The sequence below is a fragment of the Sander vitreus genome, chromosome 2, assembly GCF_031162955.1.
Source record: "Sander vitreus isolate 19-12246 chromosome 2, sanVit1, whole genome shotgun sequence".
Classification (NCBI taxonomy): domain Eukaryota; kingdom Metazoa; phylum Chordata; class Actinopteri; order Perciformes; family Percidae; genus Sander; species Sander vitreus.
Genome location: NC_135856.1, coordinates 35,472,113 through 35,615,180, shown reverse-complemented (window position 1 = coordinate 35,615,180; position 143,068 = coordinate 35,472,113). Strand labels below are relative to the sequence as shown.

General features: G+C 41.4%; 8 protein-coding genes across 16 annotated transcripts in view; 6 read left to right on the top strand and 2 right to left on the bottom strand.

Annotated features, from left to right (window-relative positions):
* The window catches only part of kdm2aa (lysine (K)-specific demethylase 2Aa), a 35,793-nt gene extending 1,048 nt beyond the window's left edge, over positions 1-34,745 (top strand). The window contains exons 1-25 of one of the 2 annotated variants that reach the window (XM_078267230.1): positions 1-200; positions 5,920-6,058; positions 6,760-6,838; positions 7,006-7,052; positions 10,328-10,506; positions 12,683-12,789; positions 12,963-13,056; positions 13,346-13,499; positions 13,965-14,080; positions 14,171-14,297; positions 14,408-14,652; positions 14,746-14,823; positions 15,994-16,121; positions 19,824-19,947; positions 20,198-20,326; positions 20,936-21,019; positions 24,749-24,784; positions 25,000-25,108; positions 25,316-25,927; positions 26,057-26,222; positions 27,596-27,847; positions 27,980-28,143; positions 29,417-29,563; positions 30,825-31,043; positions 33,436-34,745. The exon at positions 1-200 is cut by the window's left edge and continues 528 nt beyond it. In XM_078267230.1, the coding sequence (XP_078123356.1) occupies positions 165-200; positions 5,920-6,058; positions 6,760-6,838; positions 7,006-7,052; positions 10,328-10,506; positions 12,683-12,789; positions 12,963-13,056; positions 13,346-13,499; positions 13,965-14,080; positions 14,171-14,297; positions 14,408-14,652; positions 14,746-14,823; positions 15,994-16,121; positions 19,824-19,947; positions 20,198-20,326; positions 20,936-21,019; positions 24,749-24,784; positions 25,000-25,108; positions 25,316-25,927; positions 26,057-26,222; positions 27,596-27,847; positions 27,980-28,143; positions 29,417-29,563; positions 30,825-31,043; positions 33,436-33,617 (3,753 nt within the window). In that variant the 5' untranslated portion in view covers positions 1-164 and the 3' untranslated portion in view covers positions 33,618-34,745. The remainder of the gene's footprint in view (positions 201-5,919; positions 6,059-6,759; positions 6,839-7,005; positions 7,053-10,327; positions 10,507-12,682; positions 12,790-12,962; positions 13,057-13,345; positions 13,500-13,964; positions 14,081-14,170; positions 14,298-14,407; positions 14,653-14,745; positions 14,824-15,993; positions 16,122-19,823; positions 19,948-20,197; positions 20,327-20,935; positions 21,020-24,748; positions 24,785-24,999; positions 25,109-25,315; positions 25,928-26,056; positions 26,223-27,595; positions 27,848-27,979; positions 28,144-29,416; positions 29,564-30,824; positions 31,044-33,435) is intronic. The other variant, XM_078267239.1, reaches the window with a different exon arrangement.
* A 326-nt stretch (positions 34,746-35,071) lies between these two features.
* Positions 35,072-45,163, bottom strand: spcs3 (signal peptidase complex subunit 3). Its single transcript, XM_078267250.1, has 5 exons — positions 44,907-45,163; positions 41,265-41,338; positions 38,445-38,521; positions 37,383-37,498; positions 35,072-35,817 (listed from the first exon to the last, which is right to left on the bottom strand). Exons 1-5 carry the CDS (start codon positions 45,047-45,049, stop codon positions 35,685-35,687), a joined length of 543 nt encoding a protein of 180 aa, XP_078123376.1. The 5' UTR covers positions 45,050-45,163; the 3' UTR covers positions 35,072-35,684.
* Positions 45,164-55,517: 10,354 nt separating this feature from the next.
* asb5b (ankyrin repeat and SOCS box containing 5b) lies at positions 55,518-67,542 on the top strand. 3 transcript variants are annotated; one of them, XM_078267199.1, is made up of 7 exons: positions 55,518-55,709; positions 61,437-61,516; positions 64,784-64,891; positions 65,083-65,236; positions 65,735-65,869; positions 66,720-66,911; positions 67,035-67,542. In XM_078267199.1, exons 1-7 carry the CDS (start codon positions 55,589-55,591, stop codon positions 67,163-67,165), a joined length of 921 nt encoding a protein of 306 aa, XP_078123325.1. In that variant the 5' UTR covers positions 55,518-55,588; the 3' UTR covers positions 67,166-67,542. The 3 variants fall into 3 exon arrangements, with proteins under 3 accessions (XP_078123325.1, XP_078123333.1, XP_078123343.1); XM_078267207.1 differs by lacking the exon at positions 55,518-55,709 and adding an exon at positions 56,532-60,657; XM_078267217.1 differs by lacking the exons at positions 55,518-55,709; positions 61,437-61,516 and adding an exon at positions 64,483-64,585.
* A 944-nt stretch (positions 67,543-68,486) lies between these two features.
* Positions 68,487-92,981, top strand: galnt7 (UDP-N-acetyl-alpha-D-galactosamine: polypeptide N-acetylgalactosaminyltransferase 7). 3 transcript variants are annotated; one of them, XM_078267174.1, is made up of 16 exons: positions 68,487-69,174; positions 72,160-72,271; positions 74,271-74,589; positions 79,070-79,236; positions 79,386-79,516; positions 79,678-79,757; positions 80,754-80,936; positions 81,197-81,379; positions 83,332-83,449; positions 83,569-83,691; positions 84,646-84,761; positions 88,010-88,112; positions 88,245-88,343; positions 89,054-89,182; positions 89,326-89,356; positions 90,973-92,981. In XM_078267174.1, the coding sequence occupies exons 1-16, from the start codon at positions 69,052-69,054 to the stop codon at positions 91,077-91,079; spliced, it is 2,124 nt and encodes a 707-aa protein (XP_078123300.1). In that variant the 5' UTR covers positions 68,487-69,051; the 3' UTR covers positions 91,080-92,981. The 3 variants fall into 3 exon arrangements, with proteins under 3 accessions (XP_078123300.1, XP_078123317.1, XP_078123307.1); XM_078267191.1 differs by lacking the exon at positions 81,197-81,379; XM_078267181.1 differs by lacking the exon at positions 80,754-80,936 and having other exon boundaries at positions 68,489-69,174.
* A 6,153-nt stretch (positions 92,982-99,134) lies between these two features.
* saraf (store-operated calcium entry-associated regulatory factor) lies at positions 99,135-105,635 on the top strand. 2 transcript variants are annotated; one of them, XM_078267148.1, is made up of 7 exons: positions 99,135-99,219; positions 100,889-101,067; positions 102,400-102,598; positions 102,695-102,988; positions 103,197-103,350; positions 103,458-103,555; positions 104,686-105,635. In XM_078267148.1, the coding sequence occupies exons 2-7, from the start codon at positions 100,897-100,899 to the stop codon at positions 104,709-104,711; spliced, it is 942 nt and encodes a 313-aa protein (XP_078123274.1). In that variant the 5' UTR covers positions 99,135-99,219; positions 100,889-100,896; the 3' UTR covers positions 104,712-105,635. The 2 variants fall into 2 exon arrangements, with proteins under 2 accessions (XP_078123274.1, XP_078123265.1); XM_078267139.1 differs by having other exon boundaries at positions 99,173-99,372.
* Positions 105,636-105,736: 101 nt separating this feature from the next.
* Positions 105,737-107,230, top strand: tmem187 (transmembrane protein 187). The gene has a single exon (XM_078267161.1). It carries the CDS (start codon positions 106,277-106,279, stop codon positions 107,060-107,062), a length of 786 nt encoding a protein of 261 aa, XP_078123287.1. The 5' UTR covers positions 105,737-106,276; the 3' UTR covers positions 107,063-107,230.
* A 4,217-nt stretch (positions 107,231-111,447) lies between these two features.
* Positions 111,448-120,930, bottom strand: LOC144530664 (pinopsin). The gene is made up of 7 exons (XM_078270328.1): positions 120,674-120,930; positions 120,435-120,498; positions 120,107-120,232; positions 118,083-118,221; positions 117,838-118,002; positions 113,624-113,708; positions 111,448-112,555 (listed from the first exon to the last, which is right to left on the bottom strand). The coding sequence occupies exons 1-7, from the start codon at positions 120,782-120,784 to the stop codon at positions 112,346-112,348; spliced, it is 900 nt and encodes a 299-aa protein (XP_078126454.1). The 5' UTR covers positions 120,785-120,930; the 3' UTR covers positions 111,448-112,345.
* A 3,925-nt stretch (positions 120,931-124,855) lies between these two features.
* ndufs8a (NADH:ubiquinone oxidoreductase core subunit S8a) lies at positions 124,856-135,478 on the top strand. 3 transcript variants are annotated; one of them, XM_078267126.1, is made up of 9 exons: positions 124,895-124,946; positions 125,507-125,650; positions 127,955-128,010; positions 128,889-128,954; positions 129,165-129,254; positions 129,379-129,487; positions 132,076-132,139; positions 132,389-132,517; positions 134,785-135,478. In XM_078267126.1, exons 3-9 carry the CDS (start codon positions 127,965-127,967, stop codon positions 134,914-134,916), a joined length of 636 nt encoding a protein of 211 aa, XP_078123252.1. In that variant the 5' UTR covers positions 124,895-124,946; positions 125,507-125,650; positions 127,955-127,964; the 3' UTR covers positions 134,917-135,478. The 3 variants fall into 3 exon arrangements, with proteins under 3 accessions (XP_078123233.1, XP_078123252.1, XP_078123243.1); XM_078267117.1 differs by having other exon boundaries at positions 125,507-125,662; XM_078267107.1 differs by lacking the exon at positions 125,507-125,650 and having other exon boundaries at positions 124,856-124,946.
* Positions 135,479-143,068: the final 7,590 nt, after the last annotated feature.

Sequence of the window (143,068 nt, the reverse complement as noted above, 5' to 3'; positions counted from 1 at the left end):
GTTGAAAACACGCGCCTTCCAAGTGCTTGTTTACTATCCAATGGAGCCAAGGGGCGCTGCAGTAACGTCACAGTTGGTGGTTTTCTGATGGGTCTAACGTTAACTTTAATACTTAGCGGCGTTAAATACATGCATTATTGGACAGAGCTCGGTTTCCAGTTATAATGGATGATTCCAAGCCGAGGTACAGCAAAAGGCTGGTAAGTTTAAAGTGAATTTGGTCACGTTGCTTTTTTCTTTTTCTTTTATCAACACTGCTTTCATATGTTAATTCAACAACCAAATACAAGAAATGTGCTGTGTGTATATGTGCTTACATGGGAGGGATACTACCAGTAGGTGTCCGTTTCTTAACTCGGATTGCATTTCGTTGCCCTCTTTTATCTTTTGCCATTCTCTGAACTACGGTATTTACATTGCAATACTTTGTTGTCCCTGTCTCCTTCTTCTCTTCTCTCTCGTAGTGGTCATCTCTTTGAACTGCATCAGTGTCAGTCTTTCGTTTAATGGCTCTGTTCTTTCCCTGTCCTGTCGGTCTCCTCTGCTTAATCTCCGTCCACTTAAAAACAACTTTGTTAAACATACAAAACTTCTCTTGGGGAGAACGAGCTCTGAAAAGAAAATTAGATTGGTGAGGTTTGTATTACTCAGTGAGTTTAGTTGTAATCCCATTTTGTGTGCTGAATCCACATTCGCAACATGTTTTGTAATATGAACTGGTAAACAGCGCAGCGCTGTACATGTTACAACTCAGGCAGCTAGTGCTGTACAGTATGACCAAAAATTTGTATGACGGTATATTTTAAGATTCTGGCGGTTTCACGGTATAGGTCTATCACGGTATTTTCTTTCTTTTGCTTGACTGGGCCTTTTATATAGGTTTATATCGGCTTATTCTACGGTCAGTACATAGCATTTCAATGTCATCATGTTTACTAAAAGCTTTAGATTTAGATTTCTAAAGGGTTTGCATGGCTACACAACATTATACAATAACGTTGTATGAAGGAGAATGCATGAAACAGTCACAGAATCTAAACTGTTTTTATTGTGCAAAGTAGAAAAATAAACTACACATACCAACAACTTTAACATGCTTCTTTTTCAAAACAAAAAGACAAAAAGAGTTGTAAGATTGCTGTATAAACACTACCTTGACCACAGTTAACGTTAGGTTGTTGTTTGAATAACGTTAGTAGTTTGGTGGAAGCTTTTCGGCGAGGCAAGACATCTTAAATCCAGTGTTTAAATCACTGCTCTGAACCCGTCTTTCTCGCCGGTCTGTAGCAGGACCGTAGGTGGGTTGTTATTGCGTTCGTAATGTTGCATGCTTGAGGTGACAGGTCGTCGTTAGTGTGCCCGGGTAACGTTAGCACGCCAGGCAACAACCAATTATGTCTGTGTTTTTTTTTTTGTTTTTTTTTAAACAAAAAAACTTTGGAACAGCAGACGGCTCCTCTCTTGGGCACACATTGTTCTGGTGTATCTCCGGTCTTTCTTCATCCTCTATCTTCTCTGTTCTTGAATGTGCAGTAGCGACCGGAGCCTCTCCCAGCTTAAAGCTTTAGTGCGTTACTTTTTGATATTAACGAACGCCGTTCCATTCAAGCCATTGCCAAATGAGATGCTACAAAGCTAATGCATTAATGAATTATTTTGTATTTATTATTGATTGACTTCTGTAGACCTTCTTAATAAAATATTTAGCCCCCAGGTCCCTCCCAAAGGACCACAGGGGCAAATCCAAGATGACCGCTGGGGCCATGTTGAAAAAATAACTTTTGAACCAGAGCACCTAGAATCATGTATACATTATTTATTTATTTATTTATTTATTTATTTATTTATTTTTTTAAACAGCTTTAGAGCATAACTTTTTGATATTCATAAACGTCCGTTACATTCGAGCCATTGCCAAATGAAAGTCCGACTTTCCCAGGTCAAAGTCGGAGACACCGCCCCGACCTTGGATTTCCGAGCTTGGAACTCGGACAACCTCGCAGTATCCCGAGTTCAACATCCAACATGTATTGTGATGTGCATCAACAGTTAACAGTGTAATCCATGGTTAGTTGTTATCTACTGGCATTGCTAACAATGGCTAAACTGGCTAGAGCTACTCCACAATGAAAAATCCAACTTTTTAAATGGAACACATTCAACTCGGGTGTGACGTCATTCCCACCTCTGGCGTTCGAGTTCGGAGGTAAATGGAATGCAAACTAGAGGTCGACCGATATGGGTTTTCTCTGGCCGATGCCGATCTTTAGAAATCAGGGTCAGCCGATAAATGCTGCCGACGTGCTTGTTTTTAAACCTCTATTTGAAAGATAAAATGTAACACTAATATACACAGAATTTCTCAACAAAAACATTTATTGAACACTTCACCAATCTACACTTGTATACTTCAATTAAAAATGTATAATGTAAAAACATACTGTATATTGTATAAATGTAATGAAAAATATATTAAACGAAACAGGTAAGAAGAAAATAAACTTTGTCAAATAAACTTTTCAATGAAAAATTGCATTTATTAAACTTCTGAGAATACAAATCTGCAAGCTTCACAGAAAATTACATGTTATTATTAATCAACACTATTTCCTCCTAACTCCTGTTGAATCACGTAAGACTAGGGCTCTCTAAAGTCATTGTTCATTTGTTGCAGTGCTGTATCTGTGTTTTGGGGACCATACTGTTACATGTCCTGTTGCACTCATTAGGATCTTATCTGAGCAGATTTCTGTCATTCAAACAACTCTTGGTTGTAATTTAAAACTCGTCCAGCCAGTTTAATAAAATTAAGGGTTTTATTCGTGCTCGAGTCCATAGATACGGAGAACTGAAGGCTTTGTTAGCAACGATTAGCTCTGTTAGCGGTTAGCTCCAGTTAGCTCCGTTATAGGAGTGGATGAGACTGCAGACAACCAGACTCTGATAAATGACATTCGGGGAGCTTTCACAGCGGTGTGGTCGCGGTGTTTTGTACGGTGTATTAGTACAGTTAATCCCAAGGCAAGAACACCAGCAGCATGCTACTACTAACGGTAGCGTCTGAGCCTGAAGTGACTGTGCGAGACACACGGCGCAAGAATTCACGAGGCGAGGGGCTGGAGGCAGCTGGTCTGGGTGCGCTGTAAAAAATGTCGCCTATTCATGTTTTTAACACTAGGCTGCCCGCAGATGCGCCTGCCTATTAATCGGCTTGATATACTGGGATATTGGCCGATGCCGATTATGTAAAAAAAAAAATTGCCAAAAATCGGCCGATTAATCGGTCGACCTCTAATGCAAACCCTGTGTCAATACACGATGTGAGTTGCGCGTGTGCAGAACAGCCGCCATCTGTGACAGCTAACTACGGCAACACCACTCGATACCAACGCAAAATGTCCATATACATTATTTAAATGTTTTGACAAAGGACATTTTGTGATGACCTGATTATATCTCTTATAATATGTCAGCAAGCAATGCATCATCAAGGCTGTGTTGTAGATGTTGATGAAGGCCTTCACGGTTAACCATATGCAGTGCACCCAGTGACACTGATCGGTGTGTTTGTTTATTATTTTTAAAGAATCGCATATTTTATCACATGATTAAAATTCTATTATTTTGCATTTCAGAACAGTTTTTAAGTACATATTAACAATCAAAAGCAATTCTTACCAGTGTATCTTGATTGGGAATCAAATGAATGCAAAGAAAGTTACTTTATGAACTTGACTTTAAGATTTGTAATTATTTATTTACTGTGTAAACAAAAGAAAAATGGGTGAATCTGTCATTATTGCACAATTCCTCGAAGTACCTAACTAAAAAACTAAAAATCCCTATCCTTACCGAGTAGAAAGTAGGTCAAGTTGTAAAAAACTGCCCCTACCGGCCCCCCTGACGACAATATCATCGTCCATCGCCATGTTTTACTGTGAACATCGTCAACTGCCAATTTAGGGGACATCGCCCAACCCTACTGCAGACTGGACCGGGCGGCAGTAGTATGTTTTATTAAGGGGAAAGTACATAAATACACACAGTGGGGAAAAGTATTAACAGGATTTAAAAAAAAAATAAAAATAAATAAGATAGAACTAGAGATGTCCGATACTGCCTAAAACGCTGGTATCGGGAAGTACTGGAGTTTGTGCTCCGATACCACTTAATAAAGCCCTAACGAAAATCTACATTAAAGTAGTTTATTTATGTTATTTTTCCGTTTATAACTGACTGTCAAACTGCATAATAAAGTTCTGTGGCATTCATTGTTTGTTCATGTTTCACAAAGAGTTTAACCTGAGCCAGACTGACAACAAAGATAGAAATAATATCACATCCATACAGGGATAGTAGTATACAGTTGTTAAAACATAATAAAATATGACACACTGGTATCGGATCGGTACTCGGTATCGGCCGATACGCAAGTTCAGGTATCAGAATTGGTATCGGGAAGCAAAAAATGGTATCGGGCCATCTCTACGTAGAACATGAGAAAATTACGTTTGTTAGAGTTCTGAGTTTAGATTACTTTTCGATAAATCGCCTTAGACAACGCTGATGAAACACAGTGGAATTTAATTTGAGTTGGGCTATGTCTTTAGCAATTGAAAGGTGCTTTTGGAATAGTTATGGCTCACTAGCACAACTAACACTGCTGGTTTGAAGGTTTATGATTAAAGTGGATCTATAAGTAACGTGTGATGTGTGAGAGGCATCATGATGATCTGGCTTCAATCCACCAACCCACCATCTGCGTTGCCGATTTCTCCAGTCTCCATAATTTAATGTAAATTTGAAGTTTGTATTGGTAAGACCTGATATCTTAATGAATTCAAACTGGCAAGCTTGCACTGAAGTACACACGGGGGGCATTAGAAAACACTATTAACCTGAGATTATTGTGTGGTTGAGGTGGGAGAGATTATAGAGCACAGGGGGGGTTGGGGGCTCAGCCTGGGATTATCCCTGGATCAGCTGTCATGACAACCCTACAGCAGTATTGTCTCTCCATCAATTAGAGGCAGTGTTATGATATTTTGTTTGTGTGAATGGAAGCATGAATAAGTACCTGATGTGTGCTTTCCATTCATATTTGTGTTCTGGGGTTATTTTCATGCTTTTAGTGCTTGTGGGCCTTTTTCCATTTCCCCTCATGTTGCTATTTAAAGGAGAAATATCATGCTCATTTAAAGGTCCATACTTGTGTCTTGGGTTTCTACTAGAAGATGTTTACATTCTTTGAAGTTACAAAAACGCATTATGTTTCTTGAGTTCCCAGTAGGGTTGGGTACAGAACACGGTACTTTTTTAGGTACCGACCGCATATTCTAGTCTTCGAGGCAATCAGTCTTGTCTGAACTGACCTACTGGAATAGAAGTCTACACTAAAGCCTGTAGTTTGTAAAGGACATTATATAATAAATAACTTGTTTAGCATAAGCTAGCATCTTTGCCAAGCCAGTTTGCCAAGTTCATCCTATCTTCAATTTCATCTTTTCGTTAATAACCTGTCGGGGTCGCTGGGAAACCTAAAAGCTAGCTCAGGATTCTTACTCAGACAATTTAAGAAGAACACTGCTTGTGATTCTTCGCGACTGACATACTGTACATTTAACTGATGCGTTATGCTTTAAACGCTACTTCGATTTTAATCAGGGCAGCAATCAGTCCAAAGTGTCACGTCTTATTGTTATAACCTCTTGCAGTAGTCCTGCAAGGTGGGCTGTAACCACCTCATGGCTAAGCTATGCTTGAACAAATGTTGTGTAATGTGTCTGTAACGCACCTGTTTCTTTTAAGATTCAGTTCCGGTCCTCGTTTGTCTCCTCCTTCAACCATTTGTCCTTTTCTCTGTCACCTATGCTTCCATATTATATTTTCAACCATCTGCCCTTCCCTCCATCTTCCTAGCGGGCTGGTACCCGACGACGTTACCATGACGACGGCATCTCAGATGAGGAAATTGATGGAAGGAGGATGTTTGATCTGGAGGAGAAAGTCCACAGTCAGAGGTTCAGCTCTAACCGGGTCCTGCGCATGGAAGGAAAAGGTATGTAAATAATGTAGCACTTTTCTAAAGACTAGAAAAGCACCATATAAATACAGTCCATTTACATCACTTTATTGTAATGTAGCCTTTAAAACCAGGGAAAAGCCAATGTGTCATATCACAATATTACGATATTTAAAATGATATCTGGTCTCGTATATCGTTGTCGATTATAATATTGATATATTGCCCAGCCCTACTTGTATAACCTCAACCCTTGTTATTCACAATCAAGTAATAGACATTATTTTTTTTCCAGGACAACTTGGCTTTCAGGATATGTATGCTGCAGAGATATCACATGAATGTATACATTTTTATATGACTATAAAGACAAAAGACAAAACTTAACAGAAATCGAATTTCACAGATTATTGAAATCCCAAAGCGAAAAATAATGACAAGGCTTTTGAAAATTGTTCCCCCAAGTCTTGGCAATCAGGGGAAACTAAAATAAACACTTTACCTTACAAATAAAAGAATATTTTAAAAAGATTTCCAAGAAAAGTCATACCCTTTTATCCAAAAAGTGATGTGCCACTTCAATACACCTTTTACAATACTATCCAAATGAGAATCTACTATTTATTACATTTATGCTGTTATATCATTATTTTGACTCATTCTTTCTACTTTTAGTATCAAAGTAATAAAATGAATGAAAAAAGGTCTCTGTCATTTTGTTGTTTTGTGTTTCTTAGACTTGACATTTGAGTTCATCCAGAGAGGTGGCCTGAGGGACCCAATCGTCTTTGAGAAGCCTGATGGACTGGGACTCAAGTAGGCATCTTTTTTTTTCTTCTCTTACTCCTTTATTCTCCTCATCTTATTACCTCATTCTTTTTATCAAGTATTTTGATAACTTGCTTGTTCATTCTTCTTTATTGGGAAAACATTGTCATGATTTGTAACCTAACAAATGAGACTTGCCACATGTTGTTCTGTAGGATGCCCGATCCTGACTTCAGTGTCAATGATGTCAAGATGTTTGTTGGTAAGAATCAGAAATTAAGTTCATTAATTAATTGATTTATTTATTAATGAATTAGATGCCTGCTATGAGTCTCTGTTCGTCCTGTCAAAATGTCATTGAATAAAGACAAACTAATAATAATAATGTATAGAATAATTTACTGATGAATAATGTAGTTTATTAAATATTTAAAATGATTCAAAGGTCTTATATTCTTTAACAGTCAATAAATCCCAAAACAAGAACTGTTTAACTTACAATGATATGACAATATCATCACATTCCAGAATCTGGAGCTAGCTAATGTTTATATTTTTACCAGGGCTGTCAATCAATCACCAAATTATTTGCTACAGACTCAGAGCTGCTCCGGTGAGCGAGCAATTCAATTTCAGTTCAATTTTATTTATAGTGTCAAATCACAACAGAAGTTATCTCAGGACACTTTACAGATGGAGTAGGTCTAGACCACACTCTATAATTTACAACGACCCAACAATTCCCCCCCAAGAGCAAGAACATTTTCTTTTTACAGGCAGAAACCTTGGACAGACCCAGGGTCTTAGTGGGTGGCCATCTGTCGCTGCCGGTTGGTAGCATAACACTGATACAGATAGCGAGCAACCTGATAATAAGGATTTGCGTCCAGCCTTGAAGTAACAAGTAACATATGCATGGACTAGTTTTTTTTTTTTTTGCATCGTTTAGAGACAGGATATGCCTAATTTTGTCACTGTTACACAGGTGAAAAAAGGCAGTTCTTGAGATTTGTTTTGTTAAAGGATATATCCTGATCAAAAATAAGTCTGAGATTTCTGACAGTAGTGCTGGAGGTCAGTGCAATGCCATCCAGAGTAGCTATATCTTTAGATAATGAGGTTTGGATGTGTTTAGGACCCAGCACAATAACTTCAGTTTTGTCTGAGTTTAACATCAAGAAATTGTAGGTCATTCAGGATTTTATGTCCTTATAATGCATGCTTGAAGTTTAATTAACTGACTGGTTTCATCTGGCTTGATTGATAGGTATAATTGGGTATCATCCGCATTAACAGTGAAAATGAATGGTGTTTCCTAATAATATTGCCTAGAGGAAGCATATATAAGGTGAATAGAATTGGTCCAAGCACTGAGCCTTGTGGAACACCATGACTAACTTTAGCGTGCATGGAGGATTCATCATTAATATTGACAAACTGAGATTGGTTTGATAAATAGGACTCAAACCAGCTTAGTGCAGTTCTTTTTAATGCCAATTAAATGTTCCAGTCTCTGTAACAGGAGGCTATGGTCAATAGTGACGAATGCAGCACTAAGATCTAATAAGACAAGTACTGAGACAAGTTTTTTTTTTTTTTTTTTGCCTGAAACAGTTAAAATGTAATTTGTAATTTTCACTTGTGCCGTCTCTGTGCTATGATGCATTCTAAATCCTGACTGAAAATCCTCAAACTGTTGTTATGTAGAAAGTCGCATAACTGTTTAGCGACTACCTTCTGAAGGATCTTGGAGAGAAAGGGACGATTAGATATAATTTTTTCTGTAATTGTTATAATGTTATCATTAAAGAAGCTCATGAAGTCAGCCTTACTACAGTGCTGAAAAGAAGCCTTGGGTTGTTCTTATTTTCGTCCACTAATGATGAGTAATAGTCTGCTCTGGCATTTCTGAGGGCCTTCCTATATGTTTTCGGACTGTCTTGCCAGTCTAAACTAGATTCTTCCAGATTGGTGGAACGCCATTTACTTTCAAGTTTTCACAAGGTTTGTTTTAATTTGCAGGTTTGGGAGTTATACCCAGGTGCTAATTTCCTTTGTTTCATCACCTTCTTTTTGAGAGGAGCAACAGAGTCTATGATCAATTTGGGAGGGACTTAAGTAAACATAAGAGTCCTCTGTTATATTAAGGCATGGCATCACTTCCTTAAAACTAGCTATCGCACTATCCGATTAGTCTCACATTGCCAGACCTTCCTCCACAGTGCTGCGGAGGAGGGTCTGGCTAGTCCACATAGCATTCTGGGATGGGAGAAAAACGTGCTCTGGTTTATTGGCATTTCTTTAAATCAATCACAATCATCTTGAGTGGTGCTAAGCACTGGACGGAGCAATGGTGCCTCTGCAAAATAGCATCTGGAAGGAACTTGTTTTGGTGGAACATGTGTACGTTCAAAGGTTGTTTTAGTTGTGTAACAGAAATCTCAGATTGGACAGATAGTCTAGCTAGCTGTCTGGATTTACCCTGCAGAGATCTGAGGAGCCGTTAATTACAAGTTAGTCCTTGTGTACACTCTGACTCAACGTTTACGTGAATATTAAAATCAACTACACTAATTACTTTGTCTGATTTAAGGACTAAACATGATAACATTTCAGAATACGGACCAAGCGTGTGGTAAACTACAACAAATAGAATTGGCTGTAATGTTTTCCAAGTTGGATGTGAAAGATTAAGAACAAGGCTCTCAAACGAGTTATAATTTAGGATTAATTATTAGGCTTGAGTCGAAAATGACTGCAACTCCCCCTCCTCGGCCAGAGCCTCGAGGAGTATGAATATGACTGGGAGCAGTGGATTCATTTAGGCTAACGTATTCTTCATGACACAGCCATGTTTCGGTCAGAATAGATCAATATGGTTACCTGATATTAAATTGTTTACTTGTACTGCTTTAGAAGACAAAGATCTTTTAAAAGTCCACAGCACAGCTGTGTATTTAACCCAAAAGGCAGCAGATATTACTAAACATCACAATCATCTACGCTGAAGTTGCAAATGCTGAAAAGCTTAGAAAATCACAGAAGGAAAACGGTAGTTACTGGATGTTTAGCTCAATGAGTAAGCGAGCAGCAGGGAGAGTAAGAGGGAATGAAATGGTGCCAGTACGTTTGCGAGAGATGTGACCTGCGACCATCATAGTTAATAAAAATGCAGCCAGTAAGGATACAGACATTTCATACACTAGACGTTTATAATGCACATTCAACCTCTGTTGGACCCGTTCAGAGACTCCAGGCTGCAGTGTAGTACATAGACTTCACTGATAAACCTATTTTTTGCTTGATAAATTCCTAAATTTACATTGATCATCAAAATTGGCTTTGTTCAATTTTCTGTCGGTATAAAAAAATCACTTAAATTGTATATTACAGAAAAGACTAGGTATATTAGGTATTAAATTGGTCTTGCATAAAATGTATATATATTAAAAACAATAACCTCAACTGTATCCTGTTTTGACCAGATTCTTTTTGGCTTGCTGTGACTAACCATTGACATAAAAAAAACCCTCTCAGGTAGCAGACGTATGATAGATGTGATGGACGTGAGCACTCAGAAGGGGACAGAGATGTCCATGGCCCAGTGGACACGTTACTACGAGACCCCTCCATCTCAGAGAGAGAAGCTCTATAATGTCATCAGCCTGGAGTTCAGCCACACCAAGCTGGAGAACCTGGTCAGGAGACCTGCCACTGTACGTACACACACTTTATGAAAGTCAAGATATATAGATATAGATAGATATACCTTTTTTTTTTTTTTTAATAGAACATTTCAGCAAGGCAATTCAAAGCACTTTTACATAAAACATTAAAAGGAAATTAAAGAACAATCAAAAAAGTAGACAATGCAAACATGCTAAAATAGAATAAGACGGGTACGAAATACACGAGTAAAAGTTACAGTGCAATGTAATACATTTAAAATTACTTGATTTAATAGAAGGCAGCGGTAAAAAGTCTTCCGCCTTGATTTAAAGAACGGATTTGAAGCTGACCTGCAGTCTTCTGGGAGTTTGATTCAGACATGCGGTGCATAAAAACTGATCGCTGCTACTCCATGTTTAGTTCTGACTCTGGGGAAAGAAAGCAGAACTAACCCAGAACACCTGAGAGGTCTGGGTGGTTCATAATGAAGCAGCAGGTTTCAGAAATAAATCATTCAGTGCTTTATAAACCAAGAGTAGTATTTTTTTAAATCAATTTACTGAGAGACAGGAAGCTAGTACAGACCTCAGAACTGGAGTGATGTGATCCACTTTCTTTTTTCTTAGTGAGGACACGAGCAGCAGCTTTCTGATTTGATTTTTTTTAAGGAGACACCTTTTACAGTAGTCAAGTCTACTAAAGAAATGCATGGATAACCAAAATCCTGCTGAGACCTGAATCCTTCAACCCTCAATCTATTCTCTTATTTGAGAATTTAGATTTTTGGGCATTTTTGGTCTTAAAGTGCTCATATTATGCTCATTTTCAAGTTCATAATTGTATTTATAGGTTATATCAAAATAGGTTTACATGGTTTAATTTTCAAAAAACACCGTATTTTTGTACTGCTCATTGCTGCCGCTCCTCTTTTCACCCTGTGTGTTGAGCGCTCTGCTTTAGCTACAGAGTGAGGCATTACACTTCTGTTCCATCTTGTTGGGAGTTGCACATGGGCAGTACCTAGGTCTAGGGTCTAGGACCTAAGGACTACTAGCCAGTCAGAAGCAGAGTATGAGGGCGTGCCACACTAGCACCTAGGCGAGCATTATAACGTGTTACAAAGTGACGAGCGTTCGTCACGGAAGTAAAGGCTGGACTACAATAGAGCTGTTTGGAGCAGTTTGTGAACAGTGTTTTCTGTTGGAGATGGTAAGTCCCTTTGGGGTGGACTTTGGGCTTTTTCACTTTGTAAACCTATAACATGCGATAGATAGATAAACGCAATAAAGCAAAGGGAAAAAGCATAATATGAGTACTTTTAATTCAATAGGACAGCTGAAGACAGCAAAGGGGCGAGAGAGGGGGAATGACATGCAACAAAGGGCCGTGGGTCGGACTCAGGCCGTTGCGTACGTGAGCCGTGCGCTTAACCACGTAAGCTACCATGGCGCCCCAAACCTCGACATATTCTTAAAGTAATAGTAGGCTCACTTTTTAATTGTCTTAATGTGGCTGTTGAAATTCCGGTCCGAGTCCATGACTACAGCAAGATTTCTGGCTTGTCTGTTGTTTTTAACATTGCCAATTGAAGTTAAGCACTGACTCCTAATTGTCCCCGTTTGGCTCCAAAAACTATTTAATTGAAGAAAGTTCTAATCTAATCGTTGATTTGTTCAATGCACTTCCTGCACTTGTTTTGGACCATAGTCCCCTGGTGATATGGTTATTTAAATTTGTGTCGTCTGCATAATTGTTGACTTGGTAACTTATTTGGTTATTTTCCAAAGTTTGAGCCAATGGAGGCATGAAGATGTTAAACAGAAGAGGCCTCAGAATTGTGTATGTCATATTTGGCCGCTCAGATACGTTACCGATATGAATTGCCTATAGACACAAAGTAGTCCCTGTTCTTTAAGTAGGATTTAAACCAGTTTTGTAATGTGCCAGAAAGTCCAACTTCATTTCACAATCAGTCTAGTAATATGTTATAGTCAACTGTGTCAAATGCAAAACTGAGATCAAGCAATACTTTGACTGACACTTTTCCACTCTCTGTATTTAAGTGGATGTCATTGAAGACCTTAACTAGAGCAGTCTCAGTGCTAGTATGTTGTCTGTTGAGAAATGGTAAATCAAGCTTCTGTCTTGTTTTGTCTCTCTTTTTTATTGTCTGTCTTGTGTGTGTGTGTGTGTGTGTGTGTGTGTGTGTGTGTGTGTGTGTAGGTAGACCTAATAGACTGGGTGGACAACATGTGGCCTCGTCACCTGAAAGAGAGACAGAGAGACTCAACCAACTCTATCAATGACATGCAGTACCCCAAAGTACAGAAGTAAGTCTCCAATGTTCACTTTTATCTGGAGTCAAATCTTACTAAATACTTTTTTGAATTGAGCCAATTTAAATAAATGAATTTCTTAATTTTGGAGATGAACTTTAGGTCAGATTAAAATAATGAATTGATATTTGAACACAAACATTGCTGATTTTTGTGTGTCTCTGCAGATACTGTCTGATGAGTGTCGAGGGCTGCTACACAGACTTTCACATTGACTTTGGCGGGACCTCAGTGTGGTACCACATACTCAGAGGGAGCAAGGTGGGGCCAGAGGGCGTTCAGCCAATGTTTGGAAAGCACCATCTCCTCTGTTACAGCCTCATAGTTTCTGATTCAGGCTCCTTTTTTAAAGGGGTGGATGTTTAACTGAAAACAAGAATGCTGTTCTTATGTGTTGTAGAATCAGTTATTTAAAAATGTACAGTCCAGACTTGGACGGGATGTTTTAAATTATTTCTGTTTTACTCCGTAAATGACTAGAAAGTGACCACATGCTGTTAACTGGTGCGGTGAGTGGAGTGTGGTTTGAATTGCAATTGTGTGTTTTCAGGTGTTCTGGCTGATCCCTCCCACCCCTCAGAACCTGGAGCTGTATGAGAACTGGGTGCTGTCGGGAAAACAGGGAGACATTTTCCTCGGAGACAGAGCATCTGAATGCCAGAGGATTGAACTGAAGCAGGGCTGCACCTTCATCATACCCTCTGGTAGGGCTGGGCGATATGGAGAAAATCAAATATAATATTTTTGACCAAATACCGCGATATCGATACCTCAACGATATTGCAGTGTTGACTATTGGTGCTTTCACAAAATATTTACACAATGATATTTTTGATAAATAATCATCAGTAATGTGGATATAATGTCTTAAGTGGGTAAAGGCAAATAATAGAACCTTTACAACAGTCTGGTAAGTTCAGAAAATGACATCACTTTACTGTAATGCAGCCTTTAAAACCAGGAAAAGACAACACTTATGCCATATTACGATATCCAAAATCTAGGACGATATCTAGTCTCATATCACGATATCGATATAATATCGATATATTGCCCAGCTCTACCCTCTGGTATACTATTAACTCACTTACGCACACTATATGTTAAAGGATTCCAATGATGTGAGAGAAATGGAACACTGTGTGTGTGTGTATGTTTGTGTTACTCAGGTTGGATTCATGCCGTCTACACCCCTGTGGACTCTATGGTGTTTGGAGGAAACTTTCTGCACAGCTTCAACATCCCTATGCAACTTAACATCTGTAATATAGAAGACAGAACGCGGGTAGGGGGAAAAAAAACTCATCCATGAGGTGTAAATGACAGGAATGAAGGATTGTGAAACGGTAAAGTGCCTGTTTCACCACCACTGTAGGTTCCATTGAAGTTTCGTTACCCCTTCTACTACGAGATGTGCTGGTATGTGTTGGAGCGCTACGTCTTCAGCCTGACAAAGACCTCCTACCTCACACCAGAGTTTCAGAAACACACGCTGGGCATTGGTATGAACACAGGCAAACATTCAGGGTATATGTATGTAGAGAACATTTTCATGATGTCTTTTTGCATAAATTGGTTGTAAATAGAATATGTAACTTATTTCTTCTGTCAGGTCTGAAGAAGCCGGCAGGCCCAGATCCAGCCAGTGAACAGGTGAAGGAGGAGGAGGATAGTGGGGGCAGTGAAGAAGACGCTTCAGAGCAGCAACCTGACAAGCCTGCAGTTAAAATTCATTTGACTCCCCTTGAGCTGGAGGGAATGTGGAATCTCCTCGGTAAACTGGAGGCTCTGCCCTCCAACAAAAAGTGTGTCCCAGCGGGCATACACAATGCCCCGGCACTCATTACACACATCAAGGTGCGTGTGAGCGTGTGTGAGCGTGTGTGAGCGTGTGTGAGCGTGTGTGTCCTTGCTTTCTATCCCACCACTCTTGTCTCTGCTGTCCTGCAGGCTCTACTGAAGGAACATGCCAATGACAATCCCAAACTGTCCTACACAGGAAAACCCATCGTCAAGTGGCCAAAGAGAGTAAGCATCCTTAACTTTTTAGACACGCACCACATTAGTAATGATTCTAATTAGTGCTCACCTATTAATCATGTATTTTCATCCTCGCAATATGAACATCCGCGATAAACGCATGGCAAATGACTGCCCAATCCGCTACAAATACGAAAAATCCTTTTAAATCCTGCGGCTAAAACTGTAGTATTTATCATCACGCTGCAGCCTCGCTCCTGCTCTGTGTCGGGCTAAGCTCCTCCACACACACACCAACACAGGAAGTGAGCGGACAGCAGATTGGAGGGGCTGCAGTAAAGAGAAGATCACTCGAGTTGAAGACCACTAGGCAAGTCGGTGTAATAAAACCAGAATCTAGACTATCTGTCCAATCTGAGTTTTCTGTTGCACTAGAACAACTCTTTAACGTACACGTGTTCCACCAAAACAAGTTCCTTCCCGAGGCTATTTTGTAGAGGCACTGTCATTGTGTCCGGCTGCCCAAGACGATTGTGAAATGAAGAAAATGCCAATAGATCGCAGCACATTTTTCTCCCATCCCAGAATGTTTTGTAGACTACTGTTTGGGCTGTACCGAATAGTTTGAAGCTTCATTCAAGGATTGACATTCAAATTCCGAATCAACGTTTGAATAGATGGATTGTTTATTAGCCACACAACCAAGGCCGGTGGATTTTGTTTTCGGTACATTATATTATTCTCTGCAGCACAAATGCATAAATGGACAACAGCAGACAATCGGGTAATGCATGTCAGTAGTATTTGAGGAGGGGGCTAGAGGTAGAAAAACGGTTTGTTAATGCTGATTAAATGACCTGCCTCTGAAGAACGAGCTGCGCTGAGCTGCCAACTGCTCTCACTCGGCAACAAGTGACTAATGAGTTCCCTCATAAATCCCTTGACTTCCCTTAAAATGAAAACTAAAGGAAGAGATTACTCACGCCAATCCCTTATACATGATACATGTATTATCAGCAAATGCATATGAAAAAAATGTCATGACCAGTATTGGTGTAAAAATGCCCTTTTTCTGCCAGCATAATCATTTATGAAATATGCTACATATTTGAATACAGTGTTTGTAACAAATGCTGACTGTTGTACGTGTGTTTTTCTATTTTTCCTCGTTACCTCAGCCATTGTTCCCTCTTTACATTTCTGCTTCTCTCCCACTAGCCCTCATGGTACCAGCCGCCTCCTCCTCCACCACCTCCTCCTCGTCCTAAATTGGCCACCATTCCCATCATCCCACGACCACAGAAACCAGCCTCCTCCATGTCTGTGCTGAGACGGCGCAGGGTCAGGTAACAAAGCGTGTGTGAAACACATTTTGTCATTACAAATAAAGATTGACTTGAATGTTTGAGTCACTTTAACTCAAAATATTGACATAATATCGATATTTTATCCTATATCGATTAGGGGTGGGAATCGCCAGAGGACTTACAATATGATATCATCACGATACTTAGGCCTATGTCACGATACAATATTATTGCGATTTTTAAACGTATATTTATATATGTATACTAGGGGTGGAACGGTACACAGACATCACGGTTTGGTACAATGGAGGGAAAAACAAAAATGCAGAAGGCAATTTTTTTTATTGTGCATGTCTCAGGCTGTCCACTGAGCTAGCTGTTACAGCTTGAAGTGTATAAAGTAAGATGTAAACAATAGCTAAGTACCCTGCATCATCTCCAGACTCCACCTGGAACTTGTAAACAAAATAAGACAATGAGTTACTAGTGTGATATGGGAGACAAGCGCTGCTCTCATATGTGAATGCACAGAGCAGGGATGTTAAAAGAGCAGCTTCAGTTACACAGAGCAGTTGACGAGTTTTGGTGTTGGCTTCACACGCTAACGGCGGAGCTAACCGCTAACGGCGGAGCTAAGAGCTAACGGCGGAGCTAAGAGCTAATAGCGGAGCTAAGAGCTAACGGCGGAGCTAAGAGCTAACGGCGGAGCTAACAGCTAATAGCGGAGCAAACGGCCCTGGAGGCCATTTGTGGTCGAGGCGAGAAGGGATACAGCTACGTCAGTGATTGGTTGTATATGGAAGGGACTAGTTTGCTTCATGTAGACTCACTGGACCGACTGACTCCACATGTAGGCGGAGCTCGGGAGCTTCCGAGCTAAGGGCAGGGCTACAGATTAGGTGTCCCTAAAGAACCGCGTGTCTAACAGTAGTTCCGCATTACATTAATTAATTTGCACGCAAGTTTTATTTATTTTTATACCGTGTATTCTCTGTAAATTCATGGACCAGACGCCCGTACCGTTTCGGTTCAATATGAATACATGTACCGTTCCACCCCTAATGTAGCCTATATATTATATATAACATATTCTACAATATATTGCAATTTAATACCTTTTTTCCAACTTCAAATTTTTCCCAATTTCAAATTATTTTCAAAACTTTGTCAACATCTCTTATCTAAAAAGATACATTTCTCTGTTCGTTCATGATTGTTATCGATACAGTATTGCCACAGAATTTTTTTTTTTCTTCCCACCCCTAATGTCGATATTTTCAAGCAAGATATGAGATTAGACAATACCATTTATATCAATATGGTTTAAGGTTGCATTCATGGCTGGGTTGATTCATCAACATAATCGGTTACAAAAATACATTGATTTGCATAACGTGCGTCGATGCGTCTGAATAGAGGAAGGTTCGTCTGAAGAAGCTTCAGCTAAAAACATCGCCAACGGTCATCTTAAGCGTGATTTTTATGCTTCTGTGTTAAATCTACGCCGTGGCTACGTACGTAGGTACGTGGAGATACCAACCCTACGCCGTAGCCTGAGGTGCACCTCTCATAATGTAACTGTTGTCCATAAACTACATGAAATCAAGGAGAGGGTTAACTTTTCCTGCCAGAGATTTCCAACTTGGTCAGAAAGCACAGGGGAGACACTTTGTTTCTCCCACTTTGCCTCTAGAGTCGCTACTCGCTCCAAAGCTAATCATGTCACATTCTCACTCACTCTACCACACACACACACACACACACACACGCCGGCCCTGCTGTTCTTGACTAGAGATTGACGCACACACCAACGCACAAGTATAATCTTCAGACCACTCATTATTTTCCTTGCTCCACACTGATGCAAAAATACATCAGTCAGTGGTTATCTCCAGTGATGAAATAAATGTCGTAGCCATTTTAAGTTGTATGTCAAGTACTTAAGTAAAAATGCTGATTCTTCAAAGTTCAGTACAAAAATCTTTAGAATAATATGCAAATTAATCTTTAGATTAATTGACTAATCCAAAAAATAATCGTTAGATTAGTCAATGACAAAAATAATCGTTAGCGACAGCCCTAGTTGCATTACTTGTAAAGCCATGCCTGTGTTTGGATTTCTCCTCTCACTCTCTGCGCAGCCCCGCCCCCACTCACACACGACTCTCCTGCAGCAGCGCCAGTCCACACTGTTGACATTTGTCTACAGTTTTAATTGTTCTTAACACAGCTGTGTTAGCATGAGAGGAAAACCTGTATTTGTACCAGTGTTTCCGCTGGTAATTTTCTGTTGTGGTGGCCGCCACGGCGAAAAACACAGAAGAAGTTACTGGATACAACTAACTTCAGTTCTATGAGTAATAGGGCTTTGACTTTTGCCCAAAAATCATATTCGAAGTTTGTTTTTTAATATTAATATTCAAATATATTCAAATATTTATTATTAATAATTTGACCATTAAATGCCTTCAGTAAGACTTATATTGGTATCAAACTAAAGTTATAAATGTTTTGTCCACCAGTGGGCAGTGTATCAGTCAATGTCAATAAGCAGGCGATGATGTTTCCAGAAGAAAAACACACTGTCACAACAGTTTTTTTTTTATTTATTTTTTTTATTAAAAGTCAGAACCTGGATTAAAGACAAACATTATGCTTTCCACAGGAAGTTCGGAGCTTTCACCGTAGCCTACGTAAATGGTCTGATGTTTATACTTGTGTGTGTGTGTTTACTGGTAACTTCAGACTGAGTAGTGACTCTAGAGTCATAGTGAGAGAAGCAAAGTGTCTCCTCTGTTCTTTCTGAGCAGGAGAAGTTAACCCTCTCCTTGATTTTATGTTTATGGAGAAGGAGAACCAGGGAATGAGTCGGGGGGGGGGAAATGCAACGCTACCGAGCCATGGCCGAGCAAGAGTTACATTTTGAAATGTGTGAAAAGGAATCTGAATTGAAAACGTTTACCAGTCCTTCCAGAAAAATGCGGAGTTTTTTTGTGATTGTTGTGGGCAAAAATCCTTGATTATGCTGCACATTTTCTTAAAAAATTATGCAATCGCATAATCTTTTTTGGAGGGACTGGTTTACAAGCAACACATTTACAAAAAATAATGCCCATAACGGGTTTGAATATTAAGGGCTTCCTAATATTCGTTCGAATATCTTTTTTTTTTTAAATATTTGAATTATAGTCGAATAACGAAGTTCAGAGTCAAAGCCCTAATGAGTAATGTCGTGTACGACGGAGCCTGCTGGACCCGGGCGAGAGATGTGACCCATGGCCAGATAATCATAGCTCATATAAATGCTGCGCAGTGACGATAGACATTTCATACACTTCGCATTTGTAACGTGTCATTTTATCCTTCAGTTTTAGTTGATGACAACTCAATGTTTTAGTCAATGAAAAGTCATTACACTTTAGTTTACTTTTAGTCAAAATGTTGTCTATCTGAATTTTGTTAGCTATTTTTTAATTTACTCTTATTTACAGTTCATGACATTTTTGAACGTGTTACGTTTCCAAACTGCACCAAATTCGACACTGCACGTCATTGGGTCCCCAGCAATACACCCGCTAAGTGTGAAGTACATCAGATGAACAGTTCTTGATATTCAAATGACAAACACACTTACTCACAGACAGAGATTCCTCACTTTATACTTAAATGTCGTTGTACAAGTGTATAATTTAGCTGTCTTCAGTGATCATCCATTTGCTGTTATGTTTTCCTTCCCTGCAGGTGTAAGCGCTGTGAAGCCTGTATGAGACCAGAATGTGGAGACTGTAACTTCTGCAGAGACATGAAGAAGTTTGGAGGACCAGGAAAACTCAAGCAGACCTGTGTGCTCCGACAGTGTCTCTCTGTAAGTAACTTATTTTTTTAAATGAATTTAAACATGGTGGATATGTTGTGTGTGTGTGTGTGTGTGTGTGTGTGTGTGTGTGTGTGTGTGTGTGTGTGTGTGTGTGTGTGTGTGTGTGTGTGTGTGTGTGTGTGTGTGTGTGTGTGTGTGTGTGTGTGTGTGTGTGTGTGTGTGTGTGTGTGTGTGTGTGTGTGTGTGTGTGTGTGTGTGTTTTAAAAAAAATGTATAACTTCAATCCTGTCCCTTCCAGCCGGGCCTTCCTCTGTCTGCAGTATGTGAGATCTGCAAGGAGCCCAATCAGGAGGAAACTGGAGACCCCTCCCTCACTCTGATGGAATGTTCCAACTGTGCGCAGATAGTCCATCCGGCCTGCCTCACGGTACGATGTGCACACACGCACTTGGGCACTCTGCAAAATGTGTCCCTATTTACTGTCCGCCATTTTATTTGAGTTTCTGAATTCAGAGTGTAACATTTATGCTCCATACATTCCCCTTTTAAAAATTCTTACAAAAGGAATGTCCATGGGATGTACACTTCTTTCTGCTGACAGGGCAGTGATATTGGCTGATTAATTTGCTATCAGCTTTTTTTTCTGCTCCAAACTATCGTTGTTATATCAGCCTCTATTACACACGTGAACTAACCACAGACACTCTACTGTCCTGCTGTTATTACAGACATGTGAACTAACCACAGACACTTGTCTGTCCCGCTGTTATTACAGATGTGAACTAACCACAGACACTTTACTGTCCCACTGTTATTACAGACATGTGAACTAACCACAGACATTTGACTGTCCTGCTGTTATTACATTCTGTCCTTAACATTATCCCATCTAAACATTATGGAGTGAACCACGTTCTGTTCCCAGGCTGGATTTTTTTGTTGTTTGCGTTATTACAGTTTTTCTTTTTATTTCTTTTCGTCTTCCTCTATTTTAACCGTCATTTTACTAATAATATGTCTGCATCTGCTTCTGCAGGTTCAGGGTGAAGGAGTGATGAATAAAGACCTGCCCAGTTGCTGGGAGTGTCCAAAGTGTGTCCAAGGGATCACTGACCCAGAGGTACACAATGTCTTATTATACACACACACACACACACACACACACACACACACACAGTCTCAGGGTTTCCTACTTCTGTATATACTTATATTGAGTACACTGCTGCACACAGACTTGAGTCTCTTTGCAAAGACTTTGAGGTCTCTCTCAAAATCTTGCACTCTCTATTAACCCGCCGTTTACACAAACACACACTTGGTTGCAGACGTGTGTCAAAGCTAACGGGTATTGTATGTTTCCTGTCTGTTTTTGTTTTTCATAATTTTTTTTTTTTGGGTTGCTTTATTTTATGTTTTCTTTTAAATTAATTTAACTCCGTCAGTCATCAGGCAGCGATGAACCGTTGGCTGCCGGCCACCAGCAGCACATCCGTCCCCATGGCCCCCTGGTCCTTAGACTGGGCCCCGGGCCCTCTGCTACCATAGGGGGTCCTGTGGGCACCCAGCAGGATGGGGAGGTGGTCCGCTGTGGTTTCTTCCCTCCTCCTTCTCTTCCTTCCTGCTCTTCCTCCTCCTCAGCGTCACTTCTATTGGTGGCGGCCCCTCTGCCTTCTCAGCCAATCAGCTCGAGACTGGTGAGAGGTGCCGCCTACTTCCTACTCTCTACATTCACCCGTCTGTCAAGTGCACCCCACCCCTTCTTTCCATTCCACCCTTTCAAGAGAACAGACACAACTCTTGATATACATTTTACTATTCAAATGATCTTGTTACTGACAGAGAATGATTTCCTGTTTTAAGATTTCTGATTTCATAGTTTATACAAGAGTAGTGCCTCTTCCCTCAGGCTGTTTTTGTTTTGGAGCTGCCTTTTAGCTGAAATGGTTTTCCCTTCTCATACTTTATAAATTATTTTTCTCATGGCTCATCATAGTAGACAAGGTGAAGCCTGGTTTCAAATAAAGACGATACGCTGTTTGACAAAAGCACCCTTTTCTCCAGGTTTGGGTCACGCTCAGACCTTGAAGAGTTGATTTGTTGGGAAAGATAAATGAATGAAGTCATTTTGTGACTGACACTGCATATGTACCAATAGGCTTCGTGCACATTGTTACAGTCAGTTTATTCACTTTAAATAAGTGGTTTCCAGTACCTTTTTTATAAATGTATTACGTTTGCTCCTAAAGGGAAAATGTGTGTCCAATCAGTACTGGTGGTTTATGTAGTTTATTGAAGAAATACATTCCCCAGCAGCTATATTGACTAAAAAAGCAAGTTTGTCCTGCGTGGCAGCCGTGCCTACATGTACCAGGAGGCATTGCGTGCGAGCGGTGAGTTCGTGAAGCTCTCTTAGCTTTGTAGTAAACCCAATTAACTCCCAAAATGTCAAGAAATTAAATATTCTTACACCTTACCAGAAAAATGCAACCGCACACCTTCTAATTTCAAGTTTGTCCTTTTCACCGAACTGTGACCAGATTAGTAATCTATGCACGTCCCCCACAGTCTCTATCTGCTGTCCCGACTGCTCATTTCGCTGATGGAAACGTAGCTAGTTTGCAATACAAGAGATAAGAACAAGGAAGTTTGTGAACAACATAGCGCTCCCCAGCTAGCAAACCTGAACTCTGTAGTTCTTCTGTACACCAGTGACAGTAACGTCACTTGAGCACATCTTGCTGCAGCTGAGCCCTTAGAGACAGAGAGAACACTGAAAAGAACTGTGGGCTTTTTTCACACCATATCCCTTACCCACATATAGAGATAAGGTTGAAAATCTGCGAATTTTGCGTTAAGATTGTAAAGATTGTTGTTTACGTTTTTCTTATTTTCATCACTGCAGTAACTGACCGTCTTGAATGACTTTCCATCAATCGGTAACGGGGAAAGGGTGTTGAGAAATAGTTGTTGATTGAGTTGTGTGAGTTGGTGATTGTCCTTCTCAAATATCAAAAATATAGATAAAAGCGGCTTTTCTCTGACTACAGCCATGTTCCTCAGCAGAAAGTCCAAAACAATCTCATACTGACCTCATCAGTGTTGTACCAAATGCTTGTTTCAGATGTTAAATGTGTTTCAGATGTTAAAGGCATGTCTGGTGCCCCACACACACACAATCAACATGTTTAAATCAATAACAGAAATTATAGGAATATTCTCTTTTATTGTGCCATTGTAGCCCTGTTATACAGTATGTTCAAGCTGTACAACATGTCTAAGCCGTTCACTAAAAAGATTTAGTTTGAGGGTCTATGTTATTTCTTGGTAAAAAGTACTTGAATGTGTCAAAGGTTGTAATGATGACTTTTGAAATTAGTGTGATTGTAATTCAGAACACTTGAATAGTCTAATCATTTCAGCTTTTTGAACTCGACATAACTTTAAGTAGTTTTGGAGAGGTTTGACATTGAAATGAGATCAAACGGTGTAAGATTTATAGACTTGTACCATAACCATAGTACCTCTACTAATGCCATATTTTTTTTTTTTAGGGCTGTCAATCGATTAAAAAATGTAATCTAATTAATTACATACTCTGTGCTTAATTAATCACATACATAATTAACGGTGCCTGAACCGATACTTTTTAAGAAAGTAAAAAAAGAAAAGGGTACTAAACAACAGTTGGTGACATTGTTTATTGCTAAGGCCATATGGTCAAAATTAAATGATTTAATAATAATGTATAACAATAACTTATTTCACTAGTCAATTGCTGTTGAACGACAAACAACAACCAGATAGGAAAAGGACATTTACAATAACTTAAAATGCACCACGACGCTGTAGTTTACCAGTTTCATTGAACGCACCGGCTGTGTTGTTTCTCCGACGTCAGCTACAGATTGTTGAATCCTCTACAGTAAAACAGTCAAACTTTACACCGTTTGCGTTAGCTGTCAGCATTTTAACCGTGTTTAATCCAGCTACTAGCTAGCGGTAGGCTAACGTTAGCTGCTGTCGAGTATAGTGTTAACTAGCGTCACATGCAGCGGTGTTTGTGTTTCCTGTAACGTCTGTTTCAGAGCATCAGAGAGAAGCGCAGACATATCAGTGGCACCAGATTTTCGTCTGTATGCAAACGTCAATATGGAATGGATTAATCTGCGTTAATTTTTTTAACGCGTTATTTTTTTTTAGATTTTCGGATTAATCGAAATTAACGCGTTATTTTGACAGCCCTAATTTTTTTAGTGTTCAACAGTTACGAATAGTTACACCGAAGATACTCTGTATAAGATGATCAGTTTTAGTTTTTCGGGGGTTGGTTTGGTACATTGTATAAGCATGACGATGTACTCTAAGGTGGTCTGATATTTAAAAAAAACAAACACTAGTGGCAGCAAAAGAAGCACTACAATACTTCATGTTCTGTCTCTTCAGCTTGTTTTGTGATGTTCTATTCATCCTTAACTATATTTAATGTTTATGTAACTATACTTTGAGTGTGAGGTAGCAGGAGTATCAGTTCTGGGTAAACTCGTCCTTTTTTGATTAACAACAAAACGTATTTTGCCATGGCTTTAAAGTCTTTCCTGATAAGCCTTCAGAGGCTTTTTTTTCCCCCTTGCCAGCAATGAAAATTGTGACAAAACACGTTTTTCCCCCTTCAGATTACAGATAGTTTGCAGGTGCACAATCTTGGTTATTGAACTTTAGCACAAGATAATGGCAGCTTCTGTCCAACTAAATCTCAAAGGAGCCTACTGTCAGCTAATTGAGATTCTTCTTTGTCAGTTCAGTTTGTCAAGTCACTTCTGATATTGACATTTTTTCCTTTTTTCTCTAGCAATCTAAAGGAGACAAAGGTGAAGGCCTTCCAGTGGTGAGTGTTATTGATGGATCTCTACTTTAACCTGTTTCTTTTTAAATACTCTCTTAATTCAAGGTCTAACAATTTCCTTTTTGTTTCTGTTTTTCTCTATATTTCATACGGTCTTCATTTTCTTTGTCATTCTGTGTCTCCTTCCTTTTTATGTTCTTGTTATTCTTTCTACATTCAATTCTTCCCTTCTTTTCCTCCTTTCCCTGCATATCCAGAAGCGGAAATCTTCCTCTCTATTGGATGCTCGTATGGCTAAGATTTATCGGCGACAGAGACACAGCCGCGATGGAGACGACTCTGCCAGTGACGATGATGATGATGAAGGTTTGTCTGTGTTAAAAGATTAACCTGAAGCACATTTCCGCTTGCCTACTGCCCGCCAGTTATTTTTCTGACTGGTATTCACCAAGAAAATGATTTGAAATCTGAAAACGAAGTACTTGAATTTCATCGTCTAGATATCTTTTGTTGTGATGTGATCACCTTGTTCTGACCTGAATGCCTGTCCCATCCATACATCCATCTCTGCAGCCTGTCAGAGGAGAAAGGGGGCACTCCATGCCCGAGGGGGGAGCCACTCTTCCAGGAGGGGGTTTGGTGCCAACAGGAGAGGCCTGCTGAGAGGAGGCTCGGCCCACAGAGGAAGCAGAGGAGGGCTCATGACTCCCGGCTCTTCCTCTGCCCTCAAGCTAAAGCGAGGGATGGGCATGAGGGAGGGAGGACGGAGGGGACGAGGGGTGAGGCTGAGGGGAGGCTCTAGGATGCAGCGAAGAGGAGACGACTCCGAGGAGTCAGACGATGACGACGACGACGACGATGATGAAGAAGACGATGACGAGGAGGACAGTGAAGACGGAGACAAAGAACGAGCACATCGCCGATGTAGGAGGCGACGCAGGACAGACGACGATGAGGATGAAGATGAGGACAGTGATGGGCAGGACTTTGACCCTGAAGAGGACGAGATGGACACACTGGAAGATGAAGAGGAGGAAGAGGAGGAGGAGGTGGAGGAGGAAGGGCGCTGGGATTCAGATCCAGAACCCCCAGTCCTCCTGGTGTCTGATCTAAATGATGACCTGCTGAGTGGCTCCTATCTCACGGTCACTCTACAGCGCCCCCACAAGGCCAAGAGACACTCTGGTAAGACTTCAAATTCAACAGCTACAGTATCATCAATTTAGATTAGTGGGTGTTCACTTTCCATAACTGAACTGTAAAGTAAAAATGAATAATTTAAACTCCCAACAATGACATGTTGTCGCTGCTCAGGCTCCATTGTTCCAAAGCTAGAAGCAGCCATGGGTCTGAGGACAGCTGCTGGGGGTGCTGGTGGTCAGCAGGGCTTCATCCAGAGAAAGACAGCTCTGTCCAAACCTTCACGAATCAAGAGCGCTGACACCACAGCTGACGGCGTTACCCCAAGAGGGCCTGGCAGGTACAGCTCAACACGTTGTCAAATTCTGTCAAAATTTACCATAGCCCCATATCACAAAGCATGCCTCAAAGGGCTGTACATATAAAAACAGCAATCAGCAACAGTAGCAAACACGTATAAAGTAAGAAACTACTTACTAAAGCGTGATTTATGGTTCTGCGGAGGCTCCATGGAGAGCTTTCTCTGTAGCCTACATACATGGCCAGAAGTGTATACTTGGTGTGTGCGTCGATCTCTTTAAGAAAAGAGGTGTGGGTGTGGTAGAGCGAGTGACGGCGATTAGCTTCGGACCGAGTAGTGACTCTAGAGTCATGGTGAGAGAAACAAAGTGTCTCCCCTGTTCTTTCTGACCACGGTGGGAAATCTGGAGCAGGAGTTAACCCTCTCCTTGATTTCATGTTTATGGAGAAGGAGAACCAGGGATTGAGTCGGGGGAAATGCAACGCTACCACGCCACGGCCGAGCGACGTGCATCACCGCGACTTGTAGTTCCATTTTTCGAGAGGTGCACGTCAGGCTACGGCGTAGGGTCCAGCGTGGGATCCATGCCTCCACGTACCTACGTACGTTGCCATGGCGTGGATTTAACGCAGAAGCATAAATCACTCTTTAGCATTAAAAGCGGAATATTTGACTTCTACAATATACGCGGAGGACGGTTACCTCCTCCGTAGTCTGAACATGTGTGACTGGTTAGAGCTGCAACTGCTTTCTGAAGGCGTTTTCACACCTACCTCATTTGGTCCGGACTTTCGGACTTTTCAGTTCGTTCCAAACCAAAATTACAGGTGTGAAACCTCCCCCGGACCACGGTCCGGATCAAAAGACCAAATTTTGATCCGATAAAAAGAGGTGGTCTCATGGTCCGGTTCGTTTATAGTGTGAAAGCATTTTTTGGATGGTTCGGACTTTCGGACCAAATAAAAGAAGCTCTGGCAGGCTGTCCTTTGTGTAGGCTACATGAGAGAGAGTGTGACGTGAATGCGCTCAGAGCAGACAGCTGTCGGCTATCAGAGCTGAGAATACATCAGCAGTTTATTTGTTAAGTGGTAGTAAACGTACAGTGTAGGTTTCTGTTTGTCTCTGAATAAATGCTCCAGAAAGAAAGTTCCCGTGTCTTTGCTTCTCAACATCACAACAAAACAAACATACGGGTCACGTATGTGATGACGGCAGGACGTAGTTTTGTCACGTATAGTACGTAGTCACGTATATAGTCAGTTTTGTCCAATCCACTACCATATCCTTTTATTTCTTGGGAAATTAATACTCCCAAACTGTGACTTTGTTCAACATACCAATGTAAGTAGAATGATTTAGACAACAGCTGACATCATTAACCCAAACGCCATTTGATATTTCTTAACTCATAGGCCACGTCTGCGGGGTAACCATGGCGACAGAGGCACTAGAGATCACTCAGCGACTTCTTCAGAGGAAGATGAAATTGCTGCTCCTCCTGCAACCTCCTCCCTGTCTCCTCCATCCCTGCTGTCTCTGCCATCTTTTAAGGACGTGGGCAACGAGAGAGGAGGGGAGAAGGAGGTGTGGGTGTCTGTGTTCAGGTACTTGAACAGAGCTGAGCTGCTGGCCTGCATGATCGTCTGTAAGGCCTGGTACAAGTGGTACGTCACACTCTTTTATTTTACAAACCGAGCACTCATCAACATACAGTATTGTCCCTAGCTGGTGAACAAGAAGCGGAGCTCTGACACAGCTTGTGAATAAAACCAATCGTGTCCCACTGTCCTGTGCAGGAGCTGTGACAAGCGTCTGTGGAGCCACGTGGATGTGAGTCGGTGCAGCCCGCTCAGTAACCAGGCCCTGGCGGGCATCATTAAACGCCAGCCCACCTCTCTGGACCTGTCCTGGACCCCCCTGGCCAAGAGACAGCTCAACTGTCTGCTCACCAGGCTCCCAGGTACAAACCCATACTAACACACACACACACAGAGATCCCCCTGTCCCTACATGTGTCATTACTAGGGGTGACAAGATGAGACAATATTGGGTTCACCATAGTCTGCCTGTCAGACTTATCTCCACAGCACTGTGGAGGAAGGTCTGGCCCCTCAACATATACACTCCTCTAAAGGAGAAAAAAATGGTCAGGGGTTGTTTGCTTTAAACCAATCACAATAGTCTTGAGCCGCGCCTAGCTCCGGTCGCAAAAAAGGGGGATCTGTAACTTAGTTTCAGGAAAGAGCTTGTTTTTGGTCGAACATTTGCACCCCACTTAATAAATCGCCATGTACAATATTTAATGAAGTTAACGCTTTACACAGTACAGTAACGTGAGCTATTTAAATTAGCATTTTCAGCGTGTAAGTGGGCATTCACACGGTCCGGCAAAAACGCAGGTCTTTCCATTCATTTTGAACGGGGGTAGCTGCGTGGATTTTTCTGTCTTTATACACCAGAAACGTGTCTGCGTCGCTGCTGCTGCTAGCCTTGTCTGTACACATGTATATTTCCCATTGATAAAATGAAATAACCACGTTAAACATAAATATATACTGATTTGATTACAGCAAAGACAACGTCGGCAGTATTGACGGCAAAATAGGCTGCAGAATGTATCGTTCTGTATTGACAGGTGCAATATTAGAAAATTGATTTACATTTATATCTGCATTTATGTCAAAGCCTAGAGACTTTCAAACCTCAACATGTCATTTATTAATATGTATTCATGTCAAAATGACATTTAAACATCTTTTCCTATCCTATTTTTTGCCTGAAAACGCTTGTGAAAAATAGGCGTCGGTTCTATTTCTAGCATGCACGCGTTTTCGGCGCGGCTCGAGCTGCGCCTGAGACGTGCGTGTCACGCAGGCAGTAAGAAAGCTCTAACCTGTTAATGTGGGAGCCGAAATAAAAATGGACACGCCACGCAGCTGACACGCTCATGCGACGCAGCCAGTGTAGCAAGCGACGGTGAGAGAGAGAGCGAGAGAGAGCAGCGGTACCGGTAATGTTCTAACGCTGGGTTTTACAGGCAGCTTTTTTCCAACTGCAACTCCACTATCGCTCGGAAAGTTGACTCCGAGTCAACGGGAAGGGAGTCTCTTAATGCTAATTTCAAGGTAAAAGCCAGGCTGGACTCTGTCATGCTGGCTGCTGGTCTGCACTTGTGAGCTGATATCGCGAGACAACTTTTCACCTTGACCACCTCTCTGTCTTTGCATCTTCAGGTCTGAGGGAGTTGAGGGTGACTGGTCTGTCCTGGTCCTGTCTGTCAGCGATGGCCTCTCCCACTCTGCCCTACCTGCGGCTGCTGGACCTGCGCTGGTGTGAAGGCGTTAAAGATGCCCAGATTAAAGAGACCATCACCCCGCCTGGTCAGTAGCAGCAGAAATGAGCAGCCTCAAAGCTCAGTGACTGTACACTTGGGGCTTTTGGTATTGCGTGGAATGCAGCTCCTCACTTGCGAACTGGTATTTTCCTGGAGTGCACTGAGTTATTTCCTCGCCTGCGTTGGTTTGGTATCTTGGTGCCTGGCTGTGCGCCCCTGTGGGAGGGGAGACGTGGTTGAGGGTGTGGGGAAGCCAGTCCAGTGACGTTCTGTAATGTTGGTGCTAGGGCTGAACGATTTCGGAAAAAATAATCTAATTGCGATTATTTTCACCAATATTGCGATTTAATATGCAATTTATTTTTTAAGCTCTTTGTCTTCTGTATTATTCAACAAAGACTAGCAATAAATCATTGTATAGTATGAACAACACAAGATTAGATAGATTAAACTGTCAATGATGCCATCAAGCTGGTTGGCACGTTTCTTCTTTCTTCTTTTGGTTACACTTTACTTGAAGGTATCTACATAAGAGTGACATGACACTGTCATGAATGTGTCAAACATTATACACAAGTCAAACATTTAGGACATGAGACTTCTTTCTTTTAGTAGTTTTTAGTGTCATTCTGTTTTTGTCATGTGTTCATGACAGTGTCATGTCACTCTTATGTAGATACCTTCAAGTAAAGTGTTACCCTTCTTTTTAGTTCATTTAATTCCCAGATTGTCAACAATTATTTTTGCATGTAAGACTGAATGTAAAAAAAAAATAATAATAATTTCAGAGATAAAAGAAATACAGCATGTGAAAAAGAGGCCGCACTTTCATTTCATTTATGGCACTGTGGTGGTATTTAACTACAGACAGTTATTGAATGGATCATTGTGATGACAAATACAATTGTGAAATGAAAACGGTAGGATCTTCAACATTTCCAGAAAGTGAATGCAACTTATGAAGAGACACCATCTGCTTTTGGCAGTATACCTGTGTCTGAGCTGTGAAATTCCAAACAGTAAGCTTCCTCTGAGGAAAAAAAAACTCTCCACAGGACTCAGTCATGGCGGGGAGGGCCTTGTGGTTAAAGGGGATGGAAGTAGTGAATGCTGGACATGATTGGACAGCCTCTACCATGCAGAATATAACGTATTCTTTCTGATCTCACCACGTTTTTAAAGTGCACCAGTCGAGCACAGCCACCAAATTTCCAAAAGTGCATAGTTGGCGTGACGATCTGCGCCATGCCTCTGGGATGCAAGCTCCGTATTTTGACCATTTCTATCACCTCTGTCTGTTCCTGTAGGTTCCGAGTCGTCCCGCAGCAGACTGAGGAACATGGTGACACTGCGTCTGTCCGGTCTGGACGTCAGTGAGTCCACTCTGAGGCTGCTTCAGCGCCATATGCCCCAGCTGGAGAGACTGGACCTGGCTCACTGCAAAGACATAACCGACTCGTGTATCGCTCTGCTGGCAGCAGCCGGGACTCACAGCCGCAACAGTCTCACCGAACTCACACTAGCAGGTGGGTATTTGAGCACAGGGCCTTTCATCTAGCAGGTTCTTTGATAGGAGTTAAAACTTCTTATTCTTCTTTTTATGATGCCTAGCTCATCACTCGTTAGGTTTAGAAGTCCTTATAAAGGAGCTCGAAGGTGTTTTAAGCCTCCAACGTTGCCTTCCAGGCAGCTAACCCTAACCCTAAACATAACCATTGCCACGCTGCCTGGAAGGTGATGTTGGGGGGCTTTAAACACCAAACCTCTATAAAGGACTGTGACTTACAAGTTCATACTATCAGTATCAACTGATTGATGATTCTTTTAATCAATTTGATGTTCTAAATGTGATGTCTTTACACAGCTTATTCAGTCTGCTGAACTGTCAGAGAGAAATATGAAGTTTATAATGATATGAATAAGGATGTCCCGATCAAGTTCTTCTGGCCCTTATCTCAATCTGAGTCATTTATATCTGCTGCTCGTTCTCCAGCCCCTTCAGCAGACACACCCCCAGCTTCTCAGAGCAGAGAACTGCCTACTGTCAGGATTTTTAATAAACTTGCCAACTCCGAACACATTTATTGTTGCAGTTGCTATGACTTTCATTTTCACAAACTACTTAATCCAAATACTGAAGGTCCTGGTTCAAAACTGAAGTTTGTAAGCTCAAATTATTGAAATGATATTAATGAAAGCTGTAGTGCGACTATTTTATATTAATGAGCGTCCGTTACATTCAAGCCATTACCAAATGAGTTGATACAAAGCTAATTTAAAGCTATCGGCTCCACACAACTATCTCTGTATTTCTCAGTACTAGTGCGGTGCCCGATCAAAACATGCCTGTTTGGAACGGGCCGATAGCTTGGCCTCTGCAACGTCCCGTTCTTTGGCGTAAACGTATATTGGATAGCCATGCGTACAGATAACAGAAAGTGGCGTGTATGTTTACGCTCAGTCATGATATCACGTTGGGCCCGTGTAGAGATTAAACATGTCCATTTTTTCCGCGTCGCACATCGTGGTAGTTTTTGGGCGATGTGGCCCGGGCGCTAGAAGCAGGGAACCTGTCTGAGAAGCGCACAGAACGGCCGGGTGATGCGTTTTAAGTCACAGCTGAGTAGGGTTGGGCATCATTTGGATTTTAACGATTCTGATTCCTATTGCGGTTCTTCCTTTCGATTCTGATTCTTTGCGGGGTGGAGTTGAAACGGGTCACATGCTTATTTCACAAATAAGAGGAAAGTTTTATTTTGATCCAATGGTGGGTTGCAGTTTTTTTTACGTAAAATAAAGCCACACTAAAGTGCCGCTTACTGTGCTCCAAGGCTGCAACATAACAAGAGCCTGGCCGCTACGGAAACCAAAACTTGCTCATGTTAAATTTGGAACCCACGATCAGATTTGAAACCAAATCCTCTAAACGATTCCAAGTAGGAATCGGTTCTCGATGCCCAACCCTACCGCTAAGAAAGGACAACAGCAGCGGTTAGCTTTCGAGACGAAGAGGATGTAAAAATTACAAGATAATAACCTCTTCTGTAGAGTCCATGTTTTGTTTTTTTTTTATTCTTTGTCCTCTTTGATTTGACAGGATAAACGCTACTAGGAACTGCGGGGGTGGTGCGCGATCGCCGAAGGTTATGTGGATGCGCCGACAGTGTTGTTGTCATTACTTTATATTTCCTCATGGGGGCGACAGAAGCTACGCACTATAGCTTTAACTGGGAGAGGACAACTACTGAAAACACCTGAAATTGACGTGAAGCAATCCGCTTGAGAGAAATGACTCGGTTGGATTTGTTGAAACTACCAAATCACACACTCCACCTCCGGTTGTAAAGCGCTGTTGTACAGTTATGGTTCTTTTTAGAGCTGTAATCAGGCCCGAGCCCGACAGAATTCAGCCCGAGCCCGACAAGTACATCTTGATTGACAGCTTTTTAAAAGCCCGAACCCGTTTACAGCCCGACGTTATTCAAATGTGCGCACGCACACAGCTCTTTTGCCTTTTGTCAAGAATGAGTCATTTATACATTTTTTTTTAACATTTATTCATGACTAACGGAGGCTATAGACCACTTGGAAGTTGGAACAAAGAAATAAATCACTGTAAGTCCTCCATAGGCCAGCCTCCGTTTCACCTCCTCAGCATCCATTTTCACGCTAATCAAAACTCATCACCTGACCGCTCATTTACCGCGCAACCCGGAGCACAAGCCCGAGCCCGTGTAAAATGATAGAATCCCGTCGGGTTCGGGCAAAGATCTTCAGCTCTAGTTCTTTTGCCTCATCAGCTTCTTTTACCTCATCAACAATCTTTGGCAGAGCACAGACACCAGCTGCAGAGAGCACTTTAACCAAAGTTTTGTTTTGGATGAGAGCAGTTCCTGATGTCTGTGTCCGTGTGTCCAGGTTGTAGTGAGCTGACAGACGGCTGTCTGTCCTACCTGAAGCGACTTTCCTCTCTGACTCTGCTGGACCTCAGAGGCTGTAAGGGCATCAGCAGACGGGCCTGTGACGCCTTCATCTCTGACCTGTCCCATGTTGCCCTCTACTGTATGATGGAGGAGAAGCTCATCCAGCGCCTGGATTAACATGAACACTCTGTTACAGCACACACTGTCACATGGCCAGCTGGAAGAGAGAATAAAACACCTTTTTATGTAGGTTCTTCAAAACATGAAGCGCACCAAACCTGGAGTTGGCTGTCAAACATTTAAACCTGAACAAACTGGCAGCTGTGACTCCACAGCTCCTAAAAATCAAAATGTCTTCTGATACAACATATGAATAAAGACTTGTACGTTGTTTTTTTTCATTGTAGATGAAACTAAGCTAGCCGTTTCTCCTTGCCTCTAGTCTTTTGTACTAACCTAGGCTAAATACTCAAACTTGAAATTGATATCAATCTTCTCATTTGGTAAGACTACAAGAAGCATTTTTTTCAAAATTTCAGATTACTCGAATCACTGACTGAATTGACTCCAAAGATTTTGTGACTTGTCAAAGGTTCACATTTAAAGTGCTCATATTCTGCTCATTTTCAGGTTCGTAATTGTATTTAGAGGTTGTACCAGAATAGGTTTACATGGTTTAATTTTCAAAAAACACCATATTTCTGTTGTACTGCACATTGCTGCAGCTCCTCTTTTCACCCTGTGTTGAGCTCTCTGTTTTAGCTACAGAGTGAGACATCTCACTTCTGTTCCATCTTTGTTGGGAGTCGCACATGCACAGTAGCTAGGTAAGGACTACTAGTCATTTAGAAGCAGAGTATGAGGGCGTGCTACGCTAGCAGCTAGGTGTGGGCATTATAACGTGTGTTACAAAGTGACGCACGTTTGTCTCTGAAGTAAAGGCTGGACTACAATAGAGCTGTTTGTGAACAGTGTTTTCTGTTGGAGATGGTAAGTCCCTTTGGGCTGGACTTTGGGCTTTTTCACTTTCACTTCCAGAAGTCTGGTTAAATATGAAACCCTCTTAGTGTGTAAAGACTGACGCAGGATGGAGCACTGATGAAAGATCTCTTGTTATTGGGAGTTTAAAAAACAAATGACTCGTTTGTTCACTAAGCCTGAACAAATAAAATGTATTATGGAGTGGTATTTTTGTGTATATATGTTTATTTTTTAGTTTCATTCATGTTAAGATTCATGCAAACAATTAACTATGTACATTTTTTTTCTAACCATGTGAAAACAATAAAATATGGTTAAACTTTCTATTCGTAGCATTTGTTCACGAGCTAAAACAAGTTTCCCACATAAATAATTATTTGGACTGCTGTGTTATTAGTCATTATTTAGCCATAATTTTACTTTCTCTCAAAATCAGAGAGTTTGTTACATCCATACCACCCTGAACACGTCCGATCTTGGAAACTAAGCCCAGCTGGGCCTGGCCAGTGCTATATGCTGTTTCACTTTAGTTTGTGGACAGCAGAGGGTGCTGCTTCAGCAAACCTCTGACAGCCATCACTTACTATCCAGAGCACTGTCACACTCAACAGATTCTTCTGCACAGGATGTCTTGTCTCAACCAAAACCAGTTTAAAGAACATGAGACTTTTATTTCAAACCAATCAAAAACATTTCTCATATACACCCTGAATCCATTCACTGGGACGGTGTTAACAAGACAGCGCAGATCCCTGCGCCATTAAAAAGACCCAATCTTGAACTAGACTGGTCATTTCAAAGTCAACTCTCAACATCACTATTAAACCTGTATGAATGTTAACCTCTCAAACACAAACAGTATGTCAACACATTTTGGATATACAAGTTTTTCTGGCTGACGGTGTTCACAGTGGGATCAAATTTGTTTCATTTTTACAGGAGGGTAATAGAGAGAGTATAGCGGGGCGGTTGTTAGCACTGCACTTTTAAAATCGGCATGTTCTAGAATGGCTGAAATCCCACCCATAATGTCTGCATGTCAAAACCGTGACAACATGTTTGTGATTGGGTGAATTGATCCTTTATCAACAGTTATTTAAAAATTCTTACAAAAGACACAGATGTTCCAATCTCAACTTTTATTACAAACCAATTAATTTAGGGTTAGGGCTATGAAGAAACGTGTGTGTGTGTGTGTGTGTGTGTGTGTGTGTGTGTGTGTGTGTGTGTGTTGAAACTGGCTGGGTGTGTGTTTCTGTCTGTCTAATAGCTCTTGGTGGTCTCATACGCATCTGGGAAAGGGAGGCTGACTTGTCCACTTCCAGCCACCAGAGGCAGGATTCCAGCATTGGGAACAACGTTCCATGACAAAGTTAGCGTGATGTTCTTATTGGCCCTGGAGACAAGACAGACATGACAGTGAGTTAGCCAGTCCCGTTACATAACAGATGTACAAACTAGTGCTGTCAGTTAAACGCGTTATTAACGGCGTTAACGCAAACCCATTTCAACGGCGTAAATTTTTTTTTTTGCGAGATTAACGTTCTTTTTGGCCTAGCAAACTTTGTAGTTTTTGTCACATGCTGTTGCAACAACTAGTTGAGAAGAACTAGAAAAACTACAACACCACACCGGATCTAGCTAGACCGGAAACAAAACAACAGGCACGCCGCACACACTTGTTTGGGCTTGCAAGCCGGCCAAAGAGTAGTAGGCTAACGTCATGTTGATAAGAGCATTAAAATGAGAAAAAATAATGGGCCAAAAAGAAATCAAGGATTTAGAATAGATAAAAATGTGCGATTAATTGCGAGTTAACTATGACATTGATGCAATTAATGCGATTAAATATTTTAATCGTTTGACAGCATTAGTACAAACGTAAACCTCGGATTTTGAAATGGTATTCACAAGCTTTAATGAGTATGTGTAAACTATGCTATAATGTCTTCTGTGTCTCTGGAGGAGCTGTGTATGAGCTAATATCTCCGATGATGTCCAGAGGTTATGTCCTCAGGGTTACCCCAGCTTGGGCAATAAGTCTGTGTGACAAACTGAAGGTGTGGGCTGAAGAGATGTGGACATTTGTCAGACAGGGAGGCTCTACTGAAAGATACCATTGAGTTGCATTATAGGAAATGTAGGATACAGTATTTTTGAAAACTGAACCATACTGTTAACAAAAAGTAAAGACATGTCAGCCTCTGCAGCTTAGATTATTTCCATTCTTTTTTTTTTTTTATTTAGTCCCCTGTCAGTGCCACAATTTGATGGAACACTAAATTGCTGTATTAGTCTGTATTTAATCTGGCAGTTTTTATGTTTATACAGTGACTGACCAAATCTCCAAACGATCTACAGTATGATGTTTGTTAGAATTGAATAGCCTCATGGATGTATTGTCAGATTTGCATTGAAGGCACTAGGATTAGGCAATGGTTAGGGTTAAGTTTAGGTGCCTTGAAGTCAACGTTCGCAGCGCTGCCTGGAAGGAGACGTTGGGGGCTTAAAGGTCCCATGACATGGTGCTCTTTGGATGCTTTTATATAGGCCTTAAACGTGAATTATACTGGACGCATCCAAGGTGGCGCGCGCCATCGCGACGTAATATCCTGCCGGCGCGCCTGATTTATGGCGCACGCCCAGCTGTCGCGCACGGCTCTTTTTTTTTTCAGCGACAAAGCGGAAACGGGAGGCCTGAACGAGTTTGCCGACAACGTGCAGACCATGCACTGCCCCTCCACCACTAGCAGAGTGCTGGTGCTGGAAGCCTGGCAGGCTGTTGTGACAATGGCCTTTGCTCAACCATCGTTAATTTCAACAACTCTAGTGTCAAAATATCTTGCGATTAAACTAACATGATTTTTGATTACCCTAACCCTTTGATTAGCCCTTAACCATAACATTTCATCTAGCACCACTGTTTGTTTGTGTGTGTGTGTGCGTGCGTGCATGTCTCACCTGAGTCCATTCCCATCATCGAAGAAGAAGTATTTGGACTTCATGTCTCTGAGGTTCAGTTTGGGGTTTTCACCTCGAAGGACGATCTTATCCCACAGCACTACCTGGTTCAGAGACTGAGACACACACAGACACACATTGAGATGAACAAAAACATGGACATTATGACTTTCGCAAAGGTAGAATATGTGGCAGAGCTATTCTGGATTGCTTTAGATTGTATACGTGTACCTAATAAAGATTGTACATTTTGGAATGTTGGCACATTCTTACAATTTTACACTGGATATTGTGGAATACTATTGAAGATTTATATAATATTCGTCCATAAAGGTCCTATGACATGAAAATGTCACTTTATGAGGTTTTTTAACATTAATATGAGTTCCCCCAGCCTGCCTATGGTCCCCCAGTGGCTAGAAATTGTGATAGGTGTAAACCAAGCCCTGGGTATCCTGCTCTGCCTTTGAGAAAATGAAAGCTCAGATGGGCCGATCTGGAATCTTCCCTTTATGACGTCATAAGGGGAAAGGTTACCTCCCCTTTCTCTGCTTTGCCCGCCCAGAGAATTTGGCCCACGCATGAGAGAGAGGCATCATGGCTTTCAAAACAAGCAAAGTGGCAGTTAGTCAAGGCCACACCCCCACCCTCCACCTTGCCCCCCCTCTCTCCTCCTCAATAGCTACAGACACAGAAATGGCACATACTAAGGAAAGCTCATTGTGGGACTGGCTCTAGTGGCTGTAATTCTGCACCAAGGCTGAATTTCGGGAAAGAGACTTCAGATACAGTATTAGGGGACCACTAAGGCCTATATAAAAGAGACTTCAGATACAGTATTAGGGGATCACTAAGGCCTATATACAAAGAGACTTCAGATACAGTATTAGGGGATCACTAAGGCCTATATACAAGAGACTTCAGATACAGTATTAGGGGATCACTAAGGCCTATATAAAAACATCCAAAGAGCACCATGTCATGGGACCTGTGTGTGTGTGTGTGTGTGTGTGTGTGTGTGTGTGTGTGTGTGTGTGTGTGTGTGTGTTCACTACAACTTACATTGCTCTTTGTGCTGTACTCAGCAGACAGATAGAGAAACAGCTGTTTAACGTTCCAGTCAAAAACTGGCTGCAAATGTAAGAAAACATTAAGGAACAAGACAACAGACATGTATTTATGTTAATATGGACCACAGGGACCATGTTAACAATAGAAACCTGTAAACGTATTATACTACACAGAGATGATGCTGTTCCTTAGGGACTTGTGTAGAAGGTGGTGATGAAAACTGTGGATTAACATGGGCACTGATTTAGACAGGTTGCGGTTGAGTTTAAGGGCATTTTAATGCTTGGATCAGCAAAAATGAAATGTAATTCATCTCCACTTTATTGGGTGGTGGCAGAAATCTCTCAGATAAACTGCTTTAAATTGTTTGAGTTTTCTGTCTTCTAGTTTTCTATGTCCACAGGTTTTCAACACACAATAAATATCTGTATACAGTATGAACAAACAGGGTAGAGTGTCAGTGATCCAGGAATATCAAGGTGAATATAATAAGTTTGTTATAATAATGTTTTGAGTCTTAGTAATATCAAAATATTAATGGATAGTGCAACATGAAAATAGTTACTCCTCTCATCATTCTGTGTTACTTCAATAGAAAGTTATGTTCTTTATGCTTCAGTTTTGGAACTACAGTTCCCATTATGCTTTGGGTGATGTAAACAGTTTACTGCTGCCATGGATTCAGTGGGTTACGCTGTAGGCCACAACTTGAGCCCTGATTTGTTTAGCCTATATCGGTTTATATATTATGTTAAATGCTGAATGATGGGTCAGCAGCTCCTGTCTGCAGTGAACCCAGGGATGTACACATTTGTTGAAATAGACAGTGCTCATATTAAAAAGGATTCTCTCAACCCAGGGAAGATTTAAAGAATACCTTTTATTTCAGGACATTCTTTCCCAAGATTTTCTGTTCGAAATAGGTGAAAAAACTGGCTCTTGTCAAATACACAACTGTAACCTGAAACTTTTAATATCTGAAAGCTTTCGCAACCTGTGTAAATCATGGGGCCCTATTTTAACGATCTAAGCGCACGGCGTGAAGTGCCTGGCGCAGGTGCGTTTAGGGAATGTACGAATCCACTTTTGCTAGTTAAACGGCGGAAAAAAGGGTCCGTGCGCCAGGCGCATGGTTCAAAAGGGTTGTACTTAGTGTCTTCATTAATCATAGGTGTGTTTTAGGCGTAACATGCAATAAACCAATCAGAGTGTCATCTCCCATTCCTTTTAAAAGCCAGGCCATGTACCATGGCACATTGCTATTATGATGGCGGATTTGCTGAGCAGGAAGGAGAGATTTTCAGGAGAAGAAACTGATCTGCTTGTGAAAGCGCGCAAGCAGATCATAGCATAACACAATAGTATTATGCTATGATCTGCTCGATGTACAAAAATCACATTGTAATATTTTTATTTTTAATCTTTTGCATGTTTGTGTGCAGCTGCGCATCCCTGTGTGTAACAAGCATAGTGTGCGCGCTGTGCACAGGCGTAGGCACATTTTACTAATGCGCTGTTGCGCTGAAATGCTGCGTTATTGACGTTGGACCAGGTTTTTGTTGGTCAATGGCGCAATCACTTCCCGCTGCCTCAAGATAGCAATACGCCAAGAATGCACCTGAACACACCTCCCTGTAAGACCAGCACCCCATGGGCGCACAGATGGGCGCAGGTGCATTTGCTATTTAAACGACGTGGGCGCTGGACGGGAAATTGACAACTGCTTCGGTCTTAAACTAGCAAAGACACTCGCGCTGGGTGCGAGATAGGGCACATGGTGTTGATTCTTGAAAAGAAACAAATTTACCACAACATCCATGCATATCATGATGACATGTCACTATATAAGACCCACTTAAAAGGGTAACTACCGTTTTTTTTAGTCGGCAGTGGCAAAACAAGCTACAATGTGAGTTAATAGAGCAATTTTCCAGCTTGTATTTACCTTCACAAAAGTGCTTGTTTTGTCACTGACAGGCTCAGATAAATATTCTAAGTGTCTGATAACATTACGGAAAGGATCCCTACAGAGATAGACCTTTAAAACCTCTTTGAGACCTTTCTGTTTAACCAGAAATAGCTCTGAAGTCACTAGCGCTAAACCCACCAGACTCCATTTAAAAAAGCTAAACTTTTAGCGTGTATAGAGCCAACATATTTTCACATGTAAACCGGTAAACTATGTGTTTATTTCAACCAAAACTATAGTTGTGATGGTTGGAAAAGTGGAAAGACGACCCAACATGGCTTTTCGTAGTTTTATTTTGTTTCTGTCGACTTTGAATGAAGTGTATTTTACAATGCCATGTTTATTTCCATATTTAGATGGAGTCTGGTGGGTTTAGCGAACGCAATTTGGCGGATGTTTTTATGTTTAAAAAAAGATCTTACTCTTTAACAGAAAGGTCGACCTCCTTAGAAATCCTTTCCATAATGACACTTGCAATATTAATTTGAGCCTGTCAGTGGCAAAACGAGCACTTTTGTGAAGGTAAATACAAGCTGGACAATTGACCTATTAACTTACATTGTAGCTTGTTTCGCCGCTGCCGACTGCAGCAATCTTGCTTAATACTGGACCAACGTCAAAGATTGTTGTTCCCATCAGTCACTTAGACACAAAAACATAGGAAAATAGGGTCCAGGTTACCCTTTAAGATTTGAACCTGGCAAACAAGTGCTAAACTGCCCCATAGTGTGGCCGACACTGGCTGCTGCTGGCTGTATCTCAAATAAGATTTATTTCTTGCTCTTACATGTACTGTTCACTACAGCAAATGTCATTTTGAGTAGCAGTATTCTAAAGGATATCAGCTGAGAGGTCAAAGGTGATGAAACCCAGATCACTGCGCTCTCTGGGTCCTGTGAAGTCATCAACATTCTTCCTGTCAAACAGAGAGAGAGAGAAGAGCGATGAAGGAAGTGAAGTGATGGAGAAACCAAGAAGAGTGAGAGATCTGAGGGATAACATGCCTGCAACCTCAAGTGTAACTTAAAACTACAAGAATAATGACAGCATGCAACTGTTGGTGAATACATTTAGAGGGTGAGTGATCTGGGAGATGCTAAAATGAAAGAACCGGATGGGTGTGTGTATGACATTACTTGTAACTTGTGTCACATCTACACTTGTTATATGCACTTTGTAATTTAGTTATGTAGTCGTTTAGCTTGAATTAGTTTCAACATCCTTATATGTACACATGCAGTTCATCTGTTACCATGAATTGCAGTTTTGTTTATTTTAACAGCTACATCCTTAAAGTCAGGGCTTAATTTGAGCCGGAACACGCCGGAACATGTTCCAGCACCTCCAACGTTGGATCCCGGAACCTTTTTTATTGGATCGGCACCTCCTGTGTCACTATGAAAAATGAATCGCCTAAATGAAAAAAAATAAGTGTTCAATGTTGTTATCTGTCTTGTTAGTCTTTATTCCCCATTAAAGTTCCACAAAAATCGCAATTTGCATTTTCGATGCGTTTTGAGGTGAATTTTCAGGGTAAGACAGAGGGGGGATGTGCATGTGTCACTTCCAGTGACACATGCGCTTGTGCTGGTTGAGATTGCTGTTATAGCCTCATTTCACTCAGGGGAAAAATGTCAAAAAGACAACAAAGTTTGCTTAAATATGCTGGCCAGTCGGATCCCAAACAAGCAAAAAACGTTTCTGCCGATCAAGAACGTGGAGACCACGGTGGGTTTTTCGGTTAATTTAATAGTCCGATGGATAATTGCTGCTTGTGAAAACGATTGTTGCAGTGCATTTTTTTTTTGTATTTTCGTACCCATGCAGTGCATGTTCTGAAATTAAAATAAACATTGCCCTGACGTACACACAGCGTTGTTTAGGTTTTTTTAGTCGGAGAAGCTATGTAGGTAGTGTAATTTTATTTTGTTCCGTTACCTCCAACCCCCGTTTTGAGTCGCTGGATCCACCCCCCCTCTGCGCTCCAGGACCTCCCACTTTACAAATTCAGCACTGCTTAAAGTACTGATTAGAGCTGCAAAGATGAATCAATTAGTTGTCCCCTATTGAATTAATGCCAACTATTCGATTATCAAATCGATGAATTGGCTTGAGTCATTTTTTACGGAAACATAATCCCTCGGTTCCAGCTTCTTAAAGTGCCCATATTATGAAAAAAACACTTTTTTCTGGGATTTGGGGTGTTATTTTGTGTCTCTGGTGCTTCCACACACATACAAACTTTGAAAAAAATCCATCCATGCTGTTTTGAGTGAGATACGGTTTCTGAATGATTCCTGCCTTCAGTCTCCGGGTGAGCGGTTCCAAATCGGCACGGCTTGTGACATCACAAGCCGAAATGAGCTGGCTAACCGCAACCATTAGCTCGTAGCGTTAGTTAATGCTACCTCGTTCTCAATAGCAAAGCACTGCTACAACACACACAAGTTCACCATAATCTACAAAAGAACTACTTACATGTGCGCCCTCATTTAGAAGTCTCCCAGCTAATCCTGCCTTGTAACTGACCGAACTTGGAGAAACAGCCTCTCTTTTACTGTCTATGGAGCTAGCTAGCTGACATGATCTACATCTGAGCTACTGCACATGTGCGAGTGCAATCAAAGATAGTACAGAAGAAGAAGAAGAAGAAAAGAGGTCTCACTCTGTAGCTAAAAACAGAGACCAGGTGAAAAGAGGATCTGCAGCAGTGAGAGAGAGCTGTGCAATACAACAAAAATATGGTGATTTTTGAAAATGAAACCATGTAAACCTATTCTGGTACAACCTCTAAATACAATTATGAACCTGAAAATGAGCATAATATGGGTGCTTTAAATATTTTCTAGTTTCTTCACTACTATGACAGTAAACTTAATATCTTTGAGTGGTGGACAAAACAAGACATTTGAGACATTTATAGCCCTAACAACTAATTGATTAATCAACAGAATTATCAACAACGAAAATAATCGGTAGTTGCAGTCCTAGGGTTGGGTATCATTTGGATTTTTACGATTCCGATGTCGATCCGGTACTTTTAAAAACGATTCTGATTCCTAAACCAATTCTTGAAAAACTGAAAAAGTGTAATATGTTTACTAGCGATCACGTGCAGTGAATGGTTAATGTGCTTTTACGTCCGTTTTGGTGAGCCCAGAGGGGGAAAATATGGCATTTTAAAAGTAGCCTACATTTACGGTAGCTAGCTAACGGTAGACTACAGAGAAAGCGTGATATTTTTACGTCTGTTTCGGAGCGACAGAGGGAAAATATTTCCATCAACACATTAAGTGGAACTGAAATGAGGAACCGAAATTTGCGTTCTAATCCGGTCCGATTCCTACTGGTTGCGTAGGAACCGGTTCTATAGTGGAACCGGGTTTCGGTACCCAACCCTATGCAGTCCTGAGTACTGAGTTACCTTTGGGTTAATGTTTTTTATTAGTCACAACGAGCCATTTTAGATTAAGATTATTGTACTGTTGTCCATTTTACAATGACTTCCCTGATCTGCTTCCATTCTGGACAAAAAAAGGAAACTTTTTGGATACATTTGGATTGGATACATAAAACTACAGCACTGAGCACATGGCACTTCCTGAATGTGCAAAACATAACAGAATATGTAAACAGAACGGTTGTTAGGCCTACATTAAATTGTAAACAGAAATAATCGATTATGGCCCGGCCGATTATCGATGCAGCATCGTCCATGTCCACGATTCGATGCATCGATTATTTGATTTATTTCAACAACTCTAGTGTAAAATGAACAATTCAGTGATCTAATTCAGGATCAAGCATTAGAATATACAGTATTACTGTATAAACATATACGTGTATCATCCATACTAGTTACCCGTTTTGGCATGATATATTGTCTGCAGCTTACTGTTATCTAGTTGTTTTTTTTAACCTACTATTTTGTTATGTATTTGCACTTTTCCAACTTTGTTTTGCAACTGCTACACAGCAATTTCCCTCGGGATAAATAAAGTTGTATCTTATTTTAAGAATTTAGCGACAACTCTCGGTACTTGACAGTTTGCTGGAATGATGTATCTGCACATAAAGTATATGTGATGAATTCATTAGCGGATCTGAAAACAGTTCACATTACTTGCTTCATTACTACAAACACGTCTGGCTTATAAGACTTTTCTATATTCACAGTTTAAAAACGATATACAGACTGCTAAAACTGTAGTCGGGTATACAATTCAAAGTCCCACAACAAGAGAGTTTAAGCACAGCAGAAGCCCCCCCCCTCCTGCAAGCTCTTCCTCTATATACACCAGTAGCACCTAAAAGCACTTAGCACCAGTGACGCTAGTCTTTGAACTGCTGCTTGTTCTTGCGCATTAAAACGTCGTAAAGGGCGTTCCAGCATTAGTAATACATGTTACAATGTTACAATACAGTCTAGCACGTTTAGTTAATGCTAACAGCTGTTACACATGATGACCGACAAAGAATCTTACAGCATGACTTTAGAGACGTGGATGTCAGCAGGAACTCTTCTGTCTTTGAACGCTGTCGTGACGAAACAACCAAAAGTTAAGGCCGCCATGACGCTCAGGGAGAAGGCGAACAAAGAGTTAGCTCTCGACAGAACCGTATTCATCTTTAAATAGCACGAGAATAATGACAATAACAGTATTTCAATAAGAGACGTATCGCGCAAGATGTGCGCGGTTGCTAGCTACTGTGTACAGAAAGGAAACGTCAATTCTCTCAGAATGAATACGTACTTCCCGTTCATGCGTTTCAAAATAAAACGTTTTTTTTTTTTTTTAAAGTAATGCAAGATAAAAAGGAATGATTTTGTATGAAGATACACTCTTTTTGAAAACTAGATTTTAGTTGTGTGCATTCACACAGTCCAAGAAAGAATCGCACCTTAACAGGCTCATAAAAAAAATATAGAACACAATTCTCAAACAGTCTGTGAAGGTTCTCAGTCATCCAGGTCATAGTTGTGGTCTTGTAATAGCTACATCTAAGGGTTTAAAGGGCAACTGGACTTGGTTTATAGGTGCTCCGAAAACGTTTTGATTTCTCAAACACCAATTTTAGACAAGCAGATCGAAAGAGTCTGCTGTAATGGAAAATGTATTTTAAACTCATTAGTGTAAGTGTTGTCCTTAAAGATTGTTTTACTCTTCGGCATACTTCCGATTTTGTGTTAGTGACGCAACAGCAAACTTGACGCAACAAAAAAAGAAAAGAAATTTAAATGCGAGCGATGAGTAAGCGGAAGAAACAGGCTACATTTTTCAATAACTTTATTCGTAACAAATTCAAGAACAACATCGGTTAAGTGGTGTGTACTGTATGTACATGTATTTTCTCTTTATACACACTCAGTACAATTCTAACGTACAGTTATGTATTCAGTCACAAAATAAAAACTGACGAAGGGTAAAGATAAGGCTAGACTTTTATTTACAATAAGACATAGGCTACTAAATACATGGTATAGTAAACATGTAAGAAGTATGAGATGCATAGTAAATATAATCTAGCATGTGAACTTAATACAAATAAAATAAATTGAATAAAAAATAATTTGATTACATGTATATTATTTGAGATTTTCCCATTGCTATTATGACATGTATAAGGCAATATAATTTTTCTTGCTGCGGTAAGTTTAAAAATGTTTTTAAAGTGTGTAAAAATAATTTATAATCAATGTGTTATTTAATTTGAAGCCAACTTCCTCTATTTTAATATTATTATTAATGGATTATTACATCAACAGATGGGTTTAGACCCTATATGCTAACCCTAGCCGCTAGGATATTAATTAACATGTTAAAGTAATCAAATAATCAAACGTGTTTTCAAAATATTTAATTTAATATAATTTTGAAGAGTTGAATCATCTTTTCATCAATAGCCTACATCAGTTCATCCAACGGTACATAAATTCATTTATCAATTCACCAGTGTCAAACAATTTCTCGGCTTTTTTTGAAATGGTGCCTGTTCATCAACCTGGTCATCAATTCATCAAACATATTTCAAAACATAGGCTATTCAAATCTGTTCATCAACTCATTACAGTAAATGTGTCTAAAAATGTCATATATAACTAGAAAATGCATTTCCTGCAGAAAATGAGTGTCAATGCAGAATAGCTAAATTGCTAAAGCTAAACTGGATTAATAGCTTAAATCTGTAAGAAGAAGTTGAAGTAGTGAGAAAAGTTGGAAAAGTGGGAATGGTTTTAATTAGTATGAATTTCATTGACAAGTTGAATAACACCACTAATGTAAAAAAGATGTGGAATAAATAAAGTGTCTTTTGAAAAGCTAATGCTAAAGCTAAACTGGATTGCTGGTTAAAATGTGAAGAAGGTGAAGTTGTAAGAAATGTGGAAAAGTGATAATTGTTTTAATTAATATATCTTTAAAAGTTGAATAATAGCCATATTGTATGAACGTTGTGGGCGCTATAACAGTGGCACAGCAGTGGCAAGCGAACAACATATTCCTGTCTGTAGTTGCAATTTGACTGTCTGGCGAAAATGCTGCGTCATGCTTTCTATCAGTCGCCATGTTTGTAAACACAGAGGAGATCACTTTGTTCTATTTCGTATAGGCTTCGCCCTCTAAGAGCTGTTGCTATTGGGTTTATCCCTCGCGCATGTGCAGTCGTGAAGATTTATTTCACGCACAGGCCTCTCTTACGTCCGCAGTTACTGTATATTACAGCTGCGAGACCACAGATCTGCTCCCTATTTTTCTTCAGCGACAAGCAGTTTGAAGACTTCAAAGACCAGCGGTGTCCGCTTATGTACCGATCGACGGACCGGCTACATCCTGCCACCAGATCTCCACTCGAGCTGCGAGGCGTGCCGCGGCCCCGTTCGCCGGGCTGGCAACCCGCGCCCAGGCGATGGCAGCCGGGCGGACAGTCAGGTAAGGTAAGGATACCACCAGCAGCAACACCCAGACATCCTGGAAGGGGATCTCTGGAACTGGAGCTTGAAACAGAAGAGGATTACGGAGCCCCGCCACTGCGGCTGTCTCCGTCCCAGAAGGGGAGCACCGCATCAGCGGCTTTCTCCACCGCATCAGGCGGGCTCCCTGCCCACCGCTGAGGTTTTTGTTCTCGACCTGTGTGAATGCTGAGTAAGCATTCTCCAAACCCAGGAGACGGACGGCACCAATGTCTTGCTATGCACTGTTCACCAGGGTCCAAGGCGACACGGAAACGGAGGTCCCAGCGGTCCCACCATTGCGGCAAAGCCTGGCCTCCATCTTGTTTCCGAAGGCTTTTTTCGGCCGACGGAAGCCCACACCGCCATCTCCCCGGGACCAGGTCCATGCTCGCTTCATTGACCGCGTGCACCTGTGTGCCGCCTAGGTAACCGCGGCACAGAACAACATCACTCTGCTGTCTCCACCTTGACCACTAAGCCCTTGGCTGTCCCCGGAGTTATATCGATATCTGGCTGCACATTTCACAGCGGAACAGCTGCCTGCACAGGTTACAACTCCCAGCATATAGCAGACGTGTGCTCTTGGACGGTCCCATTGCCCCTGATGTCAGCTCGAGGAGATGGCGCCCCGCATGCTGCGGCTGAGCTCCAGCTCCTCCATATCGCCCTCTTCCCCCACTGCGGTACCCCCACCAAACATCAACCGACACGGCCATAAGGCCCTGCGGGCAGCACCCACCTGCTCCAATCCACCCCTGAGCCGACTCGCAAACAGCGGCATCAGTGGCAGCGACAGTGACGGGGCGCCGGGAACGCATGTCTCACTCCAGCTGAGAGTTGGAAACATAACAGCACTTTTAAGGGCCACATGTTTCTCCTAAAGAACAGTTTCCTCTCAGTCAGTCCACTTTTGTCCTTGCCACTGAAACACACGTACCCCTCACACACACAGACAGCCAACAGGAGCAAACACCCATTCAAAGTGCGTGTTGATAGCCTACACAGTTATTCTCCACCTCCCAGCTGATTACGTGGATTGGTGAGAGTCCTGAGTCTTACCCTTAGTCTGACCCTTAGCGAGCCTTGTTATCGGTACTTTGATCCAAATATACATTTTGTTTGCTGACCCCGCCATGCCTCCCCAGCATATATCGGGCAGCAGCCGCATTTTCGACTCTGCCTATACCACAGCTTGTGAGAAACAAACAAATTGCTTCACACAGCGGCTGGGAGGGCACAATAGGCCTACTGACTTAGGGTGACCAGATGTCCCAGTTTCAGCAAGAATTGACGTGTTCATTTGTGACCTCATACATGAACAACATAACTAAAGCATTAGGTACGTGGGCACACCATTATGAATTATGATTTATTAAGCATGATCATGATTATTTATTTTTCTGCAAAAAAATGTGGTCATCACTGTGCAAATTCTGATTTGAACGCAACATAACGATGTACCCACCTTACCTAATGCTTTAGTTGATGTGTTGTTCATGCATGAGGTCATGAATGAGAGGCTATGAACTCATGTCAATTCCTGATGATTCATAAGATATAAAGGAATGAAGTAATGCACAAATCATGAATTAATTCATGTACCGTAACCTTACCTTACCGTAAGTGTTGCAATGAAAAATACCTTTTCACAAAGGTTTTCACAAGTTCAGTGGGTGCATTTTCCAAAAGAATGCTTTTATTCTGAAAAATAAAGTTGGTCCAACACAAAACTCACTCAATGTCTTTTAATATTATTTCTTAGATATGTAGGCTACATACCAAGAACATTCATGAATGTATGAATGAATGTGAATGCAGTAGGCCTATGTGTGCTGTTGGCAAAATTGTGTCTAATCTGTCTGTGTCTATGTCTGACCTGGGCTGGCACATGTTCACGTAAAAAAGCATGTGCGTGCACGAGCACTACGGTCACGCGCAAAGGGTTCCGGTTTTAGATCCGGGAAATCTGGTCACCCTATACTGGCTGCTATGCAAACAGACAACCCACAGACATGCTCTCGAAACGCTGTGCTGTGTGGAAAAGCATGTTACCTATGATGAACACATGGATGTTTGAAGCTAACAAACGTCTATAGCCTACGTTTCAATTCACCAGCCCTCCCCCCGGTTCTTACCGGCGTGGTAAAAACTATCATGCTATCTCAAGTTCAGATAACAGCTCTGACGTCAGAGCTGGCGAAGCTGCTATTGCCTAATCCCTCCAGAGGATAACGGTGGGTTTTACTCCCGTTATTTCCTCAAACAGGAGCAAACGGGAGGGATGAGACCGATGGACCTGTCTTTGTTTAACCGGTGCATCCTGGAGCAACCGTTCCACATGCTGACTGCCGTACATGTGTCGCAGTATGGAAAGTAAAAGCGTCATAATTCATCACCATTCTCACGGCGTTTTTTCCATATCGCAGTGTGTGCGCCCAGCAATTGGTTCACCTCCATCGACCTGAGGGCACGTTCACATTCCAGTCATTCCCAAACACAGAAAATTCCTGTGCTTCTCCTGTCTGGGAGTTCAGTAGACATTTGGCTACTCTCTGGCCCATCGTATGCACAAGAGGCGCATGCTGACCATATCTACCATATCAAAACAAACCTGATGTTGCGGGGGGGGGAGGGGGTCCCCTCTCACAACGAGCGGAAATTAGATCCCACTATCGTTCAGATGCTGTGGAACAGGTTGGGAGGAAAGAAGAAGGAAGGAAAGTGGATCTGTACGCCTCACGAGAGAATGCACAGTGCGCACTGTGGTTCTCTATGAAGGCGTGAGACTGGTCTCGCTTTTCCCTCTGTCCCCTTGACCCCTCATCTCCTGTCATTTAGGAAGAGAGCCTGACTGTCATTAGTGGCACTAGAACACATGAGCGCACCATGGCTAGCGATGGTGTGTGGAGGAAGGCTCGGACATCACCTCGTGGTAACCTACCCTCAGACACTGCTGGATAATGATTTGGCAACGTTTTTAAGATAGATAGATACTTTATTGATCCCCAAGGGGAAATTCAAGAAGCGTACACACTCCACGAGTGCGTTGTCAGCACCCACTGCCATCCTCAGAGGTATGACAGTGGCTGACATATGCGCAATGGCGTCATGGGCATTTCATTGCACGATGTGTCTCCATGATTCACTCAGTCTTATCCGACTTAACGGCATGTGATGCCATGTCTCCATCCTCCTGCACCAGAGTGCCATGAGGAATGTGCTTTGCATTAATTAATGATGATTTTAATCTTAATTATGGAGCACCTTCAGAATCCATGGCCTCACAACATTAAGTCATGGATATAGCCTATCAGGTTTTTAAGCAAACAAGATAATTTTATTACATAAAAAAACTTGCACAGTGTGAGAAGGTAGAGGAGCTAGTCTGTGCTATCTGCTGGTGGATTTTGGTGTCACAGGTGGCATTGACTACATCAGCTTCGCCCTTAACCCAATAGCAACAGCTCTTAGACGGCGAAGCCTATATGAAATAGAACGATAGTTACGTATTGTAACTCCAGATTCTATGAGTATAGACATAGCCCTCTAAAGGCAGTGACACGCCAAGCTGATAATCGGCCATCGGACAGTCTAGCGAGTTCAGTGACTCAAGTCTGTTTGGTGTGTTCCGTGTGTCGTCCGTCCGAGGAGCCGTCAGCCTTCATTTTGGCCGACCTGACATGTTGCGTCGGAGGGCGGGCAGTCGGACTCCATGACCAATCTGACTGGTGGAGTGCTAACCTGGAAATGACGAGCGGGATGAGGGTGACTAAGCCTCTCAAAATCTGACGAAAATCTTTTAAACTGACCTTTGTCGATCTGAAATGAAGACAGATTCAGAAACTGCACGGCCTATTTCTCGCTTAAAATGTTTTCAGAAACACGTTTCGGTGAACTATTTTAGTAAAATATGAGATTGTATTCTGAACAAGCCGCCATGACAGTCTGGCTCTGAATTTCCGGAGAAACCAGACCCACGTGACGCGTTTGTTCAATCAGCTGCCGGTTTTAATTTTTTGGCCGACAATACAGATTAGCGCCGCCTGCTGTTGGAGATGTATTACACGCTCAAGTTGGCATCGCTACGGTGTGTTCTGAGGCACTTTTTGGACCTCGGGGAGCTGACTGATCAGTCCGACTGCCTTTTCTGCCAACGGTCGGCCATCGGGTTAGTGTGTCAGGGGCTTAAGATCCAGGCCACCTGCATCACTAACATTGGCTGAAGAAAAATGCTGATATTGGGAGCAGATCTCTGGTCTCGCAGCTGTAATATACAGTAACTGTAGACGTAAGAGAGGCCCGTTCAGGGCGCGAAAGAAATCCTCACGACTGTGCATGTGCAAGGGATAAACCCAATAGCAACAGCTCTTAAAGGGCTATGCCTATACTCATAGAATCTGGAGTTACAATACGTAACTATCGATCACTGATGTTTGTAATCAGCTAACAACCTATCACCTGTGTCAGACTGCTGCCATTAAGGGACACTGAGAGCGACCTGTGAAAGAAAGGCTCAGACAGCCTAAACTATAGGTGGCATAAGTGAAATGACCTCATTTTTAGCACCGCAAGTCCTTTGAGAAAGTATTGATATCAAATGTATGTGGAAACATTTTTAAAATGTGGGCATATCATCGATTCAAAAAAGTGGCTCGCGGTGCTTTTGCGTGGAAATGTCAAGGATGTTTAACATGGGCAGCGAATGGAGGAAGATTTGGAACTGAGCAAGTTATAGAAAAGGGACTAAGATGATTTTTTTAAGGCTCCATGCTCTAGCGATGGCATCACCCACTGTAAGTCACGCAATACACACCCATTAAAAACTTTCTGGAAAGGAACACTAAACTTAAACTTAATTTTCACAAAAACTGTTCTCAAACTGCTGAGATAGATCCTCATAGCTGATGTTTTTTGTGAATGGTTTAGTTTGATTTGTGTCTGTAGGTGAAAGTATCAAGTAGTAGGATTTTGAAGTAGAAGAGGATTGGAAGCTTGCTCTAATAGACTTTAATTGTAAAATATAAATGTGCTTAAAGAGCTGAACATTTTGATATTTCAATGTTTTTTATAGATGAACACATGCAGAAGTTAAAGGCGACCAAAGAAAGTTGAAGAATAAAGAATCGGAACAGTACTGTGAATGCTGCTGAATCAGCATTCACACAATTAGTGATTGGTCAACTAGATATTAGGAACATGGGCACGTTCAATCTCAAAACGGTGTGCACCGTTTTTCTGCGATGTCCGGGTTGAATGACGTTTCCTCGTAAGCTTTGAGCATTTATTCCATATCCTTGATATCAGACGTTAGGTTCTTCCACTAGTTGGCTTTTTGTCAGTACTAGTTGGACACTTGTTTGTACTAGATAGATAGATAGATAGATAGATAGATAGATAGATAGATAGATACTTTATTCATCCCGAAGGAAGTTTTAGGCATCCAGTAGCTTAGACAACCATAACACAACAAACACATATACACACATATATCACACATACATAAGAATACAAATAAAAATCACTCACAGAAATGCAATGACCATGATAAGGTGCTATGGTAGACTGTGTGCAATGGTGATAGTGCAAAAGTGAACAGTGCAGGGATTGAACAGTGCAGTAGTTGGATATTTTGTCTTACTAGTTAAACAAATCTATTACTTGTCACTTTTTTTCAGCAACTAGTATAACATTTGTCATACTAGTTACAGCAGAAGCCTTACTGGTGACGCTGGGCAGCGTACTAGTAGCACCAAAGTCCAAACTAGTCAGCTCTTTCACGCACTAGTGGTCCTGTGGACCAGTAACACTAAAAGTCCAACTAGTTAACTAGTGAGCTGCAAAAGCTCTGACATGTTAACTAGTAAACATGAATTCCGGTTACTAGTTTACTAGTGAGCTACATCTCTCTGCACTAGTTAACTAGCGAGAGCCAAAATTGCTTACTAGTTAACTAGTTAAGGAAAAACTGTTTACTAGTTTGCACGTTGAAGCCACTTTTTTACCTTACTAGTTAACTAGTGAGCCTCAAAATATATGTCAAAAAAGCCTACTATGACACTATTGAGAGACATTTGGACTTCACTAGTTAACTTGTTCGGGTCCAAAATGTTTACTAGTTAACTAGTGAAAGCCAAAATGCTTACTTGTTAACTAGAAGCACACATTGCTTATGAAAAACCATAATGAAAAAAACATAGAACACTGTATTTTCTGTTTAATAATTCTCTGCTTGATGTATTTTTCCTTTTTGACTTTTGCACAGTAAAACACAAGTATATGCAATATTCTTTATTTAATGAATTATAGCATTAGGACAAAAATATCAAGAGTACTTAAAATTCCTTAATTTTACCTCAAACTGCTTTGTTTGGCTGTTTTGAAATGAATAAGCTTTTGCTGTTGTGATATTTCAAACAGTCTTAACAGCAACATTGGCACAAGGGTTTCTCTGTAATGCAGTTATTTATGTTCATAGGCCATTACATGTTTGTAGTGGCAGATTTACCGTTATAAAGTCTGCTTTAGTATGGGATCAAATGCCATAGGATCAATCCCTGATTTTATGGGCTCCTCATTGTGCAATATGGTATATAAATGTGAAGCCATACTGTTAGCTGTCTACAGGGACTAAATGACAGTCAAACACATGAGAGAGGTGCAGTTAAGCTGTTAAATAGGGCTAGACTGGGGTAAAAAATCAAACCCTGGACTTTTGAGACCCAGACCAGCCTACCACAATTGGCCGGACACCAACATTAACACCATTTAGTAGCATTTGGCTGTTTTCGTAGATTTGCTTGACTCACCAGCCAAAAAAAAAGTCAAATTCACTACCCATTTGGTTGGTGGACAAAAAGTTAATTTTGAACCCTGCATATCAGCCCCTAATACTCTCACTTAGCCGAGTGGTAAGTAAGATAGTATGATAATGTCACTGTCACTGATTCAAAAAGGCTGCCTGGCTCCTGATGGCAAGATGGCTAAAGGTTGAGGGATTGAGCATGGCTGCTCAAAGGGCTTGCCATACGAACCTAACCAATTGCCTATGTTTTCTAGTACTTTTTCCAGAAATGGGTACCAAACCACATTCAATTCATCTTTACCCCTGCACCACTTATGCAATAAGAAGCTACTCTTTCAATATCTGTGTCTTAGGTTGTATGCCTTCATATACAGTAAAAGGAGCTTAACACACAACCTTATCACAGATGGATATTTCTTCACTGGAGTGTTACAGCCTATATTTGATGTAGTCTTGATTTGGGTGGTCACTTACATTTAAAAAGGTTGTAAATCTAGTTAGTTAAGTAAACTGTAGCACACCACAGTCAACTTTAATCAAATAAAACTATAGTAATAATAATAATGTTATTTCCCACATAATAATGAAAATGAAATAGAAAAACACATTTTAAGTGATATATATCACCAAGACATCCAAGATGCATGCAATGATCATGTCATGCAACTGCTGATTTAGAGTACCGGCACCTTTTTTGGTCTAATTCAGGCACTGATTAATTCAGCAAAACGTTTATTAGAAATTATGTGCACAGTTTTGTATTCAATTTGCACATTAGGAGCTGAATCCTTTGGTTATTATAACATTAGTACTGCATAGTCTAAATAAAACAAAATGTACAAAATGTAAAATGCAGTCATGTATAACCCAAACACGTCCAAACTTCACATCCCCAAAGTATATAAATAATTTTCATTTTTTTAAATAAAAAACTATTTATTTATTAAACTGTATTGACTCAGTTATATATTTAATGCCTCGTTTATTCATATCAAGGATGTATTTCATATAGTTATTTATTTGTGTATTATGTATTTATTTCATATTGAATAAAATGGCATTCCATAAAATCCTGGTGTTGGTAAGCACTCTGTAACCTCTCTCTCTCTCTCACTCACACACACACACACACACACACACACACACACACACACACACACACACACACACACACGGCTGTCAGTGTCCACTTTTAAGGACAAAAATAGGTTCTCTCGTCTACACGTGGGTGCGCATGTGAGATAGTCATGTGCGTTGAACACAACAACAACAAAGCCATTCAGCCAATCAGATTCCTCCACTAGATTCCCAGCCCTGCCTTTCCCTGATCGTCTGTTCTCAGCCAGGCTCGCGCTCCGCTGCTGCAGTCTGTGTTTTGAGGGGTAAGCGCGTGAGGTCCAACCTTAGAGAAGATGCCAGAGGTTCCGTCCGGAGCTCCAGAGATGTCCCGGAAAAGAGGCGCTGAGCCCGGACCGCTAGCCGAGCACGTCCTGGAGAGGAAAAAGGCCTGCTGGGGCATTCTGACTAGTCAAGGTCGGTACACTGCTGTGCTGTGCTGTGGTTAAAAGCTCACGTAGTTTGCTGCTGGGCAAAGGTAAAGATTTGCTACCAGATGGTGGTCAAACCTTGAAAATCTAGTAGGCTACAGTCGTAAAAAAAACAGTGAGGAATAAAAGTAACACCATAAATAATGGAACATCTTATACAAGTAGCTGTATGTGTATGACATTTGATACTGGGGCCTCACGCTCATTTTGCCCTCCATATTTACAACTCTTGACAGCCTGATTCCATTTTTGGCTTTCAGGTTTACATACCAAAAAAGCTTTTATAAACCACTTATAATATATCCTGTCTGTCACTGTATAACAGCATATACAGTGTTTTTTTGTGTTTTTGTTGTTCATTTCTGAATTGAAATAAAAAAAAAAAGAAAATGATGGGGTTACAAAGAGGAGTCAGGAAATAAATAAGTGAGCCCTTAATAATCAGTGCTATCTTTAAGATAGAAGCGTCCAGTCACTTTCTGCAACTAATGTCCAGGAGTGCTTGGCATGATGAAAGAGGGAGTTGAATTGCCTGCAGTATCATTATTGTATCTTTCCTGTAGTAGCCTACAACATTGAAGGAAATGTGATCTGCCAAAAAGCACCGGACAATGTAAATGTAGATTGAAAGCAACTTTTGGATTTTGATCTATTCTGTGAACTTTTGCACATGCCCTGTTAATATATTTTTGCACATCTTGCACAAAACTGTACAGGTTTCTAATTAAAAATAGTTATATTTTACATATCTGGTTAAAGTACTTGTTATAGTATTTTAATATCTTTTTCATCTTTGTTTGGTAATTTTTCTATTCTAAATTTATGTTTTTGACTGTTGTAGTAATTGGCTTATTTTTTTATTTTCACTTAATATGTTTATTGCATGCAACACTAAGGCAAATTCCTTGTATGTGAAAACATACTTGGCAAACTAAACTAAATAAAAATTTTGGCATTTCAAGATTTGTGTGCAAACCAGTGACAGAGTGAGAGAGTATAAGAGAGTGGAATTATATTACTCCTTATTGTGATTGAATGCTTCCTGCCACAACATTGATTTTAGCCATTAAATAAACGGTATATTTTGGCTTAATACTATTACTAATAAAGTTATGATAATATATTAATATAACAACATGCAGAGTTTGAATTTGATTAAAATCAAAATGGGGTCAGTTCAGTAGGTAGCTTCACATCCATCATATCATGTGACTTTTGGGCAATGTCAAACCAATTTCATAGTTAATTAGGGCTCTTTCACACTGGCTGCGTGGCGTAAGCGTGTCAGCTGCGTGGCGTGTCCGTTTTTATTTCGGCTCCCATGTTAACAGATTAGAGCTTTCACACTGCCTGCGTGACACGCACGTCTCAGGCGCGGCTAAAAGGTGTGCATGCTGAAATAGGACCGACCAGGCAAAATAGAATACAAAAAGATGTTTAGATGTCATTTTGACACAAATACATATTAATAAATGACATTTTGATGTTTGAAAGTCTCTAGGTTTTGACATAAATGCAGATATACATGTAATTTAGCCTATTTTGCCGTCAATATTGCCGACGTTGTCTTTGATGTAATCAAATCAGTATATATTTATGTTTAACATGAAGTATACTACTGCTTGAGTGCAGTAAATCAATGGGAAACATACATGTGTACAGACAAGGCTAGCAGCAGCGCTGTGTCAGATGCAAGCCTTAGTGGGATACGGTATACGGCAGATGCCGTGGAACAGGCGGGAGGTCCCGGCAGGTTCAGTGGAACAAGCGGCAGGTGCCATGGAAGCAGTGGCAGGTCGGTGGCAACAGCGGCAGCTGCCAAAAACGTAGGCTTGGGGGGAGCGTGGGCTGTGCTGCTGCTGCCGGGGCAAACGCTGTTTAGCTGTGGGTATCATAGCAACATTTGTATTCGGTTTCAATTTTTGAATGACAAATAGATTACCGCTGCCTGCTAGCATGGAGAGTTATTTCCTCTCTCAGGTGTAGAACGTACGTGTTACGTACGTACTGTAGTCTTGGCTGTGTTCAAGTGCATTCAAGTGCTGTAACGTGACCACAGTCGCCCTGCGTCGCCACTAGTTCTTGGCCGTCTGTGTGTCCTCCACTGACATGCACCTGGTCCTCCTCTCACTACTGGTTTCTAAGGATGCTCTCCGTCCTTGACAAACACAATTGTCTTGGCTGTAGCATGGGCATATCTGCTGTTGCTGATCCACTTGCTGATTGCCTCAGCAATGGAAGTGATGACCTGGTCATATCTCCAGACTCTAGACTGTATCTGTGTTCTTCAGGCTGCAGTTGAAGTTCACAGGACTCTTCACTGTTTTTTCCGTGATGGACGGAATCTGGTCTTGTCCAACCCTAAAGTGGAACTTGTCAGTGACCGTCCCTCTCTACAGAATCAAGGACTGTGACTTTGCAGGTTTGAAACTCATGCACACCCACAACATGAGCTTCTTTAAACCCTCCAGGATCCACCTGGCACCTGGCACTGCTGTTGTTGTCAGAGTGAATCGTCCATTAAGGCTTGGATACTGTAGGTAGTCCAGAACTCCAGACTTACTGAGGGGGCCCCGGTATGATGACTTAAACAGCATATTCATTGGCAGCGCGAAGAGGGTGACCAAAATGGTACACCTGGTGATTATCCCCACTTCCAGCTGGTGCCAGTCAGATGTTAGCAGGCCAGAGGAGACAATCAAGCCTAACTTGCTGTAATAGTCCAGAATGAGGTCTTTTACCTCCTGGGGTATCATGTGGTCTCTCCAGTGCAGTTTGTTGGATATTGAGCCATAGGCATTGGTAAGATTTAGCCACAGTACAGCCAGGTCCCCAGCCCCCTCTTGCCTCCCTGATGAGCTGTTTCACTACACTAGTGTGTTCAAAGCACCCAGAGACTTCCAGTACGCCTCTCATCTGTCCGACATGTCGATGTGGTTTGTTGCTCAGCAGGAAATTGGAAAGTCTCTTGGACACAACGCTAGAGAAGATCCTGCTCTCCATGCTGAGCAAAGAGATGATCCGAAATGTCTGTGTTCTCCCGGTGTATCTCCATTACTGGGCGATCTTCCCTCTCTACCAGCGCCAAAGCCGATGGAGTAGCTTTGGGATGTTCTTATAGACCATGTAGGGCCTGGTGCTGAGCTAGATCTCGCCCTCCTCATCACTTCCTCCACTTCACTCAGGCAGGGCTTTTTCAGATTGTAATCTGCTGTGTGCTCTGGTGGTATTGTCACAGCATTACATGGACCCAGTAGTTGGTCTCTCCTGGTGTCGCTGTAGGTGAACTTGAGGTAGTTGTTGATGGTCCTCTGGTACAATCATTACACATGTATATTATGTAAATGTATAACTTGGCTCATGGCAGTGTTAATTACAAGACAGTCCTTATCTTCACCAAACCATCCCATTTGCTTGAAACATGTTATTTCAAGCAGGCTGTATAGCAGCATGGGCAATATGACAATAGCTACTGTAGGACAACATATTATGTGAAGTCAAAGGTGGCAAGTAAGAATGATGAACAGTGTTGTAAACTATATGCACAAGCCAACATATTGCTTTGTTCTCTGCAAATGTTTCCTCTCTGAACAGCTACTCATCAAGGCTCTGAAAACACTGGTGACATAATCATTTTTTTGTTATTTGAATGATTTGTAATTTGAACTGTTGTGTTTTTTACCTTGTATGTAGGGCTGCAATTATTTTGGTCAATATTGAAAGCACGGTTATTTAATATGATTACTCATTGACTTTTGGAAAGATGTTGCATTTAACAAACTTACAAAAAAAGAAACAATGAAATAAATCAACAATGAAAACACATGAACTGTAAAGTTTCCCTAAATACTTTTACCCTTGGCAAAAGTGTGTGTGTCATTTAGAACACAAGACAAAATAAGAGTTTACTTGCAAAACGTAAAATAATTGTTTTTCTCAATTACACTGTTTTGGTGATCGTTAGGAGCCAAAATCGCCATCAAAATTTGATTAATTGCACAGCCTTACTTGTATGTCTTATCTTCTTTTTGCTATGGACCCTCTTGTGAGTCTGGAATAAAGTTTGCATTAAATAAAAATTAAATAGATAGCTAGTTGGGAGGAAATGTTGGTTTTGATAGGTGGTCAGTAATGTCATCATCTAAACAGTCCCCATAACTTTGATTGGTGCAGTACATACATATCAGGCCAATAGTATTTGTTCATACATAAACAAAAATCCTATCCCAACATATATGCCAATATCAACACATATCTGCAGTTACCTAATATTGGCTGATATATCATCCCAGCAAATTAATCTGTTCCAGACTTGACTCATAAAATCTAAGCTAATGAGATGTCTGGTTTTGTGAAGCAAAAACAAAGAAAATTGAGGAACATGAAAGGAGACAAAGGTATGAAGGGGAAATGATGGACAGATGATGGACAGTGACAGAGAGGATGACATTCAGACAGGTAGTTTATATGTGAGGTAAAGAGGGAGCTCATCTCATCATGTGTTGATTTTCTCATGATCTTTCCAAAAATGGCAGCTGGCATGTACAGAGGTTAGGGACAGAACTCACCTCAAAGACCATCTAAATAGCCGCTTTAACTGTCTACTCTCAGCAGATTATATGATAATAGCAAGGCTTTAAAACATGTTTTTCTTGGTAGCTATTAGGCTAATAGAAGATTCACACAAAATTGCTTTGTCTGCAGCCAGTCAGTTACCCAGCTACTTATTCAGTTAGCTAGTAACCTACGTAGCTAGTAGTTATTATTAGTATTTGCAGTGTGTTGTCAGTGTGGCCGGTAAGGTGATCTTCCAGTCTGACAGACCCTGCACAAGGACAAGCTGACGGTGTGGAGGTGCTTTCACTTCTATTTCATTCATAAAATGTCTTATATCTACCAGTGGCTGGATGTGCCATGGGGAGACGGAGATATGGGTATGCTGTAGATAAGACTGTGTGTTTATGTTGTGTATACTGAGGTGCAGATATTGATGCCACAGATGTTGAAAGAAAGCTCGCTAGCACTAAATATAACCACAGGGAGTAATGCTAAAGCCATGCTGAAGTGCTACAGATTCTGTTTGAGCTGATATTTTCCTTTATACAACTATTAGCTCTGAGCAAGTAATTTGATTGGGTAAGAGGCATTCCATAAGTGCTAATATAGAGTACAACATCACTTGGACTTTTCAACTATAGATGTGTCGCTCCTCTTTAGTGTTCACTGTTAATTACATTAAGGGTGCTGAGCCTATCTATCTTAGATTTTAACAAACTTTGCACCGCAAAGATGAACATATTTCGCCACCCAAGACACTTGTGATTGGTCTGAAGAAATCCAAACAAGCGGTATAGCCAGACCATGCTCCAACGCTGACATAGTGAGACTAGTATCCTTCTGACAATCCATAACTGCTATTTAAAGCCTCAGCTATAATTGGAAAAGGTAATTTTGTGGGGGGAAACAAGTGTAGTATCCCTTGCATACTTTGCTGTCTATCACAATGTCATTTTAGATACTACAAACGGGAGTCACCAAATAATTTTTCAAATCGTACACATAGTGCTTTAAAAAAGAATATAACACAACTGAAGTTCGGTGGCATAATGGGACAAAGGAGAACGAGTATTATATATCTAACTGAGTGTGTCAGTTAAGTGGTATATTTTGCTACACAACAAAACTGTCTGTTTCCTTGTTCGTGTGTGTCCAGGGTCCTGGGCAGATCGCTCCCCTCTCCATGAAGCAGCTTCTCAGGGTCGACTGCTGGCCCTGCGCACTCTGCTGGCCCAGGCAACGTCCTTACACACACACACACACACACACACACACACACACACACACACACACACTTGGCAGTTTTTGCACTTTGTGTAGTCGTACATTTAGTGCAGTGTGGAAACTGAATTAGGACCTTAGTCCATATAGCGTTTTTCTCTGGCAGAAAAGTGCTGGAGTTGGGAGCACTTCATCCCAGCGCTTCATTAACATTAGCTAGGTAGCTAACTTAATGCTACATTAACACACAGCTATCAACAAGATTACGTGTATGGTGATAACAGCACAACACTCACTAGCCACATCCGAAAACAAGCCGATCACAAGAAGCATGAAACAGCTTTTAGGCAGCAATCACACCAAGACACATTACTACAGATGTGGCTGCTTCAAAAACGCCTTGACCAGTCCCTCCAGGTTTTCGCGGCCTTTTTTTGAGATTGTTGCGGCCCAAAAGGCCTGATTTCGTGGGAGCTTTTGTAAAAAATTGCGATAAAAGTTGCGATGTCTTTTTTTGTATAGTTCTTTCAAAATAAAAACTTGTTTTGGGGAGAATAAAATTACTCTGGGCTGAGTTTTCCTAGTAACCTTACCAAAAAGGCTCAGGATGCTGTAAATGTTGGTATAATATGAAAATGGCTGGTGGATTTAAGACAAAAAAATAATAATTTATTGAATGAATCAAATTTGAACATATCTGTCAGTGGCTTGTTGATCTTTACATTGTTAGTTAATTTCCTATCCTGGCCTTGGCTGGGACACACATTCATACGGTTTGATAAAGTACTGACTTTAACTTATCATTGCACTTACAATAACGAGCGCAGCTGTCCTCAGTTTAGGTCATCGTGTCGTCTCATCTCCTTTTTCTCCTGCATCCACCGTGTGTGTGTGTGTTTGTGTGTGTGCAAGCATCAGTCGCGGGGGGTACGGAGCAGTAGACCCACCCGCTGCAGAGAGCTTACAGCCAGGATGGAAATGGCAGCAACTTCAGCGACTTTTAAATCGTTAAAGTCTACATTGATGTTAAAATGTATCGGACGGTCTGAAATGTTTTGCACGTTTTTTTTTTCACTGTACGTTTTGTTGCTAAATGAGTCCCACACACATCTCGTCTTCATATCAAAAACAAGGAAATGATCAACCCGTTCTCACTCCCGATTGGTCATTGGCTCTCAGAGTGCACGTGGGACTGCTGTGATTGGTTGAAGTCGCGGGAAACTTCAGGTTATTGGTCAAATGTGCGGAAAAGTTGCGGTGATTGGTCAAAATTGCGAGTCGCACCAAATTCGCTGTGATTGGTTGAATTTGCGTGAATTGGTGCGATCGTGACGTCGCAAAATCCTGGAGGGACTGCTTGACAAAGCGCGTCAGGCAAAACAGCGAGGTGCGCCGGTACAGCAGAGCTATCAAATGTGATTAACAAAGAAGAAAAACCCATACACACTAATCTCCTGTTGTCTCCCCCACGCCCCCCTTTACATGTGGTCTCTCTCTCTCTCCAAGACAGTAGCCTACATGAAACTATCGCAACATTCAATTCATTTCTTTACACTTTACAGATAAAGTAGGTCTAGACCATACAACAACTTTGTTGTAGAGGTCGCCAACTTATTGGGACTTTAGCTTATTTACAGTAACCCCCAGAGTTAGATAAGTCCCTACATACCCTTCTCATCTCCGTGCGTGTTGTAACTCTGTCCGACGGCTCCACCGGTAGCTTAGCCTATAGCACGAATCCTGAATGTAATCGATTCCAACTAGCATACTGCTCCGAATAAGTGACAAAATAACGCCAACATGTTCCTATTTACATGTTGTGATTTGTATAGTCACAGCGTGTACAAATAACAAGGTCACATGAGACACAGCCATCTTCTAACCGTATATAAACTGGGAACTATATTCTCAGAAAGACGAAGCCAAAGAATTTCTAATAAGGGAAGAAGTTCCACTCTCTCGTTACTTCCGGCTTCTGAACTGGTTGCAGTTCCACCAGAGTTCCATATAGGGGGCGCTCACAGGCCAGTGCAGAATGAATGGGACTCTATGGAGCTATACCCCTCAAAATCCACTTTTCTCAGGATATCATTTTTTGTCTAGTAATTTGAATGTTGCATTCGAAAGGGGAGGCTAAGAAAATACACACTGCTGGGTGTTAGATTTTTTTTAAAGTGGCTTTTTTGTTCTAAAAAGCCTTTTAAAATGTCAATGACATCATACACATATACGGCCAGAGATGCTGCTTTACGGCAAGCTCTGAGTCGCTTCCTTTGTTCTCTCGTAGCATCGACAACACAGCTGACAGGTTAGGCTCTCCCTGTTAATACACGTGCTAGAAAGAGGTTTGCTAATATTTTAAAGACCACGCCGAAATATTCGCTCTGACATTCTGGTTCCGCTTTGGATGCCGTCAAGCGGGATCTCTGATCGTAATCCTTCACTGACCAATCAGAATGCTAGCATGTTGTGGGCAACAACGACTCAACTTGTAAGAAATCGAAAGGACACAAGTACTCGTTCATTCAACTTTTGACCAATATACATGTTGAACTTGCAAAAACTACAATCAAATCTGAGATTTCTCAACGACAATCAGGCGAAAGAGACAAATTTAGCCGTCTAGCTCCATAGGTCCCATTCATTTAGCACTGGACCGCGATCACGCCCAGTGGAACTCTGGTGGAACTGCAATCAAATTCGGTACAATGGGGCTGAATAGGGAGTGGAACGGCTTTCCGTAGACGGGCTTTGACGAAGCCCTGCTACTTCTGCTACTTGGGCGGAGTGATATTGCAGCACCTGAGAAGCCCAGAGCAGAGAGTAGCAAATCTTTCACCTTTCTGAGAATATAGTTCCCAGTTTATATACGGTTAGAAGATGGCTGTGTCTCATGTGACCTTGTTATTTGTACACCCTGTGACTATACAAATCACAACATGTAAATAGGAACATGTTGGCGGTATTTTGTCACTTATTCGGAGCAGTAGGCTAGTTGGAACCGATTACCTTCAGGATCCATGCTAGGCTAAGCTACCGGTGGAGCCATCGGACAGAGTTACAACACGCACGGAAATGAGAAGGGTATGTATGGACTTATCTAACTCTGGGGGTTACTGTGAATAAGCTAAAGTCCCAATAAGCCGGCATGTTCCTTTAACCCCACCACCCACCCTCAGTCACTACACTTTACGTTATTGTAGATTCTGGACTATATACCTGTCCATTGCACATACTATACATCCAACTAAAGTCATAATGCTTTGTGCTTTGATTCTAAAGGGATATCACGTCAACATTGTCACCATCGATCATGTTACCCCTCTCCATGAAGCCTGCCTGTCAGGACATGTAGCCTGTGTGAGAGCATTAATACATGCTGGAGCTAATGTAAGTATTCTTCATCTTATCACCACCACCATTATTATTATACGTTCACCATGTGTCCACCCTAAAAGACATTATCACTGTCATTAAACAGCTGCTGACTTCCAATTATACACCAATGTATGTGTGTGTGTGTGTGTGTAGATATTGTGACTGTTTTGAATTGCTCAGATCTACAGTATGTGTGTGTCTAGGTGAATGCTGCTACCATCGACGGTGTCACTCCTCTGTACAACTGTAGTGCTTCCGGGAGTGTCGGTTGTATGGAACTGCTGCTGCAGAATGGAGCACACACCCACACACCACACACACACTTCCCCTCAGCTCTCCACGAAGCCTGCAAGAGAGGTAAACATGAACTTTGTGTGCAGTTTATGATTCGACAGCTCAGTATCCAGAGGTCATGTGTGGATATAGTTGGATTATTCTGCTGTGTGTCCAGGCATCCATCTATCATGCACAATATTTCAAACACCCCATCACCAGATTTTGGTCTCACTTGTACATGGAGGAATTTGCTAAATGAAACAAATCAGCTAAGGCTGCAACTAACAATTATTTTCTTTGTCGAATTTATAATCTCTCGATTATTTTCTCGATTAATCGATTAGTTGTTTAGTCTATAAAATGTCAGAAAATTGTGAAAAATGTCAATCAGTGTTTTTTTTTAAAGCCCAAGATGACGTCTTCAAATGTCTTGTTTTGTCCACAACGCAAAGATATTCCGTTTACTGTCTCAAAGGAGTGAAGAAACTAGAACAATATTCACATTTAAGACGTTGAATTCAACGTTTGTGGATTCTTCATCTTGTGTGTGTGTGTGTGTGTGTGTTTGTGTGTGTGTAGGTAACAGCCAGTGTGTAGAGTCCCTGCTGTCTCATGGGGCAGATCCAGACTATGACGTGTCCCACTTGGGTTCTCCTCTCTACATGAGCTGTCTACACCAACACACAGCCTGCTCAAAGATTCTGCTTCACAGAGGTGTGTCTTATTTATGGCAACTTTCTGCCATTTCAACTTGTAGCACACCTGTGTTACCTCCTGTACTGGGAGCAGGTGCCCACAGTTTTCTATGATTGTTTTTTTATCTTGTTGGTACAGAAAATACAGCAGCTTTAGCCAATGTGCTTAAAGGTTTGCCAAGTTAATGCTGCAATGTGTGCAGTGATTCTCAGTCTGCAGTACTAGCAACCCTATCACATTAAAGAGAATGTTTTGGTTTAGTGGTAAAATATAAAGTATTGCTTAATGGAATTTTGGTCAAAATGTTTGGTCAAAAAAATTACTTATCTATCACTTATATTTTCTGGCAGATTAGTAATAATCTGGACGTTTTTCTGACCACCAAACATCCTTTTAGGATTCTTCTCTGTCTTTTGTTATTCCACATTAGCTGCATAGATGCAGTGCTCTCAGCCTGTGATTTTGAACTTTTTTGGATTGTGACCCCATTGAAATTAAGCAATTTTTCTTTGTGACCACTTGTCACAGGCCTGAAGAGATGAACGTATGCAGTGTTGAACAAGAACAATGCAAAAAGGACAGAAACATTTCTTTTTTTCTTTCTCATACCTGTAATTAACCTGTGAGCCCACAGGATTATCTTAGGCCCTGACCCCCAGGTTGGGATCTACTATTCTAGGCTGTTTCTCTGTGATGAAGGGATATTTCATTATTCTTCTGAACTCTAATAAAGGGTCCAATTCGACAGTATTTAGTTTCACTGCATACGGGTGAAATTCTTCTTCTTCTCTTCTATCAAACACTATGACTACATTTAGTATTTAATATATTTTCTTCTCTCCTCTCCTATTGTCTGTGTCTTCTCTAGGAGCCAATGTTAATGTAGGCAGAGGAGGTGACAGTCCTCTGCACGCCTCTGTCAGACAGGACAGTGCCGATCAGGTGTCACTGTTACTGGACTATGGAGCTGATGTCAACATCAGAGACAGTAATGATCAGCGGCCTGTGGAGCTAGCGCCTGCTGGTGGAAAAACACAACAGCTGCTACTGACATTTGAAGGTAGGCCTACTGCTATATCCTCTACTGCAGTGATTCTCAATACTGATGTAAGAAAGTAACCACTTGAAATTCAAGCTGAGCGGTATCCCAACAGTAAGAGGATATCATTCTGTCTCTCTCTAGTTTCTCCGAGGAATCTCTGCCAGTTGTGTCGTCTCCAGATCAGGAAGCTGATTGGTCAATCCAGACTGATGCTGCTCCCCCTCCTTCCTCTCCCTTCACTGCTCACTCACTATCTGGAGCACATAGGATGATGGGCACACATACACATGCAGCATGACAGGGAAAAGCAACTGCAATTCAGATGCAATTTCATTAACATTTTAAATGTGGATGTGCCAAGCCCCTTATTAACCACATATGATGTTTACACATCACAATGTTTTACACTGTATGGTTGAGTTTGGCTACTACAATGTCATTACATCCAAATACACTGCATTTACTCTACTGCACGCTGTACTCTGGTACATAGTGCAATGCCTTTGTGTTGCCATAATTGGCACAATCTGTGTTTAATTCAAATGTTTATTCAATATGACTTACGCACAATATGTCATTTTGTAAATATTAGACTTTCCATTGGCAAGTGCTTGCCTTCAGGTGTCAATAAATGATCCCCCAGCCTTCACATTTTTTTGACTTAAAACTCACTTTTATTCATTGGCCTTTAAACCTGCTTGAGAGTTGTATTCTGCATTTTCATTTTCCAGTTTGTTACTTGTTTTAAATGTTCGTTTTGTTACACGTGTGTTTATAATCTGTCCTAAATCACGTCAAGGTCCACCACTTTGGTCAACCTGGTTGTTTTAAATGTGCTTTACAAATAAAGCTGGATTAGATCAGATTGGATGGCATGACCTTACTGACCTGTCCAGCAGCCTCGCAGCAGTGGGCATAGAAGAGGGTTGCATTAGTTTGCTAAAACCGTAAATGACGCCAGTAGTTTAGTTGAATGAATCTCAGTCTCTGTCATTACACTTTTAGCATATTGTGTTAACATTGTCAAAAGGTCATTTAGAAAGTGTTTCAGAATGGGAATAATCATTTGCGGTTGACTGCAGACTTAAACACATACTGTAGCAAGTAGTCTAGGAAGATTCTGATTCTCAGTTCAAGCCATAGGGTCTGAGAAATAGCCTACAACCTAGTTGTCCTGCTGTGATGCTTGGCAGTGTATTTCCGAAAGCCTTTTGTGTGTGTAAGTGTAAAATGAGAAGTGATGCTGTGAGGCTGTTCATACCATGATCCAACTCTCTCCATGAAGTTTTCAGAATATGTCAAAGTTGACAACAGAATTTACAGACAACACTCTTCAATCATGTATTGATATTTATTTATATTCTAATTTTTTTTTTTTTTTATTTATATCATTGCCTCCATTATTTTATATTAATTTGTGTGTATATCCAATTGTCAACCTGCTTGCTCTTCCATTCCTTCCATGGTAATCACTGAGTTATTATCTCTGCTTAGTAGCCTACATTCGTGGGCGTAACAACGAACCACAGCCCTTTTAATAAATGATCGGGCGTCACCTAACATAGTTTGAAAACCAAACAGACCTCTCTTTCTTGTTTTGACTTTCCACAACCAGTAAACCTGGTTGTATATTCGTGAATCGAGTCGAGCCATGTCAGAAACCGAACGACACCATTTTAATATTTGAAATGTGGATGTTAAGAAATATACTGAAAAAAATACAGAATTATTAATAGGATATAACTATCAGACAACATTCTTGAAAGTGTGAGGTGAGCCATTTACAGACTTGTGCCTCTCAGCTGGGAAGAACTTATCTGTGGGGGGCTGCTACGCTGAGCCGTGTCTGTCAGCAGTAACGTTAGCAGGTCGGAGGGACCGTGTCAAGAAGGAAACGGGGAGAAGAACCCGGAAAGGAGCAGTTTCATTCAGCCTGGTCAATACAAAATATCATTTTTAGAGGAAGGTCACGGTCGCACCACTGACTGTCGTCGAGTTAACGTTAGTACCAGCCTTGTTGTTCAAACTTGCAACAACAGCAGCGAACTAGTTGTTAGCTGCTTGCCTATCGTGCCAGCCGGCTAGTCCTTGCTAGGAGCAGTAGCGGCTAATCTAGTTTAGCTGTTGGCAGCCTGGCTACTCGTGAAGGGCTTCCAAGATGAGGATAAAAGTGGGATTCATTCTACGAAGTTTGCTTGTCATTGGGATTTTTCTTGGTTTGGTGGTGCTCTGGTCGTCTCTGTCGCCGAAACCCAACGATGAAAACCCATTTGGAAAACGGGTAAGTTGAAAACAGCAATCCGGTAACGTTACCTTAATTTAGCAAAGTGTCCAAGAGGGAACTGCACGTATCAGTGCTAGCATAACTCCAGCCCAACACTTCAAAGTGTATAATACACGTAGCTATGCAAAATGTCTATGGATGATGACTGATAAAGATGAGTTGTAGTGGACTGTGTATAAAACGTCACTCCTAACACAGCGACATCAGAACAAGCTTCAGCTCTAGCTAACGTTACTAACTTACATTGGTTGTCATGGAGATTTGTTCCTAGCAAATGTTAGCTAGCTACGGACGCTAGCTTTTTCATTTGGATGTTACAGTTGCATCCCGTTATTTTAGCTAATACATCCATGTTGCATCCTCCCTTACGTTACATTCCTAAATCACACACGTTCATTCCAGGACACATCCGCATATGTCACCATACTGTTGTAATGCGTCGTTAAGGTGGAACTGTCTTGAAAGTTAACGTTAACAGTTTAACCAAAAGTCCGGCTAACGTTATTTGGACCAGAAACTGTCGTGAATACGTTTTACAAAAAAGAAACTAATTTTGTATTCATATACCAAGAATTATCCCAGTATCCAGTATCCCAATGATAAATATGAAATAAACAAGAGCGTAGATAACAATGGTTGGTTAATGTTTTAAAGTCCCCCTAAATAATATGAATCTCTCTAAATGTGACTTGAACACAAATTACTTTGTGAGTAATGTACAGATAAAATGTTTTTGAAACTTGGAAGCTTGTTTTCTGCCTTGTCCAGCATGTCTTCACCAAGTTCTTTTCAGGCATTTTCAGTGTATGAATCTGTGCTGATGTGCAACAAAATGACCCTATGATGTAAAAACGCCTATTGAAGTATAGCGGAGCAACAAAAAAACATTTATGCAAGGGAGTTTTTCTAGAATTGTTGGGACTTTATAAATTATAGAGTGTGGTCTAGACCTACTCTATCTGTAAAGTGTCTCGAGATAACTCTTGTTATGATTTGATACTATAAATAAAATCGAATTGAATTGAAATTAGGGTTGGGTGACAGGATTATTACATTAGTCGTCTATGGCTGATGGACTTCTTTTGGTCAATTTCAATTCAGTGAATAGGTAATTTTTGATGTTTCTGTCACATTGTAATCAAGGGGTCAAAAATGACAGTTACCTGTAAAAACACAACTGTAGATCAGTGGAATAGTGTAAAACCATTGGCAGGTGCATGTGTATCCTTGTATCAATGAGAACAAACAAAATAGGAACCCACTCACATTACTCCCACAGTGGGATGTTTAAGGTTCCCTTGGGCTAGGTTCACACACTCCTCAGGCGGCAGCGGTCCTCGGGCGCTCCTCAGACGGTCCATTGAAAAACGCAAGGCTTTCCATACATGTTGAATGGGGGTAGTGGGCTAAGGCTGTGGAGGTGGGGAGCCGTAAAAAATACAGCGCCCTGTTTCGAAAAGTTGAGACGGATTCGATGTTTGGAGAAACGCAACCCCACATCACGCTGCGATGGCTAATCGCTGCTGCAAGAAAGTTAAAAAAGAAACTTGGATAACCGCTAGAGCTGCAAAGCTTAATCAATTAATCGATAACTTGTTGACTATTAAATTAATTTTCGATAATCAATTAATCGATTGGAGTTATTCTTTTTCTCTCTTTCTCCATGAAATGAAGCTGCCTTCAAATGTCGAGATCATACAAACGATCTCAAAGAAAACAATAATTGTGAAATATCAAGTCTACTTGTGCTACCTTTTGGGTGTTTAAGAACAAAATAGGACTTCACAAAATGGGCCATTTAAAGACCTGGACACACAGAGCCGATAATCGGCCGTCGGACAGTCTAGCGAGGTCAGTGACTCGAGTCTGTTCGGTATGTTTCGTGTCGTTGTCCGTCCGAGGGGCCGTCGTCCTTCATTTTGGCTGATTTGACATGTATATTCGGCGGGGCGGGCACTGCCGGCACTCTGACTCAAATGACCCATCTGATTGGTGGAGTGCTAACCCGGAAACGGGGAGCGGAATGAGCGTGACTAGAGTCTCTCAAAATCTGACGAAAATCTTCTAAACTGACCTTTGTCGATCTGAAATGAAGACAGATTCAGCAACTGCACGGCCTATTTCTCGCTTCAAATGTTTTCAGAAACACATTTCGGTGAACTATTTTAGTACAATATGAGATCGTATTCTGAACAAGCCGCCATGACAGTCTGTCTTTGAATTTCTGGAGAAATGAGAACCACGTGACGCGTTCATCCAATCAGTTGCCGGTTTTCATTTTTGGGCGACAATACAGATTAGCGCCGCCTGCTGTTATGGAGACGTATTACGTCTCGTCGCTTTGGTGTGTTCTGAGGCATTTTTTGACCAATTTGGGGAGACTGATCAGCCCAACTGCCTTTTCTGCCAACGTTTGGCCATCGGCTCTGTGTGTCTGGGCCTTAAGTGACACTCCCACTGCTGCACAGCCCCTGCAGAATAGATATAAGGTGTAGCCAGACCATACTCCAACACTGACTGACACAGCGCTGTGGAGACGAGCGTGGCATTGTGAGACTATGGTTCCCTAAATGGCTAATTGGGTAAGACTCAACCATACAGTTAATGTGCAATCTTTAAAACCAAATAATGAGCAAAAGGAGCTTTAAAAGCTCATAATGGCAAACCCACAGACAAATAGGTAGCCTGTATTCATCCACCTATGTTGGCGATTACCTGTGACAGGCCCTATTAACTCTAATTAATCCCTCCAAATGATACACGTATCCGTTTTGTGCTGAACCATATGCGTTTCGTCCTGCTCACTGTCAGTAGACCTATAGTTGGTCCATAGCCATATTTAGTCACACAACAGTTTTATTATTTTTCAATCATTTATTTGTCCCAGCATGTTCCCCACAGTATTATTCTCTGATGTTGTGTTAATAATGTCCATCTGTTTAATGTACTGTATAATACCCTCTGTTGTATCCCTCTGTAAAGGATGACAGTGTGCTGCCTAAAGGAGACCTAGCAGATCAGTTTAAGCCCGTGGTGCCATGGCCTCATGTGGAAGGGGTGGAGGTCGACCTCAACTCCATCAGACTCAAACATGGTGAGACATAGTTCCATTTTTAAACATCCCATAAACAAGCCGCCCACATTCTCAAAAAAGAGTCCATCTTTTTTGAAGCAGGTGCAGGTGTAAAGGAAATCTGCCATTTTACAGGTCCCGATATGCACAAATTGTATTTCTGTGACATTTACTTGCAAGGACCGTTGCAAGGTACTAAGACTGTGGCATACTTTATCAAAAAACGTTTGTTAGAGAGTTAATGAAGGCTAGTGAACACCTAACCCAGACATCTGGAAACTGTCGAATTTACTAAACGGATCACAATGGCTTTATGTTTTCTTAACAATAACACACTCATGGTCTAACAGAGGTTTAAGATCTCTACAACTCTAATTATTTAATACATGTTACAGTTAAGATATTTGACCATGTTTAAAACTATAGTGCGTAGTTTCTTGTCGCTCCCATGAGTAATGACAACAACTCTATCGGCGCATCCACATGACCAGGGCTCAAGCTTAAGGACCTCCCCTCGTCCTGGGGCCAATTAAAAAAAGGGTCGGGGACGACGATAATACATTTTGGGACGAATTTGGGAGGTTGAAAGAATAGAGAGTAGTTGAAAGAAAAAGAAAAACTGCAAATGTTAAAATGAACGACGAGGTCACCGCGAATATTGACTGTCAGAGTGATGTAATGTTACAATGACAACGGTGTCCCGTGGTGGGATACTGCTGCGATTTCTAACGTTACATCAAGTAAACAAACAGCAGGAAAACACAAAGCAGAGCCAGACCCTGATCCGCTAGCCTCTGACCTCACAGCAGGTGCAACAGGGAATCTGTAAGTTTGCTAGTGACTTTATTGGTCGTTAACGTTGCTGTTAACGTCAACTGTTAGCTAACGTTAGTTTGTTTAATAGTAGCCTAAGTTACAGTTAACGCTATCTAATGAGACAGCAGCCGACGTTTGCATTTACAGTGAGTGCGCTGACGATAACGTTGTAACGTCATGTTAAGAGTCAAGACTCTGCAACAGCTCAAATCATGTCCCTGACGTTAACACTTAGGCTACGTTCACACCGCCAGTCTTGATGCTTAATTCTGATTTTTTTTGCTCAGATCCGATTTTTTTGTTTGGCTCTTCACATTACCTTTTTAAAATGTGGCCTATATCAGATTCCAGGGTGAACTGTTTGCGGTTTCGAACTGACCCGCATGCACAAAAAAACAATAACAATGACATCAGACGCAGCACGCTGTTGCACTAAAGTTTGGGAGGTTATGGAGGAAGTAAGCATTTTCGCTTTTATTTCAAGATGTTTGTGTAATGGCAGGCATAACATTAATGAGCAGGTGCTGAGGAGGAGATGAATGAAGGAAAAGAGAGCCAAATTGGCTATTTTGGCCTTTTGCAGGGTTTTGGCTGCAAATTCACTACAGAGGTCTGTGTGTCTATTTTTTCAAAAACGGAGACGGTAACGGTATGATCCTTCTAGTTTTGATTGAATTGAAGTATCTCCCCATACACAAATTAGGTCTAACACCTCACTCTCCCTCCATTGACTTCCTCCATCACTGGTCTAATAAACGGCTGTTTATTAATATAAAATAGTTGCGCACTATAGCTTTAAAGGCAACCTAATGGAAAGTTTCAAAGTACCATAATGCAATTTAAATGTTAAATCTTCCCCAGTTAATTTTTTTTCACTTTTGATGTTTTGAAATTCAAAATTGTCAGCCCTAGGCTAGAAGACAATTTGGTGCTATTAGATGCTACAAAATCAGAAATTAAAAAAATTAATTAAAATATGTATATCTCAAAATCCCTAATAGCTGTTAATAATGCAAACCAAGTACACAAACAGGGATTTCGATCAGTGTGCCCAATATTTTTTAATAAAACAGTATTTGTTTTATAGTATTTCCCTCTTATAAAGAGGGCAAAAGGTACATACGGTACAGGTAAGGTACAGTTTCTTTAGCACTTGTATGTTGTGATATTGTGTCATCTTTTGGTTTCTGGCTGTCGTCTCCAGGAGGGGCCAACGATCCTCAGAAACCTGACCAGCAGCCCAACCAAAAGCAGGTGATCCAGCAGCAGTATGTGACATTCAAGCCCCACACACAAGCCTACACCAGCCCCATCCTGAAGAAAGGTATCCTGGGAAACTTTGAGCCCGAGGAACCTGAGCCTCAAGGGGTGCCCGGCGGTCCTGGAGAGGGAGCCAAGGCCTTTGTCCTGGGTCCAGAGTACAAAGACGCCATCCAGTCTTCCATCAAAGAGTTTGGCTTTAACATGGTAGCTAGTGACATGATCTCACTGGACAGAACCATTAGTGATATACGCCATGAAGAGTGAGTACTGCTGTTCATACTGACTACATGTCTGCCACCTTCTTTACTCACTTTGTTTAACTGTAGTCAGCCCTAAATTACTATTACAGCACCTATTCACATTTGCAACTTAATACTAATATGGCATGTCTGTATTAAGCTAAGTTCCCACTACATGACTTTTAAAATCAACACATCCCTGTACTGTTCACACTACACAACTTTCTGTCTTATTAACATAACACTACCTGACTGACCAGCGACAGCAGGTCGCACACTAGTAGATCTTTCACCAGGAGGAATCCCTGCGTCTGGCCTCAAAACGTTTTGTTGTCGTCAAGTTGTTGGTGGCTGATTTGCAGCGAAAAATTCAAAGAAGAAAAGCAGGATTAGGGCTTGTTTTCCACTACGCACGGAAACACCCGCCTGTTTTTTTTTCTTCCTTATATATCTAGCACCTGACACACACACACACACACACACACACACACACAAAAGGCGGTTAGGTGTGACTCCTACCCACCCCACTGAACAAGCTGTTCAGACCATTTAAAGTGGTCTGACATTTGAAGACTACACATGAGTCAGTCTTTTACATTGCCACATCACGGATGCACAATGTTTGGTGTCCTTTCACTTCTGAGTCCCACCCAGTGTTTGCAGAAGCTCTCATATAAGCTGACAGGTGTTTTTCAGCAATGTATTTTACTATTGCCTTTCAAGGCAGAAACGGAGAAAAAACATTCAAATTCAGCCAAGAACACATCAAAAGCCTCACATCCTCCATTGCGAGATCACTGTCTTTCATTGGATTGTTTTCACTTTCAGTTTATAGATCAAAATACTCCACACCCTCTACAGACAAACAGCAGTGTACATGTGCCAAAATGCCAAGAATCCACAAGTTGACAAAACAAGAAACTGTAGGACAAATAGTCAGATACCCATTCATTGTCATTGTAGAGGAGGAGATGTCTTCTTAATGGTGGGTACATATGCGTGGCACCTTACACAGTTCTGTGAGAGTTTTATTGCAGTGTTAGGTGTTATCTTATCGCGAACGTGTGTAAAAGTGAGTGTACTGACAGCTGAGGTTAATTCGGGCAGACACTGAATCTACAGTGTGTCAGTTAGTGGGGAAAGGTCACTCTTCCTCTGTCACAGCACCACTTATTGTTAACTTCGTCTTTTAACGGAACACCCTGTGTGTTTTTGCAGGAGCCCTCTGCATTGGCTTTGAGTCCTTCTGGCTGCTCTTGCAGCAACATTTTATTGTGAGACAACTTCCATTCCATTAATGTGTTAATCGCAATGCGATTAAGGGCCGAGCATAACGCTTTCATGTTTTATAATCGCATGCCGCCATTTATTAATTTATTTTACACTTCACTCGGCTTCGTATCGTGCCTAACAGGCTGCTATTTTGACCCTTTGCTGCACCTTTACTTATCATCAAGCTGCATTACGTCCTCGTAACACATCCTGCTGCTGCAGGCTTCAGACATGATGGAGAAAGACAGCAGAAAACACAGTTCTGAATGGCGCTTTTTATTTTCCAAAACTCCTGGACAGCTCATTAGACAAGTCGAAAACCACATGCACATTGTGTAAAGCCGAATTAAAATATCACCAAAGCACGTCAAGCTTGAGCTACCACCTACGAGCTAATTAATGTGACTCAGGTTGATGCTAGTGGGCTCAGGAAAAGCACTATTTTGGAGAGTGCTACTCATGTGATAAAACATGCGATTAATTATAGAAATTCAGCGATTAATCGCGATTTTAAAAAATAAATAATTGTTTGAAAGCCCTAATTCAAATACATAGGTCTGTTTTTGTGATCATTTACAGTCAACAGACCAACCAATCAGAGCCTGTAAGTGGGAATAACAATAGGGATGTCATCTTCGTTTATAGCTAGCCTACTCTAGCTACATTCATGAAAAAAATAGTAACTGAAAAAGGGAAACAGAAAAGTTAAGAAGCGTGGATGAGATCGACAAAAATGTACAGATCGTTGTCATCTTACAGAAAAAAACAAATAAATCAGCATCGTCAAAGATTTTCAACAACTGCTTCTAGCAAGCACTACCACAGGTTCCTTTTGACTGGAAATGGCATTAGTTGGAGGGATATTTCACTCAATACTGATTGGTTAAAGCTATAGTGTGTAGTTTCTAGGGCTGGGCGATATGGAGAAAATCAAATATAACGATATTTTTGACCAAATACCTCGATATCGATACCGCAACGATATTGTAGTGTTGACTATTGGTGCTTTCACAAAATATTAACACAATGAGATTTTTGATAAATAATCATCAGTAATGACTAAGTGGGTAAAGGCAAATAATAGTTACAACAGTCTGGTAACTTTAATGCAGCCTTTAAAACCTGGAAAAGACAACACTTATGCCATATTGCGATATCCAAAATCTAAGACGATATCTAGTCTCATATCACGATATCGATATAATATCAATAGATTGCCCAGCTCTAGTAGTTTCTGCCACCCTCATGAGGAATTTTAAGTAATGACAACAACACTGTCTGCGCGTCCACATGATACTAGCCTTCTATGACCGCAACTCATTTGGCAATGGCTTGAATGTAACGGATTAATATCAAAAAGTTACGCACTAAAGCTTTAAGGCAAAAGAAAACACGAAAACCCTCTCATAACAAGAAATGAGCTAACAACTATCAACCATCTTTGTCCTTGACCCCAGTGCACCCACCATTAGGCTGGCTCTTCTATCTCAAGTTAAGAGTCACCACATTATACTGGAAACCATAAGTCAAACAAACTTCTACAATCTCTTGGAGGATTGAACGCCCTAAACGTTTATTATTACCTAGCCATACGGTTACAGTATATCAAACATTGGTCAAATGATTTCAACTTCTCACGTCTAGACTGAGAACAACCACTAATCTAGATCTACACATGAAAGACATCCCCTTCAAACAAACCAAACCATCAAGAAAGATGTTTTAGCTATCCTACCATCAACACAACCCTGTCAGCCTGGTGGAAAGCTAACAACATCCTTATCCTTACCAAAATCCCTCCCCATCAGCACTAACTCAGCTATGGAATTATTCCATGTTTTGTATTGTAGTGCCCGGGTGTTATTTTGTGTCTCTGGTGCCTCCACACGCATACAAACTTGGAAAAAAAAACATCCATGCTGTTTTGAGTGAGATATGGTTTCTGAACGTGTCCTGCCTTCAGTCTCCGGGTGAGCTGTTCAGAATCGGCAGGGCCTTTTTACATCACTAGCCGAAACGAGGGGGCTAACCATAGCATGCTAGCTCGTTCTGAATGGCAAAACACTGCTACAACACACACTAGTTCACCATAATCTACAAAAGAATTACTAACTAACTATAACTAACTATTCTGCAGGTATTCCACGCAAAGTTGGAAGTGTGCCCTCGTTTAGAAGAAGTCTCCCGGCTAATCCTGCCTTGTACTACTGAAGTTGTAGAAACAAACAGTTGCTAGCTCATGTAATCCTTACCTAGCTACTGCTAATATGTGACTGCCAACAAAGATGTTACAGCAGTGAGAGGTCTCACTCTGTAGCTAAAACAGAGACCTGGACACAGGGTGAAAAGAGGAGCTGCAGCAATGTGCAGTACAACAAAAATATGGTGTTTTTTGAAAATGAAACCATGTAAGCCTATTCCGGTACAACCTCAATATACAATTATGAACCTGAAAATTAGCATAATATGGCCACTTTAATTTCCTCAATGTAAAGATTCAAGATTCCTTTTATTAGAGAGAGGGGTGGCCAGCCTGGCGATCTTTTCAATAATTGCTTGTTTATGACCTTCAACCTACACCAGTACACCTAAAACTGTTCCGCCCAATCCAGAATTTGCAGATCAAACAGGCTATACTAGACGACAAATATTGACACCTTTCAGTTAGGGCTGCTCAATTATGGAAATAAATCATAATAACTATTATTTTTGGTCAATAGTGAAATCACAATTATTTAACTCGATTACTCATTGACTTTTAGAAAGACGTTGCAATTATTGAATTTGAAAATTTGAAAGTAGGGCTGTGCAATTATTCAAATCCACTCCACCTCCTATAGAACATTCTCTCATAAGACACTTCAGTCTTACTGCCCACAGACAAATGGAACAAAGATCTCAAAGTACAGCATGACAATGATGATTCCCCCCCCTCATTTTGTATTTAATTATTAATTTTAATATTTAATTATTAACTATGTTCAAATACTTAATTTTGGTGACTTTTTATGCACTAATTGGTCCTGCATTAGCTTCTCTACTGGTATCTTAACGAGCAAGCTTTTTGATGAACCGAAAATATTTACTACAATGTTGTCAAATTGACTATTTTCACTCATTTTGGACTCGCCTACACATCCAATGAGAAGAAGTTGCATTAGAGAGATAGCCGCAACCTGTTACCTGAATGTCATTGACTTGCACCTGGCACTCTGTCCCACCTCTCCAGGTGTAAGTACTGGCAATATGATGACAGACTGATGACCTCCAGTGTGGTGATAGTCTTCCATAATGAAGGCTGGTCTACACTGATGAGAACCATCCACAGTGTCATCAAGAGGACTCCCAGGAAATACCTGGCTGAGATTGTCATGATAGATGACTTCAGCAACAAAGGTGGGTTGCTTTCCTCACATACAGTATAAGGGTTGGGGGGGGGTTTGTAAACTTGGTTACCTTGTCATCTCTTGAACAATTCATCAATGCATAAAAATAGGTAGATCTGATTCAAGAGAACCTGCTGACTAGTGTGTTTCTGTGTGTAGCCCATCTCAAGGAGCGTTTGGAAGACTACATCAAGCAATGGAACGGTCTTGTAAAACTCTTCAGAAATGAGAAGAGAGAAGGACTGATCCAGGCCAGGAGTATAGGAGCCCATAAGGCCACTAAAGGACAGGTATCATATTATCTTACTGCTACTGCTCCAACTGATGTGTGAATATTTATCAGTGGCAACTTATACTAGGTGATCAACAGTTGCATTGATCAGACTGACACCATGGCCTTCTCGTTAAACAGTACGGAACAAAGACATCCAAATGTTTGTTTGTTTTGTAGGTGCTAATCTACCTGGATGCTCATTGTGAGGTTGGAATCAACTGGTATGCTCCACTGGTTGCTCCTATTTCAAAAGACAGGTAACACACACACACACACACACACACAACTTTATAAAGGCTGGCTGTCATCAAACAGAGACAAACTGGTTTAATACTAAATTTTAGTCTGTTTATTAAACCATAACTTTTCTTTTCAGCACAGCTTTCTTATTTTTATACATGTGGTACTTTTTGTATTAGACAGTATGGTATGGTTCAAACGGGAAACGTTATTTAGTTGTAGATTAATCATATTATACTACCTTTTCTTTATACAGTTAATCAGTAATCTAATCAGTGTTAGTGTCCTGTTGTATTTCGATATCTTTACTCGAATATCCAGATCTGTGCTTACCTTTATTCTAAACTAAAGGGTCACTGTGCAGCCTATTCAAAGACATAAATAACACGATTTAGCATTTCCTTTCTGTGATCTAGTGATAGAGATTAATGGGCTGCTTGTATTTTACAGATTTGTCTGAGGTTGTGTCCATTTTGGTCACTGTATTTAATCTGCTTCTGCTCTCAGCTGCCACAGTGTTGCAGGATTCTGTACCATGCCAGACACAAACTAGAGATGGCTCCACTTTTTAATATCTACCATTACTACAGCACTGAGGACTGTATTTGCTGAAACCAATTCTGCAGGCTGTATGTACTGTATAAGACTCTTGCTCGTTCCAGGAATAATTCTGTGATATGAAGTGCACCTTAATTTGCCAGGCATTTTCTCCTGGATAGCTTCTACGATAGATTTCTCTATGTGTGAGCCACAGAACTGTTTAGCCTGAACACTGTGCTTTCAAGACACATGTCTTAGCTCCATATCTCAGCCTTAAAACTCTCCTGTGCAACATTTTGAACAGAGCATTGGAAGGAATTCACTAGTGAGTATTGTTTGACTAATCATCCCAGCCCAATACAAACAAAGGCTTGTGTGTGTATGTGTGTGTGTGTGTGTGTGTGTGTGTGTGTGTGTGTGTGTGTGTGTGTGTGTGTGTGTGTGTGTGTGTGTGTGTGTGTGTGTGTGTGTAGGACAGCATGTACAGTACCACTGATAGACTATATAGATGGTAATGAGTACACTATGGAGCCCCAGCAGGGTGGGGATGAGGATGGCCTGGCTAGAGGAGCATGGGATTGGAGCCTGCTTTGGAAGAGAGTACCGCTTAGCCAGAGAGAGAAGGCCAAGAGAAAACATACCACCCAGCCGTACCGGTACACAAACCACAGCCAGCATGCTAACACTCATCCCTGTTCTGTTTGTGTCTCCATCTCCCATTCCTTCATCCCACCTGTCCTATCCTCCACTGCGTCTTGCTCTGTCTTGGTCTCTGACACCCCCACCCAATGTCTTTGTGTTTCGACTGGCACTGCTGTCCGTATTTGCCTGTTTTTTATTTCCTTCATGTACACCACCCCTACACCTCTTTCCCCCCATGTATCTTGTATGCTTGGCCCCATCCCCACTCTGTCAGAACGGTGTGTACGGTGCCTCTGATCGACTCCATCCACGGCCAGAAGTTCACCATCGAGCCCCAGGGTGGAGGAGACCAGGATGGCTTCGCTAGAGGAGCCTGGGACTGGAGCATGCTCTGGAAGAGAGTACCTCTGGGAGACCGAGAAAAAAACCTCAGAAAAACTCAGACTGAGCCATATAGGTACAGAACATCAATGCCTCCTGACTAATTTGGACAAATGCTAATGATATGTCTGACATTAAGACTATCACTACCCTAACTAACCTGTTAGGAAATGCTAATCTTAAACCAGAGAGGTGAAAATGAAGAAAAACAACTCATCTCAGTAGAACCTAAAAAAACCAACTCAAAAACAGAAATATAAAGACCTATGGGTACCATTAGCTGATATTTACAGTAATACCAACTTATATATAAATATAAAAAAATATATATAATAGAGTCAAACCCTTACTGCATATCACAACTAACCAACTAAACCAAAACTATCTCACTCTGATGGGGAGTAACTCGTTCCTGTCCTGTCCACTGACTGCCTGTGTGCTTCAATGTTTCTACTACTGGGGTTGATTGGTGTTGGTTTCACCAAACTGGGTTATGGGCTTGTTTATTTAATTTAGTGGGATTTACTCCAGTTTGTTATCTACTCTTAATTTGACTTTCTGATGTTTTTTGCTGAAACTAAGGTTATTTGGGCCAATTTAGCGAATCCTTTCCTGTTTTATAGGAGTCTGAATCTACCTTTTCTTATTTAGCCATCTTGGAACTGCAGGGACTTTAAAGGGCTATGCTAACATAACGGCATTGCCTTCAGTGAGAAATGATTGGGCCTGAATCTAAAACGAGAGGAAGTAGTGGAGTTTGTGTTGGGACATTTTGTCGGGTCTACAGGGGAGCTTCTGGTGTGAATCGGGTTCAGACTGGGGCACCATCACCCGCACATTCCCCCAATCACTTTTTTTTCATTCATGTCTTCTTGTCAGTCTTTTTTTCTCCACTTTGCTTCCGCTAATTTGTTATTGTGCTTGGACTCTGTTTCTATGTCCATCTGATGTTATGCTCTCTGTGTTGTCATTGTTGTTATTCATACTGTCTCTGACTGACTGTGCTTTAAAGGGGACCTATTATACTGTTTCAGATTCATTTTTATATTTAGTGATTCTACTAGAACATGTTTACAGCTCATACTGCCCATGGCTGCTACACCTGTATTCACCCTCTGTCTGAGCGCCTGTCTCTTTAAGCCCCCCCTCCCAAAAAAGCCCAGTCTGCTCTGATTGGTCAGCGTTTCTGCATCTCAGAGTCTCCTGAAATCTCCGCTGCTGCTACATTGCAGCTGGAGACTGACTGCAACGGAGTATAAAGCAGGACTTTGTATTGTGAAAAATCACCAGTACATTTTTCTAAACCAAATACTACACAACTGGACATGTTACAGCAGTGACCTGAAATTGGGGAAAAATGAACAACAAAGGCAGCCAAGATTTCTCTGGCGTTAGCATGCAGCTACTTGTAGTTATCAGTGGATTGTAATGGAATAGAGCAGCACTTTCTACCATCAAAAATGACAGCTAAAGGCTTTTAAACCACATACTACCCAACCAGACATGTTCCAGCAGTAAAGTGACCTGAAATTGGGGAGAAAATGAATAACATTGGCAGCCAAGATTACAGCTTTCTCTGGCGTTAGCCTAAAATAAATGCTTCAGTTGCCTGCCTGGAGCAGATAACCAATCATAGAAAACCAGCTCCGTGTGATGTGACACGGAGCCAAAAGTAGAAAAAGCGTTGAAACCCGAGCGTTCTGAACATTGGGAAATCAGAGGTTTTTGCTCATTTTTCTGAAATACATTTACCTCATTATTTGACGCTTTGGCCACATTTAACATAAAAACCCGACATTGTAACATTTAAGTTATGACGGGATTACGGAAAAGAATAATAGGTCACCTTTAAGTAAAGGCAATGTAGATGCCAATGTTTAGACAGAAATGAACTGTTTAATATGGGATTCAGACCAACCTCAAAAGAAAAGATGATGTGATGACAGTGACAGTGATGCACCTGTTTGAGTATGTGTCTATATGTCTGTTTCTGGATGTGGGTGTGTGTGTCTGTCTTTACACCTGTAGGTCTCCAGCCATGGCAGGTGGTCTCTTTGCGATAGAGAGAGACTTCTTCTTTGAGCTGGGTCTGTATGACCCCGGACTACAGATATGGGGAGGAGAGAATTTTGAAATATCATACAAGGTAGACATGGAATGGACCAGTTTATACACATTGAGTCTAAATGGCCACAAACAAATCATTTAAAAAGAGTTTTTAGCAATTATCCATTATGTTAGATTTATTTCTGTGTTTTTATGTAGATCTGGCAGTGTGGTGGGCAGCTGCTCTTTGTACCCTGTTCTCGTGTCGGACATATCTACAGACTTCAGGGATGGCAAGGCAACCCTCCTCCTGCGCATGTTGGATCGTCGCCCACTCTGAAGGTAGAGTGGCTCATGCTTTGAAACTCTGTGTAGACTCTGTACACACAAAGACAGAAATATGCACATGCATCATCAGAATTTTAAATCTCTGTGTAAGCATGGTTCTATTATTTCAATCTTGTTCAATGTGGAAATGGGCGCACATCCACAAGCCTCATTTCCACTACCGCAGTTGGCCCTAAAATGGATGCAGACATGCCCTTAATTACCTGTTTGCATATTGCGTACTACCTGTACCGGCTCCAAATGTCCAAAAGGTAATCTGTGATTCAGTTTACATGCTGATGTAAAAACAGACTTTTCAGACATTGATAATACAGGATAAATTGTAAGGATCATTAACGGAAAATAAAATGATGCCTACAATGTAAAATTGATCACAAAAGTAACTGATCAACTTTAAGTATATAAATGTTTTACAGAGCTTTGTGTACTTTGCAAAAAAAATCACACAGTCAATGAAAATGGTTATCAACCCAAATAAACAAATTGTATTATTACATTCTATCTCTCACCTTTCTTTTAGTCTGCACTTATATCACCCCCTGATTGCTCTAGTAGAAACACATTTTTGCGCCTGTTCTGGAGTCTGTGTGAGGTGCCCACATTCTCACTTCACATTCTTCTTCATAAATCCCAGTTTTTTTGTGGGAAATTGCATATGCATGCTTATTGTGCATATGCAAGGACTATTCATCCGGACCCAGGTGTGCAGTAACATTTTGCATGTTGTCCATTCAGCATCAACACTTTCTGTATATTATGAGGTGATAAATGTAATCAGTTATTACAGCAGACAACATCAGCATTATGTTATATCTTGGAATGCAAAATTATTATTCATGTCATTGTGTGTGTGTGTGTGTGTGTGTGTGTGTGTGTGTGTGTGTGTGTGTGTGTGTGTGTGTGTGTGTGTGTGTGTGTGTGTGTGTGTGTGTGTGTGTGTGTGTATAGAACTATGTCCGTGTGGTAGAGGTATGGTGGGATGAATATAAGGACTACTTCTATGCCAGTCGTCCTGAAACTCTCACTCTAGCCTACGGAGACATCATCGAGCTTAAACGCTTCAGGTATAACAAACGTATAACAAAATATGCATACTTTGTATTTATTTCTGATAAGTGTTAAGATTTATTCTTTTGTCTTATTTGATCACACTTTTCCACATCTCTGAATTTCTCATATATTTGCTTGTTGCACACCTTACCCTGTACACTGTCTGATTTTTCGGCTGTCCTGACAAAAGTTGACAATCAAGAGATCATACTGTAAGAAAAGTCCACTGACAGACTGTTTTAGAGCAGACTTCCAAGGGAAAAAAATGAGACTGGAGCACACTGATTGATTTGCAGCCTTTAATTGTGCAAACTAATGTTAACACCACTTTGTCTTCATCAGAGTCAAAATGGACAAAGGCAAATGCATAAATAGTTAACCTAGAACAGGTGTATAAGTCTCATTTGATAATTGGTTGAACAGGATTTCAAATATATTGTATAAATATAAGGGTGGGAATTGCCATAGTCAATGTCCAAGTGCCACAACCCATGCACTACAGTCACATCAGGAGCAAAAGAACACGAAATTCTGGCTTATGTTGGACAAACATAAAAGAGCTTTAAAGTGTCCATATTATGAAAAAAATCACTTTTTCTGGGATTTGGGGTGTTATCTTATGTCTCTGGTGCTTCCACACGCATACAAACTTGGAAAAGAAAACATCCATGCTGTTTTGAGTGAGATACAGGTTTCTGAATGTGTCCTGCCTTCAGTCTCTGGATGAGCTGTTCAAAATCTGCACGGCTTTCTACATCACTAGCCGAGACGAGGGGCCTAGGGGGCTAACCGCTAGCATGCTAGCTCATTCTCAATGGCAAACCACTGCTACAACACACACAGATTCACCCTAATCTACAAAATAAATTGTATAGAACTACTTACATGTCCCTGTTCTGCAGGTATTCCACACAAAGTTGGAAGTGTGCCCTCGTTTAGAAGAAGTCTCCCGGCTAATCCTGCCTTGTACAGGCCAAAGTTGCAGAAACAGCTAGCTAGCTCATGTAATCCTTACCTAGCTACTGCGTATGTGCGACTGACAACAAAGATCTTACAGAAGTTGAGATGTCTTACTCTGTAGCTAAAACAGAGAGCTCAACACACAGGGTGAAAAGAGGAGCTGCAGCAATGTGCAGTACAACAAAAATATGGTGTTTTTTGAAAACTGAATTGGTCACGTTTACTCTAATTAATTACACGTGATGAATGCAGTACTTTATCATATCTGCTGCAGTTTATGAAATATTGTATGGAGTATTTTTTTACCAGTGCATACCATTTGTTGTCTGACAATTTAGAACAGTGGTACCCAAACCTTGTCACATGAAAGACCCCTAAACGGACACAAATTATATCACAGATCCCAATTTAGATTTCATCCCAGGGCTGCCCATCTCATTGAATTTTTGCCACCAGATGTTTTATTACAGAAAGTTTAATAAACCCATGATCAAAAGTGTATTTCACTTATGGATGGAATTATAATGAAAATTTTAGGGAAAAAGTGATTCCCCTTTTACTCGGGACCAGTGTTGAGGAAGTTACTTTTAAAAAGTAGTGTTTGCTCGTTACTCGTTACTTCTTAAAAAAGTAATCCGTTACTTTACTTAGTTACCCCTTATGGAAAGTAACTTTTTACTTTACTCGTTACTTTTACGTTCCTTTTAAAAGCAGGCGTCTCTGGCAGAGACTTAAGTTAATTATACAAAAACTATCTTTGACCATAAAGCCACTGGTTTATCAGTGAAGTGTCTGAACTACACTGCAGACTGGATTCTCTACTCACAGATTGACGGCTGCGGGTTGAATGCACATCAGCAGGTCATCGGCGTTACACGGTGTTAGTGTATACTATGTAATGTCTGTGTCGACTTGTACCAGTTGCGCAGCCACAATGGTCCGTGCATTGTCGTAGACACATGCAGCCTCTTTTCTGGAAATCCTTGCGTGTCCGTGCAACCGACACAAGTCAACAGCGGTCCGATGCGTGTATGTATGAGGCCATCTCCACCGCATCCATCTGTGAGGTTGTCAGCTTTGTGTCTGCCTGGCTCAGAGCGCCGTCCAGCAAAAAGCCACAAAGCTTGAAACGCTCTCAAAAGTTAGCTTAGGCTGCTTCTCGCTTGCCATGATTACTCTGCTACCAGCGTCTGTCACGTCCCGTGTGGAGCTTGTGAGAAGGCAGTGTCGCTGTCAAATCTGTCCCTGGGAAAAGTAATGTTGCGCCGAATTGAAAAAGGAGCTACGTTTCGTTACCAAATTTTCAGTAGTAGCGCGTTACACTACTTTTTACCCGAAAAAGTAGTTATGTTACTGTAACGCGTTACACCCAACACTGCTCGGGACCCCCTGGAATCCCCTCAACCACTCCACTTTGGGAACCACTGAGTTAGAACATTGTGCAGTGGCCACAGTATAAAAAAAAGCCTGCAGGTTTGTTCTTGATGTGACTTAGTGCGGTGTGGCTTAGTGGGGTGTGGCACTCGGCCATTGACTATGGCAACTCCCACCCTTAGTATCCAGTATCCAGTAGAACTTGAAATACTGTTCAACCAATTATCCAATGAGAATTGCACACTATATACTGTATGTGTTTGCCTTTGTCCATTTTGACTCTGATGAAGACAGTGGTGTTGAAACGTCTGTTTGCACAATGTTGCAAATAACTCAGTGTGATCCAGGACCCACCTTTTCCCTAAGATGCTTTGGTGACCAAATAAAAACGGTCTGCTTCCAAATTCTGACGACCTAATTATCACAATGTGACTGCTGCTGTGACTCACGGTCAGAGTATTGCATGAAATGACACGGAATATACTGGTGACCTAGTGTATTGCTAGAAAAAAAAATTTAAATAATGTTTTAAGTAATGTAAGTTCACTGTAAAGAAAGAGAAGACTGTTCACTTGACATCAAATAATCTGAAATCATCCAATTTGTCAGTTTCAGAAGATACATTTACACACATACAGGCATTAATAGTTGTTTTTATGTTCGTGTCAGTTTTGAAATTGGTCATAGTGTATATTCATATACTCATGCTATCCATTTATTTATGCATTTAAAAATATGTTTTAAGCCTTGAATACTACTTTAGACACACTGAAGATTCTTACCATTTGAAATAAGCTGAAGTTCCATGCAATTCCTTTCTCTATTTTTTTGAATTGGTTAGAAATGGAGACATAATTAGCTTACAGTCAAACTAAGTGCACTGGTTGTGAATAATGGCTTGCTGTTTGTTGGCTGGACTTTTTGTCAGGGAGGAACATCGATGCAAGAGCTTCAAGTGGTTCATGGAGGAAATAGCGTATGACATTCCACTGTACTACCCTCTGCCTCCAAAAAATGTAGAATGGGGAGAGGTAGGCACACACACACTCACACTCACACACAGCACTACAGTACTGTTTCCTTCCTGGTTATTTGACGGCTCGCTTTTTGTGATATCCTGTGCTATAAGGCTTTGTGTGTGTACCCTGTCCATGTGTGTGTAGATTCGAGGCTATGAAACAAGTTACTGTATTGACAGTATGGGACACACCAATGGAGGCAATGTGGAAATAGGACCATGCCACAGAATGGGGGGTAACCAGGTATGAAACACACACACACACACACACACACACAGTGCCTCATGTGGTGTGTTGCTTTGTCTCCTGTAGCTCTGTTCAGTCCAGATGGAGATGGTCTTGATCTAGTTAGGTTTGGTTGTTGAAGAACACGACAATTGAACTCCATCTCCCTTAGTAAATAAGTGCTTTTTCTTATTCTGTCCATGTCTCAAGTTGCCAAGTTCCATCAGAAATCCTTAATTTTCACACTCAAAACTACTTTCGTAGTTTTGGTCAGACAGGTTATTTTCTTCAGATGCCCAAGTATTGGTGTGCATTGCTGTCTACCACAGTCTTTTTTATTTTTTATTTTACCAGTCGTCATCAGAGTCCCAGTTCTCTCTCATCTTATCCGACACATGAGCTTTTAAAGGGAGATACTGTCAGCCAAACTATTCAGCAACACCACAACAACATTGTTTAGTTAAGTTTTTACAAAACAATGCAGGGTCTGTCCCAGAAAGCAGGTTTAACCAACTCAACAACCTTTGCCTCCACTAGTTCTTGGCCATCTGCTTGGTGTGTCAGGGCCTTTGAGTTGTCAGTACACCCGCTTTCTGGAACAAACCCCTGCTAGTTTTGCCAGATACAGGTTTTAATGGCCTCAGGGCAGCTAGTACTTTACACACTGTGCACTGGACTCTGTGATGTGTTAATTAGTGTGTGTGTTGTGTGCTGTGTGCTGTGTGTAGTTGTTCCGTATCAATGAAGCCAACCAGTTGATGCAGTATGACCAGTGCCTGACTAGAGGAAGTGATAATTCAGCAGTCATCATCACACACTGTGATCAGAACCAGAACACTGAGTGGAAGTACTTTAAGGTGAGACATACTCACACACACATGCCCACTAGACAGAAAGTAGAAAGTATTGGAATAAAGGAAAATTCACTCACTCTCTCTCTCTCTCTCTCTCTCTCTCTCTCTCTCTCTCTCTCTCTCTCTTGTTCCCTCTGCTTATCCAGGATCTCCATCGATTCACTCATGTACCAACAGGTAAAATCTGCACTATTTTAACACACAGTGTTAGTTTTCATTCTGTTTTCAGTGTCACTGACAATCATCATGTCACCAGTGGAAGGAAAATTAGTCATTGATGGTGTCACACTACCTCTAATATGGTCTGTAAAGGGTTTCCACGGTGGTGGAAAACCTGAAAAAGTCATGGAAAAGTTTTGAGATTTTGTCCATGAAAATGTGTGTGAACCCCTTTCTGTAGTCCTTCTGGTATAGTTAGAGGAGAAAACACAGCCACCTGATCAGACAGAGCACGAAGCAACCACTAGGCACATACAGCCTGCGTGTAGTTAAACTCTTTAAAGCTGCAGACACACAGACCAGACGGCTGACCCTTGGCAGAAAAGGCAGTTGGACTGATCAGTGCCCCCGAGTTGGTCAAAAAGTGCCTCAAAGCGACGAGACGTAATACGTCTCCATAACAGCAGGCGGCGCTAATCTGTATTGTCGCCCAAAAATGAAAACCAGCAGCTGATTGGACGAACCGTCACGTGGGTCTGGTTTTTCCGGAAATTCAAAGACAGACTGTCATGGCGGCTTGTTCAGAATACGATCTCATATTTTACTACAATAGTTCACCGAAACGTGTTTCTGAAAACATTTTAAGTGAGAAATAGGCCATGCAGCTGCTGAATCTGTCTTCATTTCAGATCGACAAAGATCAGTTTAAAAGATTTTTGTCAGATTTTGAGAGACCCTAGTCACGCTCATCCCGCTCCCCGTTTCCGGGTTAGCACGCCACCAATCAGATGGGTCATTTGAGTCCGACTGCCGGCAGTGCCCGCCCCGCCGATTTATACATGTCAAATTGGCCAAAATGAAGGACGACGACGCCTCGGAAGGACAATGGCACGGAACACACCGAACAGACTTGAGTCACTGACCTCGCCAGACTGTCTGATGACGGATTATCGGCTCGGTGTGTCAGCGCCTTAAACCAGTGGCGATATTATCGGCCAATATTAGTTTAACACAGATATATCAGTATTAGCAGATTAGTAACAAGAACTTGCAGTACAGTACAGTGTCAAATATATATTTGAGGACATTTAGTATTGTAATAATGATTTATATTTTTATAATTGAGGAATCTTAACAAAAATGTTTGTTTAAAAATATTTTTTTTTAAAACAGTATCAGCCTCAAAAAATTGCATTGGCCCTATTGAAATAAATGAGATCACAGAGAGTTGGGATGGTAAGAAAACCGAATAATTCAGCTGTGATTGAACAGTCGTAATTCACTCAGTGAACCACACAAAGGTTCAGACCAGTTTCAAACCAGCCACATGTTCAATAAAAAAGCAAAGATAAAAACCGTCTCAAACGTCATTAGTCACATAATTTATGCCATTTTTTGAAGTCGTTTTTTCAGATGTAGCTGCTGTGGAATATTGAAACACGCTCCACTTTGAGACATAACATCACTATCACATTGCCTTAAATTAGATGAGCTCAAATTTTCTCAAGTTGAGTACCTCTAAACACAAACCCCTTTTGGAAAAGGTCCACTTCCAGGGATCCATATGGGAGGCGGGGCTTCGGAATCCCTGTAACAACTGCTAATAGCAATGTTCATCTGTGTTCTCCTAACAGGGAAATGTCTGGACCGCTCTGACCTGCTCCACAAAGTCTTCATATCAGACTGTGACAACAGTAAAACCACCCAGAAATGGGAGATGAACAACATAGTGGCTGTCTGAAGACTGAACAGCTCGCACAAAGAAAACCACTGGAAGCTCGGAGAGAAACATGGTGACTGTTTGAAGACACACACACACACACACACACACACACACACACCCCAATAGATACATTTATACTACAAGTTTACAGATATATCAAGCTGATACTATCCTTTAAAGACAAATTTTTTTTTATATGAGCCAGTCAGTATCAGTGCACCTCCAACATGAGGGAGTTAAAACGTCCCAATTGAAAGACACCGAGTATTGACTATTATCCGTTTCAACCCAAAAGTTGGTTGGTACTGTTGGTCCATACAGTCATGCATTCTACAGACACATAGAACTGAAGAACTGGTTGGTATGGAGGCTGAAGCTACTGGTCCTCCGATTGACCTGTTGGATAAACACTGAACTAAGACATAGTGGACTCCATCTCTGTCCTTCTGTTTCTGTCTGTCGCTGTCCTTCATAGTGGTTATGTTTGCAAGGTCTTTCTTTTTTGTTCTTTTGGTTCTTTTTTAAACCACTAAATTGATTAATGAAATTAATCACATCAACTCTGACTATTGAACAGTCACGCTCTTATTAGACCTTTTCAATCAACCAAGGGAGTCCTTTTTAGTGGTGGAGGATTCTATGAACCATCAGTGGGTTTTACTAGGTGTTTTAACCAAGTCTGTTCATATGCTGGGGGCATAAAATGGCTTCCAGGCTGAAATAGTTAGTTAAAATAGGATGTCAAAAACTAAGCATTTATTGGATATATTAAAGAAAGAATACTCAGATGATCCAAATCTGTTTATAGAGCAATCATCCTGGCATGTATGGAACAATCAACATGTAAAGATTATTTCTCTGCACTGGCCCTGTTCGATATCAGCCAAAATACATACAAACCTTATTCTGGGACCGGGGAGAGGCCATCCTCAGATGTCAATGAGATGTAAGTAAAGCTCCAATAGGCACATAGTAAACAGGCTGGACACTGACATATTCTAATATTGAATTGTATTTGTTTTTTCTTCACATTTGCACTCCAGAGTCTGTGAAAGGCATTCTTAACATCCCCAATTAGAAAATGGCACCAAACTTTCGAAAGTATGGCTATACTACACTCCTGTGGCGTAAAATGCAGAAGGATGATTTCAAATGAAGTACTTCATTGGTATTGGTATCACTTTAAGGCTACTGGTATCGTAATTTTTTAAACTATACCCAGCCCTACAAGCAATGCTTGTGTCCTACATAAAGCTTCATTTGTCTCAAGTCCATTCCCACTATGCCATGCCTGAAACCATCCCACCTAGAGAAAGCTTTCAAATGCACAATAGCATGAATAAAAGTAACTCGTCTTTCTTTTGTTCAGTTTGATTAGTTGCAATTTACATTAATTCATTTCCATTGATTTTAATTCCTTTTCATCAACTTCTCCAAACACAGAGATGCTTTAGAGTTACTTAAACATGTTAAGGAGAGCACATCTTTAAGAACAGTGATCTGACTGACAAAGGATTTATGAACTGCCTGCCTTACTGACAGTCTTGATGAGTAATTCAGTAGCTGACCAGTTATCTGTGACATAGTTACTGCCTGTCTGAAAATAAAAATATGACACTGGGTTGTTTGGGTGGGGATTGATACCAGTGAGAAATACACAACTTATGGTGGGGAAAACAACAAATGAAGAAAATGTGGGGTTTTTTTGGTTTGTTTTTGCAAGGGAAAGAGGGTTTGGTGTATAGGTGATCATGGATGCAATGTTTTGTACAATGTAAATAGATTTCTTTGTTAAGATGATCATGATGTATTTTGTGAAGGGCCTTGAATGATGTAAATATCTAACTTATAGCAGAAATTTAATAATATGGGCTGAACAGTGGGTGATTGAGCGAATAAAAGACCTGATTTTTACTACCACCACTGTAGTAAACCACTCTTTGATATTGTGATTTCATTATAAAGCATTTTTTAAATGACTTATAAGGTCAAGTATCATAATATTCTATAATTGCTGGTCACTTTGTGTCTATAATGCATTTATGAGTTTATAATCTGCTTATAGCAATGTATAAGTATAGTTATACGCACTTGTAAATAATCATAATACTTTATAATGTGTTATTATTGTTATAAACCATTTTATAATGACTTAGGTGAAGTATTATAATACATAGAAAAATACAATTTTCTCTATTATAACTCATGATTTTAATACATTATAATCATTTTATAATTCATAATTATCACTGCTGTAAGGCATAATAATGTGATTATAAATTATATTAAAGGTGCAGTAGGTAAGACTTATAAAACTAACTTTCTGTCATATTTGCTGAAACTGACCCTATGTTCCAGTAGAACTACATGAAGCAGGTCATTTAAAAAAAGAATCTGGCTCCTCTGGCACCACCTACAGCCTATAGTGTGATTTGCAAAAATCCACCGTTACCTCTTCAGATGCACCAATAAGGGCCACGGGGGGTGTCTAACTGCGTGTCAATCACTGCTCATGCACACGCATTCATTCTGCAATGCAGTATAATGATGCCAATGATAAAGGAGCTATACTAATCATTATGAATGTTAAAGGAATCAACAGTGGTTAATATAATTACTAAGGGACCATTCATTTTTTATTTAAAGCCCCAGTGTGTAACGTTTGTAGTTGTTCATTATCAAAATCTGTATTGCCCTTCACAAACTTGTCCTTTTTCATGAATATTGACCACGACCATCAATTTCAAGTATTCCTATTAGCTTGGAATTTTACATTTGACGCTCCATAATGATGCGCCATCTTGAAATACGTTAGCCAGTAAGGGACATACAGGCTATACTGCTCCGCCTTTTGTGTTTTCGACTCACAGCTGCTGCTAATGGGTGTCGTCGCTTACCGGCCCCGGCAAGTTTGAAGAAGGAAACATGGAGGACCACAAGTATTCAAAATCCAAATTTCAGGAACAGGAGTCTTCATCTTCACCCAGAAAAAGAAAACGGATATTGAAAAGAGCAAGAGACCGGCATCATCAGAAAAAAGAGTGAACATTGGAGCTGCTTTGGACGCACACACCAAATCCCAACTAGTTAATTATCCTCCGGACCGCTGCACTCTCCTTTTCTTTCTCTCTCCTTTCCGTCGGATGGCATAGTAGAGGAATTACCGTATAGTACAGGAGAAGCTCGCAGGCAGTTTCGACTTACATTAGCTGTTTAAGTTTAATTACTAATGTTAACTAGCATTTTAGTTAGCAATAATTAGCCTGTGCCTATGTTATCTCCTTACATATACCTACGCTCTCCGTCTCTGCAAGATTGGGAATGATTGAGATTTCTCTTGGCACAGCTACCAGAAGACTTAAAACTTTCAGACAGGGTGCTCACATCACATCTATGTCTTCAAGCTCAGTTTGAGGCTGCGCAGTGCTTCTAATATTCTTCACTGGTCTCCGTCCAGAGCAACGGGATCTGTTGGTCCATTTTATATATGTCTATGTAGACAGTATATAAGGTTGTTACTACCGCATTGCATTGTTGGATATTAATACCGGCGTAATGTCCAGGATGGGAATAATACTCGTCCGGGTCAACTGAGAGCTGTCGGCAACCCCGACGTGTGCGGAATGCGAGGGCCCGTTCATCGCTTGCAGCTTTAATTTCTCATTGTTTCACTCGTTTTTTTGACATTTTTTGTAAATAAACAATAAATAGCGTGTTGGTACTACATATGTCATTGTGAGTGCTATTTTCCACGCATTGCAGACATCATTTAATCTTTTCATTTTTTTGGCATGGGTTCATGGGAGCCTGCCGAAATGTGACTGCACCCCCCCTTACTCAGGACAGCAGTCTGTCAATTACCCAATTTTCTATACTTGCATGGTATGACCTACTAATGGTCCTGAAAAGTTTGTCTTTGCAATCCAGAGTTAGTGGGGCATTTTAGGCATGGGTTCATGGAGCCTGCCGAAATGTTACTGCCCCCCCAAGGCATTTTAATAGTGTTCTTGTAATATTGTAATATTTTGAGAAAAATAAGTTATAGCCTAATATTACAAGAATACAATCACAATACTTAAAGAAAAAAAACCACCTGCCATATACAGTAGTATGCTGTGCCTTACGTTATTGCTCTGCTGATATGGTAGTATCTGAGTCTGACAGACAGACATCCCTGTTTGGGTCTCTGAATGAGAATGAGATTATTATAATTAATATTTACAGTCAATGAGAGAGAGAGAGAGAGAGATTAATTAGTATTAGTATATTATATTAATATTTACAGTCAATGAGAGAGAGAGATTAATTAGTATTAGTATTAGTATATTAGTATTATAATTAATATTTACAGTCAATGAGAGAGAGAGAGAGATATTAATTAGTATTTTAGTATTAGTATATTATTATTATTATATTTACAGTCAATGAGAGAGAGAGATTAATTTGTATTATTAGTATAATCCATCCATCTTCGTCCACTTATCCGGTATCGGGTCGCGGGGGTAGCAGCTCCAGCAGTGGACCACAAACTTCCCTTTCCCGAGCCACATTAACCAGCTCCGACTGGGGTATCCCGAGGCGTTCCCAGGCCAGGTTGGAGATATAATCCCTCCACCTAGTCCTGGGTCTTCCCCGAGGCCTCCTCCCAGCTGGACGTGCCTGAAACACCTCCCTAGGGAGGCGCCCAGGGGGCATCCTTACCAGATGCCCGAATCACCTCAACTGGTTCCTTTTGACGCTGAGCTCCTCACGGATGACTGAGCTTCTCACCCTATCTCTAAGGGAGACGCCAGCTACCCTCCTGAGGAAACCCATCTTGTACCCTGGATCTTGTTCTTTCGGTCATGACCCAGCCTTCATGACCATAGGTGAGGGTAGGAACAAAAACTGACCGGTAGATTGAGAGCTTTGCCTTCTGGCTCAGCTCTCGTTTCGTCACAACGGTGCGATAAATTGAATGTAATACTCTTCTCCGACCAATCTCCTGCTCCATTGTTCCCTCACTGGCGAACAAGACCCCAAGGTACTTGAACTCCTTCACTTGGGGTAAGGACTCATTCCCTACCTGGCGAAGGCACTCCATCGGTTTCCTGCTGAAAACCATGGCCTCCAATTTAGAGGTGCTGATCCTCATCCCAGCCGCTTCACACTCGGCTGTGAACCGATCCAGTGAGTGCTGAAGGTCACAGGCTGATGATGCCATCAGGACCACATCATCTGCAAAAAGCAGCGATGAGATCCCCAGCCCACCGAACTGCAACCCCTCTCCACCCCGACTACGCCTCGATATCCTGTCCATAAATACTACAAACAGGATTGGTGACAAAGCGCAGCCCTGGCGGAGGCCAACTCTCACCTGAAAGGAGTCCGACTTACTGCCGAGAACCCGGACACAGCTCTCGCTTTGGTCGTATAGAGATTGGATGGCCCTGAGAAGGGACCCCCTCACCCCGTACTCCCGCAGCACCTCCCACAGTATCTCCTGGGGCACCTGGTCATACGCCTTCTCCAGATCCACAAAACACATGTAGACCAGTTGGGCATACTCCCAGGCTCCCTCCAGGATCCTTGCAACGGAAAAATCTGGTCCGTTGTTCCACGACCAGGACGGAATCCGCATTGTTCCTCTTCAACCTGAGGTTCGACTATCGACCGAACCCTCCTTTCCAGCACCTTGGAGTAGACTTTACCGGGGAGGCTGAGAAGTGTGATACCCCTGTAATTGGCACATACCCTCTGGTCCCCCTTTTTAAAAAGGGGAACCACCACCCCGGTCTGCCACTCCTTAGGCACCGTCCCAGACTTCCACGCAATGTTGAAGAGGCGTGTCAACCAAGACAACCCCTCCACACCCAGAGCTTTAAGCATTTCTGGACGGATCTCATCAATCCCTGGGGCTTTGCCACTGTGGAGTTGTTTAACTACCTCAGCAACTTCCACCAGGGAAATTGACGACAATCCCCCATCATCCTCCAGCTCTGCCTCTACCATAGAGGGCGTATTAGTCGGATTTAGGAGTTCCTCAAAGTGCTCCTTCCACCGCCCTATTACCTCCTCAGTTGAGGTCAACAGCGTCCCATCCTTACTGTACACAGCTTGGATGGTTCCCCGCTTCCCCCTCCTGAGGTGGTGAACGGTTTTCCAGAAGTACCTTGGTGCCAACTGAAAGTCCTTCTCCATGTCTTCTCCGAACTTCTCCCACACCCGCTGCTTTGCCTCTTTCACAGCAGAGGCTGCAGCCCTTCGGTACCTTGCAACTGCCTCCGGAGTCCTCTGGGATAACATATCCCGGAAAGACTCCTTCAGTCGGATTGCTTCCCTGACCGGTGTCCACCACAGTGTTCGTGGGTTACCGCCCCTTGAGGCACCTAAGACCATAAGACCACAGCTCCTCGCCGCAGCTTAAGCAATGGAAACTTTGAACATTGTCCACTCGGGTTCAATGCCCCCAGCCTCCACAGGGATGCACGAAAAGCTCCGCCGGAGGTGTGAGTTGAAAGTCTGTCGGACAGGGGCCTCCTCCAGACGCACTACCCGCACTACCCATTTGGGCTTACCAGGTCTGTCCAGAGTCTTCCCCCACCCCCTGACCCAACTCACCACCAGATGGTGATCGGTTGACAGCGCCGCCCCTCTCTTCACCCGAGTGTCCAAAACATACAGCCTCAGATCAGATGAAACGATTATAAGATCGATCATTGACCTTTGGCCTAGGGTGCTCTGGTACCAAGTACACTTATGAGTACCCTATGTTCGAACATGGTGTTCGTTATAGACAATCCATGACTAGCACAGAAGTCCAACAACAAACAACCACTCTGGTTTAGATCAGGGAGGCCGTTCCTCCCAATCACGCCTCTCCATGTGTCTCCATCATTGCCCACGTGCGCGTTGAAGTCCCCCAGCAGAACTATGGAGTCCCCCACTGGAGCCCCATGCAGGACTCCACTCAAGGTCTCCAAGAAGGCCGAATACTCCGAACTCTTGTTTGGTGCATATGCACAAACAACAGTCAGAGTTTTCCCCACAACCCGCAGGCGTAGGGAGGCGACCCTCTCGTCTACCGGGTTAAACTCCAACGTAGCGGCGCTCAGCCGGGGGCTTGTGAGTATCCCCACACCCGCCCAGCGCCTCACACCCTGGGCAACTCCGGAGAAGAAAAGAGTCCAACCCCTATCCAGGAGTATGGTTCCAGAACTGAGACTGTGCGTAGAGGTAATCCCCACCAGATCTAACCGGTAGCGCTCCACCTCCCGCACAAGTTCCGGCTCCTTCCCCCACAGAGAGGTTACATTCCACGTCCCCAGAGCCAGCGTCTGCTGCCCGGGTCTGGTCCGTCGAGGCCCATGACCTTCACTGCCACCCGTGTGGCAACGCAACCGACTCCAGTGGTTCCTCCCACAGGTGGTGGGCCCATGGGATGGATTATTAGTATAAGTATATTATTATTATTATTATTATTATTATTATTATTAATATTTACAGTCAATGGGAGAGAGAGCTATTAATTAGTATTATTAGTATATTATTATTATTATTATAATTAATATTTAATCAATGAGAGAGCTATTAATTAGTATTATTAGTATATTATTATTATTATTATAATTAATATTTACAGTCAATGAGAGAGGGAAAGAGAGATATTAATTAGTATTATTAGTATATTAGTATTATTAGAATAATTAATATTTACAATCAATGAGAGAGAGAGATGTTAATTAGTAGTATTATTATAATTAATATTTACAGTCAATGAGAGAGAGAGAGAGAGATGGAGGGGGGGGGTCAAAATGCCTTACTGAGTTTCCTCTTAGCGAAATGCTCTGAGCACTTCCAAACCCCAGGAAACCAAGTGTGAATAGAACACACGAACACACGAACACACACACACACACACACACACACACACACACACACACACACACACACACACACACACACACACACACACACACACACACACACACACACAGTCCCGCTTTATTAGAGAGATAAACACACACACACACACAGTCCCGCTTTATTAGAGAGATAAATTCAGAGCCGTGTAGCAGTCGTGCTCGGCTCCCATTGGTTGCGACAGCAAAAACAGTTGACGCAACACGGAAGTTACTGTTTCTTGTGGAGAGAGGTGTCGGAAAGAAAGAGGTGTACGGTAATGTTAATGTAATGCAGAGTGATCGTTTCCATTTTAATAATAACTTGAATTAGTTGTGGAGAGGAACATTACACAGCAAGGAAATGAAATGGTATATTACAGCTGTGTTGCAATTTTTCTTGGCGGGGCACATCAATAGTTGGGATGATGGTAAGTATTGCTTCCGTCTTTTGACCTGTTTCAGTAGCCATAGATATACCGACAGTCAGTATATATACATCTATAGTTTCAGTAGCAAAGTAACGTTAACAACAACAGGCAATCGGTAACCATGTAGCGGCGACCAAACAGACAAAACACCACGAATTCCGACAGCTTTCCAACTTACTAGCTAAATTTAAAATAAAGTAAAATTAAACTATGTCAATTAAAGAGTTTATAGACTGTATGAAATACACACCGGGTACATTATGTTCAATTCTAACATTCGTTTTAACGGAACATAGTAAGAACATGCTAACGTTAGGCGTAAAGTTACCGAACCTGCAAAGAAAATCCACGACACAAGTTGCTCTTCTAGATATGTACGGTAGTCTCAGTTGGAAGGCATTAACGTTAGCTAGTGTTATAGAAATGTCCGTATCAGTGTCACTCATGCTCCTGTAAGAGTGGAGTAACGTTAATTCCTGTTATTTCTTGCTAGTTAAACTCACAATTTTATCTAACGTCACCAGTGTCAATATTTCACATCAAGGAAGTTACATTTTGCTAAGTGCGTCACAGGTAAATAGCATAATTACTACTACTTCTAATAATAATCGGATGCCAACTTCAGCATCGTTACTTATTATATATTATTCGTTTAATTGTATCTCTTCAATAGCTTAGCAAATCCATCTGGCCGTTCACTGCAATGATTCTGTATTTTGTGGATGTCGATTTAATGACAAAGTGTGTAAAGACAAATAATACAACAGCTAGAACAGTCTGTTGAGTTCAGAAAATTACATCACTTTACTCTAATGCAGCCTTCAACACCAGGAAAAGACCACACTAAATATATTACGATTTTACGATATCCAAAATCTAAGACGATATCTAGTCTCATATCACGATATCGATATAATATCAATATATTGCCCACCCCTAACTGTAACTTATATTCGCGTCCTTCTTTTCCTTCTGGTTATGTTGTTGTTGTTGTTGTTTATGGTCCCAAAAGGGGAAATTCTTATTCACAACACTGTACGTTATGGACAGCAGGCTTACAGAAACCCGGAAGTACAGAATTACTGACACAAAATAACAAAAAAAGATATACACAAAGTGGCACTGAGCGCTCTTGCAGCTCAGGGACCTGCACCTGCGTCCAGAGGGCAGAATGTTGAAATGGCAGTTGGGTGGGTGTGTGTTTTCCTGTGCGTGATTATGTACAATATTTTTCATTCTTTACCTGAAAAGCTGCATGGAACTCGCAGGATGAAAACAAAACAAAAATTCTATAATGTATTGTCTCCTACTGGGAAAGGTGTGTTAAAAAAGATGTAGAAATGTTCTGTTGTTGTGCTATTTAGCACCAGTACAGCCTTCAAAAAACATTACTCAAAATTACTAAAAAATACAAAAAAACTCCATTCTCTGGAAAACCTGTTGCTTCCAGAGTAATTGCCTTTTTTTTAGCATGGAGCATGCTTGTGAAGGGACTTTTCTCCTCTCCCCACTGCAGGCAGCGTGATGCTGCGGGACGTCCAGGTGTTGACTCTCTACAAGGGTCGCTACACCACGGCGAGGCGCTCCAGCCCAGTGCCTCAGCTCCAATGTGTTGGAGGCTCTGCGGGATGCCAGGCCTTCGTCCCAGAGGTGATCCAGTGTCAGAACAAAGGCTGGGATGGAGTGGATGTACAGGTGAGGAGGGAGGCTTTGGTGGGCAGCTAGGACAGAGAGATAACGTGTATGGAATATGACATTTGCTCAGAAGTAGGGCTGAAACAATTGATTAATCTGAAGATTGTTTTCTCGACTAATCATTTGGTTCAAAATGTAACAAAATAGCAAAAAATTACCATCATAATTCCCAAAGTCCAAGTTGATGTATTCAAAAAATAGCTATTTTAGCTGACCAACATCAAATTCATTTTTTGATTTAATGCAATGTGTGATTGGCCCACTTACGCAGCAGCAGTTTCCAGTCTGTGGTGTGGTTAAGTCGAGCGTGGGTTATATGACAGAGTTAGCATTTCAGCGTGCCAAGATACTTACATCACTTATGTACTACTATAGTATATTACTACTTATAAAAAAAAAGAAAGTACTCTATTGGCATTGGCATGACTTTAGGGGACCTGGTATCATAATGGGCTGGTCAGTCTTACATATGCTGATTTTATGCTGGTCAAATGCTGTACGTAAATAAATAACACTGTAAAGGCTACCATACACAATGCATAGGAATTATATATACTAGCAAATAACAATAAACCCACTATTAATTACATTATCTTAATGCAGCGTAACTACTGTAGCATGTAAATAATGCACATAAAATACAAACGTGAGCAAGGGCGTTCAACAGTCGCCATTATATTGAATCAACAGCCACGTGCAACCTAGCAAGCAGGTGAAGAACACAAACAACGCACGCAGTGTGAAGCGCGTGTCAATGCACGTGTGCTATTCTCTGACACGCACTCTAACAATCACTGCTTATAGACGGCTTTTGACAAAAATCTTTATACTGCAAGGCTATATTTATTTATTTTGTTATTTGTTATTTATATATTATTGTATTGCCATTACCTGTTTTCATACATAAGTTTAGTTTATCAAATTTTTTTTATTGGATGTGAAAGGAAGGAAATGGTTCCTCCATAACACTGCACTGTAGATGTGTGAGTGAATTTCCCACACCAGGAGTAATTTATATAGTATATCGATTATTATTATATGTTCTATGCAAAATGTAAAATGTTCTATTAAAGAAAAGATAGAAAATAAATATTTGTGTGTGCTGTAAAGTGGTTAGAAAAAATTTAATCAGAATCGGCTAAAATTGGTAGGTCAAACTCAATGAAAAATCGGAAATCGGAATCAGCCTAGAAAATTGTAATCAGTGCACCTCCATATACCACAGAGAAAAAAAGAAGCAAGTTTGTTTGTGTAATTGTGTGAAGAACCCTTATCCTTGGTGTGTTTGAATATGAGAATAAGGTTTTGAATGATGTGGTCACCCCTTCACAGTGGGAGTGTAAGACTGATATGGACAATGCCTACCGATTTGGTCGCATTGAGGTGAGCTGTGAGGGCTACAGTCACCCTGCTGATGCCTTCGTACTAAAGGGCTCCTGTGGGCTGGAGTACACACTGGAACTGACCACAGAGGGCCAGAGGACGAAACAAGGCAGCAGGGGTTCCGACAGTGGATTCAAGGGATTTGGAGGTAGGAGGATAGAGTTGTAAAATTGATGAGGCTTCATCTTCACAAAAGGACTACGTAGATATTAAGAGAGATTATGTTTCTGTTTCTTTGTCTCAGGTCTCGGGGGCTTTGCCTCCAGCTTCTTCAGCGGTTTCTCTGGAAACAAGCATCAACGTCAGCAGAACAGCCAGCATAGCCACCAGAGCTCGTACCCCTCAGGCAGCGAGGACTCAGGAGGCCTGCTGGTGGTCGCCGTGCTTCTGGTCTTAGCCTACGGCGTCTACAAGCTGTTCCTCAGCGGGAACACAGCCCAGTCGGGGCAGGACAGCGGACAGGCTGGTTACCCCAGAGATAATCACTATGGCTCGACTGCAGGACCACCACCCCCGGGATTTAAACCTGACTTCACAGGTAGCTGATGCAGAACGATTAAGCATGGATAGAGAAACAATAGACAGTCTTGTTTGGACTGCAGATTCACTTCCTTAAAGAAATACATCACCTTTTGTTATGAAGGATGTGCCCGATTGCTAAATAAGCACTGTAGTATGAAATAAGATAAAAAATAAAAAAAAAAGACCTTCCTGAAATCTTAAATCTGTTCTTGTTTTGTGTTAAGGCAATTCTGGTGCAAACCCAGGCTATGGTTTCCACAGTGACTACACTCACGGACAACAGTACCCACGAGGCCAATTTCCTCCTGGCACAGGCGGAGGCTTCTGGACCGGCATGGGAACAGGAGGGGTGCTGGGATATCTCTTTGGCCGTCAGAGGTCAGTAAAGAGATAAAAATGGAGACTACACGCCTTGTATTGTAGAAGCTGAAATTCTTCCACTACCACTACATTCTGGACATTTGTGCTGTATGTTTGCCTTATAGAAGCCAGCCCTACAACTATAACCAATCGGCTTACACTGACAGCAGACATCCTCCTGCTGGAGACTTCGCCTCTTCCTCTGGGACACGCACTGCTTCAGGTAGAAGGACTGCATGTTAGCTAACAGAGCCACATGCAGTTTGCACATATCGTCAACCTTTTACCACCTCTGATATAAAGATGTTGATGAAAAATGCCATAGAAATAGAATGAGAGTAACGCAGACATTCTCATTCAAATCAATATAGCAGGATGGTTAAAGCGGCGGACATTTTTATGCGTACCAATGCCATTGCAAAGAACTGTGATCGTTGTAGTTGGCTAACTCATTCTATTTCTTTGGTCAATGCACAGTGCTGAGCGCCATTTTTCTTTTTAACTAGTCAAATGACCACTGCAAACAATGTCCATTCCACTCTCATTCTATTTCTATGAGAATGCCATACTGGTTTAGCTGCTCCTGAACCGACTTCTGCTTGAACACCTGACATAGTAATTGTTCTGCTCATCATATTTTCACTATTCCATGCGAATAGAGCTTTATTTCGTGAAAATAGGGCTTTAATCTATGAGAATAGGGCTTTTGCGTCAAACACATAAAATCTCCGGCAACAATGCGTTGAGGATACTGCTTTCATTATTTCATTAGCATTCACCCGTACGTACATCCATCCATCCATCTTTGTCCGCTTAGCCGGGGTTGGGTCGCGGGGGGAGCAGCTCCAGCAGGGGACCCCAAACTTCCCTTACCTGAGTCACATTAACCAGCTCCGACTGGGGGATCCCGAGGCGTTCCCAGGCCAGGTTGGAGATATAATCCCTCCACCTAGTCCTGGGTCTTCCCCGAGGCCTCATCCCAGCTGGACGTGCCTGGAACACCTCCCTAGGGAGGCACCCAGGGGGCATCCTTACCAGATACCCAAACCACCTCAACTGGCTCCTTTCGACGCAAAGGAGCAGCGGCTCTACTCCGAGAAAGACTACCTCACTGATGATAAGAATACCACCCATATTACTCAGTGACATTTCTGTCTCCAAGTGTTTCAAACCAAGGAGGAAATAAAAGCAAATTAGATCCATATCTAGTAGTTTATAATTATGAAGTAATGCCTTCAATTTGGTTTTCTTTGGTGAATGCAGTGTGTTCACAATTATTGTCTCAACAGTTCACCAACATCACAAAGACATGCTTGTAGGTACAGCTGGCTGACTACCATCTTTGTTTGTCAGGTTTTGGAGGAACCAAGAGAAGATAGAAGCTGTGGAGGTGGACAGATGATGGATGGCACTGAGAGGAATAAAAGACAAGCTCAGTGTTGGCTGGGGGAAGGTCAAACATGATGAAAGCACCATGAGAAGACACTCTCTTCATGCAGAGATGAACTTGTCCAACAACATAGTAACATTTTACTTAGTTATACCATCTTGGAGAGGTCACTATAATGCCAGCTATTGACAAGAAGCACTGTATTTTTCTATGAATGCCTGGTTTGAGCTTCAGTGTTATTTGAAAGAGCATGGCATTACTTGTATGTGGTTTGAGAAGATGATCTTGCAGTTCACTGATTTGACCAGCATTCGGTAGGCAAGATTGCATATTTCAATAGGAATCCACTTTTTAATTTATACATTTTATTCACGTGGTCCTGTTGAGGAAATAGCCATCTAGGGTTTCTCTGTTTTTGTAGGATCGCAACGTTCTCATGTGAATGAGTGTGTTCTGCCTCAGATACAATGAGATATCAATGGAAACTGTAGCACCTTTGCATTCACATAAAACAAAAGACAGATATAGAGAAAATATTATGCACACAACGGAGGCAAGAATCATGAAAAAAAATTATTAGAAGTGCTAAATCAGTAAAGGCTCATAGGAAGAAAAGAAAAAAAAAGAAAATTGTACATTCATCATTCTTTGCTATTACGTGCTAGCCCTCATACCTTTGCTCCCCTTATCATTTAATTAAGTTTAAAATGTTTTGCATGTTGTGCATATTTTGCTTATTTTTTGCCTCCAACGTTGCCTTCCAGGCAGCTAACCCTAACCTTAACCCTAAACACAACCATTGCCGCGCTGCCTGGGAGGAGATGTTGGGGACAAAAAACACCAAAGACAGCATATTTTGAGCACATGGTGTGTGTGATATTTTGGTAACTAGCTAATAAAAAGAGAAACCAAATAGTCTTTTTTTCTCTTCTTCCCAAAAGTAAAAACACATATTGTACGTTTGTTGGCTTTCAATAGATATCAGTGAGAGCAGAGTAAAAAGCAGCTCTGTCTGCCACCCTTTGCTGTCCACAAACTAAAGCATAACAGCTATAGTCTTTATAGTGTGTATTGTGACCAAAGCTGGTTCTTCCTTTTGTCTGAAGGCTAAATCTTCATAACACAGGTGCAGTCTCTTAACATTTTTCTCTCTTAACTCAGCAAGTTTCCGTCTTTGTGAATGTTCCTTGATCACACCCTCTTCGTCCCTCTGCCACCTGTGTTTGCGTCATCTTTGATTTTATCCTGCTTCACGTTTTACAACCCTTTGTTTTTGTTTCAGTCCTTCCTCGTATCTGACAAAACCATTTCTCATCTTTTATTGTGGTATTACCCTTCGTGTGTGTGTGTGTGTGTGTGTGTGTGTGTGTGTGTGTGTGTGTTTTTAGGGCGAGCACCCAATCCAAACTCTCCATTTTAAATCATGTGGTGCTAAAACCCGGAAAAACAACAGCAGTTCGGACTTTTGAGCCCAGTCTCTGTAGAAACTATCCCTGCGTTTGCAGGTCATTGCACAATAGCTTTACTTTAGAATACGTTCAATAATAATCTGTAATGAAGTCGGCTCTGCTTCACGTATCGGTGCCTTTTGTGGTCTGTGTCGCCTTGGCGAACACCAACCTGTTCGACGAAGTTGAGGTGGACTTGTCTTCTGACCATTATGCAGAGAAAATGGTTGATTCTCTGCCCGGTTTCTTGGCGATGCCCTGTAACTGTCTGGTTAACCTGGCTTATATCTTCATGGGACTGTACTGGCTTTTGTGGCACAGAGGCGTCCAAGAAACGCACCAGAGCCGGTACATGAGAGAGGTGTTCGCCTTCATGGCTGTGTTGTATGGACCTGTGCAGTGGACACGCCTGGCGCTGCTACGGCGCGCTCCCGCCGTGCTCGACCAGTGGTTCACCCTACCGATTTTTGCGTGGGTTCCTGTGTGGATCAGCTTCATAGAACGCGTGCCAGAGAAGTGGCGCGCGATGCACGCGGCAGCGCATGCACTGTTGTCCATTCTCAGCTACGGCCTGGCGCTGGCGCACGAGCGGGGTTTCGAGTTGGCGCTGGGCTGTCACGTCGTCATCGCGGTGTTCAAGGGAGTTCGCGTGCAGCTGGCGCACGGGGACGGTCGCACGCGGGGATATCTGCTGCTGGCGGTGCTGTCATGTGCGGGCTTCGTGGTGCTAAAGCTGCTGGATCACTGGCTCGCTCGGTACCGGCTCTTTCAGAGGCTCACCGGACACTTCTGGTCCAAAGTGTGCGACGTGCTGCAGTTCCACTTCAGCTTCTGTTTCCTGACCACACTGACACAGAGGGCACAGGGAAAGACTGCAGCACAGCAGGAGTGAGAAACAACCAGAGGAGCCCTGATGAAGAGGAAGACAAGTCGAGAGACATTTTACTTTAATCTCAAATACAGAATGTTGTTTTGACTATTCAAGCCTGGCATATGTTGTAACAGTTTAGGGTATGCCCCCCCGGGAAGTTTTTTTTGAAAAATAAACCATTAAATGGCACTTTCTGGAGAGTTTTGTGCAAAGAAATGGAGAAATCGAGTCTTACATGATATGTGCAAAACTGCAAGGTTAAGAGCCTATACTTTGCATTGTTGTAGTATCAACAGGTATTAGGGCATTTAGCATTTACATTACTGTTAATCAGTCATCACTTGATTACATATTGTATTGTTCTCATCTCATCTCCGCTGAGACAAAATAGACATGCCATTTCAAAAATCTTTCATTTATTGTCAGAAATATCATGTTTTCAAAAGCATCACTTTCATCAAATTGTATGTGACATATTTCCAGTAGGCAACTGACTGCAAGCAGGCACTTCACAACTAATTCTCCATCGGGTTGGATTTGATACACACACCCTTGTCCAAATAATGACATAGCAAGAAAGCAAAATTAAAAAACAAAATAACAGATTCAATCCAACATGGGACACAGACACATGAAGAGAAAAGTATAAAATAAACAGGAAAAACTAATGAACAAGGAGTTTTGCATACAACCGAGGAACAGGATAAAAACGCTAAAAGTTCAAATGAGTTACTTCCAAAGTAGTCCTTACAGCCCCAAATCAAGAAACACAGACCACTGAGTCTATACAGTACAAACGTTAATCAAAGATCATAGATACTAAGTAATAGTTAGATGTTACTCAATATGCAAATATATTAAAATATGAAATACATTCACCCATCTCTCCTCTTTCCATTTTCTATATAAAAATGTTTTTGCACTTACAAGATTCAGAGTATTTCACATCAACTGGTAAGCACTTCCAAATATTGGGCCCCCACACACTGAAAGGATTTTAAATATTTTTTTGACTCTGCCTCACTTGTCTCTATTCTGGTGCCTGGCCATTTAGGCATTTATAATTGTAATCATAAACCATGATTAAGAATGTTTTATACTTAAATTAGTTGTAATCAATGTATTAAAACTTATTTTGTCCAATCTTACAAATTGTACAAACATGACTGCTGTTGCTTAGAAAGACCATACTGATAGGAAGTACATGCTACTGGTAAACCCACATCTCATCTGCTGCATCTGAGTTTGAATTTGTGCCTGATCTATAAAAAGGGACTTTCACATTCACTGTAGCAGATGTTGCTCATGTCATGTACTAAATGTTTTGATGTTTCTGTGAATCTCACGTGACAGAGCACAGAGATGGAGCATGTTCACATTTCTCAGCTGTGAAGAACCATTTGACGTGTGTAAAATTCACACATTTGTTTTTTGGACAAAAAAAGAATTATTTTGTATTATTTTGAGTCACAATGTCGAAAATCAGAGATTTCCACATGTAAGTAGGAGGGTCATCCATGACCCACTTCACCATGATGGCTTTCCTCAACAGCATAATAAGTGATTAAACCACTTCCTTACATTGTTAAATAGAGTCGGGGACATTTCCAAGCAAACACAAAAGTGGATTTGCTGACACCATTTGACCTATTGCTATACTGATGTTTGCGCATATTGCCCTCCAGAATAACTGGATTTTGTTGCATTACCATAATCAATACAGTCTATACATGAGTCTTACATTTGGGGAAATTACTTTTAAATATTACTATATTTACTATATATATATATATATATATATATATATATATATATATATATATAGTGATATAAATATTATTATGGATGCTGCGCCATCGGTGTGTGAATGTGCCTGAATGTTTGTCTGATGAGCAGCCTTGGCCACCAGGGTATGAATGTGTGTGTGAATGGGATGAATGGTGACCGTAGTGTAAAGCGCTTTGAGTAGTCGTTAAGACTAGAAAAACGCTATATATTTATATCTTTTGCAGATCACACACACACACACACACACACACCAGGGTCTCATCCCACACATCATTATCCATCAGTTGTAACTTGTGGAATTTACTCAATTTACTCCATTTACTCAAGCACATTACTTAAGTACAAATTTAAGGTAATTGTGCTTTACTTGAGTCTTTTCATGCCACTTTTTACTTCTACTCCGTTGCATTTTAGAGAGAAATCTTGTACTTTTAACTACACTACATTAATCTGACAGCTTTAGCTACTAGTTATTCAAATTAAGATTTTTGCACGTGTTTTGTGTGCAAAAATACATACTTATAAAATGTTTTATTATAAATTAATCTACCCAACAATATATATGCCAGGCCTACAAGTAGGCTACAGCTGAAATAATTAGCCAATTAAATACTTATTTAAATGAGAGAATGGTTTTAATCATTTCCTGTTTCTAAAACGTGAGGATTTTTCTGCATTGAGTACTTTTAATGCTTTACAGTACATTTTTACTTTTAGTACATTTTCCTGATGATACTTACATAGTACTTGTAACAGAGTATTTTTACAGTGTGGTATTAGTACTGAGTAAAGGATCTAAATATTTCTTTCACCACTGTTATCTAGCACACATTTGAGTAATGTACACCATGCTGTTGTTAACCATGCAAGTTTGTCCAGATTCAAACTTAATATCTCAGAATAAAATTTACTTTTGCCCTTTGTAGTCGATAAAAACGTCTCTAGAAAGTAAGTCATTTGAAAATTCCAGCGAGTTGGCTTTCTTATATAGTAGTGTCTGACCTGTAAGTATTTGTAGAAATCTTTCTTTGGTATGTGGTAATGACTAAGATAGACAAGTAATGTCCGCTCTTTGATAAAGTGTAAACTTTGGTCCTGTTCCCTGTGATTAAAGCTCTGGGTTATCTACCAATGTAATTATAACATTAAGTGTTTTTAAATATTTTCTTTAATTTTCTACATGTCCACAAATCCATAGCAAAGGGTTGTTGCGATGTGGCAATTGATTTAGTTCACAGGAGAAAAGGGTTTACAGATCACTGACCCCAAATCAAGCCAAATGGGGAATCTGAATGCTCATTAACCAAGGAAGAGATAATTCTGGCTTGTATAGAGACAACAATTAATATTGTAAATTTCATAAACCCCACTTACCTTGTTCTTTTGGCAGCTATAATTTCTCTAGTTAGACTTTGGGTTTCCTCTCGGCCCAAATAAAGCCTGACATTGCTTTATTGATAACCTTAATGTCATTTGACTTTAGAATTACAAACTGCACATACAGGTGCTGGTCATATAATTAGAATATCATGAAAAAGTTGATTTATTTCAGTAATTCCATTCAAAAAGTGTAACTTGTATAATGTATACATTCATTCCACACATACTGATATATTTCAAGTGTTTATTTCATTTAATGTTGATGATTATAACTGACAACTAATGAAAACCCAAAATTCAGTATCTCAGAAAATTAGAATATTATGACAAGGTTCAATATTGAAGACACCTGGTGCCACACTCTAATCAGCTAATTAACTCAAAACACCTGCAAAGGCCTTTAAATGGTCTCTCAGTCTAGTTCTGTAGGCTACACAATCATGGGGAAGACTGCTGACTGGACAGCTGTCCAAAAGACGACCATTGACACCTTGCTCAAGGAGGGCAAGACACAAAAGGTCATTGCTAAAGAGGCTGGCTGTTCACAGAGCTCTGTGTCCAAGCACATTAATAGAGAGGCGAAGGGAAGGAAAAGATGTGGTAGAAAAAAAGTGTACAAGCAATAGGGATAACCGCACCCTGGAGAGGATTGTGAAACAAAACCCATTCAAAAATGTGGGCGAGATTCACAAAGAGTGGACTGCAGCTGGCGTCAGTGCTTCAAGAACCACCACGCAGCGATGTAAGCAAGACATGGGTTTCAGCTGTCGCATTCCTTGTGTCAAGCCACTCCTGAACAAGACACAGCGTCAGAAGCGTCTTGCCTGGGCTAAAGACAAAGAGGACTGGACTGCTGCTGAGTGGTCCAAAGTTATGATCTCTGATGAAAGTAAATTTAGCATTTCCTTTGGAAATCAAGGTCCCAGAGTCTGGAGGAAGAGAGGAGAGGCACAGAATCCATGTTGTTTGAAGTCCAGTGTAAAGTTTCCACAGTCAGTGATGGTTTGGGGTGCCATGTCATCTGCTGTTGGTCAGTTGGTCCATGTGGTTTTTGGTTCATTTCACATGCGTCAACGTGAATGTCGTTATTTTTGCAAGGGTAAATTTGACTACTTTTAAACGAACATAAATAAGTAGATTAGGATTTAACTTTTTTTTTTCTGGCAGTGTGCCATATTAGCTGCAGCCAACAACTGGAAACTTAATTTGTCTATTTTTGCTATTTCATCACTAAATTCAATTGAGACTTTTTTTATGCGAGAAATCAACTGTGTAGAGTTTGAATATGGGCGGTTTTACGAAACGTAATGGACAATTGCACATTTGCTCCGATGTCGTCAGACTTGAGAAGCTCCAGTCTGACCCTGGGAGCGGCTGGGATCGCTTGATTCTGAATTTATGAACTTAAAAAATAAAGGTGAAAATTTTAAAGAGTAAAATTCAGAGGCAAAATATTCAGGTACACAATTTCAATGCATAACTATTAAGTGCTAGATAGCCAATGGCTTTTTAATTGAAAAATCCGATGAAACGACGTCTGATTTACTTCCATATGAGCTCCTGTGAATCTTAATCCTTTCTGGTTTACCACATGGATCATCCTATCAGTTCTCTGAATTGCTGTTAACCACATAACACCTTGTCAGTCTTCTCTCAGACATTCAGACAAATATCAGTACTTGTCATGTTTGGTAGTAACATATTTGGCATGAGAGACAGCAAAGAATAAAATAACACCTATTAATACTACTGACTATATGTGGCCAACTTAACTAATTGCTCCTGGGTTGATTGCAATAGTAATTTAACTGAGTTGATGATAAAAATAAAATAAACTTTTATATAGCGTCTTTCAAGAAACCCAAGGACACTATACATAATTACTTCATATTAAAGTATTGCAGACATCCTTATTTCCAAAACTCTACTTTCAGCACGTTAAAGACAAAATAAAGTGAATAGTGAATATTATGCTGTTTATTATAGGGAAACAAAGAAGGGGTCTTTAATTCCCTTGAAATCCCTAAAAACGTGCTAGTAATTACATAGTGACCTCATAAATGCAGCTGTTTATGAGATGTGTCGTTGTTGGGTTCTGGAAATTTCTGGGGAATAAATGTGGAACCCATTACATGTTCACACGTCATGTTTTGTGATAGAAGTGAGGACAGGCTCTGATTGTGGTTTCCTATTGGTCCACAGCAGGGCCAGGCCCGCCTCTCTGAAGTCTTGATTGGAGCAGTAAATAAGAGGGTTTAGACTACAGTCCAGGTATGACATTACTGATGACAGCGTCCTTAACCAAGCAGGTGCCGGTGACAGGTCCATCCTGCCCAGCAGGATCAGCTGTCAATCGAAAGAAAAAAACAAAGACAGTCTATGAGTGGACAAATGTGTTCAATCTGTGGCTTTTACATCTGCGTACATGCAGATACAATAGATCATGTGTAGTTTCCATGTGAGCAGGGTTCGAGTTACATTGGGAGCCACTGGTTACAAAAAGAAGTCAGTTTCTATACATGTCATTGAGAAAATGACCCTACTTTTTACTTGATTTATTACCTCAATAAACATTTTCTCTAGTCTATGGCCTCAGTTTCAAGTCTTCTTTAATACAGTATGATGTTATTTTGATAAATCCCAAACTGATGAAAAAGCAGGGGATGCTTTAGGGTGTGGCTACAAGCTGACCTGCCAATCAGGACAGAGGCTTAGCAATGCTCACCATGGCAATGTGTATGTTTTCAATGTTTTTTATCTTAAACTTCTCATTGTGTTTTTTCACTTCATCAAAGTTAATTGGGACATTTTGGTCGTCTAGAAAAGCCTTATTCAGAAAAGTCTGCTAATCAAGCCAGCCAGCTATTGCTAGCGTTAGCTTGTAACTTAAGGGAATGTTTGTTGATTGAATGGTGCCAGTACCTGAAAGTCAGCATTTACCTGTGGGTAAATCTCCAATGGATGACTCGCTTCAGAAGGGTTGAAAATCTGCAACTTTCCTTCTTTAGTTTTTAGTTTAGTGCAACGCCATTGCGAACATAAACAGCACTGGCTTGGCCACCTCAATTAAAAAATCATCACACCCAGTTGCTAAAAACCAAGATGGCAACAGCCGTATCACCTAACTCGAGGCTTCAAACCAATCAAACCAAACCAGTCCACCAACCAATGGGTGACATCACGATGCTACGTCCACTAATTTTATGTCTATGTCACGTTTTTCCAAAAGAATTAGACACCATATTCTCATGTGAACGACAGTATGCTGCACTTCACTACCAAGCCACAAGGTGCGGGAGCCGGGAATATACTTCAAACCCTATTTTTCTTATCTCTTACTTTAGTTATTTAAGAGACCCCTAGAAAACTCAGATTATAACTCAAACCCTGCTAGCGAGTGAGTGCATGTGTCACCTCAGACAGAACAAAGGGAGTGTAGCAGAGCGTGTAGGAGGCCACCAGCAGAGGAGTGACTGCAGACAGATCCGCTACATCATCACTGAGGAAACAAGATGGAGAGAAGAGCAAGTATAAATTGTCAATCAAATCGGCTTCACGACGCAGGTTGCTAGGTGAGTTGGATCAGGGTAGGACTAGGGTCGATTTCCACGTGAATTGCATGCAACCAGGGTCACTACGCCTGGGGCGGGACAAATTATGTGATTGGTTGGAAATAACAGTGGGGCAGCTGTCAAAGATTGCTGCCTTAAAAAAACAACACAGGTTTTGTCTCACTACGCTTTACGCTGGGTTTTCACAGGCAGCTTCAACAACAGCAGAGCGGTTCATTTCATTCCCTTTAACAGTCCGCTGACAGTGAGTCTGGGTGTATGCCGGTCTCCAAGGTTGACAAGTTAACTTTTGCAGAGCGGTGGGAGCTTTACAGGCTAAACTGCTTGTATTAACCCAGTGTTAGAATGTTAAAGCTCTAATGCGTAACTTTTTGATATAAATGAACCTCAGCCTATCAGCTCCACACAACTCTCTCTGTATTTCTCAGTATGGCAATGTTCACAATATGGTGCCGTCCAGTGACTTTGGCGCGCAGCAGCTCGAGTGATGCGTTTTACGTCACCCACCAGTCGTTGAGAAAGGAAACAGCAGCGTTCACCTTTGGAACGAAGAAGACTGCTGCAACGACAGGTGAAGGCATGGCTGAAAACACGAAGAAGCCCACGAAATGTTTCAGTCAGTGAATGTACTGCTAAGAAAAGACCTACAGGTTCAGCAGAAGGAATAAAAGCCAAAAAAGAAGGTGACCGACGGCGAAGACAAACACGGATAACCATCGGTGTGGCTTTTACTAGTTGGAGAGCGCTGAAAAAAGAAAAAGGACTGAGGTCAGACACGGATGTCACTTTAGTGCTCTTGAACAAGTTAGTAATGGTTTTTATTTCTATTTGACTTACTCAACCTGCTAAATAATGTGCTATTGTCTTGGAACGGGTATATTTTTCCGTGTTATTTATTATGAATAGGGCCGTTGACTTTCCGGGGCTGAGTGTCGATCAGAGCCATACTATTCAGTGACCCTCCGCCCACTTTCGTGGAATGGACTCAACCATTCTCACCTGACTTCATTCATTCCTAATCATGGTCCAAACTCATCTGACTTCACTCACTACTAACCATGGCCTACTCTATAAGTCCCACCCATTTCCTTTGTCCTGGCTGGCAGCGACATGAAGCAGCATGTGAGGGCCCTCTGTCCTCACGATTCAGAGGCAAAATCCTATGGTTGTGCATGAATAAGTGAGTTTACTGCTTTCTTCATATGTTGTGTTACTTTAATGGTTATTTGCAAAGTGGATGTGATTTAATGCTTGACCAGTATATACACTCACCTAAAGGATTATTAGGAACACCTGTCAAATTTGTTGTTAATGCAGTTATCTAATCAACCAATCACATGGCGGCTGCTTCAATGCATTTAGGGGTGTGGTCCTAGCAGTGTTAATTTTGACAGCAAATTCTGATTTAGTTTTAGTCTTATTTTAGTCATCTGAAATCTTTTAGTCTTAGTCTGGTTTTAGAAGACCAAATATTAGCAGATTTTAGTTGACTAAATCTACAGTGGACTTAGTTGACTAAATGTTTCTCCAGATTTTTTGGTCATTGGAAGTATCCATCAGTCTGTTATGGAATGGTATTAAGGTTTGAATATGCAATACAGACACAGATTTACCGGTTCGTCCTAGACCTAGCTCTGACATTTCTGTTGTTCATGAGACATGTCATTGCACTCGGACCAGGTGCACTGCAAAACGTTAGCGTGTTGCTAACGAACGAAGTCAACTGAAATCCGCTAAAGCTGTGTAACTAAGACTGTGCAACTAAACACAACTAAGTATAATGTAAACAACCTAACTGTTGTGAAAACGTCCTCGACACTGTGCAAAGTTCTGCCAACTCGTCCTCCTGTGTAACTGCTGCTGCGTTTGTTTAGCTGTTGCGCCTGCATGTGCCGCGGCTTTTTAAAATGGCTCTGCTGCTTCCGCATAAATCAACCTACCCTCAAAGATTTGCTCTGATTGGATTTCTTCTCAACTTGTCCCACAAAAAAAGAGTGGTTCTGATTGGATCTCTTCTCCATTCGTCCCTCCCTAACATTTTCGTCTCATTTTTATTTGTTGACTAAAGTGTCTGTTATATTTCGTCACAGTCTTCGTCATCATATCTGACTTTTTATTTAGTTTTTCTTTAGTTTTCGTCCGTGAAAAAGGTTCGTTGATGAATATTTTTCGTCATAGTCTTCAACGAAATTAACACTGGGTCCTGGTCAAGACAAGCTCCTGAACTCCAAACTGAATGTCAGAATGGGAAAGAAAGGTGATCTAAGCAACTTTGAGCGTGGCATGGTTGTTGGTGCCAGACGGGCTGGTCTGAGTATTTCACAATCTGCTCAGTTACTGGGATTTTCACAGACAACCATTTCTAGGGTTTACAAAGAATGGTCTAAAAAAGGGAATAACATCCAGTATGCTGCAGTCCTGTGGGGCGAAAATGCCTTGTTGATGCTAGAGGTCAGAGGAGAATGGGCTGACTGATTCAAGCTGATAGAAGATCAACTTTGACTTAAATAACCACTCGTTACAACCAAGGTATGCAGCAAAGCATTTGTGAAGCCACAACACGAACAACCTTGAGGCGGATGGGCTACACCAGCAGAAGACCCCACCGGGTACCACTGATCTCCACTAAGACTAGGAAAATGAGGCTACAATTTGCACAAGCTCACCAAAATTGGACAATTGAAGAAAAATGTTGATGACTGGTCTGATGAGTCTCGATTTCTGTTGAGACATTCAGATGGTAGAGTCAGAATTTGGCGTAAACAGAATGAGAACATGGATCCATCATGCCTTGTTACCACTGTGCAGGCTGGTGGTGGTGTAATGGTGTGGGGGATGCTATCCTATCAATATGGGCCAACATTTCTAAAGAATTCTTCCAGCACCTTGTTGAATCAATGCCACAAAGAATTAAGGCAGTTCTGAAGGCGAAAGGGGGTCAAACACAGTATTAGTATGGTGTTCCTAATAATCCTTTGTGTGTGTATATATATATATATATATATATATATATATATATATATATATATATATATATATATATATATATATATATGTATAGTATATATATGTATGTGTGTATATATATATGTATGTGTGTATATATATATATATATATATATGTATATGTGTGTGTATATATATGTGTATATATATATGTAAATGCTAAAGTGTTGTCTTTCCTGTTTGCCTTGAGACTACAGGAAGAATATTGTGATTTGACAAGTGCGGTGGTGAACAACACACTAACATGCTTTCAGATTTGGTATTGTTGTTTTTAGCTGAGGTGGATCAAATAATATTTGGTTAAACAGATTGGTATTGCTGTTTTGCCCTTGTTGTTCTCTGTGAAGTGATGTAATGTAGCATGTACCCTTTTTAATGCTACATTACTTGTAAGGAAATAACGGGAGTAGCAGGTGAACCATCTTTCAAGTTACATTTTCCTTTTAAATAAGGGCTGTGCAGTGGATCCAATTTCATGCTGATGTGAAGAGTGGTACATGAGTGGATTTCGAAAAGGAACTGATAAATAATTTTCAAAGAAACTTCCATCCCATTCAAGTTAGCGGAGCGCTAAACGGCAAGTAGCCTGCCCGGCCGGCGGAGGTCTGTGCACCTGCTCTATGAAACGACACAATGCGGAATCATGCGCCAATCATCCAGGTAATTGTATACCCGTCAATTGAGCTTTTTTGGCTTCATGCGCCATTTAGCAACTTTCATAGCAATGAACGGGACACCGCCTTGAACACTGTATCTAGTTGTTATAATACATCCATGTTGAACCCTCTCCAGGTGTTTCTTCAGGTTACTTGGGCTATTTAAAATCCTCACAATTAAGAAAATATGGAACCAGTGTGACTGAAATGTTTAATTCTGACTATTGGAGTCATTGCTGTAGTCTGGTCTGTTTACATCCAAGTGTACAATTAAATTGTACCAGACATAAACAACATCAATGACGGTATTTACAGTATATATGGCTAAACATCATCTGACCAGTTCCCAGCTTGTGTGGTGTCAATGGAAATTATGTTTTCTCAGATAGTTTACCTGTTGCACCTCGAGCAGCAGCCGGTGGCACTTAGTAAAGAGCAGGCGAAGATTAGGAGGAAGGGGAGGAAGAAACAGATTGAGAAAACACAGAGAATGTAGACCAACATGTCTGAGTAGCTGTTCTCCCAGAAGACGGCACACAGCATCTCTGCAGGGTCATACCTGGAGTAAAGACAACATGAAGGAGATGAACAGAGTAGAAACAACTTCCTCTGACTGCAAGCATTATGTTAACTACATACCTGATCCAGGCGTAGACAACAGGGATGCTCCCGAACACCATTCCTGTCACCCAAGAAGCCAAGCAGGCTGTCACTATGACAACAAAGAGAGCACTTTCTGTGGAGGCCTTGCCGATCAGTCGTTGCACACAGAGGAAAGCTGGAAAGGAAAAAAGAAACCCTGACACTGACGGCATCAAAGGAATCATGGGGCTATGCCTACTACTGTAGTACTGATGCAAGGATAGTTATGGTGAATAGCTCTGTTTGAGCAGATAGATGCATCAGAGGCTAGTGTTAACAGATCTATTAAGAAAGATTGCTGCTGCTTACAGTTTTAGCTTGATTCAATAAGAGTAGGCTATTGTGTTTTTTGGCCTCTGTGAAGGGCAGTGTGTCCATTTCTAATTCTGTATTGTTCCCTTCAAATCTTCTGGGTGCAAAGTGAACTGGTGGCATCAGCTCACATTGTACATGTATGTACACTCTCTGTATGTTCAGTATACTTAAGATGGGTTGCACCATAAGGATTTAGTCTTAAAACAGATTAAAATGGTCAAAACATCAGTTCAAGTGTGGACAGATGAAGCTGTAGCAGTTCTACAGGACTGTTTGGAGTGCACATACTGGCACATTTAGAGATGCTGCCGCCCAGGAGAACCACATAAATCTACATCAACAGTGACATTGTACTGTACATCAGCAAATGTGATGATGTGGTGATCACTTAGAAAAGAAAAGCATTCCCCAACGAGGAAGCCTGGATGAATGGAGAGGTGAGCAAGGGAGTGTTTCCTGTTTATTGGATTTTCTGCCTGCTTACTAGGACTATACGTTTTTGTTTTCAGTCATTAAATCATTGAAACTCCCCCTGCTACCTCCTCGTCTCTTTTGCGTTTGGGTCCTGACCTGCAACTCCTGACACTGACAGTCTGATGTAAAGATGCATGCAACATGTCGTGGATTCTAAGTTATTAACACAATAACACAAGTTACAATTTTCACTAACTGTAGTTTCATAATTTTTTTTTTTTTTTTCATAAATCAATTCTATTAGTCACCCTTTGTCTGTCTGTGGGTTTTACAAATATTTAAACCGGCGACGAGGCGATTTTGTCTGATTTCATCTCAGGTAAATAGCTCAATAAAATGTTTTCAAATGAGCTGTTTTAGCCTCTCCAAATCCCCAAATTTGTATCTCCTCGCCTCCTCAATCCTCCGGCTTGTGACCCAGAAATCATTCTCACCGCGCCATGTTGAAGGACGTCCAATTTCCTAAAATGCACGTTGAGGATCGAGGAGGCTCATACATTAATACAATAGACGTACATACAGCAACGTAGCCTACAGGGACTGTGGAGGGTAGATCCTTAATTGGATCTGCTAGACTGGTCGATGTAGTTAGGTTTAAGCATAGAGAGTGGGTAAGGTAAGAATACCAGGGTGGGCCAATCAGAGGGAGAATAAGGCAGAATAAGGCATGCCATGAGGCACGTCCTTTGACGTTGACGCGTCTAGCGGCTCTGATCTAGCATCTACCACTGTAGCGGGGCAGGCAAATGTCCATGCGGGTCTCTAAATCGGAGAAAATATTTCATTCAGGTGCGTGGATGATTTTAAAGGCCCTGACGCACCAAGGAGACCGTCGGTGAGCGACTGTCGCCCTAGTTTGTGCGTTGAGTCCCACACTGTCGCCACACGTCGGCCTTTCGGCGTCAGCTGTTTAGCTTGAAAACGGTAGTGAGGAAAGCAAACCAACGACTGTGAGAGCACACACAGAAGGCTCTTCTCATTTTTCGTCTCATCTGATCAATCCAATACACATAAGAGCTGTCAAAACTGGCCAAAATTATATTTGATGTTTATGTTCCTTCTAAAAACACAGGTTTGAATGATTGGAATAAATAACATTGCAAACATAAAATGAGATATAACTACTTGTGTAGGTATATTTATTGTCTTTAAAAAGATATCTAAATACTTACACAGAGAATCTTATTCATGATAGCATGGTCTCTATCAGTATGTTTGGTGCTGAGCCGTACCTTTGCTCCCTATGGAGGAGGTGATGAAGGCAAACTTAAGCAGGCTGACGACCTCACACCACGGTGACCTCTGACCTTTTGTCAGCATGGCCAACAGGGAGCTGGAGATGATGAGGAAGGAGCAGCCTTCACAGCACAATGGTTCATTATAAGAAATGATGACTTCCTGCACTGACATTACATGACAAACACTGTGACGGATGTGTTACATTACTAGAATCAAGTGAAAATTTAAGGGTGGGTTCAGAGATAGTGGGATAAACCAAAAAAAGTAAATTTTACATTTAATCATGAAATGCACTAGCATTAGTGTCAGTGTGAATTGTACCTAAATCTGACAAGGTGAGACTGATGAAAGGAAACCAATAACGACAGCTGAACTGACCCCTGCACTGAAAATGAAAAACAGAAAAAGGAAATAAATATTTGGTGAGATCACACAAAAATGAGTGATCACCCTAAACCAAAACATACAATTCATTTCAACTATGGTCCATTATGGTCTTTTGTACTTACAGACACAAAGAACATTTCACACCAATATAAGGAACAACCTTAACACCTTACCATGACTTTGACCAGCAGAACAAGACAGTTTCCCACAACTCCCGTGACCATCTCTAGTCCCAACACAGCCACCAGCAGCCACCTCTCTGCCTCTGACCATGAATGTTCCATGAACACAGTCCCATTAAAATACTCACTCACTGGAATTTAAAGAATACAGAGGACAGCAGAGTTTATCATAAAGTAACCACCTACATGGAGCTAGGGGAACTCAGAGCTGGTACTGCTGACTGGGTTCAAGGACTGAATTCCTTGGATTGTGTTGGCATCTGCAGCTGCTGCCGTAGTCCTGCTCAACTAGTTATGCCCTGCACTCCTACAATTATTATTAGTCATAGTTGTTATGGTTTCGGTATTTTGCTTTATCTGTTCTAATTTGGATCTGGTATTCTGGTTCTATGTCTTGTCTCCTTGTGATTGTGTAATTTAAGGTCTTGTTTTGTATTATGTTCCGTTTCCTGTTTTATTGTGATAGTCTGGTTTTCTGTGCTGTCTTGTCTAGTTTTACTTCCTGTGTTTTCCCACCCTTGTGATTGCCTAATGTTTCTCACCTGTTTCCTAGCCCTTGTGTCACCTGCCTCTTGTTACCTTGTTATCCTGTGTATTTAGTCTTTGTCTTCCCCTTGTCCTGTGTCAGATCATCTTGTTCGCGTGTTGAGTTTACCTTGCTGTCACTTATTTCCAGTTTTGATATCCTGTTCTGTGTTTTTTTCGTCATTCTGGAAATCAGTTTTTGCCGAATGCTTTTGGGACTCCTCTTTGGTTTGAACCTTGTTTTTGTTAATAAATTCTCAAACGACAAAACTCCTGCCTTCTCTCTGCTTTTGGGTCCACCATTCCCTGAGTACCACGACAATAGTTCTATTATCTATACTGTTACTATAACTGGTCAAGGCAGATGGCCGCCTACCAAGAGCGACCGAGGTTTCTGCCTGTTAAAAGGAAGTTTTTCCTCCTGAGAAAATTACTTAGGATTTGACACTATAAATGAAATTAATTTGAGGATTAATACCAACTTGTGGTGTTATTGTAATTATTTACCTTTTGCACATAAAAAAATAAGTAACCATTACATTTTTTAACTGAAGGTCAAACTGTGACGAATGGAAAGTGAAACCTCTATTTGTTTGTGTCCCACAAGCACAGCTGTGTTCCTCTCTTTCTCTCATCATTCCAGATTTTTTCTCTCTCTCTCTCTCTCTCCTGTGTGCGTGTTGTGATTTTATCTATGATAATTTAGGTAGGCCTATATGATTTCACCTGGACTTATTTGGTGGTTTTGGGTTTTGTCTTTCATTGTAATAATGTTGAATAAACTAAAACTAATACATTTAAAAAACAAAAAGCTAAAGTGACAGGAATACCTTAATTCATGCTACAAGAACAGTAAGATTGCATAAACTGAGTTAAAGGATACCGCAATGAAAATTACAGGAACTGGGTATTAGACACAATACAACTGACAATGCAAATATATAAATGGAAAACACTGTCCTTCCCCCGAAAAACGACCCCGTAGCTTGTTTGTACAAGCAACCTATTACAGCCCATATTTACGTTTTTTTGTTTTATTTTATTGTTAGACAGTAGCCTCTAGCAGCTGTAGAAAATATGACGGGAGCAAAGCAGCAAATAAGGTAAAATACTGTTTGTTAAAAAGTCTTTGGAAAAATATAAAAACATAATACATGTTACAGTAACATACTGAACAGAATATATGAACAAAGACAACAAGTGTCTAAATATACAGCTTATGTACTGGATGTGTGCATATTGAATACATATGCATTCCTTTTAATCATTTTATTTTCTTTCATGATTGTACAAATAGCACACCAAACCTCTTTTCCATCAAGTCCATTGCCGCAGACAAATTTCCAATATCAGAATGAAATTGAAATCATGAGAGTCTTGCAAGAGTTGGGGTGCACTCCCCTGGTTTCAATCGTTTGGTTTTATTGTCATAAAACTCAGTCCAAGTTATCTTCAAATTGAACGTGTTTAATATTATCGTAAGTTTTAAGTCTTGGTAGTAAAATCTTATAGACTGACAAAAACTCAGTGACATTACAACAGATTGTCTTTATATGTAAGATGGTGTCAGACTTCAGTCTTTTCAGAGTCTTCTAGTGTTTGGTAGGCATAAGACACTGGCACAGGACTATGTGTTTTAGTTGACACAGGTGCAGTTTTGTCCTTGTTGCTGCTCGTACCAGCCACTGCATGTAAATTACAGTAAAAAGATAGGTTGAGATGGTTACCACCTAATGATATCCAACCTTTTTCTGTATCTTACAGCTCTGATGTTTTTCTACGGTCTAATAAAGTTTAGTCATGCATATTGACAGACACAGTGTTAAACCTCATTCTGACATAATCTCTTATCATCATCTATTTAATAAAGAAAAGGCTACACTTACTTTTGCGGTGAGCCGTCAAGTCCACAGCCTTTAACAGTGGTTTCTAGGTGTTTGTAGTGGAGAGCTCAGATGGATGTGCCATCAAAACCATTTTCAATTAAAATTCACATGCTCCATTTAACTCAACTAGAATGGCTATGACGCACGGTGTGCCTGTAATTCAGTTTCTGCAACTACTACTATCATTATCCTGTAGGTGATAACAACAACAATAAGGTTGTACTATTAGATAGATAAATAGACTAAACAAATTGACTTTAGATTTGCAGAGACCTATAGTTACAGTGCTGCTCATGAGTATAGGAACCCCTGCTAAAGTTGACTAAAAAGAGGAATAAAAAAATTGGAAAAATCCAACCTTTGAGAACACCAATTTTCTTTGTGAATGAATAATGTATCGTAAATAAATAAATTCCCTAAAATACAGGGGGCATAAGTATAGACACCCCAATGTTAAATTCCCATAGAGGCAGGCAGATTGTTATTTTTAAAGGCCAGTTATTTCATGGATCCAGGATACTATGCATCCTGATAAAGTTCCCTTGGCCTTTGGAATTAAAATAGCCCCACATCATCACATACCCTTCACCATACAGAGATTGGCATAGGGTACTTCCATAAAATCATCTCTCAATGCAAATCAAAGCTATTAGGCTAACTGAAATAAAACCATGCCAATCTCTAGGTATGGGGTTCCTACACTCATGAGCAGCACTGTATAGGATTGGGTATTGTGGGGAACATTGGGTCAGGATATCGACTGATAGTCTTATATTCTTATGCTGTTCCTTCAACAAAGAAAAAGGACCAGCCAGCACAGGTGGAACAGAGAATGAGGGAAGAGAGGGTGAGGCCGGAGAAGGACCCAATGGCAAGGTTGCTTTATGTAGTGTACAATTTGTGGGAGAGGGCAGTAAAGAAAGTGGATCTGTTTAAAATAACAACAATTATTAGAGAGCAAGTTGGAGAAGTAAAATGTGCGCAAGTTTTGGGATATTGAAACTTGTACACATGTAATACTGAAGTGCAGATGGAGAAGGCAAAGGAAATGTTGAAATGAAATGAGAGGTGGTGGTGCAACAGATGAAGGGTGAAGGAACAAGTAATTATATGACAAAGGGGTCCCTTGACCTTTCACCTCAATGTATCTGAATGAAAATTGGTTCTATGGGTACCCACCCTTTACAGACATAGAAGGTGTGTACCTCTCCAGTCCCTTCTTTCACCTCTGCTAAATCTCTGCTAAATTTATACTATTTAAGTTTTCGTTTTCATTTTAATACCTACACCTTTGCAATTGAATATAAACAAATTACGGCGAAAGCTTTGTAAAAGTCCAAAAATAACATCATGTCACAAAATAATTTTGGGGAATCTAAAATTTTAGCAAGTCGGATATTAGAAATGCGCCGACCTTTCATAAACCCTGACTGTGTTGCAGAAATAATTTCTCCTAAACAAAATTGTAATCTTTTATCATACAGTGCAGCACGTAGTTTGTAGTCTGAATCAAGTGAATCAAGATATATATAAGATCTTTGTTGGTTTAAGAATAAGAGATGTTAAGCCTTGCTTCATAGAAATAGTCAACTCTTTATTTTTGGCCTGTTCAGAAAGTGCCCCAAGACTGATGAGGAAAACCGAAACTGTGATTACTGGACACTGTATGACTTAGCTTAATCCATAAGATGGCAGTAATGCAACAGGATGCAAGCTGCTGTTTGTAAAATCAGCAAAAAGAAGAACAATACGCTCATGACGCTATCACGTTGGTTAACTTCCCTTCACACGCACTGTCCGTTCCGCAAAACCGTCCGCTGTTCTGGTTCAGAAGGCCAAATAGCGACGTTTCGGTGAGTTTAAAACCATTTAAATTCATAAAATATTACATAGCTCCGTCACGTCACATCAAATAGTTACTTTATTATTATTATTTATACCTGACCTTGAAAGAATTAGAATCACCCTTAATTCACCTTACGCGACCTCAGTGCGAAAGTCCTTGACAGTATGTGCTCTAACCTGGCTACTAATCAATGCTAATGCTATCTTAGCTTAGCGACCTGCCTTTACTTTTCACAAATTAAAGGCAAATTCAACTACCATGTATTGTGTACAGATTACAGAACAGTAGTGACGTGCTGCGAAGTCAAGTGGTCGCGAGGGCATTTTGTGCTACCTAAGTGAGTGACGTTAAGTGCTGGCGTCATATTAGCTTAGGTCAGAAATTCACGGTTAAAGAGTTCAGATCAAAGTTAAGTTAGTTTGATGTGCTTCAGTAACGTTGTATGACTTTGTAACATTAAGTCAGATAAGGCTAGCGTCAGCAGCTGAGAAACTAACATTACATAATCGTGCAGAACAAGCAATGTTTATCAGTATTCAGTGATTGTTGTTTTTGCGGTGCGGACAGGTGTCGTGCCAAATAGTGACCATCCGCCAAAAACGGATTGCTGTCCGTGGGAAGGTGCGCAGCCTGATAAGCTGTATCGCCCAGTTTAAATATGTCCGCAGCGCACTTGGAAAGCGTGTTACTGGTTGTATTGGCCCATTCAAGGTATTTCGGCAGGTAAAAAGTTCGCGGTTGGCTATGGCTAAGCCTCAGGAATCAAATCAAGTAATTTTGAGGCATTTTTAAAAACAACTTTTCAATGACATGGTAGAAGCTGCAATCACTGGAATGGTTATTAAAGCTGGGCATCGTTTATATTTTAAGGATTCTGATTCCGATTCCAGTTCCGAGTTTTATTTTGAGTCAATGGTGGTTTGCAGTTTTACAGCTTTTTCAACGTAAAATAAAGCCACACTAGAGCGCTGCTTACTGTGCTCCAAGGCTGCAATACAACAAACACCTGGCCGCTACGGAAACCAAAACTTGCGCATGTTAAATTGGGAAGCGATGATCGGATTTGAAACCAAATCCTCTAAACGATTCCAAACTATTCCAATAAAGAAACGATTCCGATGGAATCATAATTTTTGAAACGATTCCAAGTAGGAATCGGTTCTCGATGCCCAACCCTAATGGTTATAATCTAGGGCAGAGATCTTCAACACGGTCCGGGACCCCTAGGTTGTCCTCAGAGTTAGCGCAGGGGGGGCTGCCAAATTATGTAAAAAAAAAAAATGACTTTCTTAAATAAAATAAATAAGTCTGAAAATATACATTAATATGAATGCAGCATTTTAATAGCAAAGATAAATTGGCACCATGGTAAAGTTGGTTTTATATTGGACATTGGATATTCGACACATTCGAAAAATCTATTATGCGGCTTGCCATTTTGACCTATTCGTGTCAAAATACTTCTGATGAACTCAGCTCACCCCCAAAAAACCCATCCTTTAATTTTATAGAATTTTTATTAGACAAAAATTGCGCAAATTACGCACAAACAAATTTGTGTAGGTAACTATGAAAACACCAACTTTGACATTTCTCAACCAAAATAAATGCTACCAACACGAAACTTTAGATCCTAGTTTGCCATGACCCTCTGGGGGTCCCCCACACATTTTAAGAAGATCGGCCATCAAGGGGTGCTGTAGCCAACGTAGACCAGTTTCGGCCCTTCTACTCAATCAGTGTTAATGGGACATTTGCAACGGCAACGTACCACAGACCTTGCGGCTCACACATGTCGATATTTTCTGACGTTTGCCTCCTCACCGTTACGCTTTGGGTCCCACTTTCGTGTGCTCCCCGGGTCGTCGGGGGCTACTCACGACCCTGTCATAACTGCTTGCAGTTCTAGTTCTTTATTGTTTTTCACACAGTGTACATTGAAACAATTCTTCTGGAACATGTACCATTCCGGTTGCTGGCGTGCAGAGATCTTGGAACCATCTTCTGCATGAGTCAAATTGGGTCTACAAAAATAAAATAAAATAAAATAATAAGAAAATATTTTAAAAAATCAAAGGATGTTTTTTTTTTTTTTTAAAGTAAGCTTTGTGCAATGTGTAGGGGAGTTAGCTGAGTTCACCGAAAGTGGTTTGACATGAATAGGTCAAGAGGTCAAGCCGCATAATAGATTTATAGCATTTTTTTACATTAAATATCTATAAAATCAAAGGATGTTTTTTTTGAAAAAAGAAGCTTTGTGCAATGTGTAGGGAAGTTAGCTGAGTTCAGCAAAAGTGTTTTGACATGAATAGGTCAAAATGGCAAGCCAAATAATAGATTTCTCTAATGTGTCGAATATCCAATGTCCAATATAAAACCAACTTTACCACGGTTAAATTGACCTATTTGTGGGGAAAAAAATGATTTACACATTGAAGATAAGCTTACTATAGGTAACTATGGTAGCCATACAGTTAAGCTTAAGGAGTCACTGTGCCTTCCAGGTGTATTGTTCAACATTTAAAAACATGATGTATAAATAATATCCATTTCTTTTCATCCATTCTGCCCAGTTTCATATGCAACTCAATTGTATACAATATATGTGGTAGGGGGTCCCTACTCGGTCTCTCTTTCAGCTAAGGGGTCCCTGGCCTAAAAGATGTTGAAGACCCCAGATGTAGGGCACAGGGCTCTCCCACAGATGGCACCTTTTGGTAGACGATCACTTTTGGGGACGACACCTGGTTTAACCTCAGAATTTAACGTTACAGTAACGTAAAGAGTTCGCAATAGGGTTAAAAAGTCGCAATGTCACCGATTAGTATTTGTCAGAATCAACCTTGCACTATTTAGATTATGGTACTGGGAGTAGATAGGGACAGTTTATTTACAACCATGTACTGCTTACTAATAGAGACTCATTTTTGCGTCAGATAATAAATATACTATGACGTTTTGATACAGTCACTGTTTTTGAACAGTTTCTCAAAGTTCTATCCTGTTTGGTTTCAGCTTCTAAGACATGATGGCTGCAACATTGCGTTTGCTGTACTCCGTGTCAAAGCCAGGTAAGATTAAATCACCCAAAGGAACAGAAACATCCAGTTCCTCTTACAAAATACTAGTCATTTTAGTGCAACTGACACATTGTCGAAATCATTTTAAATATTGAGGCATTACATTGAAAATCTTTTAGATAACAGGAGCCTATCATTTCTGTAGCCTACTCCGTAACACCAGACTACCTTTCTATCGTCTTGCGTTTCACTCTCCACACCGCTGTCTTCGGACAAAAAGTCACGTCCTGAGATTGATAATGTTGTCAGACACTTTTAGTAACAATCTGAGCCTGTCAGTAGCAACAACAAAAAAATCACTTTTATTGGACAAAAAGCAAGGCTCCACAATTGCCCCATTAGGTTACGTTGTAGCTCGGTTTGTGCTGGCCAGTCATTGCGATCTCGCTCAATGCTGGACCAAATTCATTTTTTTTTTTTGGTCATATCAGTCTATTACGCCGCAGACTCACAGACCAGACGGCCGACCATCGGCAGAAAAGGCAATTGGACTGATCAGTGTCCCCGAGTTGGTCCAAAAAGTGCCTCGGAACACACCAAAGCGACGAGACGTAATACGTCTCCATAACAGCAGGCGGCGCTAATCTGTATTGCCAATTATACATGTCAAATCGGCCAAAATGAAGGACGACGGCCCCTCAGACGGACGACGGCACGGAACACACCGAACAGACTCAAGTCACTGACCTCGCCAGACTGTCCGATGGCCGATTATCTGCTCTGTGTGTCAGCGCCTTTAGACAGGTTGAAAAAACGGTAGTTACCCTTTAAGCCCATATCAGATACCTGTGTAGTATTGTTCAGTTGTATAGTTATTGGGATGTAGTATCTTAATAACAATGCACTTATTCATTTATCTTTCCTTTCAGGCACTATTGTGGCCAGCCAGAATCTAGTGAGGTCCTTCAGTGTGTCCGCACAAAGGGAAGGATTCAGTAAGTACCACTACAACGCATAAACGACACTCATTTTGTTGTATTGTTGTCGTGTGTCTCCTTGAAGGGCTTTCAGGGGCCTGTACCAGAAATTGAGATTACTAATCTTAATCTAATTATTAATCTTTGGTAGTGATGGGAGAATCAAGCATTATGAAGCTCGGGGCTTTCTTTCCATTTGTGCCTCTCGCCTTGTGTTTTTGTGTGCAGAATATGTGAATGCCCAAGAGATCCCCACAGATATGAAGTCCATCACAGACCGAGCTGCTCAGACGCTGCTCTGGACAGAGCTCTTCAGAGGTCAGCTGAACATCGCTCATATAAAAAAAACCACTGGAGGTGGTTTATCTACTCTTCTCCATGTGATCTGTACGATGTTTGAGAACTAATTAAACATGAATGAATGATTGTGTTGTGATGTCAGGTCTGGGCATGACAATGAGCTACCTGTTCAGAGAGCCCGCCACCATCAACTACCCATTTGAGAAGGGGCCGCTGTCGCCTCGCTTCAGAGGAGAACATGCACTACGCAGGTGAGGACAACCACTTACTGTATCAACCACTCAGTGGATTGTGGGTCACAGGAGTTTATATATAAATAAATAAATACCATGCATTGTAATGTTAATCAAATTGATTAAAAACAGTATCAGTTTAGAAAAAGTCTAATTCATTATATTCTGTTTTGCAATACGAAACAATGCTCTCTATTTTATTTTATCTTTTTTATAACATTTTTCCACATACGTATTTACTTTTTACTACAAATCACAGTAATTAACCCCACATTGAAAAATACACTAAGCTCTACATTAACATATATAAAGCCACATAATGAAATAAGAAAACGCACAAAAAATTATGCTCTCTAAATATTGAGTCATTGTAGGGACTAACCCGAGGAGATAGTAGTGTGACTCACTGATTTCAAATTTTTAATAAAATATATATATATATTTTAATTTAAGTCACATGCTTCGCCCCCGAGTTTCCGCTAGAAACACGGGTCATGTGACCTGTAAGGTTTCATTTTTACTTTACTTATTTTTAAGGGATGTAGATTTATACAATTTTGAAATGTAGGCTACTTGCTACAGGCACAGAGGTCAAAAGAATTAAATCAATGCACATAATTGTGCCGATCTGAATTAAAATAGGGCTATTTTCCATTCGCTAGGCTGAGGAAATAAAACAATACAAACTACAGTACAAACAGACTGGCTCATAAAATGATCAAGTGCCGATTAGAATCTAAATAATTGTAAACAAGTGTTTCTCTGCAACTCGCGATGCGCATAAGCCTCTGCCTGACGCCGCTGCGCTGTTTTGATGCAGTTCTGCAGGGAGAAGTCTCTCTCTGCTGGCACACTGGAGGCGGGTTTTACGCATTCTACTTTGGCCAGTTTGACCCACTCCGGATAGATTTCACCGTAATTCCAATAAGAACTGCTGTTGACAAAGTCAATCCTCCATAACCGTGGACGGCTGTAATCATATGTGCGTCTGTGTTGTTAACGTTAATGAGACGGGCTGTAGCTGGTGCCGACTCATCCTCGCTGACAATTTCTTGGCTTCATTTACGTTAGCCTGGCCGCTGCTTGATTTTATAAAGTCATTCACAATATTTCCCTGTTTCGCCAGGGCTTGGGCTTTGACTTCCCACTTGCTTGTCACCGTTTGTTGTAAATCTACGGTAGTCTTCTGAATTCAATCAGAGCGAGAACGCGACATAACGGTTTTCCCTTTATCGCGTACGCTACAGTCATTTCTAAATTAAAAAATATGATTGTTCATTGTTTTTGACATTACAGTTATTAATAGAATGAAAGATATGAAAATGACTGTAACATCTTTTAACACAATTCAAATTGTGCAGAGGGAATTATTTCCCCCGGTCATTCTGACAGGAGACAATTAGAATTTTCGGTCCTCATCATTTTTTTTTCATTCAATGACCGTTATTACTGGACAACGGAAACTCAGCTTGGCCGGTAAATCACAAAATCAACTGGCATTTTATATTTCCACTGTCAGGTTGGGGGGGGTACTGTGCTTGTACAGAAACCCACAGTGATCATGCTGTGATAGGTCAGTTGTGTGGAGGTGAGAAAATAGGTCGAGTTTAAAGTTCTCTCTTTTTTCATTGTTCACACCAACTATTTGTTACTTTTAGTGTTAAAAACACTATTCTCTGTAGGAGAGACTGTCTGACAATGTTATCTCCATGTCTCAAATGATAGTATGACTTTTGATTTCAGATGAGGTATGAACCATTTCCTTTTTGACCCTTATGCTTTCACTCACTGCTTCTTTTTCATTAAAAGAGGAATGGCTTGGAAACTAAGTGGGTGACAAACTCCCCTATTAATGTTTTACAGACACTTCTGAAAAGTTTCAAAAATGTTCCGATAACAGTACTAGCACAATTTTGTACTTGACTTGAAGGGGATTTTAGTCAGCAAGCGGTTGCTGCCGCCGTCTCCATTGTTCACAATTATAAACACGGCAGCCGTGCCAAGTAGAGGGAGGCTGCAGTTCTAATAAACGTGCACCTGTGGCCACCAGTCCCAAGCGTTAACCTCTCAGTCTGAAAGCACCCTAAAATCTACATGTGGAATAAACTATTGAAGTATCTTATGGTGCTTACCCACTGCTAGTACCAGCTCTACTCGACTTGGTCGCGGTGCCCCGTCCTCCGTTTTTCTTCGCAGATTTAGTACCGCCTCATGCGTGAGGCGAGCGTGGCTGCTCGTCATAGCGGCGCCGCTGGAAACTGCCGTGACCTAACGCGACACACAGAACGTCGAAGGTGTGATGTTTTTGATTCTCAGCATGTGGCTGTTTGCCACAGCCAGAAGACAAATTTAGTTTCAAAAAAAGTTGGAGGCAGCAAAAAAAACACAGCTGGCTAAACTATTTAATAAAAGCCTCAGCTCGCTTGGGACCTAGACGGAGGTGATACTAAAAGAAGTACCTGTTGGCAGGTACCAGGGACTTTTTTTCATAATGGAAAACCAAAAAAGTAGAGTAGAGGCGAGCCGAGCAGGTACCACGGAATGAAAAAACGCCATTAGTATATCGGTTAAAGGTGACTGAAGTCTTTGTAATTATGTTACACCAGGTATCCTTCAGGAGAGGAGCGCTGCATCGCTTGCAAGCTGTGTGAAGCTATCTGCCCTGCGCAGGTACACACACACACACACACACACACACACACACACACACACACACACACACGTGTGTGCACGGCTTGATTGCATCATGTCTAGACAAGACAAAACCACTTTACTGTGCGTAAAGCATGAAATGTATGATTATATATAAATTTGTCATTTCTGAATACATATAGGCATTTATATTCCATCTCAATGCCAGATAGCAGATCAGAGGACTGTGTCAGTGTGTCTCTTCATCTCCCAACAATGTGTGTCCAGGCCATCACCATCGAAGCAGAGACCCGTGCTGACGGCAGCAGGAGGACGACTCGCTACGACATCGACATGACCAAATGCATCTACTGCGGCTTTTGTCAGGAGGCTTGTCCTGTGGACGCCATTGTAGAGGTGCGTGTATGATCCTGATGATGTCTGACATACAGGGTGTCTGCAGGTGCTTAACGTGTAGATATACAGTAAATTCAGTTTTTGATGCCATATCGCATTTTTGTCAGTAAGTTCTTTAAATGGTCCCATTGTTTTCCAACTTTCCATTTTTTTGTTTCAACATGGTCTAACATTTATCCACCAAATCCTGATCAAACACTGCACAACTGCCGGTTCAGTGCTTCAGAAAGCTTAGTTCCCCCATCACCCAACTGCAGTTTGTTGCAAAACAAATCAAAAAGGGGACAAATGGCACAAGAGCTACCACATTTTGGGGTGCGCAATAAAAGGTTTTTTTCTTCAGGAGAGCATGCCTCTGGACGCCCCTAGAGGGGGAAACTTCCTGTAGGCTATTTTTTATATCGCAATATATATCGCAGGAAAAGATTTATTGCAATGTCAGTTTTTTTCAACTGGTGCAGTGCTTGTTTAAAACATGCCTGTTGGGAACGGGCCGATTGCTTGACACACGGTCAGAACACCGGTAAAATACTCAAAAAAAAAAAAAAAAACACCGACAGGCTTTACCCCCAACTAAAAGGGCCCCAAACAGCTAAACATTTCTGATGATGTTTAGATATGATTTATTTTTTTAAATATGTTGCTATTCTAACTCATTGAAATAACTTACAGATGCCTCCCAAAGCACTTCAAATATGCTTCTCAATTGTATATTGCTGGCATTCACAAAATACAACAATTAAAATACGATGCATTATTATTCATTGAACTATCCAGCATTATATTAGAGTTGAAAGCTCCACCTTGAACAGACGTTAAGTAAATGTAAGTACATTTTGCTGATAATGCCTCTCTTTCATTCCTCACTTTAAAGGTCCCATGGTATGAAAATGTCACTTTTTAACATTAATATGAATTCCACCAGCCTGCCTATGGTCCCCCAGTGGCTAGAAATGACGATAGGTATAAACCGAGCCCTGGGTATCCTGCTCTGCCTTTGAGAAAATGAAAGCTCAGATGGGCTGATCTGGAATCTTCCCTTTATGATGTCATAAGGAGGAAGGTTACCTCCCCTTTCTCTGCTTTGCCCGCCCAGAGAATTTGGCCCGCCCATGAGAGAGAGACATCTTGGCTTGCAAATGAGCGAAGCATGGCAGTTGGTCTAAATCGGCCCCTGAAAAACACACCAAGTCATGCCTACTCAGAAAGACCGGTCGAATACACTTAGCTGAGGTATTTAATGCTAAAAAGTCGCTTGCTTTGACATAACCACTGGCGTTACAAAGGTATTTAAAGATTTTTTTTAAACGATATTTTGGCAGCAGTAACGTTATTCGTGTTATAAGTTAGTTGGCAAAATTACACCATTTGAGTTGCAATGGTTTAGTAGCGCTTATCCTGTATTCTATTCACTCGTGGTCATTGACTTCAGGGAAGAGAAGAACAATCCGGTTCCACAAAGTGTATCCAGCATCCAGCTACAAAAAGTGAGCTGCTGTTTATTCACACAAATGTTGAACAATAGTACACATAATGAGTATGTAGTGCATTCTATTCTATTTCTATTTCTATTCTATTTGGCTTATTGACAAGGAAGTGATGTCAGGAGAAAGGCATCCCGCTCAGCCAATAGATAACCGTAACCTGATACAAGCAGGAGGGCCTTGAATGCTGACTGGCAGGTCAGGGGGTCAGAGGCTGCCCTGGCAGCTCTCTGTCTCACAGCAGACAGGAAATTCATTGGAGATGGCACAACTAACTCTTTGGCTGAAACCGTGTGGACTTTTCTAGGAAAAATATCTTAACAGTTTTGTATTTGTTGTTAGTTACAGTGTTTATTTTTATGTTTCCCCTGAGACTTGAAAGAACAATTTTCAAAAGGCAAAAGTCGTGTTCATTATTGTTCTGTGTGATTTCAATACATCGCTGTGAGACTTGTTTCCGTTTAGTTTTTCTTTATAGTCATATCACAATTTCTACATTCATGTGACATCTCTGCAGCATACATATCCTGAAAGCCCAGGTTGTCGTGAAAAAAATGAAATGTCTTTAACCTGATTATGCATAACAGGGTTGAGGTTATACAAGCATTATTACACAAGGAGACCAGGCAACCCAAATATTAGACGAAATGGCGTATGTATGTGTTAAGTTACAGCTTATTAAGTTCATGTCATAGAAAAGGCCATTTGGTGAACTTACTCTGACCCCTTCTTTCTCGCTTACATTCCCCTCTCCATCCTCTCTCTCTTTCCTTCTTTATTCAGGGTCCTAACTTTGAGTTTTCCACTGAAACCCATGAAGAACTGCTCTACAACAAGGAGAAGCTCCTCAACAATGGAGACAAGTGGGAGGCAGAGATAGCTGCCAACATACAAGCTGATTACCTCTACCGATAGACACACACACACACAGTGTACAGTTAGCACATACCAGAATAACCTCTGACACACATACGTCCATACTGTACATACTGTAAGAAGACAGTCAGCTGTGGGTGTGCTTCAGGGTTGGATTTGGGTTTGCCGATGCAGCTTTTATTTCAAACCAAACACATTTCCTCTGGTGTCAGTGTCATCCCCTTCTGATATACTGAATATACTTTGATATGTTTCAGATTTTAACCATGTCATTGTTTGGATATCATATTTATTGTAGAATGAAAATTACTACACTGGCATTCTGTGATGAGTGTACACCAGCTGCCTCAGCATGGTCCAGTCAGTGATCATCCAGTCATCCATGTTGTTGTTTGTACAGTCCCACTGGACTAAAAAGCATGGAGACTGAGTCATGCTGTGGCAGTATCAGTGCTGTACACTGATGGCAGATTGCAGACTCCTGATATCCTACACAAGTATACATAGATTATTATTATCTTGGATGTCAGTGCAGAGTATGATGGTTTTTGTGCTGTTTCCACCCTGACTCAAGAAATAAAATTCTGGGAGAAAGACTAAATGTGTTGAATGTGAAGGTTCCATCTCTACTTTAGGTGAAGAATTTAAAACCGTGAACATCATCTCCAGGTCACCAAACTGGACAGACTCCATCTGTTAATGAAGACTGTGACCCCCTTGAGATATGGTTGAAAGCTCTTGAAAAAGCTAGCAGGTGGACCTCGAGTTAAGAGGGATGTTTTGTTTCGTGTAAAATCGAGTCAAAGATTGAATCAAGTATAAGTAAACGAGGTAAGATGCCCACATGTAATTCAGCAGTGTGCTTTAAATGTCACTAAAGTTAGTGTGTTTGTGTTGCCTACATTCATTGGCTAAATGTACTTCTTTCTTGCTTGTATTTTGCACAATAGATGTTAAGGTCACTTGGTCTAATGTTACCAATTTAAAACCGATAAAATAAACCCGTAGCAATAATAGTTAGGATCAATCAGGATACGATCAAACTTTCTTAAAGTCATATTATGCTTTTTGGCTTTTTCCCTTTCCTTAATTGTGTTATATATCTTTTTTGTGCACGTTATAGGTTTAGAAAGTGAAAAAGCCCAAAGTCCACCCCAAAGGGACTTACCATCTCCAACAGAAAACACTGTTCACAAACAGCTCTATGGTAGTCTCGTCACTTTGTAACGTACATTATAATGCTTGTCTAGCTGCTAGCGTGGCACGCCCTCATACTCTGCTTCTGACTCTGCTAGCAGTCCTTACCTAGGTACTACGCATGTGCGACTCCCAGCAAAGATGGAACAGAAGTGAGATGCCTCACTCGGTAGCTAAAACAGAGAGCTCAACACAGGGTGAAAAGAGGAGCTGCAGCAATGTGCAGTACAAAAATATGGTGTTTTGTTTAATTAAATCATGTAAACCTATTCTGGTACAACCTCTAAATACAATTATGAACGTGAAAATGAACATAACATGAGCATTTCAGTCAGAAACTCATGCAGCTGTTTACCAAGCCTTATTGAAATGAGTCTGCTGGTATTAAAGCACCCTGACTGTTCGCACTTGGATAGTAACTTTACTATGAAGAACATATTGAAATGTTTCTGCTTTCTTCAGTTCTATTACTAATTCTATTAAGTTTAATTTTATTTTATATTAGTATTTATAAAATATCCCATATCCAATATAGACCTCAACAGTCCTGCCCACAGCCGACTCCGGAAGTAAGAATACAATTTCTCCATTGACAATTGGAGTATAAGCCATAACAATTGTAACCAACGATGGTAGACTTAAAACCAACTACGACATGACTAAGTGATTGTTTAAGCAAAGCAAAGAGGGGACTTATATAATTAAAATCATTATGTACACTTAAAAATTTTATTCTACGTTAGCATTATGATTTTACACATGTATGTTTTTAAAAGTGAAAATGAAAAGGCAATAATTCAATTTGCATTTTTATCTTCACATACTGAAGGGCTCACTAATTTCATAAAAAATGTAAACAGTGCTGAGGTTTTCTCTCTGTTTATACAAACCATTGTTGGCCTACAGAGTTTGTAATGCACGCTTATTAGGTAACTGTTCATTTAGTAGGTTGGTTAAATTAAATACCTCATATGCTAATTTTCAGGTTCATAATTGTATTTAGAGGTTGTACCAGATTAGCTTTACATGGTTTAATTTTCAACAAACACCATATTTTTGTTGTACTGCACATTGCTGCAGCTCCTCTTTTCACCCTGTGTGTTGAGCTCTCTGGTTTAGCTACAGAGTGAGGCATCTCACTTCTGTTCCATCTTTGAGTCGCACATGAGCAGTACCTAGGTAAGGACTACTAGCCATTCAGAAGCAGAGTATGAGGGCGTGCCACGCTAGCAGCAGCTATAACACGTTATAATGCTCGCGAGCATTATAACGTGTTACAAAGTGACGCACGTTCGTCACAGAAGTAACTCAAGCTGGCAACCACCTAGATTTCATATGCACCAGAAACTGCTCTACATCCAACCTCACTGTTACTCCACTCCATGCCTCAGACCATTTCTTCATCTCTTACTCTCTCCCACTCTCCCAAGCTCACAACCATATCTCAAGAGACACTATACCTGTCCGCCGTAACATTTGTTCACTTTCTCCTTCTCTGGCGTTATGTACTTTATCAACCCTCCCTCCATCTGACTCTTTCTTACTCATGCCTCCCAACGCTGCCACAGACACTCTCTACTCTATCTTCCTCTCTTGACTCTCTTTGTCTTCTTACTTCACGACAGGCTTGCAAGACCTCCCCAGCTCCGTGGTTATCTGACTGCAGCGCTCTCTGAGGATCTACCTCAGAACCTTGCCCACTTAAAACTGGGGTTCCTCAGGGATCAGTCCTGGGTCCCCTCCTCTTCTCTCTGTACACCAACTCTCTCGGGTCTGTCATTCACTCGCACAGCTTTTCTTATCACAGCTACGCAGATGACACCCAACTAATTCTCTCCTTGAAACTCAAGTAGCAGCACGTATCTCGGCCTGTCTGACTGACATTTCTTCTTGGATGTCCACACACCATCTGAAACTCAACCTTGACAAGACTGAGCTCCTTTTCCTTCCAGGGAAGGGCTCTCCTACCCAAGACCTGACTATAACAATTGACAACTCTGTGGTAGTCCCCATCCAGACTGCTAGAAGCCTGGGTGTTACACTTGACGACCAACTCTCCTTCACTGCCAACATACGTCCCCTTCTAACGCAGAAGGCGGCTCAGGTTCTGGTTCAGGCTCTAGTCATCTCACAGCTAGACTACTGCAACTCCCTCCTGATTGGCCTGCCTGCATGTGCCATCCGGTCCCTGCAGCTCATTCAGAACGCAGCAGCTCGACTTGTCTTCAACCTCCCCAAGTTCTCTCACACTACACCGCTCCTCCGCTCTCTTCACTGCTTACCAATTGCTGCCCGCATCTGCTTCAAGACACTAGTACAGGGCCACAAACGGATCAGCCCCAGCATACATCCAGAACATGGTCAAACCCTATACCCCAACCCGCCCACTCCGCTCTGCATCAGCCAACCTGCTTGCTGCCCCCTGACAGCGAGGGACAACTAATCACTCAACGAAATCCCGACTGTTTGCTGTCCTGGCTCCCAAATGATGGAATGAGCTCCCTTTTGACATCAGGATGGCCGAAAGCCTACGCATCTTCCACCGAAGGCTAAAAACACATCTCTTCCGACTAAACCTTGGATAAAAAAAAAAAAATTATATATATATATATATATATGTATATGTTTATTTATTTCTTGAAGCTGCACTTTCATATGGCTCTTTGTAGTTTTGCTTATTTAAAGCTCATGTACTTGCACTTACTACTTGTTGTCTGGAGTTTGCACCTTCAGGGTTGAAAGCACTTAATTGGAAGTCGCTTTGGATAAAAAGCTAAATGACATGTAATGTAAAGGCTGGACTACAATAGAGCTGTTTGGAGCAGTTTGTGAACAGTGTTTTCTGTTGGAGATGGTAAGTCCCTTTTGGGTGGACTTTAGGCTTTTTCACTTTGTAAACCTATTACATGCTCAAAAATGATATATAACACAATAAAGAAAAGAGGAAAAGCCAAAAACCATAATATGAGCACTTTTATACTTAGTAGTACTAATAGTAGTTAACTAAGTACTAAATAAGTAAAAATAGCCTTCCAAACGGCTTTGGGTCTCCCTCTGATTTTATGGTGGACAACTAGGCACAGGGAGAATGTAGTGATATATTTAAAGGGGACAAATTTAAAGGGGACATTGTCGCAGCCCTATATATATATGTGTGTGTTCCTGCTCTGATCAGTCTGTCTATATTTGATGATTTCAGAGGTGAAACAAGCTGGTGGGAATAAAAGCATTTGGAGGACGATACCTTTGATCAATAAGGCAGTGAAATGATTTCTTCACGAGGTGAGGTCACATAGAAATTAACATTATCCAGTTTTACAAACGGCTCAAGCTCACCTGGGCTCGTAATACAAAGGCATGCAGCTGCTAAAGGTTAACCTAGTCAGTAACCTTCTGTCTCGTTCTCCCTACGTGTTGCATTCAACTTAAGAATGAGACTAAACTTGCCTGGACAAGTCTTCTAGAGGGGTTTGTGCTGTGTTACTGACTCACCAAGGATCTGCATGGTTTTTACGTGTTGTTGTGCGTTCTTTGGCTGCTTGCTGCTGTGCCCAGGACGTAGCTTCGGGTTAATTTCAAAATAAAACACCCAGGTTTATGGTGATTTTGGCTGTATTGACTTCTCAGCTGTTTCTAGAGCGAGACAGGCAATCAGGCACATGGAGAGAGAGACGGACGGACAGACAGATAGACAGAGTGACACACACGCACAACCAAACACTCACACGGGGATAGAGAGAGTGATAGAGAGAGAGAGAAAGACAGAGAGAGACTTTCTGTAGTGGAGAAGGATCACTTTGTGACCGACACAGAGAAATGCACGGCTGGTATGAACAGCCAGGCGTGCAATCGGGCACAAATCTAAGCTTTGCGGCGCTATGCTGGCGGTGTGTTTCCTGCGTCAGGCTCCTTGCGACTGCTTCCAGCCGGAAACAATCAATCAACCCCCCTGTACACCTGCGAATCTGGGTTATCAGCCGTCAGACAAACACACCCCCTCATGTCACATGTCAGCGCTTGCACTATCAAACGTCTACTCAAAAGACCGGGCGTAACACCAGTAAAAAAAAAAAGTCACCAGAATGAAGTATTTGAACCTCATAATTAAATACCAAATCAGGGAAAAACTGCAAAAAAAAAAGAAAAGAAAGAAGACTAGGCTGGCTATGGGCCTGAATATCCAGCATTATTTTAGAGTTTAAAGCTTCACCTTGAACAGACGTTAATTCAATTTAAGGAAATTGTGCTGATAATGCCTCTCTTTCACTTTAAGTAAATATTTGAATGCGGGACTTGTACTGTGCGGTATTAATAGTTTTACTAATAGTTAAAAGTTTTACTTCAGAAAATAATGTGAAGATTAGCTTACTTCGTCTACCATTATCAACATTCCCAGTTCCCAGACGGTGCTTTACTAGGGCCCCCAAATCCCTCCAGTCGGATTTTGTAGTCTAAGAAGTCACTCACACTGCAGAGAAAGTGTACCACTGTGAACAATGTGACAGCAGTTTCAGCCAACTAGATCTACAAGCTCCACCTGAACACTGAAGAAAAACTCAGTTTAGTACTTATAACCAACACCTGCATATCCACACTGGAGAGAAGCCATATCAGTGTGAACAGTGTGGGAAGAGTTTCAGTCGCTCAAGCAATTACAAGCAGTACCAGCGTGTTCACACCGGTGAGAAATCAAACTGGTGTGATCAGTGTGGTAAAGGCTTCAGTCAGCCAGGGAGTTACAGCCAGCACCTGCATATCCACAGTGTAAGAAACTCTTTGTGTGGTCTTTGACCAGTGTGACCGGTGTTCCCGAGCTGCCCAGTGTCCCAGAGCTGCCCAGTGTCTCAGAGTTGACCAGTGTCCCAGCACTGCCCAGTGTCTCCGAGTTGACCAGTGTCCCAGCACTGCCCAGTGTCCCCGAGTTGACCAGTGTCTCAGCACTGCCCAGTGTCCCCGAGCTTTCTAGTGTGCCAGCACTGCCCTGTGCCCCCGAGCTTTCTAGTGTCCCCAAGCTTTTTAGTGTCCCCGAGCTTTCCAGTGCCCCTGAGCCCCGGCTGTGTAGCAGTCCCCCGGAGGCCCGGCAGACGCCCACCCTCCCTAAGCCCCGGCTGGCGTCCAGCCGCCCTGAATCGGCTATGGTCGCTCCCCCTGAGCCCCGGCTGATGCCCAGCCTCCCTGAGCCCCGGCTGGCTAGCAGCCTCCCAGAATCCCGGCTGGCTAGCAGCCCCCCTGAATCCCAGCTGGCTAGCAGCTCCCCTGAATCCCGGCTGGCTAGCAGCCTCTTCGAACCCCAGCTGGCTAGCAGCCTCCCTGAGCCCCGGCTGGCATCCAGCCGCCCTGAACCTGCTATGACCGTTCCCCCCGTGACTTTGCCGGTCTCTGGCACCCCAGAGACTCTGCCCTTGTCCTGCCCCCCAGAGACTTTGCCTTTGTCCTGCCCCCTAGAGACTTTGCCTTTGTTATCGGTCCAACCGACTCCTGCCCCCCATGTGTTGTCGGCAGTCTGACCGACTCCTGCCCCCCGTGTCCTGTCGGCTGTCAGACCTACTCCTGCCCCTCGTGGCCTGTCGGCACCCCAGTCAACCACTGTTCCCGTTGCCTGGCCACCTGGCCCCAGCCCAGCTGACCCATCGCCTGGCCCCAGCCCAGCTGACCCGTCGCCTGGCTCCAGACCAGCTGCCCCGTCGCCTGCGCGGCCTCCAGAGGGGCGCCGCCTTGGCCGACCTGCTCGGCCTCCAGAGGGGCGTTGCCCTCGCCGTCCTGTTCGGCCGCCTGAAGGGTATCGCTTTCGCCGCCAGCCTCCAGAGGGGTATCGCCTTCGCCACCGGCCTCCAGAGGGGTATCGCCTTCACCGACGGCCTTCAGAGGGGAATCGCCTTCGCCGCCGGCTTTCAGAGGGGATTCGCCTTCGCCGCCGGCCTTCAGAGGCGATTCGCCATTGACGCCCGCCTTCAGAGGGGTTTCGCCGTCGCAGACAGCCCCCTAAAAGTCCTCGACATCCTGCTTGGCCATCTGAGTGGTTCTGCCTTCACCATTGTGTTTGGCCTATAGAGGAGCTCTACCTTCGCCGTCCTGTCCGGCCTCCGGAGGGGCTCCGCCTTGTCCAGAGGATTGATTCCCAGTCTCCAAGTGCCCTCTGTCTCCAGTTCCCGAGTGCTCTCTGTCCCTAGTCCCCGAGTGCCCTTGGTCCCCAGTTCCTGAGTGCCCACTGTCCCCAGTTCCCAAGTTCCCTCTTTCCCCAGTTTCCCATTGACTCTCTGCCTCCCCCGGACTCTCTTCGCCCTCCCTGGGTTGACTTTTTGTTTTTTGGGACGTCTGGGATCCGTCCCTTGAGGGTGGGGGGGGGGTTCTGTTGTGGTGTTTAGTGTTTAGTTTTCCTGTTTTTGACTATTATTATTATGGCTGGTTGTTTTTCTGTTTGTTTCCTGTATTTTCCATGGATTGTTTGTTTAGTTTTCCTGTTTGTATTGTCTATTCCTGTTCTTATTCTTATTTCGGTTTCCTGTTTTATTTTGCCGTTCTGGTTTTCTGTTTATCTCCTGAGGTTTCTGCAGGTTCTCTGGACGGGGTTCGCAGGAGCTCCCGCCTGGCTTTGCTGCCCGGCTCACGGTCAGATGGGACGGAGATGTTCCTTCGACAACTTCAGGATTGTGGCATCACTCCAGCTCCAGGTTTGCCTTCTCCTGAGCTTCGAGCTGGCTGCCCAAGCAGCCAGCTCTGTGTCTCGTCGGTGCCGTCGCGGTCTATCCCTGCGGCTGCTCGAGGTCGGAAGCGGACCAGAAAGGCGGATCCTCCTCCCAGCGCCCCGCAGAAGCGCCGCGGTGGAGGTTCTATCAGCCATGCGGCTGCTACGGCTGTTCCTAGTGATTCCTCGGACTCAAGCCTTATACTCTGCAATCTCTGGGCAGATCTATGCAGTCTTTGGATGCGTGGCTGCTGGCTGTGGAGAGTTCCTCAGCTGCCGGAGCTTCGGCAACCATTAATGCCGCACTGG

Coding starts and splice junctions, on each gene's coding strand:
- spcs3 (XM_078267250.1), bottom strand. CDS start 45,049: ATGAATACGGTTCTGTCGAGAGCTAACTCTTTGTTCGCCTTCTCCCTG. Junction 41,339..44,906: donor CACGTCTCTAAAGTCATGCT/GTAAGATTCTTT, acceptor TCTGTTTGACAG/GAAGAATGTTGATGACTTCA. Junction 38,522..41,264: donor CACCTTTGACCTCTCAGCTG/ATATCCTTTAGA, acceptor ATGTTTTCTTAC/ATTTGCAGCCAGTTTTTGAC.
- asb5b (XM_078267199.1), top strand. CDS start 55,589: ATGCCAGAGGTTCCGTCCGGAGCTCCAGAGATGTCCCGGAAAAGAGGC. Junction 61,517..64,783: donor TGCGCACTCTGCTGGCCCAG/GCAACGTCCTTA, acceptor TTGATTCTAAAG/GGATATCACGTCAACATTGT. Junction 66,912..67,034: donor GCTGCTACTGACATTTGAAG/GTAGGCCTACTG, acceptor GTCTCTCTCTAG/TTTCTCCGAGGAATCTCTGC.
- galnt7 (XM_078267174.1), top strand. CDS start 69,052: ATGAGGATAAAAGTGGGATTCATTCTACGAAGTTTGCTTGTCATTGGG. Junction 79,758..80,753: donor GCTCCTATTTCAAAAGACAG/GTAACACACACA, acceptor GTGTGTGTGTAG/GACAGCATGTACAGTACCAC. Junction 89,183..89,325: donor CTGAGTGGAAGTACTTTAAG/GTGAGACATACT, acceptor CTGCTTATCCAG/GATCTCCATCGATTCACTCA.
- saraf (XM_078267139.1), top strand. CDS start 99,306: ATGAAATGGTATATTACAGCTGTGTTGCAATTTTTCTTGGCGGGGCAC. Junction 103,351..103,457: donor TATCTCTTTGGCCGTCAGAG/GTCAGTAAAGAG, acceptor TTTGCCTTATAG/AAGCCAGCCCTACAACTATA. Junction 103,556..104,685: donor TGGGACACGCACTGCTTCAG/GTAGAAGGACTG, acceptor TTTGTTTGTCAG/GTTTTGGAGGAACCAAGAGA.
- tmem187 (XM_078267161.1), top strand. CDS start 106,277: ATGAAGTCGGCTCTGCTTCACGTATCGGTGCCTTTTGTGGTCTGTGTC.
- LOC144530664 (XM_078270328.1), bottom strand. CDS start 120,784: ATGGAACATTCATGGTCAGAGGCAGAGAGGTGGCTGCTGGTGGCTGTG. Junction 118,222..120,106: donor CTCCTCCATAGGGAGCAAAG/GTACGGCTCAGC, acceptor TTTCCTTTCCAG/CTTTCCTCTGTGTGCAACGA. Junction 112,556..113,623: donor CTCCCTTTGTTCTGTCTGAG/GTGACACATGCA, acceptor TTCGATTGACAG/CTGATCCTGCTGGGCAGGAT.
- ndufs8a (XM_078267107.1), top strand. CDS start 127,965: ATGATGGCTGCAACATTGCGTTTGCTGTACTCCGTGTCAAAGCCAG. Junction 128,011..128,888: donor GTACTCCGTGTCAAAGCCAG/GTAAGATTAAAT, acceptor CTTTCCTTTCAG/GCACTATTGTGGCCAGCCAG. Junction 128,955..129,164: donor CGCACAAAGGGAAGGATTCA/GTAAGTACCACT, acceptor TTTTGTGTGCAG/AATATGTGAATGCCCAAGAG.